Source organism: Platichthys flesus, chromosome 3, assembly GCF_949316205.1.
Source record: "Platichthys flesus chromosome 3, fPlaFle2.1, whole genome shotgun sequence".
Taxonomy (NCBI): domain Eukaryota; kingdom Metazoa; phylum Chordata; class Actinopteri; order Pleuronectiformes; family Pleuronectidae; genus Platichthys; species Platichthys flesus.
In genome coordinates this window covers 17,618,843-17,729,135 of record NC_084947.1, presented here as the reverse complement: position 1 = coordinate 17,729,135, position 110,293 = coordinate 17,618,843, and the positions used below count along the sequence as shown (strand labels likewise).

The window sequence follows — 110,293 nt, the reverse complement described above, 5'->3', positions numbered from 1 at the left end:
AATTGCGGCCTAAGAAGCTAAGCTAAGCTATATCCTGCAGCTGTAGATCTAGTAAACCTGGATTTGATAGTTTATAATAACAATAATAATTTTGTGTATACTGTAAGAAATAATAAAGGTGTGTTGATCCAGGTGTTAAAATGAGGTTTATTCACACCAGGGAGTATGGAACAATGTAGTTCATAGAAGTTATCACGAGGGTTAAAGTCTATAATGATAAACAGTGACCCTGAAAATTCAAATAACTGTATGATTCAACACAGAGCTTGAGGATCTTGTCTGGACACGGACACATCTGGATGCTCCATGCAGTCCAAAGGACAGGTAGGAAACAAATGAAAGGACACTTCACTGAGGAGAATTCAATATTATTTACACTTCTTTTTCCTGAGTCTGTTAACTTCAGGGAATGTGAAAAGAAAGATAGGACTGAGAGGACTGATAAAGGAATTGTTTTCGCAGAGTATGTTGGGCCTGTGATGGGAGGGTTTCCGATAGGTCTAGAAATCTATAATCTGAAGTTTTGACCATAAAAAGACTTAAATACATTAAAATATCAGATATTTGGTTGGTCTATAGATATTGGTTTAAACGTGTCAATGTTCATTTAAGGATACTTCCGTCACACTTACATTTTGTTTTTTCAAGAGAAATGCTTTGGCAGCATGGTTTGTTATTGTTCTGTGTTTGTTCTCTTTCTCGGAGATAACAGATATTGGCATGCTTTACTGAAACTATCAACTAGGCCAATATGGAACCATTAACTGACACCAAGGTCAGAATTTATTGGAGTACACTTCAGACTTTATTGGAGCACACTTGGCTTGGCTGTGGGAAAGACAGTGGAGACCGAGCGTCTACTTCACTCTTTCTTTAATAATGGGGAAGTGCAAATAATCTGGACAAAGGTCTTGAATTTCTTATATTAACTCTTTAAAAGGTCTCAGAAAGTCTGAACCTTGTTGATACTGACAGAAACCCTGGATGGGTTGGCGATCTGTCCTGAGTTCACTCTGCCTCTCCTCCAGTGCCAGCTGGGATTAGCTTCACCCTCCCTGCGACTCTTATAGGATAAGTGGTGTAGTTAATGGATGGGTGGATGAAGTGTTTGTATGGGAAATTTATGTGGTTTCTTTATTTAATCTTGATCTATTATCTTATATATATATATATATATATACACACAAATTGATTATGATTTATATTTAATTGTACATACTTCTGCATTCTAATTTTATTTCCATGGCATATTTTACATTGTAGATTTGAGTCAAATGGAGCTAACTTGTTAAGTAAAACCTGTGTTCCAGAGAAGTAATACGGAACAGCAAACCTTTAAAAAAATATATGTTTCTAGTATTTTTTGTGGTTGTGTGGTCTCTATTTACCAAACTTAGTGAATCCGGAGGCTCAACTAAACCTGGAACCAAACACAGCTCTGAGCTCTCTAAGACATTTGAGAAAATCTGAGATATTGATACCTTTGATACTAAACCCAGGATCAGCAGCTTAGATTCTCCACCTAGGTAAAGGTTACATGTTGCACTGGCGGTTACAGACTTGATAGGGCAGCTGATCCTGCAGGAGTTTACAATACACACTAGAAAGTGTCTTGGATGGATTGATTTGACGGATGGAGGAAAACTGATCCCAGTATAATCTGTGTTAAAGATATAAATAGACAGTGCTTTCTGGTTCTGTTTCATTGGTGACCAGGTAGGCTGCACATGTCAAGTAGGGGTAAGAAAGTGAAGTGAGGATGAGAGACAGCTCGAGCTGGGTCGGGAGGGTTGAATCCAGGTGAATTTCCACCTGCCAGTTTCGTAGGGAAGCACACCTCCGAGCGATGTGCTCGTCCACTGTCAGTCCTGCTTTCTGGCCAACGTACAGCAGAGGTTTGGAGAGACTTCAGCCGGAACATCACCCGACTGTGAAGCTCTCCCCTTACACTATAACGAACCAGCCCTGGAAATCAATCTGCTGTCTCCTGTGCAAGCAATATCATCTATTTGATCTTGATTGTGCATCAGTGGACCAAAACATACAAGTGGATGAATAGCACCGCATGTGTTTGCCATCCCTCTTTGTCATCCTGATGAAGACTCATGGGGTGAATAGTATAGATGACCAGAGCATGGCAAAAGTAAAGGAGGCTAGTTACAGGAGGTGAAACAGGAGGAGTGAGACCCAGGGAATTCAGTATACCTGAGCTGGCAACTTGAGCCCAAGAGAAAGAGAAAACCTAATCCCAGGGGAGAGTGGTAGGACTGGAGTCAGGCCGGGTATGAGTCCAGCCCAGGTACGAGGATGAGCCAACATGCTGCTCAGAGTGGGATGAGGTTTCAATTCAATAGGATTAACAGGTGAGCCAGGCTGTTGGCTTATTCCGATGTGCAGTACACCCTACCTCGGTACAGTACACTCCATCACTGTGTGGGATTGGCGAGATACGGTGTGCTGTCCATGGTTTCTGTCGAAAAAAAATGAGGTTTGTCAGTCCACTCTGCGGGCTTGTATTCAATGGCTGCCCATTCCTTTGTTATCTCTCCTTGGCCGTAAAGCAGTCAGTGAAGTGGAAGGAATGTGAGGTATTTCCAGAGTCTGACAGCGGTGTGTGTGTGTGTGAGTGTAGTTGTTCTTGTATCTTTATGAGAACCAGTTTGAGTTATGTGAGTTGGAGACATGTTTTTTGGGGAAAGCAAGGATATTTGGGCCATTCCTTACAAATTTCAAACGGCTGTTTAAGGGTTAAGACTTGGTTTTAGGGTTACGGTTATGGAATTTGGTTAATGTGTGGGTGAGAGCAAGGGTTGAGGTTTGGCATTTAGTTGGGATGGCTAAGGTAAAGGGTAGGGAGCTAGTGACTGGATTATGTCAATGAATGTCCTCACAGAGATAGAGGTATTCATGTGAGTACTTATTTTTCAAGTATAAACACTGACCTTATCAGGACCAGGAGACCTCATGATGACCAAATTAGGCTAAATTTAAATTCTGAGGTCGTGGTCTAAGTTAGAGGTAAGATTTGAATTGTGGTTGGGTTAAAGTTCGGGTTGGGCATGAATTGGTCATGGTTAAGGTTCGGGATGAGGTTGTGGTTTGGCTGTTCACAATGAATGGAAGTCAATGCAAAGTCTAATAAGGATAGCGTGAACTTGTGAGTGTGTTTGTGTGGTAAGGGTGTCAGGGGGGTGGTCAGTCAGTGCCCACCCAAAGCACTGCAGCAGCATGATGCCTTCCCAAAACACATAAAGGAAGCCTTGTCTAACGCTCTACCTCCATTCACTTTCCTCCTAAAGATGCTGGGTTTCCACATGCCTTCCCCCAGTTTCTTCTTATGCAGCGTCCTTCTTTTTTCCTCTCCCTTGATTTTCTCACACACACAACTCAGGCACACACGCACTGACTTAACTAAACTGGCGAAAATGATAATTATATAAATCTTAATTAGTTTCCAGGGATTAAAAGTGTGTAGATTTGGTGAGTGAAGAAAACACTAACAGCTTGAAACCATGATTATCTCACTGCGTAGGTATAAAATTGGGGTTAATACCTGAGATGAAACAAACGGCTTAAAAGTCCCAAACCTCCCTGTGCCTGCCAGGGGATTCTGGCAACATCATAATGACACGGAATGAAATACAGTTCTATCACTGAGAGAAAACATGGAATAGTCACAATTTATTCCAGAGACGCATTTCATCTTACTTGGCTTTATGTCTCTCCCTACATCTTCTAAATAAAAGATGATGAATTGCATACGCAGCTGTGTCTGTGTCTCGTACAACAGGAAAAAAAATCTACATGTTCAGTGATAGATAAGATTTTTTTTATTTTCTTTCATCCTCAGTCATGCTTTCTCTACTTCCCTCGCTCTCTCCCTCCAGCCGCCCTCTCTCCTCCTCTGTGTTAATGCTGTTAACGTAAACAGTATTATTAAGTGTGTGTGTGTGCTTGCAGCGGTGGATTCCGATTTTAGCCGGCTCATTGACTGCTATCAGATTTCAGGTCAATGACTTCAATGACCAGACAGCCCAGAACAGGTGTGGGAAGTGGAGAGCAGTGAGGTTGGCTGGCTGGATAGATGTCCTGACATGGGAAAGGATGGAGGGATGTCTCCATGTCTGATCAAGCACAGACTGGTTTTAGTTTAATTGCAAATCTAAGTTGTGTAAGTAAGGGGCAGAAATAGCAAACAAACTCTATGAGATGCTTCAAGGTGGCAGCAATATAAATGGGTTGGTATTGTGCACTACGAAGGAAAATGTTAGGTTTTGTCTATTATCAAAAAATCAACAAAGGACGGCTTCATAAGACAAAAGATAAAACTGAGGAAAATAAAAGCATTGAGACATAATAACCTGACCACAGTCGGCTATTTGTCAAGGGGGAAAAAAGTTGATTTTAAAGTTGCTAAACCAAAGTACGTCATAACTTGGCAATTGGTTGTGGTGCTTGTCTGTACGGATAATATGAACCTGTCATAATAGCATATTGTTTTCTAATTGCACTTGAAAACAAAGGCCAATCGATTTTTGTTGGTCAGTCGTGCATCCCTTTCTACTGCTTTAAGATAGCAATGCAGCAACAACGTGTGAATTTACTATTCACACAACATAAACAGTAAACAGGATGGTTATTTTTTATTCGAATTTTATTAGGTTGGTATTCCAGCGTTTGCTTTAGGATTGTGTTGACGTTTTGTGAAGTTTGCTCGTCTCTGTTGCTCTTCACACTTACAATCACATTTATTTAGTTATTAATTGATGTTGTCGCATCATTAATCCGGATCGTTCTGGTCACTTTAACGCTGATTTCCTGGCTGTGTGCATCTTGTCTTGTGTGTAGTAGAGAGTGTGTGCAAAAAGATAGACTTCTCTTCCATGAGTTTAAATCCATTATACGTTTCGTGGAGCGAATCAAACAAACACAAAGTAAACTTCAGTGCTGTTCAGGTCCTGATAACTTGTGACAATCGTTAGTGTTTATTGTTAAACAGTGTTGGGGGGGGGGGGCACTCAGACAGAGACTCTTACATGGTACAAACCGACTGCTGCATCTGTTCTGAGTGTGAGTGTAAACTCAGAAGAGAGGATGGGATGAGGAGGCAACACGATTCGTTCAAATACAGAGCCACACCAGCTAAATGTTTAGTCGCGCTTCACAGATTTTTGGTCATATGAGCGATTCAAATGGTCGCCAGGACCATTTGGTACCAGGACAGGGCTCTTGAGCTCTTGAGCCCTGTCCGGGTATAAACCTAATTAGAATAGGCAGGAATTCAGACCTAGAGAGCAGACACTAAACGCAAACAAATATTCCAATGAACGTTGTGTATATTTATATTTTTAAAAGCATATAACTTGTCCAAACTATAAAAAGCATTGGATTTGGTTGGTACCGTTATACTGAAGGTCTTGATGTTACAAAGTCACTAGCACTCTGGGCTCTGCTACACTTGCATCCTCACTCAGCTGGAGTTCACCTTCATCATGTTTTCTCTTTGTGCTATTTGTAGACGGGCAGATCAAAACAAGTGACATAGAGATGGTGGTTTTCTAAATTGGCAACTTCAAGGAGAGACATTAATTAAAACTCACAGTCGATACCTTTAAGCATGTGCTATAGTAGCAGCGGCTGTAAATAAAAGCAGTAATTATGGGCTTAGATGATTGACCTTTGTTTCTCCACAGTGAAATGCTGTGATAGGTAGACCCACCTCAGTGTTTCCTTCACCAGTGATAGAAGCATCCTGACCTCGTTGAAATTCAATTTGTTACAAGAAGTCAAGTTCATCTTGTTTCTACTTTCTTATCTACTACTACTTATAAATATTGACATGATGTTTGATCCTCTCTTCACCGCACACCCAGATCCTAAAAGACATAGATGAATACACAGGATGGAGATGGCGCTTTCTGAGAAGAAGATAATTAAGACACCATGAAGCCATGTTATCCAAACCCTAACTTTCGAACCAGTGGAACAAACAATGAAAATCATTTGACAGCTCCATTTACAGGGTTAGAGTGTGACGCTCTGTATAAAAGATAAGAATTAATGTCTGCTGGGATGATCTGAACATCAGAACTAGAACCAGAACAGCGGGAAACACACTGAAGCCGTGGCACTACGTGTCACGCCTCTGATTCCAGAACTTTGGCATGTGATCTCAAATCACACTACTGGCAATATGCAAGCTAGTTCATTTCATTGTAAGCAAGCGTAGGCAGAATTACGACGGGTCCGCTTATGATAATATAGTGTATATACAGGGTGCTTCTCCTCTCCTCTCACTTCCATACAACCCTCCCTCCTCCCTCTCTTTGGGTCATTAGCATGTTGCTGATGGGGGCCGGTCATCCATTGAGCGTTGCAGGGAGGTTTGGCCAGGGCTGCAGCAGGCCTGTCAGGGCGGGTCATTAAGAAAACGACGGGTCGGGGAATACACAGACAAGGTTGATTGGTTTCCTGCAGCCGTCAGCAGAGCCCTGCAGCATCTCCTGACCCTGTGAGCCCCATCTAACCTGTATACATACATGCACACACACACACACACACACACACACACACACACACACACACACACACACACACACACACACACACACACACACACACACACACACACACACACACACTTCATGCACTGGCACATGAAAACACACTCAGACAGTCACATTTGGATACACAAAATGCAGCAGCAACACAATATGTACACACTTACTTTCCTGCCTGAATGATTTTTACACACACACACACACACACACACACACACACACACACACACACACACACACACACACACACACACACATGTAACATACCAATAATTTAAGACCAGGGAAAGATAGGGAGCCATAGCGAGGTGATTACCTTGATCCTGATCCCCACAACCCAACATGTTGCCACTATTTGGAACTGGTTCTATAAGTGTGCAGCTCAGCACTGACCCAGACAGCCTGCCCACTTCTCCAACTCTCAGTTTTTTCCAGCGTGGAGCCAAAAGGCAAGAGATCTACTGAGAGGACAACGACCTCAAAAGTTTAAAGTTGCAATATTGTCGTCTATTCTTTTGAGTCGATGCCAAAGCAGCAGCAGCAACAACAACAACAAAAACTTGAAGTTGACCCCAGTATTCTGGAAAGGTCATATGTGGGATTGTGGGTGGCTGTGTGCAGGGAGGGTCTTTGTCATGCGTACATAGATGGAAATTCAACCCAGCATCCAGCTCTGCTGTTTGTTGTGCTGTGAATGTCAAACCCAGGGGCTCTGGTGACACCAAGCCCACCCCCCACCTCCCTCCTTAAGCCCCCTACTCTACCTGACCCTCCAGTCTCAAGCTGCCCTGGCCTACCTGATGAAAGGAACCTCCTGCCTGGGGCTTCTGTGCTCCAAATAAGCCCTTTAATAATGTTACTTCAAATGTCAAAGCAAGGCTTATTAGCAAATGTGTGTGTTAATGGGCGTGGTGCATGGTGTTGGTGAGTATGGGGGGGGTAGAGCATCGTGTGAAGCTGCCAGAGCCTTCCGTCCATCCCTCAGTGTAATCAAATGCATTAATGTGTAAAAATGCCATTTAGCACAACACATCCGACTGCAGGCTGGTGAGAGACAGATGATAGACAGATAGGGTTTGACTGACAGTCCCCGGCTGGGGTCTGTCTGTGGGTGTCAGTGACACACAAACCATTCTTCATGCTTAGGCTCAATCATGAAGCCGGTATCATATTTGTGCAAAAGTTATGCACTGATAGCACACCCGAAAAAGGACACTCCAACACACACATGTGAGGCGATTCACAAACTGTAAGATTAACCCACACACAAACGGTGATTGTTAATGCACAATATAATTGCTAATGGGACCTGTCTTAGGGGTGAAGTGGTGTTAACCTCTGATCAACCCTAGGTCAACCACTTATGGGCTAGATAGAATTCATTACATTTCAGCCACTTCATCATCAGCATCTGACTGACCAATTTCACACCCGTGACAATGACAAACACATGAGTGGAGGGATAAACGAGAGTCCCTTTTTACCTCCTGGTAGACACTATTCAGTACATTTCTCTGTCTCAAATATTCACTCATTCTGCTCATAGACAGTCATTGCACTGTGCAGGCCTGCAGATTAGATAGTTTGTTGTTTGCATTAATGATGCGGCCAAAAGGTTCCTCCAGTCAGCCAGTCGTCTAGCAAAGAAGTCAGCCAGCCTCCAGGATTGGATGTCAGGGAGGCTGTTATACTCGGCGCGGCTGCCACAGCACAACACGGCCGACCAGGCGGCAATTAAGATGTTAATAGATAGCTTCATAAGGACGACAAACCGGAGGGAAGGGGGGGAGAAAAGACCCAACCCGCAACAGATTTCCAAGACTTCTAATTAATAGCGATGGCAATTAAAGCGTAATGCAGCCCTTTCCCTCTGTAGCGCTCTCTCTTTCTCTCTCTCTCTTGCCTCCATTTGCCTTTCCTCACTTGCCAAAAGCACTGGAGGCCTGTGACGCATCCTCTTTTAATGTTAAATTTCTCCGTGTCGCATGTTGTTGGCAGTTTTGATAAAGCAGCCATGTCGAACAAGTGGGCAAAGTACTGAGTCATCTCCTCAGGGCTAATCCTCTGCCTCAGATATTGTGTTATAGCCGTGTTTTTTTGTGAGTGAACACAGGTATTTTGCATTTATATGTCATGTGCATGTATAATAGCTGTGTGTGTGTGTGTGTCTGTGTGTCTGTGAGCGAGAGAGACAGCAGGGCCAAGCAGCAAGACAGGGGCAGGTGAATGATAGCAACTCTAATTAGCAGGGTGGTGGCTCCTGTGCTGCGCTGCTCTAGAGATGAGTCGTCGGGGACTCCGAGGTGCCAGGCTCAGTGGGGAGGACTCAGAAAAACAGCTTTAATTGGTGGAAGTTATTTATAGACGATGCACCTCTTTCAAGGTTAGTGGGTTAAGTCTGTTCAGGCCTCTGTGGGCACACCGTCATGTTTGGTAGCAAAAAAAAAACAGGCCCCTGCCAAAAAAATCGGCCCCACCTACCCATCTCCCTGGATGATCAGACACAGTGCTGTCCACACACAAACATACACGCTGCCCACTGCAGAGCTGTATGGCTCCTTACCCGTACACTGAGACATGCAGTTGACACCCTCCGCTTAATGCAAGAGAATGTGAGAGAGAAAATAAAGAACAACTGAGAGAAGGAGCAAGAGAGTAAGAGTGTGATAGGAAGCTGTGGATGGATAAGACACGATGGGGAGGCTGCTCCTGGGTTGAATCCCTCATTGGAGCCGTCTTCATCTGCCGCCCAATCCTCCCAGGGGCCCCTACTTCTCCATTTCATTAGTTTGTCAGCCTGCACGAAGGATTGTGCATTAGGCCTTTAATTTAGTGGATAGCCAGAGGCTGGCTATGCTGCCTGGTGCGACTCACAGCTCCAACAGGCTGGAATCTAACTAGGATCAGCTTAGCTCAACCTAATGCTGCACAGACACACACACACAAAGCGCAGTGCAGCCACCCAGTGAGAGATAGAGAGAGGGTGGGAGGTCCATTTATGCACTATATGTACGCATCAATCTGTGTAATGTGCAACTGGACAATGCACAAGCAAATGAAGTAAATCGCTTCCCTCCTTTGACAACGCACAATGACTGTTATGCTGCTTTCAGACATGCACTGAACTCCGTAGTCCCTCTGTATGTTCTCCAGAGGGGTGTGTGTGTGTGTGTGCGTGTCGTGTGTGTGCGTGTGTGTGCGTGCGCTATCAGAGTAAAAGGATCCACAGTTTCTGTGGACTTTTTCTGTCTAGCCTCCTAGTATAATGTCTTTAGAAATCCAGGAGAAGTCAATGTGTGAACACAGCAGGAGATCCCCGCTGGATTCACCACGAGCAAATCGGGTGGGGTTGATGATGCTTCGTCAAGCGAGTTTGTAGTGATAAGAGTTGACAACTGTGTCTGTGTGTGGTTAAGAAAATCCCGTGATCTCCGCAGCGGAGTTAAGAACAGAGTTGCGAACGCATCTGTGTAGAACATCCTGTTTTGTTGTGGATCTGTGAAAGGCAAACTGCGATTGGACTCCAATGCCAATTCTCTCCATTTTGTTTCTACAAACGGCCACACGTAATGTACTGACACACAAACACACACACACACACATACACCTATGACCTTGAGTGCAAGCCCCCCCCCACCTATTTTTATGATTAAAATATTGGCTGTATGTGTATTTACCTGTTACCTCATTACTTATTCGTTTTCACTGTCCCTCAGATTCTTCTGGTGCATACAAGACTATTTATCCGTGCATCCATCTACATGTATCCATCAGTAATCAATCTTATTAATCCACAGTATCAGATTGTAAAGGGCAATTACATAATCCTTTCGAGGCTCTATCCAGCAGCTTCCCTCAGTGAGTGTGAAGTGTTGCTAGCAGTTACATCGAAGCATCAAAAGCTTTTTTCCTTCACACTGGAGGAGATGCACATTGAGGGCCTGTCTCTCAATGTCACTCAACGTTTCTATTCAGCAAACTGACAGGCAATGTCACTGCTGAGGACTGGATGGAGTGTGGGCGGACTTCCAACAGAACAACAACTGTATGTCACAGTGCAACAAACAACAAGTGCACATGTACACACTTGGTGATGGCCAGTTAAAAATACACTCTGTGCATTAGCGTGAGAGCTGTGCTCCCACACAGTGGCGGGGACACAATTACACACCAAACAAAGAGCCCAAAAAAAATCAAGCGCCGTGTGAGAGAGCAAAGTTGTCCATGCGGCACCCCAGCTGAAAAGGTCCTCTTACATCTTCTCTTGTTTTCATCCTAAAGTGCCGCTCCTTTTTCTCCGTGACCCTCCCTCTCCGACTTTTAACCCTCCAGCACCCCTCCTCCCTGACCAGCTCCTCAGCTTCCCTCCTTTTTTTGGGGGGGATAGGAGTCTAAAGGGGGTTGCAATGTCTGTTGGTGAGGATGGGGGGGGGGGGGGACCCTTCTTTTGTTTCCTGTTACAACATGCATTTCATGGGGAGGCCTGGCTTCTGACCCCGCCGAGCACACACTGCGCAGAGGCTGGGAGCTCCAAGGGAAAGGCCCATCTGTGGCATCCATCAGTGCTGCGCTCTCCCGCTGAGGTACTGTCAGAAGCCGGAGGGGGTGGTGGTGGTGGTGGGGAGGCTTGTGGGGCCGCGACAGGGAGGGGCCGGGGGGAGTTTGTTGAAGAATGGGGATGAGGGGGGGTAAAATCAGGCCAAATAACAGACTTGAGGAACACAAGGTCCCCCCCCGGAATCTGAAGTAGATCTGAGGGGAGGATGGGAAGGGGGCAACTATTCTCTCTCTCTCTCTCTCTCTCTCTCTCTCTCTCTCTTGCCGAGAGAGAGACCATAGAGCGAAGAATAAACAATGAAACATATGGAACTCAAGAATCTCGATGGAAGTGGGAGTAAGGTGGACAGTTCTGACAAATTGCAGCAGACAACATCTAGTTATGATAATTAAACTGTCACTGTTTATCCCTGTTGTTGCATAACATGTGACTGTATGTCTATATATGTATACATATATGTGTGTGTATGTATACATATAATATATTGCATTAAACAAAAGTACACACTAAAAACAAACCACCAAAGCAGCTTCATTTGGTTTACCACATACATTCAAAAGAGAATCTCAACATGAGAGAACACACACACACACACACACACACACACACACACACACACACACACACACTCATGGATAGAGATGAAATGACTTTTGAGGGCATACCAGAAGCAGGTTCTCAGACACCAGGAGCCCAGGTAAAAAGCTGCTGAGGGTGGAACTGAAAGACACCAGATGTTGCTCTCTGCCTTCCCTCCGCCATTCTTCTCTCGCCGAACACTCTCTTATGTTGCTACACATACTTGAGCTGCTACAGAGGCAGAAAAGTGGATCGGTTTGAAGGTCAGTTTAAATAAAAATACTTCAGCAAGTATGACAGGCAGGGTGTGCTCTGGATGAATGCAGTGCTCTCATGCCAGCTCGCTGAAACTGATTGATTGACTTGTAAGATGTCACGGACAGGTTGGGGAGGCAGGGAGAGCAGGGTGAGGTAGAGAGATGGCGAGGATATGGCTAGTGCTGGGTGGAAGATGAAACATACAAATTTGTGTGCTTGTGTATGAATGTGTGTATGTATGAGAGACAAACATTCACGCACGCACACAGCTGGCCAGCTCTGGCCTGGTTCTGGTCAGTTGCCCGTGGCCATGGCGGGCACAGGAGTCAGCTGTCAGCCTGTGACTGATTGATACAGACACCCCCCAGACCCCCGCCCCTTCGACACTCCCAAACCTCCACCTCCATCCCTCAATCCCTCCAGCCCTCTACATCCCTCCTCCTTTTCTTCAGCAGCTGGCCCATGCCTGGTGGGCATTTTTTGGAGGAGACGTGTTGAGGAGGGAGGGAGCGGTGGAAGACAGGGAGCCAGCCTCCATCTTGACTGTGGCCTCTATTAGAACATGCCCTCCTGTCAGCCTCACTCAGCCACTCTGTTGGCTTCATATCTGTTAGCCATGTTAGCGACCTCAATGTGGTCCTTGTATCACTTCATCTGGCTTGCTGACAGCAGCCTGCTCACGGTCCCTCTGTGCCTGTTGTCCTGTCCAATGTGGCCTGGATGTCTCACTCTCCTGTGTATGCGAGATGCAGTAGAAGCATGTTGGACCAGGGGTGGTCCTGTTTCCATCTTTACAGAGGGGAACGATGCATTTGTGTGAAAAAACAATCCCAAACCCTGCTCAGACCTGGTACTAACACACATCTCAAGTGGGCTGATTACACATAATGTCAGTTCACACCTGGCATTACATTACCTCTCCTAGTGTCTCCTGTGATCACTTGTGATCAGATCTCACTTCCCTGCTCTATATGCAAATAAACACTAATGTAATTTCTGTTCCCAAAGTCCAAATTACGTTTTAGCCAATCTGAGTATACAGATGTGTCCATTGTCAGTGGTATTCTCAGCCAGAAGGGGCTGAGAAAATAAGTGGCCACAAATAAATCAGCGTATGTGAAACACTGAGAAGTGTAATGCTATTTTCAGATAATCCCAAACTGTAGCAGGCCAGTCTGCTCAGTAGTCAGTCCTTCAATTTTGACGCATTTGTGTTGACACTGCTAAAACAATATTCCCACATAAATCCCAGATCACCTCTGCGTATGGTTTGAGTAATTGGATCTCATATGCATTCTAAACTTTGGTACATTCCAGCTTCTACTTAGTGAACGGATCACTTAACAGGAACGTTAATATTAGATATGATCAGGGCCCTAGATATTGTTTTAAAAGGACAAACACATGGAGATGGTTTAAAGTCTGAGAAAATCCCCCTGATGATGTCACCAGGTTTGAGCTATGAGACAACAAATGCTCACCGAAAACTGTGTTACGCTTTGGCCTGTAGAGTTTGATAGATGTGGTGGTTTATTTGGTAGGAAATACGCAGTAATGCTGCATTGTAGGAAATATAAAAGTGAGTCTGAATTGCATCTATTTTTCCAAAACAATTTTAAAAACTGTTTCTTGTATGTCATTGGACTTTAAGGAAGTGCATATCATTTTCATCAATATAACAAAATATATTGAAATGTATTGATGCATTATGCAAATACAGTGAGGAGGTTCAACACAGACTTGATCTACCTCAGACTTGTAAAATGTTTTGTTGCTTTTCAAGACTTTAAAACCACAACCTTCACTTACAAGCAAAAAGCAGTCCTTAAACTTAAAAGAAATGACAATGTGACATTAATAGTGATAATTATGGATGTAGACTGATATGAATATTTTTTATCTTGATATAATGTTTTGCCATATTGCCGAGCCCTACTCTGTCGGTTCCTTAAATTTGCCTTCCACAAGCTCTGTAACCTAGTTACGATTGTGGTCAGAGGAAAACATTGACTTCTTGCTGTCTCCTGTGTCACAAGCTGTAAACCTCTCACTATCAAATCAAAGCAGAAATGCATGGCCACTAGAGGTCCTTGTCAGGCACATTTGTCAGTAGTTTTCGGTATTCAGGAAAACAAATGATCGATTTTCTTGACTCGACAATTGTTAACTGAACAGGCAAACATTTCTGTATCTTCATCGAGGCTAATTCATCAATACTAACTGCTGAATATTCATGGTATATTACTTTAAATTTGGACCCAGGAACATCCTGTCTGATCTGCTCTTTTAGCCTTGTTTTATCGGAAGCTCATTGTTTATATCTCCATTGAGATCTCTCTTCCAATATCTGTTTTTGTCTCTCCCTCCATCTCCTACCCTCACTGTCTGTCTGCCTCTCTTCGTCTATCTCTTTCCCCCTGACCAGTGTGAAGTGTAATTGAAGGAGCAGTCTTCACATGGCCCACAGGCATGGAGGGGACATTGTGTGCGCTGTGGCGGCAAATTGCTCTCCTTGCTCTTCTGAGCCTGTACCTCGCCTTCACTTCTCTCCTCCTCCTCCTGCTCCCCTCCTCATACTCTGCCCATCCTCTCACCACTTTATTAGTCAGCCCTCTCTTTCACAACTTTCAACTCCCTTCCCACACCATCCTCACACTCAACTATTCCATCTTCTTCTGCTCTCCTACAGCTTTAAATACTTCATGTGATTTCAACATATTGCAATGCATGTGTGTTTGATAACTGAAAATTAACAAAGTGGCATATGAGACGAGAGAGGCAATAGAAACCCCTCTGAAGTTTCACCAAAGACGACATCACCTGGTGCAGCACCACCGCGACGTGGAAAAGACCACATCATTAATTATTCAATAAGTTTGTTAGTCAGACTACGTGCTGGTCTGCCAGTCAGACTGTCCAAAGACAGCGGTGGAGGAAAAATCTGGCAAAGTCTTAGCCACAGTTGAGGAGGAATTCAGGGTGCATGAGGGAGAAAGCGAGTAGAGGGGGAGTGAACACACCCTCTTGGGTTAGTGGAAGTGACAGAGCGTCTATGATAGGGGATGCGAGAAGTCTCCAATATGAAGAGCGGTTTGAGCAGCCTGCCTGGAGAGAAGCACACAGAGCAGCCACAGAGGATGAGTGAGGGAGATAGACGGAGGAGAAAACCTGAGGGAGGGAAAAATAGGGAAAGGGGAGAGTGGTATTCGGGCCGAGACGAAGAAGCGCATGCTTCATTAAGTGAGGAAGTAATCCTGGCTAATTAAGGCTCTCCATGACAGCACTGTCAAGGATGACTGATCCTTCAAATGGCACCTCCCTCTCCTGACTGACAGCCAGCCTGCTCTCACTGCTTTGAAGGTGAGAACTTTCGTACTTATTCCCACAGCTTTTTTCCCTTTGTCGCCCCTTATCCCCCATTCCAAGTGTTTTTCTTTGTTTTTGTGTCTCATTATTATTTTTTAGGCAAGTATATGTGTTTGGTAAGAGGAGAAACACATGTGATGACTTGTGTGTGCATTTGTGTGTCTATAGATATGCATGATTTCTTGCATACCGTGTGTGTGTGTGTGTGTCCGTAGGTGTTTGCGTGCGTACGTTTCTACATGCAAAGTAATTGCTGCAGTACCTGGGCAAAATACTAGTGGAAATCAGTAGATGGAAGGCACAGCCCATTGATTGCTAGACTAATTAATCAGCTGCATTGACTCCATGTGGATCCAGGCTTACTGAGTGGAGGTTTGGCGCAGGGCCCTTTATGAGCCCATAATGATTCCTCAGCCCACAGGTCAGGGCCTCATCTGGCCTGTAGCACAGCTGTGGTAATACTACACAATATTGAGGCTTAGAAAGCAACTGTGCCCTGGCTCAAAGCTCATCCCGTCCTCCAATGTAAACCTCGATGCCATTGTGACATCAATGCATCGACCAAAGCAATATAGCCATGTTTTCTCATTTTTTGCAGCGTGTTTAGCTCTTAGTTACAAGATTCATTTTCACAGTGGGGTGGGTTCTTTGCATGATCCATTGCGTGCACCAAGGAGACACCCTACAACCACATGTGTGCAATGACCTATGCCATTCACAGAGGAGCTATGTTGATAGTTAGTGTCCCCCTGCAGGAGAGCGCACATGAAACAGCAACCTGAGCTGAAACCAGAGAGAGCAGAGGCCATGGTATATGACCCAGACGCCCAGACAGGGTTGTGCTGTCCTGCCTGACATCAAACCTTGCCCCCTCCCCGAGCTCGGCTCAACCTGGCTCAGCCTAGCCTGTCCCAAAACACTACGACAAGCCACTCGTAAACATGCCTATAAAAGTCCTGTTTGTATAGCACCAGAAGGCAGCTCTGTCCCGGGCCCCAGGAGGTCACTCGCATGAGCAAGCCCTCTCAGAGTTGGCCGTCTATCTTGGGGCTGTGGCAATCTGAGTGTCACAACAGGTGTCTCTATGGGTATGTGCTGCACAACTTCTGTGTGTATGCACTGTATCATTGTTTCAGATTTTGTTTACTCCCAACGTATAAGAATCACTAGTGTGCAAGAAAAATATTCAACAAATTATTGATTTTTGTGTAGTGCATTGTTTGTAATTATACACCAGGATGCAGTGGGCTGTGACCGTGATTCCACATATTTAGTAATAGTTAAGGTAATAATATATAGGCACAGGTTTTTGTGCCTGGATGCATATTTCTCCGAGGGTGTGATTCTGTGGGTATGTGCACATATAATGTGCATGAGTCCACTTTCCTCAGCTCTATGGGGATTTTTTAATGGGTGGCTGCATTAACACAGCCAGGCTCTAATAGCCTACTTGAGCTTCTTTTTTCCTTGGAGTGCCAGCAACTCATGAAATAGATGATTTAACAGCAAGAAGCCTCTTCATCACACGCAGAGTTGGAAATAAAAGCCAACTGGAGCTGAAGAGGCACGGAGCTATCATTTTATGGTACTGGGCATCGGTTTATCCATCCACTATTATCCAGATTGACCAGATTACAGGGAGTAGTTGTTTGAGCATGTCTGACGCATAGGTTGGGAGGTTAGAAAGAGTTAACTCTTTCTTCTGTTCATGTTGTCCTTTTGTATGTATAACACACAATTAATCTACTTCAGATTTGTAAATATTTGGGGTTTATCACGTGTTTGTTATTTTCTGCTTATAATTTTTTTTTTTAAACTACACCCTTCACTCAGGAGCAAAGATCTGCTTAATTAATTGACATGTAGCTTGACAATTATCAATATCGACTGATGTTTCTTCCTTTTTTGAATTTTTGCCGTATTGGTCAGCCCGGCCGTACAAGTATATATTTCTGGTTATGCTTGGCTGCCAATAAAATTGTCGCCTTAACAACTACATGGCAGTGTCAGAATATCTGGCTGTGAGCTGTCCTGCTGCCACTGCTGCTGCTGTTGCTGCTGCTGTTGAGATGGACAACAGTGGCTTTCTCCCATTCAATCCCATAAGCTCCCTCTGTAAGCTCCCTGGTTCCCTCGGGTGGCTGGACTGGAGCTAAAGCACTAAGACCCAGGCAGTTAAAGTTTACAGTGTCGTAAAGAGAACTCACAGGGCCAGCCCTCTAAAGATAACGCTAAATACACAGTGATTACAGTGTATAGTCAGTGGGTTGGTTGGTACTTGGTACTATATGGACGGACACAAAGTTGATTTGTAAGTTTTAACTGTGCGACATGTATGAGCGTAATGTCTCTGAGGCTGAAAATGTGCTCCTTTGCTGGGACTCAAACACACGCCGCAAGTGTGGGTGTGTCCGCATGTATGTAGCTGTACATACACCTAATACCAAGCTGTACTGGCTTAACACCTCTGAAGATTTGCTGTCCATACGATAAGATATTATCATAGAACTTTTCCCCCAAAATGATCATTAGCCTAATATTTAGTCATTGTTAGTTGATGGTGCCTGTGACAAACACCGAAAAAGCATGGAATAATAGACACTTAGGGAAACACATGAAGAGTCTCTGGCTTCACGTCCCTATAGTTTCCAATTTCCCGCCCACCAGTGATGTCCCTCTGTGAGTGGGAGAGCAAGAGAGAGGATGAGGGAGAGCGAGTGATTGTGTTTTAGAGCCAGTGAGCACATAGGGCCATTTTTAACCACAGTCACAAGACGCCAGTATAGGGTTGGAACAGAGATGAGCTCCTTCTCTCAGAATAGTCCCTAGGAGGCCATGAGGCCCCCGCCACTGACCCTGGTCTGCATTCCAGTTGGCAGACACACAGTTGTTGGGTCAGACATGGTTCCTGTGCTGGCTAGGGACAAGATGACATGGAGGGGGGGGGGGGGGGGGGGGGGGGGGGCTGATAGTAATGCAGTGTGGCCCATTTTACCGCTGACAACTGTACTCCAGTTTGCACGCCCCTAAATGGGGAAAAGAAAAAAAAGGTGTTTTAGTTCTTGTTTTTACTTCTCCATTTTCTCTCTTGAAACTTTTTCTAGTCACAATGGCTTTTTCTCACAGTCTCCCACTGTATACAACTTGCTTCACAGCTTGAGAGCTTCTCTATTTCAGTTTTGTATCGAAATTGGTCACTAAATCAAACATCCCTGGCCTTTCCAAGCAGCTAACCCTCTACCTCCCGGCACCCCACCCCCCTGAACCTTCACCATAAAAATATCCCTCCACTGCTTGGGTGATGCATGTCTGGAATAGCTTCCATTGGGAATAAAAATATCTAAATACAGCAGGACAATTATGAGTGTAAGACAGAAGGGTCACGGGAAGGTGAAGGGGAACAGCAACAGTTAAGAGAGGGTGTTTCATTCACAGCTAAGAGGGTTGTACTATGTCAGGGAACAGAACAGATTTTTGTGTAGTGTAGTAGTAGTGCCGCAGAAGACACTGACGAGATGTTGAGAGAGCTTTTGTGCCGACACCAGTGTCCATGTGCTGTGAACAAAAACATTTGATCTCTGAAAAATGTATACATCACGTCCTACCTCTGACTTCTGCACCACCCATCACCCGATGCTCTGAAGGCCGCTGTGTTGTGGAACTGTCTGAGCGGAGCATCTCCTGCTTTTCAGATTATGAGTAAAAGGCAAACTCTGAAGAAGGTCTGGACATCATCCTGAGTTCATGTCTGAAAACGGCCTGTTACAGATTCAGTGCAACAGGGTCTTTCATATATATATATATAACGTTGAAAGACTGGTCTGTTTCTTCAGCACTGTGTTCCATATTCTCACAGTCACAGACACCTGGAAATGTCCAGATGAGGAATGGAACCTTACTCAGGGGTGTTGTAGCAGTGGTTGCTGCTTTCTCCACCGATAGTTTTACAGCCCGTCTGGTAATTTCAGCCATCGTCACTTCAGTCACAAGCCAGCTTCTCTGACCTCCGAGCTACCGCTGCCCCTTAACACAAGTGTTACAGACACACAGTTTGGAGACTGGCTGTGTATATGGAGATTGAGCACAGATCTGGTCTCCCCAGTGGGAACGAGTATATGGAGTGGTATGGAAGTGTTGTATGGACTCTGTCTTTTATTTTCAACACTCCACTCCCAGGTGGTGACAGCCCAGTGCTAAGTGCGGTAATAGCCAATTGATTTTGTTCTCTTTTTTTGTTGGTGGCGAGACATAAATCAAAGTGTCTGTCAGGACCCCAGTGTAGTTGGGAGGGAGAGAGTGCGTGTGTGCGCGTGTGTGTGTTTGTAATGGGGGTTGTGAGGGCTTTGTTTGGACTGGGAGAGTGTCAACAATTAATCCAGCCTCTGATCTGCAGGCCACTGCTCTCCTGACCCTCAGTCACAATCCATACGCTCCAATTGGGACAGCTCCACGAAAGGGCTAAAATCAACACAGAGAATCTGACTGCTAGGTTCACTACATTTTTACAAGATCACCTTTTTAACTGATTCCATCTTTAATCCCTGAAAATGTCTCTCTATATATAATAAATAGCTTTCAGATTTAAATTTGGATAAAAACTAATTATGAAAATCGTGTTTTCAGAATTGTTTTTAATTAGATTTGAATACAGTACATTCTGAAATCAATGCTTTTTAGCACATGCTGCTCTTTTGCACATCGTAAAACAGGTTTTAAAAATCCTTCACAGGAAAATGTTGAAGTATAGCTTCAAATCCCCAGCCCCCTCCCACAAGAATCCAAGCCACGGGGAGAGAGGTGGAATCATAGAAAACACAGATGTGAGCAACACTGGAACCATGTTAATCCTTTTAATTCAATTATGGTAAATAGGGACGGAGCTTCCTTCTAAACAAAACACAATATGCAGGAGTTCAGCAGGCATTGGCACAGGGAGCCTCTGATGTAGAAAGGCTACCCAGTGGGAGGCCTGGTGGTCTCCAGGGATACCTACCAGCTACCAAACCCCCTACTGGGGCTTTCCCCCTAAAGGCTCTCTCTGGCCCAGCACTCGCCTGTGGAATAGGGTGGCAGAGCTGGACAATATGCCTGAGACAATGGGCTCTGAACCACACACAGTGTGCCTATAAGGCCAGCTGTGGCCGATCCTATACAGACCTAATGGGGAAGTGGAGGGAGAGGAGAGGGATGTTGTGTTAAGTTTCAGGAGTGAGTTTTAAACTGAGCTCTGCCAAAGTGCTTTGGGGCCCGGCTGGATCATTCCTTCTGAAATGGTTCTGTGCAGCAGTAACCTGCTAACCCAGGACAGACTGACACCAGCAACTCCTATGCTATGAAAGAGAGTGTCTGTTCCTTGAGATGAACACATGACCGAGAGGGAGAGGGGGCTGAGAAAGGGAGTATGTTTTTGAAACAGTTAGACAATCTGTTTGGATTAGGCCCACTGCCGAAGAGACATGGAAATGATGGGCAGCTGCGACGAGGGGAGGAGAGGAAGAGACGGGTGGAAGAGGAGAGGAGAGATGGAGGGAGACAGATGGAGAGGAAAGGTGGTGGAGGGGTTGAGTAGAGGCAAGGGGGGGGGGGGGGGAGCTGAGGAGAGGAGAAGGGTCGGAGACTGGAATCTCAGGATCTAAGGCTCTTTTGGCTTGATGGTTCCCAGATGTTGTAGGCCCCTTCACCCCTCCCTCCCTTCAGTGTTTCTCTGCTGCAGTGAATACACAGGAGCCCAGTTAGCCATGCGGGACAGATGGGTCAGTGGCTGTGTGGAGATGGGCCTCCTGTGGACCAGGGGAAATGGGAGGCGAGAGGCATCCTCTCCTAACAGACGTAGGCCATAGGGGGCAGACCTGCCTGTGTTTTCTTATCCTCTCTCCACCCCAGGTAATCTCACTGGGTGGGGGGACTGCATGTGTGAGTGTGTACATGTGTGCATTGTGTATCCGTGCATGCATTTGCAGGTATGCACATGCTCAAACAAGTTGTTTTTGTTGCCGCAAACCGTGCAGCAACTTCAAGTGCATGAATAATAGTAGAGTTAAAGAAATGTGCACATTTCTATGCAGTAATCTATTGTGTGTGTTGGTCAGGTTACTGCAGTACCTACACTGCAGACTGCAGGTGCCCGGTCACATTGTAGCCAGCATTGAAATTCAGGCGCTGCTAGATTTACGGCCTCTGGCTGTAGCCGGCCATGTTTCAGGATGACGGCATGTTCTCGTGCACCTATCTGCTAAAACACTTACACTCCTCAGCTCTGCTCTGCGCCACAGTCTCTCCTGCCTCAGTCCTCCTCAGCGGCAGAAAGTGTTGTGGCCGTATATTAGCGAGTTGTTGACTGGCCACTGAAGCACACATTTATCAACATATTAGATGGTGTCAACACATGAACAACAGCCCCTCAGCCCACCCACCTTAGTTTACAGCTACTTGTACCCTTTTCCTCTTTATTAACTCAAGAAATACAGGGAGGGGAGCCTGTTAAGAAAGGTGCTAAAAGCAGGGTTACGTTTTGTGGTTTGTGGTTAATTCTGAGTGAATTAGTTTTCAATGAACTCATTTGTAATCCTTTAATATTTAAAGGAAAAAACATTAACTACTCAAGTTTTGCTTTTCACAAGTTGCTGGTGCCCTAAAAGTCTCGACCCACATGGTAGAAATTATAGTAAAAGTGTTTTCTCACATCTGCTCAGCTCAGAGGTGTGCTGTGTGGCGAGCTGGATTCATCCCAATGGTCTTATCCCAACTCTGTGAGCCAAAGCTGGGTGGCTCACAGGCGGTAAGCCCTTATAGTAAGAGAGGGCTTGAAGAGGCTGTTGTATCACTTAATTGTGTATTGATGATCAAGTGTTCACACATATGCTTGTTTCAAGTCTCAGGAGTTTCTGTATCCTTCCAGCCACTTATAAAACCAGAGCCACACAAAGGGAATATTTCACAGGAGCACTCACTTAATTTGTGGTCATGGTTGCCAGATATGGAGAGTGACATTCTATCTCCCCAGAGTCGGGTGGATAACCCTTCTCTGGATGGGGTGGGGGAAGGTATTTTTGGAGCATCTCATGGCTATTACAGGAGACCTGGGAATTGGAATACGCTTGTGTGTGTGTGATGTGAGGGAGGGAAGGTAAGAATTTGGGGGAGCCACTATGATCAGGATTCCACAGCTGGCTCATGTCACTCCTTGACCCTTTCCCCAACAAAATAAAAAGTCTAGACTGCGCACTGCGTCTCGCCACTTCACAGAGACAGGGAAAAAGGCATATGGAGGGACAGACAAGATAAACGAAGCCGTAACTTTCTCTTTCCCTTAAGAACTCGGCTCTAGAGACTCTCTGTAGATTTTTTAGACTTTGCTCGTCATGGCAAGACACGGTGTCTATTAAGCCCATTAATAAATAAAGCAAAGCAATAGTGCCACCAAAGAAATAGATATCATACTATTACTTATTTAACCGCTCTACTGAATTATTTATTGTTTATTCCAAATGATCTTTTTTTTTTCTCGAGTGTACACTTTCAGCTTGGGTATCCCATGCGAGAGCGCGTGGCGGCGGATGATTTGGATAGCCAAGTTCAACTTGGATGAGTGTGCGAGGTGGAACGCATGGCTGCTGGTGCAAAGCTACTGCAGGGGGTTGGGGAAAAGATCCTTGATGATCATGTTACTGACATCAAAGAATCACTACACCAAAGTCAACAGCCAAGCAGCATTAAACACCCACTGAAAGACAGACACTCACTCTCTCTCCCTCTCGTTTACTCCATGTCTTCCTCACTCTGTTCCTGAAACACTCGGGGTCCGTGGAGAGAGATAAATTATGGGCCCAGTGGCTTTTTGAAGTCTTCTCGGCATCAACACCAATAAACGCCGCGGCATGGCCCGCCTCCCTGCTCCTAAATTAAGTAATTATTACCTCTGGTGTGACTTGTGGACCACAGCAGTACTGCGCCTGGACAGGGCTGAAGGCCTGGGGTCTGCAGGGAAGAGAGCTGGTGGGAACAAGCGGAGCATATGTCCTCTAATAAAAATAAAGACCTCTGCTTTATCCAAGCTGAACGATTTATGTTGCTTGCATGGTGATCTCTGAGAACTCATGAGTCAAAGCTGGTTCATGACTTCCTCACTGCCTGGCATGCATGTTCTAATACTAATTATTCTGTCCTTTAGTCAAGTTTTATGTTGTCTCTCTAGACTTTAGATTGTGGTGCACATTTCAAATGAATCATCTTCCTAGCAGCTGTTTTCAGACATGCACTGAATGCCGGATAATCTCCTGAAATTGTCTGGAGGAGCTTTATGTGGGAACGCAAATGTCTGAGTGAGTAGCTTCGGATATTATCCAGCGTATCTCCTGCCATCACCCTGGTAAAAACCCTGGATAATGTTGAAATGATGATGTGAAAATACAGCAGGAGGATTCACTGCAAGTGAGTGGGTGCCACGTTTCTTTGGACGCAAAACTGAAAAACAAACAAACAAACCAAAATAATACAAATGTCTCTGTATGAAAAAGATTCATACACATGGTTGATGCAGAGACAAATATCAACATGGAAAGACAACGTTCTTTCATGATACAAACTGGTGTGGTATGAATGTGCACATAAAAAACCTTTAGTAAGTTTGAAAGTAAGACAATTCTTCAATTTGAGGTCTTGGTCAGACATTGGCAAGATTGGTTCCTGCAGAATACAAACTAATAAACTAATAACAGAGGCAGGCACTTGCATCAAATTAAATGCTACGGATCAGAGAGCAAAAAAACCCCCAAACAACAGCAGCTTAAAACAAAAGGATGGTGAAGTGCCAAAGCACACTGGAGTGAGGAGAGGGAAGTTGAGGGAGAGCAGGCAGCTCATTCTCTTGGAGCACCCTTTAAAGTAGTGCCAAGGCCCTTTCTAGTGCCACTGCATCTGCCTATCGGGAGAGATGAGCCCAAACCTCTCCTCTCCTCTCCTCTCCTCTCCTCTCCTCTCCTCTCCTCTCCTCTCCTCTCCCCTCCTCCCCTGACACACGCCTGTCTGGCTGCTGCAGCAGGGAGATTGTATAACCTAACTGTGTAAAACAGTCTTTTACGGCATTGTAAAGATTTACTATTGGAGTAAATAACGGTGGGAGAACAGGGCTTTTAAATGGAACCCAATCAATATGTCAGAGGAGGCTGCCGCAGAGGACAGGGCCGTGTGTGACGCCACACACAGGTGGACGGGGTAGATCAGCGAGCAGGACACCGAGGAATACTGAGAGGAAGTCTCAACATCCTACATCAGCAGAAAACTGTTCAACAAGACCTCGACATGATCAATAATTTTGCATTTTGGATGTTACACTGCTACAACACGATATCAGGCAATATGAAAGTTAAACGGGACATAACTTGTCATAAAAAGAGAAGATTTATTATGAGTCTGATTTATTGAAAATCAGAAAACAACCTGAAGTCGTGTGGCATATGTAATGTTGTCAAAGATGAATTATACCCATACACACATGCATACACACATACACATATACATTGTGGAGTAAATTCAACACTTAACTCCCCCAACAGGGACGCGCACATGCACTGGTGTACAGAGAAATGCAGACATGCAATAAATTTTAAACCCTGCGAAAGCAGCTTTGGCACACACACACACACACACACACACACACACACACACACACACACACACACACACACACACACACACACACACACACAAGCCCCTATAGACACACACATTCACACGCAGACACCAGGCCTCATGAGCAATAAATCGCACAGCCCATCTAACAAGTTCATTTCCGGAGGCCAGAGAGGATGGGTCCTCTGACTTTGGAGTCAGCAGCCTTGTGACGATCAATGGCAAGAGACGGAGAGTGAGGGGCAAGGAATTGAGCTGAGATACAAAAATCAATCAGCAATTTAATCGCTTCAGGAGGGGGAGACAGAAAAAAAATGGACGAGAGAATTCCACCGCTTTTTTACTTAAAAAAGCAGCACTTTGATTTAACCCTTTGACATATAGTATACATCTCTCAGTTTTATTGAAGCTTTTCTCTATGACAGAAGATGCCCCAATGGGAGCACATCTATTTTCATTCTCAAGATCACACAATCTCGACAGTCTTAGATAAGACTTGGCTAATGGGTCAGGGATAGAGTTAGGCATAAATTAGAAAAACCACTGTAAAACTTCCTCTTTTAATTATGCTCCTGCTTTTGTCAAAGCTTGCACACAGTCATCATTGGTAATCTAAGAGTGTCTGTAACTCTGCAAAGATGCAGATAAATAGGCTCCCTCTTCCTCAAGCCGCAGCTCTGAGGTCAGAGTGAAGCTGTTTGGGAGGAGTTTGAGGGCATTTTGCTGCCGAGGGCAAAAATGCTTGATGGGGGAGAATTTCTGCAGAGAAAGTGGTTGATTTGGGGCTGGGTGTTGAGGAGGAACTCCTTCAGGTCAATGTCCATGGCTTGGAATTGACACTATCGAACGAGCAGGCTTTAGACTAATAAAATGAGTGACAGCCTCTCGCTGCAGAATCGAAGATATGGATCCTCTGATGAGAAAAAAAAGAGCAAGCTGGAAGAACGAAAACATAGGACCACTCTTCAAATCAGCTTGGCCAGAGGAAGAGACCTAATAGAATGGGAGGGAGTTCATTGAAAAACAAGGCTGTCTTTCTTCGGATGGCAACAATTAGAGTGTGTCAGGACATTATTTCTGCAAACATGTATCTTTTCCTGTGTGCACACGTATATTTTTTACAGTGTAATTACAATGAGCTTCATACTTTATATACCTATGTATGTGAGTGTATTTGTATGTATGGATATATGTGTGTGTGTGTGTGTGTGTGTGTGTGTGTGTGTGTGTATATATAGACATATATATATTTATGTGTATACTGTTAATATGTATATTTTGATGTTAACATAAAGTAGTTATTCTAAAGCTTATTCTCCTTTTCTATAAGTTGGAATACATTTATAGGACATACTGTATTTGTTATAGAAAATATGTGTTTAAGCTTTACTTTATGGTATATTAAGTATTTGGCCGTGCTTGTTCTGTGTGTATAATGTTAAAGGATGTTTTAGTGTAGATAGTGTTAGCATGTGTGTATGTATGTGTGCGTGTGTGTTTGCGTGTGTGTGTTTGTGTCAGTGTGTGTGTTTGTGTGTGTTAGTGTTAGATTGGTGGGGCGTAACAGGCCGATTCCTCCAGAACTCAGGCATTGCTGAAACTTAGCAACAGGAGCCAGGGGCCTCCCTCCCCAGAGAGACTGGCTGCCGAGACACATTCATTACCAGCCCAGAATCTTGGGCTGGATTAAAAATTCATGCTGTTTACAACAACCAAAGGCCCCCCGTTAAAGAATATGAGCCCTACTGAACAATGGCTCCACCAAACCGTGAGCAGATCGCTGACATCTCAAAGGAGACCAGCGGTTGTGTGTTTGGATTTGTGTGCTAACAGCCAGTGTTGTGCTCTCCCCGTGTATGCACACACCTTCCTAGGCATTGGCGATATAAATAATGATACTGTTTACTGCAGCCGGGAGTGAAAACAGCCTAAGGGCCCTTGAATAAGGACACGATTCCCTCAAAGTCTTGTGCCCTGTCATGCAGTTTACACCCATAATAAGGGAGCATGTACTCTCAATGTACTGCTCATGTGTCGTTAGGTGCCAGGGCACTTTCCATGGAATGAGCTGGATTTTGTGTGCAGGGCTGTCTCTGCTCGGCTCATTGACAAAACGCCTGTGTGCTCTTCTGTCGACGGTTCTGTTGGCAAAGGCACCGCGATTATGAGCTCTATTCAGTGTTAATTAGCACACTCCACAGCGATCATTATATCAGGTTCCTGTGGTGATGTCTGATTGCATTGTCCCTGTTGGGGTGGTGGGGGGTGACGGTGGTAGCGAAGCTTTACCGATGGGGGAGCACCACACACATACAGTACACACTTGCACATAAAAACATACTGTACTGCATGGGTGCACTCTGAAATGCGGTGTCAAGATGCACTTATGTGAAATACACAAGGATATAAAAGGGAAAGACACAGGGGTGCGCAGCCAGGCGCTCACATGAACAGCTAACCCCCATTCCATTAATGCCACGCGGAACAGGTGCAAGGTCAAACCACCACGCCAATAATAGATGCTCCTCATCATTCTCAGAAATAGTTCTCTCATAGCCACTGAATGTTGCAGTAAGGCTGTATGCTGTTGGTATTACCGTGACGTGAATGAGGTGAGAGGCCGTGTGTGCACAGGTCAGGGAGATCCCCTCTGTGTGTGCCCAGCCCTGACCTTTGACCTGTTTTCTCCGTCAGAGACCTGGAACCAGCAGAGGGTCTGACAGCACATTGTGGGGCTGTGTTGGCATGCTGGGCTGCTTCTTTCTGCTACTTGAATGTAGGCTGTGTCAACAGACTGAAATGGTCTGGAGAAGCAATGCATAATTTGGTGGCCTTCAAATACGACCATCTGAAAAGGTTAGTCACTGTCACTGCCTGTAGGGACAGGAGTTTATAAGATGGTGTTATTTCATCAGAACACTGTGTCCCAACAGCTCACAGCTATTCCTGAGGGGTCATTTGCTCATGAGTCCAGTGGCATTGCATAATGCTTAGAATAGGGGTTGTTGTCACCCCCCCCCCCAAACCACTGTCAGTGTGCCCGATGCAGGGCACCTGTTTTTGCTGTGAGTTGCTCTTGAGGGGGCCTGCTTCAGGTTTCAGCCTGTCGTTCACAGAGTTCACCAACTGCCATCTCCAAGCCCTGGCATCCCACTGTAACGCTGGCTGACTGACAGGACACTACCTTTGACTGTCATGTGCTCTACAGCACTGAGCCTCTCTCATCACAGGGCTGTCATCATGGTCGCACATCATGGCATGGTAACCTGGTGTGTGTGTGTGTGTGTGTGTGTGTGTGTGTGTGTGTGTGTGTGTGTGTGTGTGTGTGTGTGTGTGTGTGTGTGTGTGTGTGTGTGTGTGTGTGTGTGTGTGTGTGTGTGTGTGTGTGTGTGTGTGTGTGTGTGTGTGTGTGTGTGTGTGTGTGTGTGTGTGTGTGTGTGTGTGTGTGTGTGTGTGTGTGGCAGCATGATACACCACATTTGTTTATATTCTCTATCAGGAAAGAGACAGTGTTTACCAGAGTGTTTTAAGCAATAGTTATTTCAAAAGTTTGATCAAATAAAAAAGAATAATTTCAAAAGTTTTAATTAAATATTCAATGTTACTTGGAGAATTAAATGACCAACAAGTAAAAGTAAATCAGTGATTGTTAAACAGTGTAGTAACAATATATAGATTTAGTGAAAATCTTAAGAAACAAAAATAAGAATTAAATAAAAGCATACATTCACAAAAAGTGTTTATATGTTATAAATTAATAATCAATAAGTACCTCTGCCATTATCTGAAAGTACCTTGTTTCACTTCCTTTTCAAATGTTTTTTTTTTGGGGATTTCCAGAGAATAATTCATGGATCTCGATAAAAAAAAACAGGAACATTTAGGATAGACTGATATCTGTGAGTGCAGTTTGGTGCCACTTGATTGAATTTAAGGGGACTGTTGGGCCTTGGTGGAGGTACGCGCTCTACTGAGGGCCATTCTAGTTATTGTATTTGTCACTTTGCACAGTAACAATAAAAATAATATAATAAATCAGATTTCTGTGATGAATAATTGGGTTTGCCTTGTAACGGTGAGTGCCTCATGAAAGTACTGCAACCTTCGAAAATGCCATTGTTTTAAATTACCTCATTGGAAGATGTGAATTCATGTTGCTTACAAGCAACGAGTCTCTGTTAGACATGGGCCTCGGGCAAAAGCAAAGAATTCCTTTAAGTCCCTGATATTCACGACATTCGGGGAGACTTAATTGAGGCCCTGGGTTGGTGTTACAGTAAATGAGAGAAAATAGTGTAATGCAGTATTTATTTAACAAAGTAATGCGTGTTTTCTTTCTAATCCAATTCATGGTTGAAGAGTGGCCTGAAGAAAGCCTTTAGTTAAGCTTGTGTGTAGTCTCTCTGGGCCACTGCTCTGGCTTGAGACCCATCATGTGGATGTGGCTCTTCCCTCAGCAGATGTAAAACTAAAGGTTCCCCAGGTGGCAGCTATAGCACCCTGACTGCTCATCCCCATTCAAAGCCTCAGTCTTCAAGAGGCTCAAGAGAGACCACTTGATAGCAGAGGAAGGAAACCAGAGGAATACAATCCTGATGCTAAATAGGTAAATGCAAAAGAATGAGCTGGCCTCTTTGTCACCTCGGAGGGAGCGGGTGGCTTTTGTATTTGTGAATGAAGCTGAGCTCATTTTGTGAATAGTGTCCACGACATTGCCTTTACGGGGGATTGAGACGCCGACCATCTCTCTCTTCCACCTGTCTTTGCTCTCAGCTCTCCGCCATCGCTCCCTAAATCCAAGGCCCTAACTTACAGGACTCGAAAGAGAGACAACACACAATTTTATACTTGCATGCCCACAAACAAATAAGGAGATATTGATTGGAGCCATGGATGCGTTTCCCACTGATGCTCCTCTCAATAGATCAGTCATGCCTCTGCAGCCTGCCCTGTTGCAGCCCTGCAGTTTAACATGTTGAGCCCGCTCCATAGGACACATTCAGTCCATCTGACACCCAAATATCCCCATTCACCATTCATGCACGCACACTGTGCTACTTAGTGCATGAACAAGCTCTGAAAGTCTGAACCGATTGTTTACCTTCATGATGGCAATTCTTGATCCGGTATTACAATAGCAATTCTATTGATCTCTGCTGGGTTAAAGGGACAGTTCACCCAAAAATGAAAATGCACTACTCAACACTATGCCGATGGAGGGGTGGGTGAAGTGTTTGGGTCCAAAAACACTTCAAGAGTTTTAGGGGTAAACAGTGTTTCAGTCAAGGTGACCTCTTCTTCAGATGTAATAAGTCATTAGAAAAAAAAAAAACATTTCTCGTGTGGTGTCATCCAAGTGTCGGCAAGCCCTGGCAATCATATTTGACTCGAAATGGCATCATTTACACAATGTTTTTAGCCAAAAAGTCCACTACCGGAAGTGGTTATGCTAAAGGTCATGTGCCCCCCCCGTCGAGGCCGCGGGCGAATGAGTGTGGGTTTCAAGTACGTCTTTGCGTACGTGAACTCGCCTCCGAGGAAGATATCCAAACATTTATCTAAAAACATGATGTGTTTCTATCTCTTCATTAAGTGTTACATCATCACAACATTACTCTGTGCTGCCCTCTTGTGGATACATTGCTTAACAACTATGCCAACATTCAGTGCATGTGAAGAATTAAATCGTAAAAGGCCAACAAGTACAAGTCGGCAAAACCAAGCATTTATAGCAGGGGCCTTAACAGAAGAGGATCCCTCAAGTTAGAATGTCACTGTGGGACAGTCTGGCATTAAGACTAAATAGAGACACTGTCCATGTCAAAGAAACAGGACCATTATATTCCTCTGTGTCTCCCCTATTACATAAGACATGTTATGAAATCTTCTGAAGACTTCACTGTCTTTCTAAAGGGAATGTTATTCTGTTTTCCGGAAATGTGTTTCTATTGTCACATTAGGGCCACATGAAAAACACTCAAGCATCGATAGTCACACTTACTTGATATCCAGTGGACACACTCTCAGTCTCAAAGTGTGATAGTTGGAGTTGCAACAGTCCTGATTCACACTGCGCCACCAGCCCACAGATTGGCTGCCACCTCTGAAGGAGTGAAAGCTGAATCATAACGTGACTCTCTGTAATGCATAGGGCCGGGAGCATCCTTCCTCTGCCTTTCCTGAGGGTGGAGTCGGTTTGTTTCAAGAATGTCAACCAGAAATGGCGTTTCAATATCAGTGTACCGCTCATTTCATGCTTTTACAAATCTGCTGTGATACGCTTGCACACTTCAGAGGGAGGTGGAGACACGCATGCAAACATGAGCATGAAACAAGCGGGAAAAAAACTACACGCAATATTTGTTTGACCTTTTGCAGATCAAATTCCCTGACTATCAAATTGACTATTTGTTCCCAATAGACTACCTGTCAAATATATCTAATAAATAATCTTTATAATACTGAACATTTCCAAACATCACCCTCCTCTCACGCTCAGCCTCTTCCTACCACCTCCTCAGTTCTTACAGAAGTAGTCATCGATTGCATCTGTTGCCTACGTGTGCAGATCAATGACCTTATTTTAGATGCCCTGATTGTCTTACACAGAAAAACTCAAAAACGAAAAGCCCTTTGTGCTAGGCTATAGGATAATTGACTTGCAATTGTGTATACATAGGCTAAATGCTCATATACAATTTACTTTATGTGTAGATATGAGCATGAATGTAAACATGTCTCTTTCAAAATTGAGCCATAGCCTCTCCAAATATGGGAATATACACAGAAAACTGATAAATGAATAAGCTCAGAAATTTAAAAAATAAGTAATATAGCCTCACACTCAGTCGAGCGCAAAACTCCACCAAAAACGGACATTCTCCTTAAGTGTAATCAAGCCACACCAAATTTCACTCACTCATAAATATCAGTCCTCAAAGTATTTTTCATGAAGATCTCTGAATTTGTTTTATTTAGAAATGAACAAAACTGAATAAAATAAATTAACCATCTGTTCAGTAGTTTAATGAAAACACAACCTCCTTGGTGATAATCAAAAGAACTCTTGATAAAAGTCGATAAAGTGTGTATAGTTGTTATTTTGTTAATTATTTTTAAGGACATTTGAAGCCCTAGAAAGAAGCTCTTTTTTTTGGGGGGGGGGGGTTCCTAGATTGACAGGTGTGTTCGCCCAATCACAATCTGTTTTGGTGGCTTCCACTTGTTCCTCCGACCTCTGCTCCGCTAAGTCTTCCTTCCTCTCAACCAAATTTAGATTTTGCGGCTCTCCTGTGGCTCCACCATGATGTCAGCGGCCGGCGATAAACATCAAGCCTGACAACAACTTGTTAGAATCCAATGAGTGATGGAGAGACGTAACATGCATGTTTTCTGATCTGTGCCCACAGTTATGCCAAAGCAGCCACCAGTAATTGTATAGGACAGTAGTGTGGCTATTCGCTGTACAGGGCTCGTATGCCTTTTAAACAGGATGTGATTTAATATTTTGAGGTTATGCAATCCCATCAGTCATCACTCGGGCCTCTCCTCTTTATCAACTGACAAATTGATGGCGGGTGGAGAAAGATGATGTGATTTGATGACCACAAACTACTGTATGCAAGACCAGAAGAGATCTGGTGTTGCTCTATTTTTAATACAAAAAAAACATTGCAGGAAACAGTAGAGCCAGGAGAACGTGTGATTAAGGGTAAATGTTGTACTTGGAACAAATTTTTAAATGAATTTAACAAAGAATTTTCAGTACTTGCAAACATAATGCAAAAAGAATCCCCTCTTTTATCTTAGGGCAAAAAGAAAGGAGTGTCATATTTCTTCTAACACACACGCACACGCACGCACACACACACACACACACACACACTCACACTGTGTTGCTTTGCCTCCTGCATGACACCTTCACTGTTACACTAAGTTGTTTACAGGAAACACCATCCCTGTTGCTCTTGTGTTCGCCTGTCCAGGCCCCCTGGGGGATAGAGGCCACCTCACTATTGAGCAGCCCCTGTATGTGTCTGCTCATGTAGGACATGCCACGTACACGCACGCACAGCCAGCATCTCATGCCTGAGTGAGTCTGCTGGTGGGCCCTGGGCTGGGAGGGCTGCCGAGTGCAGCCTGTACGGGCGGGAAAGAGTTAAAGTGCCACATTCCTGAGTTTAGAGGCTGTAACTAATATTGGAGTTTATTATTGAAGGAGCTGGAGTTTGAGAGTATAGGTGTTCGCATCTGGAGGAGTCCGACTCCCTCTCTATCAGAAACGTGCACACATTCTGACACAAACCCACATGGACACCAGGGGTGTAGCGGTAGATGTATCCGACCCGAACATTTTCGTGTCAGGCCTTTCGGTTCGGTACGCACGTGCACCCAGCGAATGCAGTGAGTCCATGTGCCTAACTTAAGCGAAGGACCGGATGTGCTGTATGCTCGTGGCCATAGCGACCACAGACAAACAGGAATGTGAAGACCCTCCCTCGTCATTTAAGTCTGCTGTGTGGGAACACTTCAGCGTCCCAGTCACTATAATGACGACGGACAAAGACAAGTGGATCGTACAAAAGCCGGCATTGCACAGCTGCTATTGGACATGTAGCTGGTAGCACATCGAACATGCCAACTCGTTTGAAATCTCATCATCAGACTGATGTCCCACTAACATTGGGAATAGCCCTAACTTGAGTGGGACAAGGAAAAATCTAGTTCTGTGTAATCCCAGCGGCATTAAAGCTGCCGCTTGCAAATAATTCAAAGCAATAATAATCATTTTTTTTCTATAGCAGCGGACAAGTGACTGTCCTCTGTTGTTGAGAACGCAGGGTTCAAACACACACTGAAAGTAATCAAGCCCCGTTACGAAGTTCCCTCTGTTTGCATTTCAGCCAGCAAGTCACACCAGCCCTTTATAATTCAAACTCGCTCTGCACACTATGTGTGTAAAAGAAAAATTGAAGAATATACACTTATTTAATTATGATAATTATACATTACAATAACGCTGCAGTTATGCAATAATGTAGTTATTTGAGAAAAGGTTTATTTTGTTCTTTTACTCATATAAAAATTACATGGCGCAAGAAAGACCAGGGTTGAATAAAAATAGATGCAGTTTAATGTTTTCTGATCATTGTTTGTACCGTACCAAAAACGTACCGAGCCGTGATTTGTTTTGTACCGTTTCAACCCTAATTGACACACAAATGCACACACACTTAAAGGGAATGCATAGACACAAAAACAGACACACCATTGTGCGCTCTCTCTCATTACTGCTCACCTGTCTTTTGCAGTCTGCTTCCCATTCTATTTGTAACCTCGGGTGACTGGTTTCATTTAACTTTCACGCATAATCAGCAGTTTTGGTGATATTTAACAGACACCTGTGGGTAACATATTTACCTCGGTGTGATTATAATTTGTTTAGGCTATTTTTTGGGGTGTATTCTTAATCTGTAAGGATCATTTCAATATGGATCCTACTGAATATATTAGTATTTATTATGGTTTACTCTCTTTAAATTGTCCAGATATTTTGTTCAGGGGGGGGGGCAATGCAGATCTATCTTGATCTTTGCAATTTTGGTAAAACATCAAATAAGTAAACCTCTCAAAATGTTGGAATATAACTTTCATCTGTCAAATTTAAAATGGATATGCTTTGTATAGTTTAAATGAGCCCGAATAAAACCAGATCCCCACATCTGTGCTGTCCTTTCACATCGGTCTCACCATGTCAGCCAGTTAACTGCATTTTCTCTGCGACTCTGACGCTTCTCCATAAATATCCCACTCTCGCTTGTGGTGTCTGAAATTGCTATTTGCATAGCTCTTAACATAGTATTGGTGCAGTGTGAGCTGTTCCTTGAATGGCAGAAGGGAAGAAGAGCAGGGTTAACAAGTGCATGGCAACAGCCCTTAGTGCAGCGCTTGTCACTCACCGAGAGGGAACCCCAGATCGTTCAGTAGCCCATGAAGTGTCAAGACGATGTGGAATGTGACTTTCAGGTTTCAGGAGCTCTGAAGGCCACGTGTTCAGCATCTTTACTCCCTTTACCCTGCTTGGTACATTCCTCTCTGGTGTGGTAGAGAGTTGTTGCACACACACACACACATGCACACACAGAAACACACACACACACACACACACTGGGTTGTATCTGGATTTCATCACCACTGAACAATCCTGCTCCCAATTAACTCACACAGAGAGAGGTAAGTGAGGCAAGAGCTCTTTAAAGTGAGAGCTGTCGCAATCAGTGTTTGAATACTGATCTTTAAAGGGAACGACAAGGGTTGTGGTTCATCAAAACCACCAGGACCTCTTCAAATGAGAGCTGAAGTCACTGGTTTACCTCCCAGTCCCCACTCAGCTGTTTTATGGCTGATGGTGATTTGTATGTACACATAGTGTTCAAGGAGACTAAATTTAGCTCCAGATAATGTGGCTACAGGGATCATCCAGCATCTGCTCACTGGTCCCCAGGTCTTGACCGGGTGTAATCCTGTTCTGTCCAGAGACAAACCTTTTTATCTGAAACAAGCTAGAAGTTTGACTGACTTTTTCCTCTGCTGTAAAATTTGGTAATCAAATACAAATACAGGGATTGCTGTTTGGAACTGCCACAAAACGAATGTGGCTGTGCAACCGCAGCCGCCAGATTTGAAGTGACAGAAATGTGTACCTGACAAACAGGTTTTCAGTTGCCTAATTCTCGTGCTCTTTCAACAGAAAACAAGATAATAATTGTAGGACAAAAATATTGACAATTATCTGCTGCAATGTATAATTGTTGAGCTCCATGCGCTTATTGCCTCGGCTCCCTCCTCTCATCCCCACCTCAATCCCCCACATTACAGCCATTTACCTAATTGGATAAAATGACTCCTGGATGTAAGCCAAAGGGGGTTTTATAGTCCGTGTTTGCGATTCGGATGTTTGATTATAAGCTCTCTTTGATAATTGCTCCCAGTTTGCTACCAGCCAGCCGGGCCCACTCGCTTTATCACTTCCTTGCCGTTCTGGGAGCAGCAGTTGCTTGTGCCCCAAATCAGCCACCGGGCTGTAAAAGGTACCACAGCATGCCTTCTGGGCCCAACATCATAGGCGTGTTTCGTGCCCAGTTTACCAAGGCTAATTATCCCTAATTCGAGGTAATGGCGTGATCAAGTGTGTGCTATTATCACAGATCCCCACTCACCCTCCTCTTTCAAACTGAGTCCTTCAAAGGTTAGCATTCCCTAGCTCTGCTGTGCGTCTGCTGATTGGTCTCTTGTTTCCTCTCTCCACTTCCTCCGTAGTAACACATTCCATCCTTTATCTCCATCTGTTCCTTTTTGCTCGAACCGCTCTACATTCACATGCATCTGAAACACAGTTAGTGCATCAAGGATTCATGATTGTAAGTGAGAGAGATAGCCAGCCTCACCTGCTCTGGCCCTGAGGGGGTCCTCGAAGCTGATGTGGTTATCAGTGCGCTGAGAGGGAAGGAGACATAATCCATTCTGTGGCTCATGGGGGTCTTTCATCGACCTTCCCTGTTCTGAAAGAGTCTTTCCTGCAGGTCTTACCCTGGGCTGCGATATGGCTAGTCCCAACCATCCCTCCAACCCTGCTGATATGGCCCAGCTCTATTAGCTCTTGTCTGCATGCTTGAGCTCATGTCAGTTACCGAGCCTCTCTACCCAGAGGGCATTAGCTGGCAACTCTGGAAGGTAAAGACCCCAAGGACATACTGAAAAGTTGGAAATTATTATAACTTAGTCCACATTCTCAGTAAAGTGCTGGGAAGCCCAGAATAAATTCTTTCCTAATCATGCTTGTTTCAAACTGTAAACTTTTTCTGTACTCTTACTTCACCCATATACTGAAAGGTTAGCTACACATGTTCATTCAAACTTGCAATTTTTTGTTTATAAACCAAAACTGTGGATCTAATGCACAATTTCCCTAATTTTTTCGAATTAGAGAAAATAATGTGTGTTACAGTTGTTTTGACACAAACGGAAGAGTCGACCCGGGATTTTAATTACACCTGCAGCTTTTCATCCTTTTTTCTCTTATCGTTCAATATTCGAAATCGTTTTTTTTAAGTAAGGTGCTTTCTCTATACTTCAGTTTCTGTCACCTTCGCATGCAAACAAACACACACACACACACACACACACACACACACACACACACACACACACACACACACAGCACAAGTGATTACCATTGTTCTAATCCTTTTATTTTATTTCCCTCCCCATCGTTACGTGCTCTTTGGCAGCCTGCATGCAAATGTGGTGGGTAATGAGCAGAAAAAGGCACTGAGAAAGAGGGGGAAGGAGAGAGAGAGAGAGAGAGAGAGAGACAGAGAGAGAGAGAGAGAGGGACAGAGAGAGAGCGAGAGACAATTTCTATGCCTCTGAACAATCAAAAGAGCAGCACACCCCCATTCTTTGTACTTTCCCTTGGCTTGTCAGCGTGTGTGTTTGGTGTGTTGGTGGGTGGGTTGGGTGGTGGTGGTGCTGGGGTGGGGGGGCTGTTGCTGTCATGTGTCTGACAGATATTGAAGATAATTGTCCGCTTTCTTCGTCTTGCCTGTGTAATTCCACTGCTGGTGCAGCTTGAACAACACTCACCTGGGCAGAAGGGAGGGTATGGTGGATGCGTGATGCGAGTGGGAGTTGGGGAGAGTGTGGTGGTGGGGGTAGTGGTATATTTGGTTAAAGGAGTACACTCTAGTTACTGCCGTTAGTGAAATCTATTTTAAAGTCAGAGTGGTTTCATTCAGGTTTGGTCCTGCTGAAGGAGTTCTGCTGTATGCAGAATGCTGATTCCTTCTAGGATGTGATGGAGGAAGAGATGGCCTATAATAGCATAGGCATGTTTAGGTGTCCTTAGAAAAGTTTGCCTCGCCTGTGGGTCCCTCAGTGACCGAAAATAGTCCCTGTGGTGCTGCAGGAAGAAGGCTCATGCCGGAGTCATGGAGACCCAAGTTGCAGAATAGGTGTCTCATTGGGTGGAATACATTTGAATGATAAAAACCCAAGAGAGAATTATTCAGGCATCTCCAAACCTGGATAGAGGGCATCTACTATTAATGAGATGGAGGGATTCAGATTTCCAGAGCAGCTCCTGGCTACGCATGGGAGCTCTGCACTGTTAAAATGTTGACTCAGGGGGACAAAGGGATTCAGGTAGGTGCGTGTGCTGGAAGTTCTTCAGTGTTCATTACGATGAAAGGCTCAAACTGAGCACTCTTTAGGCACTGGAACACTTCCTCTGTAACGTCTACTATGAAGAGTAGGTCATCTTCAAGGAAAATATAAATAACACCTTCAGTGAGTCTTGTGTTGACAGTATCAGCACACACCGAAATAGGGAAACTGAATAGAAAGGATTCATTAATTATTAGTGAAAGTCTTTTAAATTAATCCATACATTGCAATCCCAAAGACAAACATGACAGTCAAGCAAGCAGAAATCCATACATGTGGGGACTTTTGGCAAATGGTATAACCCCCTGCATCACAGGAATGCATTACTTTGCCTTGATAAAGGATATCTTTCACTAACTTAGACATCTTATGAAGTAAACCTATCTGATGCAACTGCCAATCGAAACAAGCCGAGAATTACTTTTGGTACCGAATGGAGGATTTGGAAAAAAAGGAAAGAAGCAGAACTTGAAGTCAACTCGTACATCTGTCGTTTTTTTCCTCAGTTCTAGGAAAGCCAGGGAATTGGAAGACTGTAGCCTCACTTCTCCTCCCACTTTCAGTCCAGACTTCTTCACTGCTTCAGCTGACCCCTCCTCTTTCAGGCAACGTTGAAAACACTAGAATATGCAGCCAAATCAAACAATGGTGGGTCCCATTGCTAAGCAGTGTCTAGAAGGACTGGGCCAGCCTCCAAGGCTGTGGTCACTGGAAACACTGGTGAATGCTGGGATAATGCTAGGCTTTAACAGAAGCAGCACTCTTCCCCCCTCCACCCACATGCACACACGTACTCTAAAGCTTGCATAAAGGCGAATTTGGGCCTGACTGCTCGAAACTAAGTTCTAATGAAACACCAGCTGCAGAGGCATATTTGTTGATCGAACTCAACACCTAGACACATCAGACCCTTTCCAGGTCCTTATCTATGATGATACACATCCTCAGACTCTCAGCCCGGAGGTGAGGTCACCTGTCCACAGTGAGGTCACACTGTGACTCTGGTACTGTATGAAGTGGCTCTGGTGTCTGTACACGACTCCATTCAATCAATGGGCTGCAAGTTCATCCTCTAATTACTGCAGTGGGCGCCCCTCACCTCCTCGCAGCAACTTATCAATAACACACTTCCACTTATTCCCCGGGAGCCATAAATCTTTGGTGCTGAGCCTCCTCCAGTCTCCAAGTAAACGGCCTAGAGGAAGCCTGGACACATGTGTTAACAATTGTTGACAGGTCTACCCCCGACCCCCACCCCCCACCCCCTTCTGCTAAAGGCTGTTGGAAAAGGGAAGATGTTTACATTTTCTTGTTGCTCCACTGACTTTACAGCATTGATGTTTGTCTTCATACTTCTTGTTTCTCTCTGTATCTTTACCTCTCCTTGTCTTTCTTCCCCCGTCGCTACTTCTCTCTCTCCCTCTCTATGTGTGTGTCTCCCCCTCTGTGTCTCTGTGTTGTTGTCTTGCTGTTTCTGTCTCTATATGGTCTTTTCTCTTCTTTCCCTCTCTCTATACCTCTATTTTGCAGCCAGAGGGGCCAGGATTATGTCTGGAGTAGGGGGAGATAACCTGTAGGCCATGGATGAAGGGATTTGGAAGATGGAAAAGTTTTTTTTTTCTTTTTTAAGTTAAGGTGGATGGGAGGACAGAACGATGCTGGATGCAGCATGGAGCTGTTGGATTTATTGCTGTATGGAAGGTGGGGTATCAGGGTGAGAACGAAGCTAGGTTGAAAAGAAGAAAACCCACCCAGACCAAATGCTTATCCTTCAGACTTAATACTCACATAATAAGCATCTTATGTTATTCATTATAGCCTCGACAATAAAGGGAATTATAGGCTCCTAATCTCAGAACATAGGTAATTCTCGAGGGTCTTCATTGCTTTTGGGAAACTGGAAATGTAACTGTAAGAACCTCTCCTCTATAGATAGAGAAACCCAAGGAGTGAAAGGGGAATAATAGTTAAAGTGAAGGATTAGAGGTCTGGCAGAAAAAAACCAACAAGCTTTCCTGTTCTCTTTTATCTCAAAGGTGCAGGCCCTGAAAGTCGACTCAGGGGAAAGTGGCCATGTCATGACATTGCACATGCACATACTAGCACGCACATACATTTACACACACTGTTTTTGGGGACACTTTCATTCTACATTGTCCTTTCATTTTCCTCTCCCACATGGATGCAGACAGCGGCGAACAATGAGCTTGTGCAGGTTGAGTGATTCCAGCATCCAGGTGATGCTCCCCAGACACATCCCTGCGTGCTGTCCCACAGCTGAGAGCCTCAGTGTCTTTGAGCCCAAACAGGGTGTGGCAATCCCATTACCTGCTTGTCCTCTGCTGTCTCCTCACCACAGCACGGTGGAAGAACAGGGCTTTAAATGGACAGGTGGTGCTGTGGGCAAGGTGACATGTCGAGGAACAATATACATTGCTGTGTAACCACTTACCATTGAAATTACAACCGTGTGGTGAGATTTCATGGTACAGGTAGAGGGTGGAGATAATGGAGGTCAGACAGCGGATGGATGCACCGCGTGTCACTGATGCACCAGAAGTGGCTTGGCAATTATTTTATTTTTTTCATTGCATTGCTGAAGATTTTATGATTGAAAAAAATCTGTTAAAAAAGAAACGTATTCATTTAAAAACCCCTACAAATGTATTGATTCAATAAAAATGCATATATAATGATTAATAACTTGATAGTTGACATGAGATGGCCATGCAGTTAAAGATAATTCCCCATAATTTAATATACATGTTTTTTTTAATAATTTTCAGTATCAAATGAAAAGATTCTCCTTTTGAACTCATAAAAAGATGGTGTCCAGAGGCCTCTCTAATATTTTCCACTTTCTTACCCAATAAAAATTTAGATATTTTTTTCCCCCTATGTAAGACGATACTCTTCTTCTGAGCAAGGTTGTTTTGTAGATTGTGTCCTACTGTTGTAGCAACCCTGGTGTGTCTATTTTGGAGAAAAAGAAAAACGCTTAAACAAACATGGATAACTGTTTGTACGAGTGTGTGTTGTGTCTTAACGTGTGTGTGTCTGTGTGTGTGCGTGTGTGTGTGCATGTGTGTGCTAGGATACAGTACATATGTGTTTGCATGCTCCAGCAATGTGCAACGCATTAAGTCCTGGCAGCCCCTCCACATACATAAGTTTGATTCATATGTACAGTAGTGCTCCAAAAGGCTGGTTTTCTTTCCAGGAGTTGCCAAAAATGACTCACTTTAGCACTCAGGATACTCTGTCCAACGGACTCTCAATGCTCTTTTCAGACTGTAGAGGACGACCGGGAGAGCCAGTGGTCAGTTACAGCAGGCACGGCTCTGACAGCGAGCCTCCGCTGTGCTTCAAATACATTTTCCTGTTCGATGCACCACTAAGCAGAGCATGTTGAGAATTTTCCCGAATGTACTTTCTCTCCTTTCATTCCTCGAGTTGTTGTGGTTGAAGGCAACGCCTGGACGTGTGTGGGAGAGAGGAGGTGAGTGCAGAATTGGCACGTGGCCTGACGCCCCACTGTTCAGAACCCATCACGCCAAGATTCTTTTAATTAGGCTGATCAAGTGTTTGCTGGGAACCGGACCCATGCTCCATGCCATTTACAAACCCTCAAGCACGACTCCCACTCCCGCTCTGCATCCCTTTATCTTTCACACGCTTCCTTTCGGGTTGTTATCTGCTTTTAATATCGGGTTGGAGACGTGCGCTAAATTTTTACTGCCGGCCAAGGGATGTTTTTTTTACCTGAAAGGTGTTGAATTATCGCATGAATAATGCCTTTGTTTCCCCTTACTAATCAACACAACTAATGATTGCTGACATTTTTGATAATTGAAGTTTACAGCACAGCCTTCCAAACCCTTGCTTTGCTAAGCATAAACAGTCTGGACATCTGTGGTCTGCGATAAGAAAAGTAATGATTTCTTTTCCCGATGACGCACAAATGTTCAGTGGACACAAGACATCTGAACTGCGAAAGTAATACAAAATGGAGCACTTGGTAAGGTAGTCTTCTTAATATTTAAACGCATTTGCAATTTTTGATCCTTCTGTCTTTCTTTATGTTTTGAAAGAAAATAGCACCTGTGCACTGGCCTCCTGGAGCGCGCTGTCCATCAGCGGGATGTTGTGTGCGGCTGTTGTTCAAGGTTGCCACGGTAACTGTCCTCTTTATTTCTTAGGGGGCCCAGAGGCTTTTGGGTTGCATATTTTATGCGTGGAATGTAACTCCCAGAAAGCGGGGAGGTAAGGAAGAAGGGGGGGGGGGGCACAAAGTGCAAGTGGAGCAGCTGATCTTGGAGTATACGTGTGTAAACCCTCGCTGCTCTGCTCTCTTTCCTCGCTGGCTTTGTCGCCTCTGTGCATACTTACCTATCAGATGTAATAACTGGTGTCATGGAGTTAAGATCAAGACTTTTGCTTGTGTGCAGACACAAGTGAAGATTACGGAAAGAGCAGCCGAGTACTCCTGTGGCTGTAGCACCCTTCTTTTTTTTCCCAGTGGCGCATTTGCCTGCTCTCTACTGACTCCTACAGCATTTCTGCCCTCTGTGTCTGTGCTCTTATTCCGAGGCTTTGGATTAAGACAGGATGTGAGTGTATGTATCCGCTAGAAATGAAAAAACCTGTACGCCAAGAGATACACTGAACCATATTAATTCAAATGTGTTTTGTCAATAAGCATTCTTGGCATGCTTAACCGAATCAGAATCAGATTTATCGCCAAGTGTTTAATACATAACAAACATATTGAATAGAAAAATAGGGGGAACGATGAAGCAAATTAAGAAGCAAGGATTGGAGTTCAAAGAAAAGACAGGAACTTAAAAGGAACCTAAAGATGATAAATTAGTAAGAAAACTAGAAAACCTGTGCAGATGAGGTGCAAGGTATGCAGGTGGTTGATGTTGTGTCACGATGCTGTTTCACTGCTTTATCTGGACAGAATGATTAATTATACAGAATTGCCTAAAAAAAGCTGAATGAAAAAGTATGAAACTCCGTTAATTAACTGTAAACGCTGAATCATTCTCTGAAATATTAAACCTGAATTTACGTTATAAGTTTATCACACATCAACAAATACAAGGAGCAAAGGTTGAGATTTACGGTGCTGGAATAAAAACATTTTCTTTCAAATGGAATTTTGGCAAGCGACAGATACAAGGTCATTCTTTATCATGACATCATAACAGAGTGGACAACCCCATCACCCCCACTTCTACACACATACATGCAAGCACAATGTAAAATAAGTAAAACATTCTCATTACTGGCCCAGCATCCACTGGGAGTCTTGGAGATGAGATCCTGAGTGGTAACATCCCCAACCCCATCCACCAGCACCTCACGGTCCGCTGCCCGAGTCCCGCCATGAAATACAGGCTTGTCGAGGTCACAGTTATTGACCTTTGTCGTAAAACGCCAAGTGTAATGCATGTTCAGACATTGTCAGATCCCACGCGTGCTGTGTACAGTGCAGCCATGTGGGTCTTTGTAGGGTATTTTTGTCATTGTTTACGATTTTGTTTGATACTCTTTGGCAAGTGGATCCATCCATATGGGAATATTTACCCCTGAGCACATGTGTATCAAATATTTCAGGAGATTGCAATTTTTTTTCTTATTTATTTGTTTTAAAAGAGAGTCTTTTAAAGCTTGCTCTTTTGTGTTATGTGGATGGATCATTTTATGTGTGGACAGATTTTTAGAGTAAGCAAGCCACTGATTTGGTTTCTCTCCCTCTGAGCTCACTGATCTGCGTCCTTCATCCTTCCATCCATCGTGAATTGCAGGAATAAGCCGAGAGGAAATGAGCCGTTGGATAAAAATGCTGTTTCTGTAAAAGCAAAAACTGTTTGAGTGAGTCCAAAAAGAGTCAATGCTCATGTCCTCATCTGTCACCGGTTGTGTCCCTGGTGTGTCTGGCCAGGGTGTATGAAGTCCCACAACACTGCACTGAGTCTGAACACCATCTAAAGACCAGCACTGGCTGTTTATATAAACACTAAGTAGGAAATGATTTCCAGACCCAGCTCCCCCCCCATCCACCATGCGTGTTTAGTCTCTCCCTTGTTTAACACTTTCTAGGGAGAAAAGATTTAGACATGTATATCCAAGACTTCAGCACGTATGGTGCAATATATAATCACCTACACATCCATCACCTACATTCAGCTTCCACTCCTCCTGTCAAGTTGGATGTTAGTCACCGCGGTGGATGTGGGATGTGAACGGAGGATCAGCGTGGTCATCACTGAGGGCATACAGAGGAGTCGGAGGAAGGACAATAGAGGTGAGATATCCTCAGGGGGAATCTCACAGGGGTAAATGAAAAAAAGGCTTGTGTTGCTTTGGTTGAGAGGTCAGTGCTTAGCATGCAGGTGAACTCGTTGCAGGGAGCACGTGGAAAGCCTAACCACATCAAGCCAATTCAGAGAGTCAGCATTAGACAGGGCACCTTGTTTCGAGGCAGTGATATGGAATGATAACAGGCACATACTCGCCCTGTTATGTTCATCAATGAAAACACAATGGAGGGCTTGTAAGAATGAAAACCCTGCAATGTCCTCGGTAAAGGAGGCGTCTATGTGTTTGTGTGTGTGCGCACGAGACGTGTGTCCTAATGAAATTCACTATCGATCCGGGTAAAATAGACTTTATACATCATTCATGCTCTCTATCAATCACACCCAGCTAAGTTTTCCAAAGCTGTTTGTTTTAGGGGAGTAGAAAGACAAAGAACTCTAAGCAGAGCAATAATTACTTTGAAGAGATTGTTCGAAAGTCTATCCTTTAGTCCTTTCTCAAGGTGTAACAAGCTTATCTGTCAAAGACAATGTCCATTGAAGGAACTGCTTAATTTGAAATTGATTGAGGTCCTTTTTGGTTTAGCTGGGGGAAAACTCTTTTCCGCCGACCCGATAGAGACTTGGGAATTTAAAGCCGCGCCAAAAGACAGGTCACAGTCAGACAAGGCAGAGCCCATCGTGGTGGGAGAGGTATATCCCTGAACAGATAAAGACACATTTGTCAGTGTGGAACACCTCCCAAATGCTGAGATAGTGCCATCATCTCCCTTTGTATGCTTTGGTGGATGTCAGAAAAGTCCTATAGGGTGGATACAGACAAAAAGCTAAGAAAATAAACACAGGAAGTGGTAACCTGACACAGGAAACCCATTGAATGCTGGGAGTGAGCAGTGAACCGTACTTCCTGTAGGACAGCACAATGGCAAGCGGTGGCCCCAGATTCCTAAAAGAGGCTGTAGTCGCAGGGACAAGGAAGGGCAGTCTGTGTCCTCCGGTCCAGGGCTGATAAGAGCAGAGATAGAAATGGCAGTTATGTCCCTGTCACTGCTTTGGGGAAACAAAACATCCTGGGGTTGCCGTGGTTACCCGTTTCGTTAAACGTTGAGGGGCAAATAGCAAGTGAAAGTGTTCATTCCAAAGTTACATCCCATGTCCAAGGGGTTGAGAATACGGGTTTCTCTCCAAATCGCTCCTTTGTTTCATGAGACAAGGGAGACCAACAATTCCATCGGGTGGGAAAAATAATATATCTCACAAACTTTTCCGGTAAATATAAAAACCGCCCTTCTTCACAGAGTTTTCTCCAACACTTTGGCATCCCTTTAGTTTTTCCATTGGTTCTGTCACTCCCTTCACTCAGTGTGCCTACCTCATCAATGACATCTACTAGGACTGTGTGGCCAATCGCAGCTCTTGGACTGGTGCTTCTTCTCTGGTTCCACCGCCTGCTTTTTTGAGCTGAGCGAGACAATCTTCCTCCATTAAGTCAATGGTGTGGTGGCAGCATTGACAAGAAGTGTAACAGCAGGAAGAATTATTCTTGCAACCTTGGGGTCTGTATTTATATTTAACAAGTGCAGTTCTAAACCTGCCTGTTTGAATTGGACTGTTTTTCCTGCCCTGTGGTAATGCTAAGATTTCTTTCTGAAACTGCAAATGTGACCTGGAGTTATTGAGCTGTGGCAAGTAAAAAATCGACTGCTGAACTAAAAAATGTTTTTTCAAAATGTTCTTATTGAATATATCGTGTGTCCAAATTTGACCAACTTAGACACTGCACTCCCTGGGGCCCTTAACAGAGGGCAAGATATCAAAGAGATGTGGTTGCACACTGTCCACATTCAAATGTGTTCCTTTTGAACAACACACAGATTGACGGCACCCAGTTGTACCTGATAGCATTAGTTTAATAAAAGTCATAATTTTAACTTTTACTATGTTGAACTGTCAAGATGCTTTATCACTGCTTTATCTGCTGCAATGTTGATGAACCTCCTGATATAGTGCTGGGTGCCACAAAAAATCTACCGGTTATTACGTCTAGAAAAATCACACAACAGTTTTTCATGGTTGGCAGGTCATACTTAGTGTAAATCCTGCAGGATGGCACTGGGCCCCTTCTTTGTGCAATGGGGTTGGACAATAAGTGCAAGTGGTTCCATGTTACCACTGTCCGGCCTTTTCCATATCAAGAGGATCATGACTCTGCAGTTACAACATGACCTATAAACCAATATCAGCAGATGATTGTTAATCAATTTAAGAGCCATATACTTTTATGTGAATACCAGTTCTAAAATACAGTAGAGAGGATCTTTTATACAATTTATAATACCACCGTGCTACCACACCAGGTACATTTGTTATATTTTTGTCAAAGTACAAAAGGGTGTCACTTGGTATCACACGTTCCCATGGGTTAGTGGGTATTCAGGTTAATATCCCCACTGGGATATAAATCAAAATTACACACACACACACACACACACACACACACACACACACACTCACACACACACAGGAATAGCGCATGATGCCTGTTCATTCTGTCTAAATGCCACGTCTTTGTGCCTTTTCCATGATACCCACACAAACAAACGGAAAAAAGAAAATGGAAGTGGGATGTCTGTGCTCCTTATCTGGCTGTTTTGTTATGTTGTTGACCCCGTAGCGTGAGTGTGTATTCGCGGCCAGTTCCTGCAGGCCCTCACTGTCAAACCAGGCATGCGGGTTGGCTTGCCCACACCTATCTGCGGCATTGTCCATTCAATACGATTATCGCTGACCCACACCGCCTCCTGTCTCCGGGGCTCACATGAACCAGTACTTCCTCCAAGGAAGGAAATGTTCGTTACCCACGGGCCAGTGTCACACGACTCCACCGTACAGACCCAAAAAGGCAAGTTTGACTGAAAAAATGCGTATTCAAACAAATGGTTTGTTCCGTCTCCCTTGATGTATTTTCACTTTCACCCAGGAATCCAAACTATTCCAAGTTTATTCACACAGCAAGACATACATATAATTCACTTTAAAAACTTACGGTAAACATTAAGTTATCTGTTCATAGCTGTAACTTCTACCCTTCTCTCTTTCTCTTCGACACACACACACACACACACACACACACAATGACACATGCACAAACAGTTGGGCAGTGGGACTACGAGGGAGAGGGAGATCATTTGTCTCAATCTGCAGTGATGATAGTTTATCAGAGGCTGGAGGAGTGGAGTGGGAGCAGGTGGTGGAAGCGGGCTTTGTAAAGAGACCACAGTAATCAGATCTGCAGCTCAGCTCCGAGCTGGGGGAGCGCGGCGCTGACCAACCAACCAAACAATTGCTCAGGGTTAACTCTCCCCCACCTGGATCCCTGGCCGGCCAATTAGACACCGCGGACACTGGGCAGACAGTCACTGTCTTCCACCTGGATCATCCAGGGAGTGGAGCGCCCTGCACTCAGCCTTACATGTGACTGACCAATTTAAGATAAGATAAGATAACTTTAAGTACATTATAATGGACTATACTTGGTCAAAAGAATGTATCATTACAATTTATATTAATTTTCTGCCATTAGTGGCATTTAATGCATCAGCCATTTCACTCAGAGTTGCTTCTCCTCACCTCTCTCATAGTCTTTCTCTCTCTCTCTCTCTCTCTCTCTGACCCATCCACTTGTGACAACAATAGATGGTCTTTCTCTCATTCATACAGTGTAGTGTATAGTAATAATGTGGTGGTTGCTATAGCAACCCGCTAGTCAGACGATCTCATTACTGGCCCTTAGACATTTCTTTCTCACTCACTCTCTAAGGAATTACCACTTTTCATTATGATTTCCCTCCCCTCTCTCCCGACAACCCCTCCTTCTTTATCTCTGTCTCCCCCTGTCTCCCTCATCCTTCCCCCTCAAAGGTCAGATGTCCTCCATGGTGGGGAGAGAGGAAATCTGTAAAAGCGTTGAGGTCTATTCAGTAACCCCCGTCCTCCCCCCTCCGATTGCACCCCACAATCATTCTGTTCCTTTCTATAGCGGCAAAGAAAGGAGCCAGAAAAGAAGGGAGCGAAGAGAGGAGCCTTGAGTCTGCTTTTCTTTAGAGCACATTTTAAAATCAGTTTCTTTTTTCTGCCCTTCTCTTTTCTCTCCTCAAAGCTTTCTTTTGTGTGGAAAATAGCTCCTTGAACTGATGGCGGAGTAGTGGTCTGTGTTGACTTTTTTTAAATGTTCCTGTCCACAGTCAACAGCCCATAAATTCACACACACACACACACACACACACACACACACACACACACAGTATACAGTACTGTGTGCACACATAACACATAGGAATGTACATGGAAATTTGAGTTTGTGCAGTCACTATGTATACATATATCAATACAGTTTATACATACATAGCTTTGTCAAATATATTTATTTATTCAACATTATATGTGTGTATTTGAAGACCAAATTTGCATTGTTTTTACATGTATTTACATGAAGTAGCTGCAGACGGTTGTCTGGGATTTCCCCACCTTCGACTTTCATAAGAAATCCATTTATATTTGTTAAAGTTACCTCATCATTATGTGGTGAAGCAATTGAAAGTGCAGAGTCATTTGAAATGTCTACTTACTAATTTAGCATTTACAGTAAATACTGGTTTATACTCAGACAAAATTGGAGAATGTGACAGTTAGCCGCTAAACTGAAACGCAGGTAGAAGATATTGTGAGAAAGATAAAAAGTTTGTTAGTTTTTTGCTGTAAAAGTTGTGTTGTCATATTGCATTGTACAACATTCAATTGTAGGACACTCATTTTTCAAAAAGATATAGACATTGATTTCAGAGACTAAAAAGGTCATGCTAATATCCATAATGCACAGAATGCTCACCATATACAAAATAAGAGCTCTGAATGCATTAAATCCATTTCTTCCTCACAAAAAAAGTCTGTGCTGTGGTGGTAAAGAAGGCAAAGCCTGTCCCGCCTCTGACTCGATCTCTACTGTATCTCAAACTTTCACTTTTTCATTTTCAGCCTGCTACAAAGACACATTGGAGAGTGGGCAGATCCATAAGCCCTATTGCTCCATCTTGCATTGATCCACATGGGGCTCTATTCAACTGCATTGGCCGCACAATTGATCCCGGCCTCTCTGCTGCGGTAAACATTTTAGTCGGCTTGCCTCCATCCTGATCAATAGCCTTCTTTTAATAATGTATCTTATTGATCAGTTTGGCCCCTGAGTAAATTGATCAATTATTTTAATCTTTTTTTTTTTGGTGTGGTGTCAAATGAGGGGCAAACTGCTGTGGGTTAAACGCTTTGGTTCTCTTGCTCTCTGTGCTACTGTTAAGAGTCTTCAAATACTCTTGCCCCCTTCAGAGGTGAGCCGCTCCAAATATGCTTGTCCATTAAATCACGTCATTGTTATAGAAATGTTAAAGAGGCAGAGATTATCAGTGTTTCAGAGAAATATGCCACCATTGTAGTTTTAGTTATATAAAGGACGTGATTAATCATTTCCCTTTTCATTATGTAGTGTAAAAAGATAAAACATCTTTTGAATGTGATGGAAGGTGGTGTAGCTGCTGTGTTTTTCTTTTTGACTGGCTGTATGCTGATCAGGCTCTATCTCTCCACCTTCATCCCCATGATGGATTTCAAGGGCACTGGTCATCAGCATTGGTGAAGTAAAGGCTCCCCACCCACCACATCATTACTAGTCCTAATTATCTTGGTAAGTCACCATTGGCTTGTGTGTGCGTGCGTGCGTGCATGCGTGCGTGCATGTACACAGGAGCATACATGCATATATTCTTGGCACAGACACCAACACACACTGAATGCACAGACATAAAACAGCGGAGCGATGGATCAATAGGCGGCTTGTGTCCCTGACTTCAGGGAAGGCAGCAGAGAATGTATTTGAAATCCAAAGAGTTATCAGAGGGAAGAGAAAACAGGGAGGAGGTAAAGTCTTTGTTAGTTTGACCTTGCTGAGATTTATCTTCTGTGGAGATATTTTTGAAGATTGGCCAGGATAACACAGAGCAAGTTTAAAATGGAACAAAAGAATTGCACCTACTCCAATACTTGATCGTTACGCTCATAAAGGGAAGAAAGAAAAGAATCCCTTCCCCTCTCTTATGCTAATGCACACAAGCATAAACATATTCATTTCTGGCAGATTCTCTTTGATCTGCCCATGTTTCCAGCAGGAGTTGCTGTCTCTGCTTTGCCTCCCGGCAGGTTAGGGAACAGAGGATTCCCATGGCAATCAGGAGCTGATCAGGTGTGGTGAGTGTCGCCATGTTGAGTGCTAGCTCATTAAAGTCTCATCTTCATAGTTCTCTACCCCCTCCAATCTAAGATGACGTGACAGAGCCCACAGCACTTTGAACACCCCCCCCCCCTTCGTCGTCTACCCCTCCCTCCGCCACACTAGCCATACCAAAATGCTCTGATGATCATGTATCACCGGCATACGATGCCCCACTAGCGCTCGCTCTTCCAGAACACAGGTGTGAAGTATAAACAGTAGCAGAGCTGAAGTTTTTTTCTGCTAAACAACGTTTTGCCTTTTCAAGCTATTGTCATGCACCGTCCCAGTGGATGCACTTCGCTTCCCAGATCACGTTAAACGTCTGACAGCTGCTACGGACATTAGCAAAGAAATGAAACCATGCAAATCTCCGGAAAAAAATGTTTTCAGGTGGTTTGCAATATTCGGGAAGTGACGTGAGGTTCAACTCGACACAATTTTCAATTACAAATGTTCTGTATCTAAAGATGGAGCGGTTACCAAATTGGTAAAAGCTGATTTACCCGCGCAGTACACAGGCTGTAGATTTGTGTGTGTTTTCCACTGTGCTGGTGTGTGCTATTGTGTGTGTCTATAGAACGAGCGCTAATTGTAAAGGATGTGGCAGGTTAAGATAAGGTTATCTTGACGCAGAGAAACGTCTGAGAGAGAAGGCCAGAGCTTGCAGACGGAATTAGATTGATTAGAGGAGCCATATTTGGGCCACAGTGCTATTTCCAGATAGCCCTTGGTGAGCCTCATCCCCTGTGCCTGGCATGGCTCTACTTTCATCCTCACCCTCACCCCGGCTCTCTCCCTCTCTGACACTTCTGCTGTGCAGCAGGACAGCTGATAGTGCCACAGGCTGTCACTCACACGCTAACTGACTGGCCACTGCAGGGCTGAGATAGTCCCACCGAGTCCCCCTCTGACATCCGCAGCTAGAAAAAGAGAGAGAATAATAAAAACCAACAATGTATGCACCGTTGCAGGAGGGCAGTCCTTTCTCGCTGCAGTATTGTGACTTCTGATTGGACTCTAAGGGCTCAACATTCAATTCAGCTTAACGTTTAGTGGAGTGTAACTTAGCCCTTATAGTTTCCATTTTTCCCTCTCCCTCGTTCTTAAGACCTCGAGTAAACTGATTCTTGCTACAACTCTGTGGTTTGAAGGAGGCAAAAAAAAAAAAATCCTCATCTTATAGACTTCATTTGAGACGAGGATGTGGCGAGGAAGTCAATCCCCCAAAAAATCCAGCACTCAATTCCTGCCATCGGGATTCCTCCATTAGCCAAGCATTAGAAACAAATTAACTCTTCTCAGTTGAATGACTTGTCAGAGGAAGTGTGGGAAAATCCTCTATTAGACAGGAGTTAAGTGCCTATTGGAAAGCTGGAGATGGAATCCTGCCTAATAAAGGAATAGTCAACCATTGGAACGTCGGCTGAATGGAGTAGAAGAAGTGCTAATTAAGAGAACAAAGTGTCGTCTTACAGGCTATAGTCCGTTAATGTGAGTTTTAGGGCTCATCTCACTGATTTCCTGAATATGACAAGCTTGTGTGTGATTGCGTATGAGTGCTCTGCGTATGAAATCGAGTGATAAAATTTGTTTATTTCGTTCGGTGGTGACAGTGTGTAAACAGATAAATTATGAATCTTCAGTGCTCCCAGAGGCCACCGTTTTTTAAGACGCGACTCATCTCCGAGGTTGACATGTCGTAAGCCAGGCAATGAACACGCCGCTCCGAAACTATTTGGGGCGTTATGTCTCGGATGAGCCGGGCCAACTCCGACCGCAGCCCCGGCCTCCTCTGCTCCACAAGCGCTGAGCATTTTCCAATTCTCAAGCTGTGAAAAAGTGAGAGGGATGGCGAAACAGCGTCATGGACCCGAACCGGGCGGAGACTCAAAACAAACTCACGCAGGCTTGGCTAAGTACAGGCTCCATCTCTGTTTATCTTAGAGAGAGAGGGAGCTTGGGAGCCCAATGATGAAATCAAAAAAGGGGAGGAAAAAATTAAACAGAGTTGAACAGGCCAGTGTATTTGGTTGGGGTTGCCATGGCGACTGAGTGCATGGTTGCAGATAAACAGCACGTTGAGTACTCGGGGAGGAATGCAGCCCTTCTGCCTGCGGTTTGGAGAGGAGGTTAACACTTCTCTTTCTCAACAGCTTCGCCACTCAACAACATATGGGACCGAGGGGGGGAGCAGGAGAGGAGATTGCACTTTAATTGCGCACATCCCGGGATAAAAGGGAACGAGCAGGAATATTTGGAAAAAATGCAGAGAGAAAGGGAGCTATGTGTAATGGTCGATTGCATATAATGGCACAAGTTGTTTCAGTGTTTTCACTTAAAAATTGGAGCCCGCGAAAGAAAAAATGGAGAAAAAAATTAAAAACGAGAAGCAGAAAAGCGTCTATGGAAAACTACTGAGTGCATTTCTGTAGTTCTCAGAGTGAGGGAGCAGTCAGAGAGACTTGAGGGCTGTGGATGGCCTTCTCCAGCAAGGCGGATTACACGTGGAGCCGGCGATGAAATACGTGAACTAACCTGTCATCATTCCTCATACAGCGCTGTGATCTGAAGGGGAAAAAAGAAGCGACTTCTGATTTTTTTTTTTTTTTCGAAAAATGAAAAGTTACAAGGGTGGGAAGAAGTTACGGATAAGCAGGTGGGGACGGTGGCCAGCAGAAAGAGAGAGGAGGAGAAAGGAGGAGATGGTAAGGAGAAGCCAATTTGGTGAGGGATGGTGGCTGTGGCTCGCTGATAAGACACTCTCCTTCTCGGCTCCCCTTGACAGAATGGGGAGGCCTTGTCTGTTGCCCCATTAGCAGCCATACCTACAAGGCCCTGTCTTTTCTACATGGCCAGACCTCAATAGGCCCAGAAATGGAAAATGGCTACTTAACCAGTGATTACCTGATTGAAAGGTACCTGTCATGGGAGGGAAGGAGCTGGGGGAGAATAAAAAAAAAAGGACATGTGGGGGAGGATAGGAGTGAGTGATTTCAGTCCCGTCTCTGCAGTGAGATGAACGTGTTGCGGTGAGATTAAACCAGGAGTGTGTGTTTATTAAAGCCATGTAGAGGATGGGGGGGGGGGGGGGGGGGGGGGGGGGGGTTGAGAGAGCGATGAGGGAAGGGAATTATAGAGTATCTACGACAAGGGGGCGTGGTACGGGGACTGTGGATGAAGCAAAAAAAAACGAGCCTACCGATGCTGCTTTACTTCTCTGTTATTTGCCTTCTTTCCAAATATTTTATTTACTGCATCCAGGTAGCTTGTTAGCGTTTTTATGCAAAGCTGGTTGAGAAGTCCACAAATCATACGGAGAGTGGAACTGCCATGCTAAGCTGCAGTCGCTCCTAATCACAAAAACAATTCTCCTGGTATTACTGTTAATCAGAGCGCTGCTCCATCACTGCGGAGCATTCATCTGTAGTTTCTTTTCCTGCATAATGGCTGCTTTTATTCTCCTCTCTAATTGCTTGTCGTATCTGTCCCTCCGGCTCTTTGTTTCCAGGAGTCGCTCTTATCACCCTTCTCTGCCGCCATCCACCAGTGTCACGCGCGGCACAATACTTCTGCACAGGTCTTTTTTTTTTGCGAGGGATGCCCTAAGCCGCAGCATTTTTTAATGGTCCCCGTGGGCCTGGCCCACAGTGCCATATGAGTGGGTTTATGGAAGCTATTATTAGTGTTTACTCACTGGCACTTACTGGGTCGACAAGCGTCCTGTGCCTCTCCATGTGCAGCGAGGCACTGCAGCCCTGACTTCTGATTTTAATGTTATGGGTAACGTTATGGCTCTGTCTCTTTGCTCAATCGTTAACTCTGTGACCATTTTATGGGGTATTAATTGAGTTGTAATTTTGACTCAATGAAACCATGTACGAGTTTAATGCCATTTTAACTCGGGATCTAATTGAAAACAGGCACTAAGCTCTCACGCTCGACACGATGTCCAGCATGACGGAGAGTGGCTGTTTTTAAACTTCTCTGCGCTATTTATTCTCCCTGCACCACATTCTGCATTTAAAATGCATAGAGTCCTTTTAACAAAATATAAACATAAAGACAGTTAAGACATGCACTCACACATGCACACAGCGAGAGAGTTAGAGGCTTGGATGGCGCTCTAGACTGATCACATTACCTCATCTCACATGTATTTCAGAGGCCCGAAACCCGATATGCATGCAATTGTTATTTTAAATCACCGTCTGGGAAAGCTGGACCCGAGGTCTACGGAGTCAGTAACTCAGAGGGCGAGTGGGTGGGGGGATGTTTTGAAGAAAGGGGGGTACAGAGACAGGAGAGGCCACAGGGGCAGGTGTTACATTGAGAACTGACAAGTTTAGGACCGGGGGGGCAGTTTCATTGACGCAAGGAAAATGTCTTAACGATTAAAAACAATCAATTATCTTTTCACTCATACTCGTGTCTGCAGCATCGTCAGGCGTTGTTTTGAATTAGGGACGACTGTATTAACTGAAGACTCCAATGCAGTTAGAGAAACAACCCCATGTTTGTTAGGCCCTTGATTAAATTGCTAACGGTGTGCGGTGAAGTGATCAGGCAATTTCTCTTCTCTCCCTTTCCCTCTCTCCTTTCCCTCTCATCTGACTCCTTATCTCTTGTATCCCTTCTCTCTATCATCTGTCCCAATCTTTATCCGCATTCGCACCTGCAAGGTTAATGAGTATGTGAAGGCAGAGAATATTGCACAGGGCTGACTCCGGATCCATAAGAATATATTTCACCTCTCCGGGCTGCACAGGCACCATGCCAGAGGCCAGTGGATAACTGCTCCTTCCCTCCTATCTGCAGCCCAGGTTAATTAAAGTTCCTCATCCCCCCCTTAAAGTATGCTTTTAAACAGAGTGCTATGTGTCATTGGATTGTATTTTAGTCCTTTTAATGATGGACTCATTGTGTCTGCGCACGTGGGTGTAACCGGATGGACATGCTGAGGATTTTAGATCATCACTTGGTGCACACATAGATGCTTGCATGCCTAGTTTGATACTTAAAATTCAGCTATCTTGCACAAAACGACATGTGCTTCTCCATAATGTAATATATTCGCAGCAGTAGCACTATGTATTAGTCTACATAGCCTTAAGGGAGTGATTGCTATCAGTTATCCCACCCACATAAAGAAGTTGACATTGCATCACCTGCATAATGAATTCACCAGGCACTGATTTGGTTTCAAGTAAACCTACACCGGCGGCCAAATGGGAAATACTGTAAAAGAAGAGACCGGGGGTGAATGCAGGAGCTCCACTCGTGGATCTCTCTCTTGAACAAGCCACTAAGCCACAGGCCCTCACATTCCTGTAAAATGATGTGTAATACTTTGAATCTACAGAGTTTAGAGTGAGCGGAGCGGGCTGCCTGCCGGTGGACTTGGATGAGGGAATCTGACTCACGCTCAGGCAACTTTAGCTCTCCACTTTCAGTGTAAAGTGTTAATGAGCGGACATGAAAGAAAGCCTGGGGGAAGAGTTCGACTGACACACACACACTCGCACATGGAATGACACGCATGCATGCAGACACTCACAAACTCTCAAATGTCCTAAATGTTTCTAACACATAACCATATGAATTTTCATACATTCACATGAACTACATGTGAATAACTATAACCATAATCTCTGTATGAACAGATTCTATATGTTGTATAAGAATCTGTAGAGGCAAGATTTTGACCAATCCCATTCAAGCAGACTTTGGCTTTGGTGTGGAGAGCAAAAGAGGTGGAACACATTGACCGAAATGCTTCAGCTATCAGCCTTTTGATTTATCTCTATTAATTTACAAGCCAAAATGTCGTCTGGACCTCAAATATTCATAAAAATTGCTGTTTGTGTTTTATGTGAAGAAACTTTTGACTCGTGTATTAAAAGAAACTAGTTGGACTATAACCAGTGTTCAGTGAACGGCTGGACCCCCGCTGTCTCAACCAGAAACCTCAAAATATTTGCCCCCAGTGGCTGATTCATTGTCACCAATAGGCTCAAAGATTGCTGTAACCAAATGTAAGGCAATAAACATACACATACTCTCTTAATCACACTTATTAATGCACCCATGCATTAATTGATGCTCTTAGACAAACAAAAACACACATTTGTTGTATGGACGACTGTGTTGATAATTGAGTATTTCAGTGCAGTATAAAAATAAACTGTCTGTGACCTTCTCTTCACAGTCTCATCTACTTGTCTTTAATTTCTCCTTCTCTTCCTCTTCCATCCCATTGACTCTTTCCAGATCACTGAACTGTGGCAGCTTTAGTAGGACTGTACTTAGTGTAGAAACCGTATATAAAATCTATAAGCATTAAACTTTATTTCATTATTTACTTTGTAGGAATCATTGAAACAGGCAAATAGCTTCTACGAGGAAACCGAAGTTTCTCTAAAGTCTGATTTGCTGTATTGTCAGTTTCACTCACTTTTTCCCCCTCCCTCTTTCCCTGTCTCCCCTTCCCTCCTTTCCTCGTGTGATTTATTGGATGATGATCTCTTCTCTTCCTCTGAGGGTGAGCGTGTGCTTTGGGCGTCCAGCCAGCAGGACCTGCTTTAATTGATGTCAGTAATCTGGTCACCTTGAGAGATAGTTAAAAGGGCAAATCTCTATTAGCTTAAGTTTATGGCAAGCAAATTAATACACACACACACACACACAGTCTCCAAAGACAACGTGTGAAATGCTGCATAGGATGTGGAATGTATGGGGATGTAACACGTACTGCAGATATTAGCGACAATTCTCAGGGCGCTAATCTTGCCAACTGCCGTTTGCTGTGAGTAAACATGAAAGTGTAGTCTCTCTGCCGAAGCCCCTGTTCCCTTAAATGGTGTAAGAAATACATTATGACTAGTGTGGAGCCAAGATAAGTTATTTCTGGTTGGATAAGCACAAGAGGATCTGAGGGAGCCAAAAGAATCTACATTAAGCAGAGATATCTGTTAATTAAATCTGTCCCTGCCTGATCTCTATCTGCAACATGTAACTTACACCGCTACACACACGCACACGCACACGCACACACACACAACATAAAATCCCACACTTCTCTTTCTATCATTACATTTTCTACTGCAGACTTGGAGAGAACACACATTTCCTAACATAAAAGAACTACAGGGTGGCAAAATATATTTTCTCATAGGTGATATTGTCACTTTTCTTTATAGTCCCATAATACCTCACACCATAGCCTTTATGCCCATATTATATGCATAAAGGCAAATGATCCTGCTGCTGGAGAACCAGGCCTCTCAATCGCCTATCATATGGTGTTTTCTCTGTGAGGAAGAAGTGGAGGCATTTTCATTAACATTTAAATGATGTAATAAGAAAAAATAAACTAATTATTTTAGGTCCATCATCTAGATCTACACCATGCCAACATGTTTTGAGAGGCTCTCTGTGGCCTCACTTTTGTATTTGCGTGTTCGGTTTCTCCATCTTTTTGTCCTCGTTGGATCCGTGTGTTTTTCTTCTTATACATTTTCTTGTTCTCCACTCAAATGTCCTGGGACTCTGTCTGGTTATTCCGGAGAAGGACACAGGCTCGGAGGTGACGGGGGCCGGGGGGTGAAGACTTTCGGGTGTATGTGGACCAGATGTCTGGGCTTTCATGAGGCTGGGGAGGGGCAGTGGGGATGAGGACAGCAGAGAAGTGGGGTGGTGGTGGTGGGGTGGGGGTACATGACTGTTCTCAATTACCCTGATCAATGGAAGTGTGGGGGGGGGAGAATGGGGGGGACTCACCACTGTAAAGAAAGGACACAGATTGTTAAAAATGAGACAAAAGAGAGTTGGGGAGAGATTGTTTAAAGGATGTGGTGGGGGGGGGGCAGTATTACTTTTGCCATAACGTTATGTTTTTAGAGTTTAGAGTTTTTAGCCTCACTGAAAGTCTGTACAGGTAATTATGAGAATAGCACGTTTTTTTGTATAGGGTTCCAAAGGTTACAATGGGAATGGACAAAAACCTCATTGGATGCTGTGTTAGAGATGAAGCCTATTTTCAGATTATGTACACCGTAATGTGTCTGTTAGATTGCAGTTGTTTTCATGCTCTGAGCTTTGAAGCCTGCGTGTGTTCCGAATAGCGGTTTATGCGAAGTAAAGGTATTCATTAGAGCCATGTATGAAAGCAATAACGATCATTTGATTTGCTTCTATAGACCATTATTTCATTAGTGTGTCTTCAACAACAATAAAAGATCCCCAACTACAGCCTGGTCGAGCTCAATCGGAGGCCCCAGCAGATCAAGTGGTAGCTCTGCTCTGTGTTTTGATTAGGGTTATATGTCCTCTTTAAAGGATTCCTTCTCTGAAGCCCTTCCCATTTAGGGCCCTATAGGGTTACACAAGATTAAAAGCACTTTTCCATCTTTACCCTCTGATACATCTTTTGAAATTGTGCTGGGTTCCCCGTCTCTGGAACACTTTATCTCCCCCCTAAGAAGGACTAAGGGGTGAGAGGAGGGGTGAGGCGAGGTATGTGAGGCTTTTTCTTCCTTTGCTGTGCCTTTCTTTTTTCGTCTCATTTGCTTTGTATGTACATTTAGTGACCACAAGGTAGAAGTTTAGCTGTGTTTTTTTTTTTTTTCATTTATATCACTTTGATCTGATGCGAGCGAGTCTCACGTTTCACTCTATAACTTTACTGTGTCCTCCATGTTAGATACTACATGCCTGTGTCCAATCACGGAGATCTTCCCCCCGTGACCCCTGACCTTTACTCCCGTGAGTAGAGAAAGAGAAAGGCATTGGTTTCAGCAGAGGGAGGGGTTCAGGGCGGCTGTCTCTAGCAGAAGACTGCTCCCCCCCCCCCGCCCTCCTTACATTTTCTTTTCTTCTTCTTGAAACCAACTTTATTCTAAACACTTGAAAATCCTCCACATGTGCAAGCAATTAGGTTTCACGACTTGCTCTGGATGAGAAAGACACACGCACACATACGCAGCTCGACCGAACACTGAATGAACACTCACTCATTCCAAACACACAGGTACACACATTTGGATGCAGATAGAGGTTTAACTATGAATATGCTGCACAAAATAGATCGAGAAACATCCCATGAGTTATTTACCTAAGCATGACTCACATTTTACATTTAACACTGTAAGAGATGTTTGTTGCTTCTCGCCTGTGCCAATCTTTGTGCACATTCCCATGTAAAATACTTACGCTACCTTCTAATTCTTAAAAAAAACATTTGCTTCTTTACATTTCGTGAAGTGTCAGAAAAGTTCAGCACTTGCATCTGAAACTCTCCAGTTTAATAAAACAACAACAATGAGAAAAACAGTCATAGGTTAAACAGAACTGTTTTCTATTAGTTCCAGTGGAAAACGTCCAATGAGATTGTGTTTGCAGGGAAGCAGAAAGAGTTTGCTGCACGTCTTCTGGCATCGTTGAAGCAGAAAAGCACGGCTGTTGTGTTTTGGCTCTTGACCCTCCTAACTAAGGAATCCATGTTGACTGCTATATTAATAAATAAAGATTTAGTCTTAATATGCACTTGCTAAGACAATATGTATTATCAATCATCCTATATCTATTTTGTGAAGAATAAGCTGTTGTTCAGATTGTTCACCAAGTTATCTGTGTGATTTGGGTTCAAGTTAGGTTTACGTCAAACCCAAACGACGGAACAGTCTCTGGGTCATTATACAAGTACAGTAATTGTACCCTGAGCCATTTCTTTGGACTACCGGAGAAAAAAAATCCACTGACACATCCAGTTGCATAAGCATGAAACACTCCTTCCCCTAAGAATTTACTGGATGAACAAAACACAAGCTGGTGGAAAATACTCTGCTGCAATAAGAAAGGCTGCAACATTTATTTTGTATCGGCCCACCGCCTGATGCACAACTGGCCCACATGACAGCCGCTAGCAACCCCAAGCAATTCTATTTTCATGTTGTACTTGTTTGGTCACAGTTTTTAAACAGAAAAACCTTTTCAGTCATAGTTCCTGGGTTTGAATGGATGTAAGAGGATTTCGTTTTCAGTCCTACGTTTTAATTGGTGTATAATCATCTGAAACAAAAATTTGTTATAGTTTTGTTCACTTAGAATGAGCCCTTTATACATTCATTTGGAGAGAGTTCTGTTCAATGGAGTCTGCTATGTTGCACCATCCGTAGAGCCCCTTCATTTTTGCCATGATAGCCATTGTATATTCTCTGACATCCTTGGGGCGGGGGGGGCAATTTCACTGCTAGAAGCCACTAAATCCTACCCACGAAACCTTTAAGCAATGCGTGAGCTTGTATTCTAACCATAAACTGTATGTAAAGATGGACGACATGATGGCTCCCCAGAAGTTAAGCCAAACTCTCTTTATCGCCAACTAGTGGCTGGCTGCAGGATAGGTCACAAATCCTGCCTCCTCCAAATATTTCTATTAAGTTTGTTTTTAATGTTATTTGATGCCATAAAAACTATGCGTAACGAAATACTTTTAATAACCATGCTTTGTTATGAATGTTTTGTTGCAAGCAATCAGACCCATTTGTAGCTACTTTGCCATTGGCGAGCCATTAGCAACGATTTAGTTAAGTAGGTAACAGTGATCTATATACAGAGGACTAATTGGTAAGCAGCCGTCAACTGGACATGTGGGAGCTTTGGGATAATTGTTTTAACTGTTGTTTGGCTGTGAGGTTGTACTTTACCAAAATGACCAGTTGACTGGCCGTCGCTGCTTTCACTCTTAATAACACGTGATGTTTTCTGGAAAAAGATTTCTATATCTTTTTGTCTGAGCAGATTATGCCTGTGTTCGATGATGAGTGTGACATGTCACCTTATCAAGGCTAAATGGCTAAAGATTCACTGAGGTAACATTGGTCTGATGTGGATAATCATTACATTAATGACGCACACTCACATGGAGGGTAATTTAAAAGCAATTATGGGATCAGTAACCTTTTTAATCCAATCATCACCTAGAGTAGGCACTGTGTGTCATGCTGTATCACCTGAACCTGTGGCAAATGGAAACATTAATAAAATGTTAATCAATCATGGAGAGGGGGACTAATCTGGCAGGTAGGTCAGATAGTTAACATATTGATAGAGGAGCAGAGCTGCAGGTATGAAGGAGATCCTGTAGAAATATTACATTACACGCATCTGCCCAGGCAGATTTTACGATGAGTTTATTTCAATAAACCTTACACACCAAAAACTGGCATACACTTAAAGAATAGCACAGATACACATTCACACATTCGCATGCATGCACAGTCAAACATAAGCCGCCAGTTTTGTCATGAGATGCGATTTTCCAGCTGTTTAAACCGCGGCTCAAATTAGCTGCTCAGCCAATGGAAGGAAAGTCAGACAGGATACCAGTAATTACTGTCTGATTGGTGGAGTGGCTGCAATTAGCAAGTTTGAGTCTTGAAGATTTGCATACATATAAAAAGATGCGTGATAGAAGGTGAGGTTACTGTAAATTATGCCATAAATACTTCAGTGGTCCACGCAAGCAGCTACAGTACATGGAAGATGTAGTTGGAAAGCTGTTATCTATCATATCTGAAAGCAAAGAATTATATAAATATGAAAAAACCAAAGCTACGAGGCAGGGCAGTGAGAGTCCAAGTGTGGTATGCTACAATCAAGTTACACGTCACAACCAAATCAGAGCCAAGCATGAAGCAGATATTAAAAAGCGTGTGGAGGAATCTATTTGCTCCCTGTACATGTATCTGTGCGCTCCCACCCCAGCAGCACCGAGGAGAGTCTCAGCAGTGGTCCTCCCTTATCATAGCACATTTAACAGGGGGCTAATCCAATCAGGTGGGATAACAGGGTTGCTCTCTCTGAGTCGAGGAGGATCAGGCGAGTGCTCCTCTGCTTCCCATTAGTGTGTGTCCCTCCAGCCGGGCCTATCCTAATCCCATTTCCCCATCTAAAGCCTTAACCCAAACAAGCACACAGGACAATAATCTCCGGTCACACTCCTGTCGGCTGCCCCGGGCCTCCTGATGCTGCTAATGGACGGCGAGCCTGGGAGATGCCAAAAACTGCAAGGGGGAACGAGATGCGGTTCCTTCAGCCAAAGAAGCACAACAACCACAGCCTTTTCTTTGTTTACCGCTGCTCCATAGTTTTGCTCCTTTCATCTTTGGTAGTATTGGTTGTCTATAGCAGATTTGCGTTTTCTCTGAACCACCAAACCACTTCAACCGCAGGGAAAACCGGCTCTTTGCTGAGATAATTTTTCAATTAGACGTGTCAATACCATTGTTTCATAAAGACAGTTGTTTAAAACTATTTTTTATCTTATTCACAAAGTAAGTTCTAAAACTACATTAGGAAGTTTAAAGTTTTGAGGCTTTGTCAGGAAAGTCTGGGTTTTTTTCAGACAAAGGAAAAGAGACACAGAGAGAGAGAGAGAGAGAGAGAGAGAGAGTTTTTGGCTCGGTATCCCCGTCTCTCTGTCCCTGTTGACGGCACATGTGCCCCAGATGCAGGGTCCTGATCCAAACCCATGCTCATCCAGACGCCACCCCGAGTGTCTCAGATCACATACAGGCTCTCCAAGGACCTTGGAAAAAACAACCTCATCCACATTTCTCATTTCTTTTGGTTTCCATAAGAAATATGTAACCCCAGCTTCCTAATGAATTCCAACTGAAATACGGTTGGTGCAACAGCATCCACCTCAAACGAGGCTCAGTTTATGTTCCATATGGAAGATATTAGTTTCCCCTTATGCCATTGTAACAATTTCATCATTGCATTTCATTTTTCAAGAATAAGATGGAAAAATTCCTCAGAGTTAGAAAATATATAAATTGTCACCTTTGTTTTATTTTTTATATTTGCTGCCCACTTTTCAAAAACCTCAAAGAAAGAATATTTGCCTTCGTCATCGATCTTTAGCTGTTTTCTTTATCCACCCCCACTTCAGTATATGGAGTTGACTGGATAAGTGAATAGTGAAGGTGCTCTCTGTGTTGTGCTCTTTGTCTGTGTCTACACAGCTGGCAGCTGTGCTAAATCACAGCTATTAGACTAAATCAATTATGAGGTAGATTTTTCTCCCTGTTGACGGAGCGTCCACCTGAATCCAAGGGATGTTCTAAATATGTCGTTGGAGGAGGAATTGTGTTTTTTTAACAAGTTGAACTTTATGGAAACTAAGTAGACCAATCAAATTTTTTCCCAGTCGTCATTATGTGACCTTAATGTGTGCTCAGGCAGAATGTGAGGGGAACCTTTGAGGCAGCACAATTTAACATAAGGTTAGTAAGCGTAGATATATCCTAACTTAAGTGGAAACTTCAAAAGTATCCCAGGGCTTTACAAATCCACCCCATTAACATAAAGGCACAAGATGGAAATGAGGGATGCATACTGGAAGTAAATAACAGGACGAAGTAGTGTGATCGGGTGAGTTTAGTCAGAGGCTAAACTCAACCCACACACTCAAGCACATGCTTACAGAAACAGTCGGTATTTCCAAATAAACACAAATAGACTAGAAGTGAAGGGATAAAGATTCACTTAATTCATATCAAAATAGGGTCATTGTATTAGTTGAGACCATTAGTCATGTATCTGATCAAAGAGGGTGTATGCGATTGGTCATAAAGCTGAGTAGTACACTTGAAAACAAGTGTACTGGTAAGGTTGAGCCATTGGTACCATTTGCATCTGAAGATTCTTGTAGCACCAGCAACCATTGATTCTGTCGTAATATCCAAGCTGTTGCTCACTGAGCTTTAATTAAAAATAGGAACGTCGTTCTAGCACAAATAGAGATTCATTGTAAAATGCACTAATTTATTCACCAACAACTGCCTCAATTATCAAACACTTAGAACTCTGTCCATCCACATGTGAACCAGTTTAAAGACTGTGTACAGCTTACACCTTGCTCCATCAATCAAGTGGTTAAGCTTATAGATGGTTTCGGGCCATTGAGTCTGACAGGTGGTTTTGTAAAAAGCTGCATAGCTACGCTGCATCGAAACTTGGCTTTGACTGACCAGTAAACCTCTGGAGGCCTGGAACATGCTTTCACTCATGAACACCCTGAACTACAGACAGGGAGCTGGTAAAGAGAGAGACACAGGTGGTAAAAACCTTATGGTTTTTGTGATGGTCCACTGATGTCAGTCTAGTATGACACTGGGTTATAAACAGCTTTGAGATAAATGCAAGCAAGCAAAGTATTGCAGTTACAGTTCTTGTCTCAATACAAAACCTTTTTTAAACTAAAATCTCTTTCCATCACCTGGCAAGTTTATTCCAGTGTAAAGCAGTTTCTGGTAGTTTGCAATAATTGACTGCTGGGAATTAAGTGTCAGAAATTACTATACTGAGCAAATTTGTGAATATGATTAATTGTCAAATAGAACTGTCTGAGTAGATTGAAACTTCCAAGTGCCAATCTACAGTTTCACTTCCCCAGGCCAATAGAACACACACAATTGACTCAATGTACAGAACTGGTTTTCAATTGATATGTTTGAGTTTCATTCTATGTGTGATTTTCTCACAGAGGCTTTTTTGTTATGAACTAGTATACTTACAAATGGAGAGAAGAAACAGAACCTTCTCTCTTCCTCCATCCCTGATGTCACAACAGGTGATAAGCATGTGGGTTAACTAGTGGGTCGTGTTTGTCATAGTTACTCTTATTTGAATATATGTAAAGTAAGTTAATGACATTCATCAGTTTCTGGCAAAAAAAAGCTTTGTTGTTACCTATTTGCCTATTTGCCTTGTTGAAATGTTTCAGAAGTCTTGATATTTATTTAAAAAATGTTCTGAAATCGATTGTTATGCAAATCCAAATAAAGGGGTAGATTTAGATTTTTAGATTCTAGATCACTTTCTTTAACAAGGCTTGACAAAGTAATTAAACATGTTCTATGCTACAGAAAAACTAGTGAAAACACTTTTTATCCTGAGCTTTACTAATGCTTATTTTCAATGAATGCGATTCCATATATCAAGCATCTATTATTTATAATCTGTAGATGAAATATGTTCCGGCATTTTGTGGTTTGAAAGTCTCAACATCTCCAACTGTTGAGGAACTGGTTCTTGCCAACAGACCGGTGTGGGGCCTGTGGATCAATTTCCCGATGCTCCCCTTTAAAAATATACACAGAGGTCTCTGAGGGGGCGTCACTGTATGCATGAGGGCAATGAGAGAAAACGATGGGGGGTGGATGGAGGATGAGAAGTTTGGCCGTAGAAGTCTCCACCTGGTGGGGTGGTTGAGGGCCATCAAGGAGCCCCCTCAGTACACAAAGCCCGCCTTGTGCGAGATAAGCGGCGGGCACTGGGAGGGCCCTACGGCACTATTTTCACAATCAGAGCCAGTTTGTTTTCTTAAGGCCTCAGAGCCGGAGCCTGTCAGGAGAACAGCATGCTGGCAGGGCTGGAGGTTGTGTTGGGCAGAACCGGAGAAAGGGGGTCTCCTCCAGGGTGGGCCAGGGGTTTCGGGGCTCTTCAACATTTGTCTTTTATTTGACTATATTTGTTTACTTAAGTGATCCCTTACAAGACAGGTTTCCAAGTACAAATTTTCTGGTTAAACATTTACCTGATGGTTCAGTCTATAAACCCAAACCCTGGGCTGTAACAAAAAAACAAACAGCTTTCTATTACTTTTTGTGTTAATGCTGTTATTATAACAAAGTAATATGTGGAAATATTTATACCCAATATATCTGTGTAATGACTATAAGCATGAAATACTCTACTGTAGCAATAACTTAATGCAGCGTTACTGCTGCATTAACTGTATGGAGTTTTGGGTCAAAAGTGTATTTTTCGGCACGTAGGTTTATGCTTCACTAGATTCTGTTCACATATTCCTCTATCCTCCTCCAAATTCCACTGCTACTATTTCTGCATCCCTGTTTTTTTCTTTCTGCAATAAAATTGTGGTGTATTATTATGACTGTTTATAGTGAAAAGCCACAGTGTAAAAGACTCAGAGTTATAAGAATGTTTTCTCGGTAAAGACTATCCAGAAAGTGATACTAAAATTTAATTAGAAACAGTTGCTTTACTGTTGAGAAGATGAGATGCCGAGAGCAAATATCGTTAGTTGACTAGTTTTATCCAGATTTAGGAGGAAAAGAGATTTATCACAGAAAATGCTAAAGTTAAGAAGCCGCATTATGAAGCCATTCCTGTAAATATTGTGAGTGCTTATCTAATGTTAGGTTAATTTCTCATTAGGTCGTAGTCGTGTATAATGAGTGCTCCGAGCCTTGTGTTGGGATTATTTAAAAGTAGCTTCTCTACAGGCAGGTTTCACGATTTTCTCCCCGTTCCACAGTGTGTCTTGGCCCAACGGAGGCGGCCGGCTGCCAGGACTCCTCTCAGCTCGCTCCCCGAAGACCCCGGGCTCCACAGAAACAGGAAATGGTAATAGTATTGCACTGCCTTCCCTCCCCCTCTCTGTATCCCCAATTCTCTCCCTCTCTCTGTCTGAATTAACAAAAAAGGAGAAAAAACAGACATGTAATAACATGTATGTGTGGAAAAATGGACCCGGGCCATAAAACACAGCAAAGGTTCACATTGTGTTTTTACACTTAGTTCAGTCCATGTATGAAAAAGCATTTGGTACATGCTATATAATAATCCATCAGATACAGACTGTATAGTTTAAGAAAAGCTTGTATTTACCCAGTGGTTTTCATAACCACAATTGGAATAATCTGATTTAATTGTTTTTGCCTTCAGACAGTGCAGTCTAATGGAAAGTTGTTTGAGAGTCACTGGTTTTGTGCTAACTTAGCACATTGAATTTAGTTTTTTCTCAGTGCCAGTTATTCAGTTATGAGTGATTTCTATCATAATTACACCAAATAAAAGTGACTATGTGAAACCCTCCAGTCGTCTGACGCCTAAACAGAGGGTCAGTGGTGTCTGTTTTGACTACAGGCTGTGTAGTCTCTCCACAGGTGGATGGCCCCCCACCCACCCAACAACCCCCACCCCTCAGCCTCCAAGTGTTTATGAGTCACTTCACCCCTGGCCAAGCATGTGGTGAAGCCACCCAGCTCCAGTCATATCAATGGGAACTGCTAACTAGCCCCCTAGGACTCTGCCAGGTTTTTATAGTAAATCGTGGAGCAAAACCACAATTGACTAAAAAGAGATAGGCTCGCTCTGACTTCATAGCATTTTGTGGTCGACATTTCCCTTTGAGTTCTTTTTCCTTCAGAGTTCTTTTTCCTTCAGAGTTCTTTCCCTTCTCTTCTCCCCCCCTTTCATCTTAATTTAAAATGCAGCTGGATCCACCACTCCTCCTAATAGTTTTCTTTGTTTCAGCCCTTTAAAAACTGTGGTCTATCATTTCTGCCGTCCGTTGGAAGATTTATTTTTCACCAGAGCCTTAATGTGTTCAAGAAGTCCCAAAGTTAGCTGCTGTAATGGTGCAGTCACAACAATGATTTTGTTCTACGACACCATTCTGTAGATGGTTGTCCACACCTATGTAACTAAATATGATCACCATGCCCCGTTTTTCTTTTCGAGGGGTTGCAGTGAAGGCACAAGATGACCCCCGTGGAGCACAGATGTGGAAAGCTCAAGCCAAAAGCACCAGTGCTCTATGCCAAAATACAACCATAAAAATCTGCCTGCAATAAGTAACCATGAAACCAAAATGCCTCTTTTCCTATAACAGAACTGTGGGATCTGTCCATCAAGCGTGAACCTGAGTTACACAGGGGAACTCGAGGGGAGTGCTGAGGCCTGATTGGATGGAAAACCATCTGGGAGGGTGAGTTTATACTGTACAAAGAAATCTACACACCAAAGTCATAAAACATAGTTCATACTTACACATACGGTACATACTTACAGGAACCTTCGGTCTTGTGAGGTGTACAGGTGCTATCTGTAAATACAGATACAGATATAGTGCATAACTGTAACCATTCCTCAGTCCGCACAGTCTGATATCCAATTTTCGCATTTCCATCCACGTAAGAGCAGGGCGAAGTGTTGCTGCCAAGGGTTTCTTAGCCCAGTGCCCAACTCAAGCTCTCAGCCTGGGCAGAGGAGGGCAAAGTACTGGGCGTCTGTTCTCGTTCCCAGGATTGGATTCACTGTGCTGCACTTTACCCCCGCGGCTTCTTTCAAAATGCCTGTTAGCTGCTTGGCAGATCTGCCAGAGTCTTCAACACAGTAATGGATCAGACAAAAATTCCTGCTTGCAATTGTGTGCATATGTTGATATACACAGTTATGCAATGTATCATTGTCTCGTTTTCATAGGACTGTTTATGCTGTGTTTAATTTTTCTTATGTCTGTGACGGTAATAAAAGGCGCAATATGGAAAGTGATATTGAATGTAACTCCTAATACAGATTGATTGTAAAGTGTGGTGCCACAAAGTGGATTGCTAAGATGATGGCCTTTCGAAAATCATTTTCAAAACAGACTAAAAAAATCCTTCCTAGAGCACCATTGAATAATACTGTCATAAACACATTTTATATCAGGAAAAACAAATGCATTTTTTAATGACATTTACAGCCAACATAAAACACATTTTTCCAATTTATTATTTATTATTATCTTGATATGAATGAAATTGTTTCACCAAAGACCCAGAACTTCACTCAAGGAAGTTTGACTGGAACATTTTGTCTTTGTGTTATAATATGCTAATTCTCTCAGGTTGGCATAGTGAGGCCTTCATTGAGAATATACACACACAAACACACACACACACACACACACACACACACAGTGTTGCTGTGCAGCAGTTTACTCTTGTAATGTGACCTGGAGGGGCGCCAAGGAGCCCAGGGAAGGAGGCCTGAGGCCTGCCGACACCTCTCCCCAGCCCTGTTGAAATGTTTATTTATAACTCTCTTCCAGCTCCACCTCCCCCTGTCGTCTGCCAGCCGCCATGCCAATCCAAACACACAAGGCCTCTCCAGACTGATCCAGAGCATGATTTCAGAAAGAAGAGAACCCTTTCCCCTCTTTTTTCCCCCTCCTTTTGCCCAAAACTCTCCCACCCTCTCCTCCCTCCCTCTCCCTCGGCCCCACCGTGTCTTCCAGAGAGTAACGCTTAGGGAGAGGAGAACTGAGTAAAGACAGAAGGGAGAGGGAAGGAAAGGGAGGGAAAGGATGGATGGATAGAAGAAAAGAGGGAGGGGGCTGAGGTTTACTCCATCCAGCATGGGCTGCTAAATTGGTTTCAGAGCAGCAGTTGGACTCCAGGGATGCACGGCACACACTGCCGACTAGCTGTGTTTGCTTTTGTGGGGTGTAGGAAATCTGATCTCCGTCCATGTAGCCAACCCACATCCCACCCATCAGTACCACCAAGAATGAAGGGAGCTACGAGGAGAGTTGCTAAAACAGGTATCATTGATTCTTGAGGAATAAAAATAACAAACATTAACTCCGTGGTGGAAAAGTGCATATTTCACTACAATGCTGAATGGTTACATCATACCGCATGAGCCGTCTTTGTTACAGGCAGGAAGTCACATGTCTGTGGAAGGTAGGATGACATGTTGAGTCCCCGCTGAGCCCAAGGCTGAAGGCTCTCTAAATAGGTTTAATTGGGCCGGGCCTTACAATGCCATGCAGACATTGCCAGCCAGACAGAGGGCTACGGGGAAAAGCAGAACACCCGAGAGACCTCAGGCACCGCGTCCTCGTATCTGACTTGGTGCTGCTGTGTGGCTCATTTGGTGTACTCACAGTTTAAGGACACACTGCTTACACGTTGCTATGTCCAAGGGAGCTGTGCCAAATTACCAATACCAGTTGTTTATCTAAAAAACATGCTCATACAGCAGCGCTATGATTGGTTTGTTGCCCAAGGCATAACTCCAGCTCTCAAAAGTGGGAATTGTTTACCTCCTTGTGCCCGCGTGTGTTTGTGTGCTTGTGTATACGTCTCTGTTTAAGCGTAAGCGCATTTGTCTGCATGCCTCAGTATAGGCGTCTTTGTAACAGCCCTCTCCAGCTCTGCCACCAAGGTCTCTTACATCCCCTGCAGCGAATGGTAACATGTAGATCAGCCATAGCAAAACTGAAATGTGTACCATATTATTTCCACTGGATAAATGAAGCTAGTGTCTGATAAATAATAAATGATGAGTAAAATATTCAATCAGTAAGAAGGAAAATGAAGACAGGCATACATATATATTTATACAGTATATATTTATAGACAGCAGTACAATTAATGCAGCCATCCTTAAGACAGAGAAGGGACTCAACATGGTGATGTAGTGTTCAGGCCACAGTACTGCTTTAATGCATAAGCCACTTTCATTTTAATTTGTATGTGTGTGTGAGTGTGGGTTTGGATTTCTTGCTTTCACACATTCGTACACACACACACACCGTACCGACACCCACTTGCAAAAAAAAAATAGACCCGTGTTCAGGGCAGATGCTCATTTCTCTCTCAGACAGTTTGCTTGCCTTGCATCTGAATGGACTTGTCTTAGTCGCATGTGTATATGATGACAAATCCAACGTTTAATTTACTCTGCCTTTTTGCAGCGTGCACCAACTTCTGTGATTTAATAAATGATCATGCTTTAAAAGCAGCCAAGTGTTGACTGAACCGCTGCACACGCTGAAAACTCCTCCCGACATCCAGAGAATGGGCGCGTGAGAGTTTGTGTGTTTGCAAGCGTCCAAAGTGTGAGTGTGCGTACATTCTGTGAGGGTCTGATTGTGGGATCCTGTGTTGTGTGTTCATACTTGTTTGTGTGTTTGTCATGAGTCGGTCCCGGGGGAATGCGGTCTCCACAGTAACCGTCTCTCTTGGTGGTCCGTCATTAATAGTCTGTCTGGTGTTGATGATTTAGCCGCGGTAAAAAAAAAAAGCATGCAGTCAAATATATCAAGTGAAATCCCATAAAATCATTTAACAACTCGGCATAATAAACACACCGACAAGTAAATAAATAATCAGTAAATCACCGGGTCAGTTTTAGCTCCCAGCTTTGTGTGCATGTGTGCGGACGTTCACGTGTTTGCTGTTTGTTTTTCCTCTTTGTCTCATCTCCCCCCCACCTCTCTTGAGTGAGGAGAAATTGAGAAACCAATCTAAAATCCATCAGGACTTCCCTTCTCACAATCCCCTCTCCCTTCAACCCCACCCAACCGAACCCCACCTACCCCAGCACCCAATGCACGCCCACCCACCCCCTACCCCACTCCTGTTTTTTGTGTTGCAAGCGTCTGGAAATTGGAATAGATGTTCGTTTAGCGGGCAGCTGGTCTGGGGCCGATATGAATTGCGTTTCCCCACGCCAGGAAAGGTCAAGCCCCCTCGCCTTCACGGAGTGCATCGGCCTATTGAGTGGCGCTTTAGTCCATTTACCAAGAGCCAATGGCAAGGCGGCAGACGGGACAGAGGGAAGCACAGCACTCTGTGTGGAAGGGAGAAAAGAATGGCAGCACGTCAGATATAAATTCATTGTTTCTCATCACCCAGCTGGGGCAGGAATGGGTGGGAGTGATTGCTGGGATGGGGGAAGTGAGGTAGGAATATTACTGTCTGAGTAGGCTGTGCTGCTGCCGGCTCCTCATTCAGCCTCGCTGCCGAGAATTTTGAAATGTTTAGAGCTCGCATTATCTTTGAAACACCCAAATGAAAATCAAATGACACAGCCTCCATAAGAATTTGCTCAATAGACTGAGCGCTCAAAGAAAATAAAAGAGGCTGGTTCCTCTCTTGTCAAACCTCCAGAAGTGAATCTTTATATTTAAAGAGAAGAGGAATATATGCCATGGCACAGTTGATGCCTTTGTTAGAAGAAAGATTCTATTCTGAAAGCTAAAAATAGAGGCAGTTAATAGGTTGGTGATGTGCTGAACACAGACACCTCAACAGTACATATACAAGTACGCCTCAGGGCTCCTATCTCTCTCCTCCTTTCCCTCTCTGACTCTCATACACGCAGGGAAAAGAGGCGCTGTCCCTTTAATTTGCCTGCCTGCGTATCTGGAGGAGTTAAGGCAAAGCAATTAAAACAAAGGCATATTTAACATGGGGTTAATGATTGGCTGACCCTGCAGTCAGCACAGTGACAATATCTTAATTATTGAGAAACCTAAAGTCATTACGCCAACGAATGGCCTGAGGAGCGTCTCTATTGATCGGGATCCAGTCCCATTACAGGCCCAGCCTGGACCAATGAAGCCCCCATTATATACAGTCTCTTTCACTCTCTCTCTTTCACTCTGCTGGTCTCTGTCTTTCTTTCTCTCCTCCTCCCTCTCTCCGTCCCTGTGTCTCACTGCGAGCTATTGAATGTGTTGAGCGGTAAGACAAGAGCCAGACGAGGCTTGTGGGCTTTATTGCTTTCTAAAAAATTCATAACCGGGCCTGACATTTTTGCTGAGAAATTATTATTTTCCTCTCTCCCTCCATCTACTTTCCTTTGTGATCTTTCTCATTGTTTGGGTTTAAGTGGCAGAAGTGTTAAAAATCACACACCGACAGGATTGATCAGTTTTTCTGACCTATATGTGGTTAGACATATTTACTGTAATCGTCTGGCTTGTGTATTTTAACACTTTATTTATTTTATTAGTCCTACCATTTATAACATATGTTTTACTGCAGCAGTGCTGTTGTCAGGTTTAAAACTATTGACTTAATTTAGATTAATATTGTTTAATTTTTTTTACGTTTCTGTGCTTGGGTCCTCTTCACACAGTGACAGTGGTAAACTCAGGTGGAACCGTCACATTGACATTACATATGCAACTTGTCAACATTTACTTTTCTTAACAAAGGAAATAGTACATATGTAGTTAATCTCTATATTTAATATGATTGCATAAATATATCTCTATAAATATACGGAAATACAGCTAAACATAGAAACAGCAAATTTATTTGATCGCATCAACTCTTGTTTCTCCATTGCCTTTAAATTTTTTTATCTCATCACAAACATCAAGAAAGAAAATCTTTTAAGATGGTCATATTTAAACTGATTAACTCGTACTGTGGTAAATCCTGATGCTGAGCTGTATGTGCAGTAACGTTTCACCTCTTATCTGCTCTTAACGAGAGGCCGAACAGATCTCAAATTGAAAAAGAAACTTAGAACAGTGCATTACTATTCTCAAATATTTCCAGTCACCAATGCTTAATGTTTTATGACAGGACTTATAATGCATCAATGAGTATTATGCGTTCTGGCCATAGCACAATATGAGTGTCTTTATTGTGAGCTGTTGCACGGTAGTCATAGTTACCGTAAAGATTTGTTATCTGACGTTATTGTTTTGTGCCGCTGGTTTCCACGGTTCACCTGAACTCTTCCTCTGTGATTTATTGTGGTTAAATTGAACATCACTGTAATGACGGTGATTATTTCATAGTTATAACAGAGAAATTACCAATGTGGCTGCATCACTATGCACCATTACATTAAATTGGTAGTATTAATTAAAATGCTAGACTGCATAAAATGCTTAGTTAGATTTTACATTGATGGTGGAAAAAATAGGTGTTTATTTCCTCTGCTTGAATTAATATTTTTTATGTTCAATAAAGCTTTTTAAGTTACGTCGATTGACAGGGAAAAAATTATTCTTAAAACATATTATTTCACTTGTCAAAATAAACAAAAACAAACAAGCAATACCCCTATCCCATAATATACAAAATAAAGGCATGTATACTATACACCACATATGCTTTGAAGCTCATGTTTACAAACATTTGCTTGCTGATTGATTTTGCTCTGCACCCATCTATCCAATAACCCTTTCAATTGACTGCTGTGCGGCACAGCCCAGTTCGATCTCTAATGGGAGGCCAGTGAGTAGGAGTCGTGATGTGTGTTTTATGATAAATATAGAAGCCCGACAACTTCTCCACCATCACAATGCTTCGTCCTCTCGTGGCCCCAGAGTGGAGCAGCATAGGGAGAGCTGAGATGTAATTACCCAATCAGTGTGTGCCATCCTTATTAAAACACTACTAACAGTGCTCCATTATTGAAATACCCCCCACTGGACTCTTCTTAATTCATTAAATAAATTAGCACCAGCGGCTTTAATAATTCATAGAGTGATGTCTACGGGTTTTTTCTCCCCCTCGGAGGGTAACTGTGACAAAAACCATGGAAGTGAAAACCAGGACCGTATGATAATACAGAGCAGAGCGGCCGGTTCCGAGGACAGGATGACACTCACCAGTAAGGAAAAATAAAAACAGGTCTGTTGATGGTTGGAAACCACATATTCTCTGAGATTGTAGCTGCATTTTAAAATCATTTTAGGTTTCATGTGTATTGTTGTTGTTAGGTTTCATTTCTCTTGAGTTAAGATTTAATTACTACACCGGTCAGATGAAGTCAGGGTGAAGCTCATCGGAAGCGATGCACATCCTCAAAAAGCACGTCTTTATTTTTTCCCACTTGTCTTCCTCCTTGTTTCCTGTGTCCTTCTCATTTGTGTTGCATTAATGTGCTAATGAGAATATCCTTGAGCAAGGCAGAGAAGCTAAAAGACAAATAAAGCGAGGAGTCAGAAGAGGGCTCTTGCTGTGTCTCTACATATCTTTAATTGACACATCTGCATCCCTGATGAAATATTTACCGCCTTTGACGATGGTGCGGTGGCGCGTGGCGATCAGCGCTGTGTTGCCTATGGTGATGTCGACATGTGATTGTGTTATTGATGTTATTAGCATAGGCCCGCTCCTGGAGAATCTCTACACTCACGCCGCCTTTTGGTTATTAGTTGTCACTCTTACTGCAATGTGATTGTCCGAGAGTTTTCCTCTTTTTTTTTGTGGTCCCTGTTTTTTTTTTGTCAGTAGACGTTTGACGGTGCCATGTGACTAATGCCCATCTCTACTGATCTCATCGCAGTATCACACCATTCACCTTCCACCGCTATCAATTCCTTTTGTTTTTTCTTTTCTTTTCACCATGTCTTTTGTTGTACTGTACGTCATTTACAACGCTTAACCGTGGAGCAAGTAATCAGTGGTGTGATTTTGTGTTTTATAGTTAGACTCTCGGCCATCTCAGAGAATAGTCGTGGATGAAAGTGAAGACATGTGCTGTGTCTGTTCAGCCATGCAGGTAGGACAAAGGAGAGGTTCACAGTCGCACGTGGCACATGTCTGATGCAAAAGTGTATAGAAAAGGGTTTGTGTGGATGTTGTATCAAGGAGTGTGTGTGTGTGTGGTTGTGAGGGTTTTCTACACCGATCATGTGCACGTGTGACTGCTGTGTGTTTGTGTGTGTGTGTGCACTGGTCTTTTCATGTGTGCTTGTGCACCGTGCCTGTCGGGACGTGGCGGCCCTCTCAGCCATGTCAGGGACAGCTTCGTTGAGGGTGGCAGCCGGGGAAAATGATGATGATGAAATTAAAATTCTGCGCCCGGCAGAAGGGGCTGCCGCGATTTCACTGGCGGCTGTGCGCATCGATCTGTTCCAGCATTTGACTTTCAACCATGACAAAACTGTGGGCAAATTAATTGTTCTCCAGGATATTAGGCATCAGAGTCCATTAATCCTCTCTGGAGCGCCACGCCGCATGAATACTAATTGTCTTTCCAGGCAGCCGTCTCATCCCTTGCTCTTGTCTCTCTTTCTCCTTTTTTTCCTCCTCTCCTTCTTCTGTCCGGACTCTTCCTTGGCTCTTTTCAAATATTCTCTCCTCTGTTGTTTCTTTCCTTTCTCTCTCTCTCTCTCTCTCTCTCTCTCTCTCTCTCTCATTGCTTATTTTCTGTACCAAATGTTTTTTCACCCTGTCTCTTTTTTGTTCCAGCCTCCTCCCTAAAAAACTGACAACAAAGCCGGTGTTGTTTTATCTGTGAGCCTTTTCTCAGCTAAGTGATAAAACTGATAAGAATTTATTTCGCCCGAACAATCAAGTGGTCTGAACACTATTTTCATATTATTGATTGAATTGTTGGCTTAACAATCGGAAAGAGAGTGGGACCTTAAAAAAGGTGATGATTTGGAAACATGCAGAAATAGTCTGTCAAGCCACCGGAATGGGTTTTTGAATTATACAGTGTCTTTCTATATATTTCATCTATATCACTTTGCCCAGATAAGATTGTGCTAATGGTGTAATATTAGTCTCTATAAGGATCAGCGTGGTATTTGAGAGAGGGAGAAAAAAATAGCCCCGAACACCAATTATGTAAGATATTAACACATTAATCGGTGCGAGATCTAATTGGATGGCAGCCCTGTGCACCATGACAACAATCACCTAGACCCTGTTTATCTCGTAATTGATAGTCTGGAGCTTAAGCAGCAGAGGCATCAAAAATTCATACAGCACAGTGAGGACTGGCCCTTCCTTTCAGACCACACATTGATTGGTTTTTATTTCCCTGCCTCTAACCAGGGTAATTTTTAGAGTTTTGGGACGAGCTTCTGATATTGATGTTTTGCTGTGTTTTGATAGATGGCCGGTGGGCAGTGGCAGTAATAGTGTAAGTTATCTGACATTCAGGCAGGCGGGGTCACGGGTCCAGACACAATATATTAACAGCCCTTGCTTATTGACAAACCATCGCAGGTATCGGCTACGTCCCATTATAAATATGTATGCTTCTTTCTTTCTTTCTTTTAGGCACAAATAATCGGTTTCCAGTGTGTTGTTGAAATACCAGCCCAAGGGAAAGGTCTGACATCATCATAAACTAATCTGAAAAGCATTATGATAACAAATGTATGGCCTGGTTTGATGAAACCTGCATTTACTCTGGCAACAAAGACGTGAATGACTATAGAACAACCATTAAATATGTTGTGCCACTGCGTTTTACATATTCTGTGCATCTAGCAACTGAGGGAAATTTTCATAATATTGGAAGGTATGTGTATATTCTAATATAAAACATTCAATGATAAAAAAACATACTTTTTCACAGTATTTCCTTGACATTAGGGTCTGCTCACATGGCCCTGTAAAAACATGAACCTCAGTGTCCCTTTAAAGATATAATATGTAACAATTCATCCTCAAAATGTCCTATGTTGTATATTTTGCTGACTTGTGTAATTATGTTATCCAAAATGCTTCCAACCTTAAGAAATTCTCAATCTTAACAGGATATTTAATTTTAGTCGTATTTTAATTGCTTCATACGCACTTTACCCGTGGCTTTGTCCATCTCTGCCATAACTTATGGGGCAAACCATGCATGACACTGCTAGCCAGTTAGCTAGTTAGCAAGTCAGCTGTTATATTGGTCCCTCGTAATAGATCATGACTATTTATTGCCACCAGCTGTGCGTTCTGACGCCGAACCTCTCCGCGTCGAGTGCAAACACACAAACAGTAGCAACCCAAGAAGATTATGGGGCGAGAAAAGGTGGCGAAGAGAGCACCTCCCGTCATCCCATGCTGCTCCACGACATCATCGAACTAGGTCTTTGTTATTGTTTTCATTGATAGATCCCTAATGACTGAAGAAACATATTGCTCATTAAAAGCTGTTAACCACAATAACAACTGATGAAACGTCTTTTTTTATTGTGAGCTTTAAGAAAATGTTCCTCTTTTTTTTTTCTTTGCAACTTAACTTTTGTGGTTCTCTTCAACCAATCGGTGTCTTTTTTGTATACGTGTCAACCAGCCAGATGTGGGTTAACTCCCCTGTGTACTACCTGTTAGCCACTTTGCATAGTCTAGTTAGCGAAGAATCAAGCTTTACAAGGAGTCACGCGTAAGAGATGAGGGTAATTGGAGTTGTATTTATCAGACAGACTGAGTAGATGTACGAATAAGCCCCTCTTTGCGATGGCCATGTAACACATCAATTTGATGCCCATAAAATAATTTACTGCAGGTTTAAGTGGTGCCAGATAGTTGAAACACTTTATTCAGTGTGGGAGTTTGATTTAACACACACATATATTCTGTGTCTGCTTATGCCAGGACTTCACATAAGCACAAGCCATATGAATATATATTGTGTGAATTATTTAAGGGTCATTTTAAATTATTTTACAATCTGGCAATCCGATACGCCATTTCATTAGATGCAGATTTTTAGATGATTTTATAGACATCTCTAATAAATTTGGCCATGTGATGCCTTGAAGAGCCTTTAGAGCTTAGTTGGAGCTTAAAGGTTCAGTCTGTAAGATTTAGGTGAAAGGGATCTATTGACAAAAACGAATAAATTAATATAAACGAATCCTGATGTTTTCACTAGTGTGTTTCATCTAAATTCTAATGAATGGCCCCTTTATATTTAAATACTTTATATTTACATCGGGAGCGGGTCCTCTCTACGGAGCCTGCCATGTTTTTAACAATAGCCCAAACTTGACAAACTAACCCCTTTTGAGTTTTATGACGACGGAAGGTTTCCACAGGTTCTCTTGCATGTTTGGAAGGAGAGGGTGAGATAAGAGTTAATCAGCTGCAACATGCAACTTCACCACTAGATGCCACTAAATTCTACACACTTAACCTTTAAACTAATACTAATGTGAGCTTAAATAATGCTTTAGTTCCATCACATGTGTTTACAGGGACAGCAAATGACAATGTCTGTAGATCCATCTAACTTGATGCTCTAATGAGAAATTGCAATGGTTGTGTAATCAAATGCAGACAATTATACTGGTGTGTTTGACCTCTATAGGACTGTTAATAACGGGGGGGGGGGGGGGCATATGGTGAGCTAGGAGTCAAAGGAACAGAGTGTAAGAATAAAAGAATGAGCAGGACACAGAGGGAAATAGAGCATGGAATAGAGTAAGGGTGAGGAGATAGGAGCAGGAGAGCGAGTCCCTGGTGGGCACTTCCTGGCTAAATCTCTCCTCTGCTCTCTGGCTGCCTCTCCTCTCTTAGTGCTAATTAATTGGGCTGGGGAATGAACGCTCTCATCTTAAATCTGCTCCCTAATTGAGCAGTCCTTTCTGCCAGCGTCAGACAGCTCAGCATGCGTCTTCCGCATGATTTGGAGCTAAACGCACTGTCACTTTATTACCCACCACATAACTTGTAAAGCGCTATTACACCAATCAGATACTTACGACAATTAGCATGTTGCCATTTGCAAGGCTCTTTGTCACAGGCCTACCCCGTCTCCACTGAAGGTGAGGATGAAGCCGTGTGCAGCATGCTGTGTTGGTAGGGTTACAATGTTGGCTCCGTTCCTCCGAAGTCTGTGTACGATAAATTCTGTATTTTTCAGCGCACTAACACTAACATTTGCAAAACAGACATTTTTTATAAATGTCTGGGGTTATGGTTTTTTATTCATATACATCTTCCTACTCGCCTCCTAAACGATGTGTTCACAGGTCATTTTATTCAAAGGAAAAGTTGAACATTTTGGGAAATATACTTAGTTTGCTTTACTGGCAAGAATTATTTGAGGAGACTGAAACGACTATCTGTTTGATAAATTATCACAAAGTTTCCACCAACCAGCGCCCCAAAAGCCCAAATCCCTCGGAGCTAAGCGAGAGACATGACCCTCTCCAGGTGGAAACAAACAGCATAAGCGTCATCTACATGTGCAAAATAACATTAATGATCAATTGCAGGGGTTGGGGACCATGTTGTCTTGGCTACCAGCTGTTGTTTAGTTAAATTCAGCATTTTACATTGAATCAACTGCTTACAAGGTGTAGGAGATGAGCTGTTAATCGAGTAATTCCTGTTTGCCTTGGTACTCACATGCCCAGTGTCTGTTAGTGGTCACGTGATATGTGTTTTCAGACAGGGATTAAAACTGATGAGGAGCCAAATCACTTACTTGGACAGAGATTTTGAAACGAAAACATTGTAGTATGGATTTTTCCTTAAGGTCTCCCTTCTTTTTCTGGTGTGTCCTCTGTTCAGACACAGACAGGGACTTATACATTTAATACAAGTCCATTGCTTCAACTATTTAATTGTGTCTGTGTCATATTAAAGACTGACATAGGAATTGTGAATGAAATAACGTTACAGTTGAAAGACAACGATGTTTTCTAGATTTTTCTTAACACACTGTCGTCCGTATGATCATATATAAAGATAGGTAGATGAACTTTTAAATACAATTACAAGTTAAGCTTAAAGGTTCATGTCCCAGCATGATACTTGTCAGATTAACAATGGTCCATATGCGTACACAATTTCACAATTGCACTGAACTCCTCTGTTGCAGCGAAACAACAGCAAAATTATTACATGAAAATAAGATAAAATCAGTTGAAGAGTTTTACAGTGACCAACGATACACAACTTATCTGGTGACTGGTGGCCTGTGGAGTGGAGATATTTAAGTCTTCTCACTTTTTGCTATCGTAAATCACTGAACACCGTATGCCTGTTTTTATAGGATTAACTGTGGAAACATAGATAAGGGGGAAAAGTTCTAAGGTGCTTGATGCGACGGGTCATGGTCGTGTCAGTTTATACGTCTGAACCTTTCACTGAGAAATGTTTTTCACATGAGAAGCTTTCATTGGGAGATCAAGCATATAAGAAGTGGTGGGCATATATGTCTGAAATTCAAATCTGGTTCTACTTATGAGATGTTCCCGCCCTCTTCGTCTCCTGTTTCCACGGCGGTGAATGGTCACATGCACATACGCACATTAGAAATTGGGTTTAATAGTTTAGTGTGTGTGTGTGTGTGTGTGCGTGCGTGCGCCGATTGATGGTTCATCACCGCAGTGCTTTGATTTTCAGTCATGGAATGAGGGAGTGATGTCATTGTTCCTCTGGGGTTTTAGAGTTACTGGGATGAGGTCACATGGGGTCAGCACAACCTTGGATTCATCGCTCCTCTCTGCCCCCTCCTCTCCACCACCACTTAAACACTACCTTTCTTCTCCAGACGTTTCTCATACAGAGGTCTCCCCTCACCCATCTCCACCTCACCTGGATTGGATTCAAAGGTTGTAGTGTTTAAATCCAGACTTAAACCTGAGCCCCCTTCTTTATTTAGGACTGACAGGTAAAAGGAGGGCTGCTTCAAGGCAAAAATCCAAATTCGGTCCTGTGGATGTCTCCTTGCCTGGCTTTTAAGCATGCACTCGTATGCTAAAGCAATCAAATTTGAACAATTTCCGCAAACCTGAACTGGAGGATACGCTTTTGCCTTGCTGGGACTTTCTCACTTTTGGCCCCATGTTTTTCAGTGCTCATTATAACAGGTGTCGGAACGTATGTAGCTGTTCAGGGAGGAAAGCAAAGCAATATTATATTTCATCCTGATGGTTTCACATTATGCAGAAAAACAATGTGAAGGAGTCAATATCCTCCATAAATGGCATTGATGCAAACATCTGGTATAATTATGAACCTATGCATACACTTTACGGACCTACTGCATGCAGCGCAATGGAAGAAATCTTACCTTATCTCGGTACGAGTACACAAATGTATATTTAATGCATGAGCGCTTATAAATATAAATACAGATTTACCGGACTAATGGCAGAATCTTATCAAAATCCGTTTTCCTAACTGGTTCGTAGAATATAAATATGCATGGATGCTTGTGTGCTTGTCTGTGCATGTCTTTGCAGTCACTTGTTTTGTGTTCGCGCTCTGTATTTTGTACTGCCATCAGAACAGGGGCGTAGATAAACATGACTTTTGGGACAAGGGGGAACAGCGGGCGAGTAACAGTGAGCTCATAGCAGTCATTATCCTTTGCTCCATCCTCGGACCTCCTACATTCCCCAGAAGCACCTGGTCCCCCCTCCAGCCCCTCCCTCTATTCTCTCCCATCGTCCCAGCACAGGTCCTTGCAGCAGGGCAGGGCAGCCTCAGGGTTCGAGGGTCCCAGCTGTGTAAATGTTTTCAGTTGCTGTGTGTGACTGGAGCTAGGTCCTTCTTTTTGATCCGACGCCAAGACAAGCCCGGCGTCGGTTGTTCTTGGCAGCTGCTGGGAACGAAAGAATGTCAGCATGACTTTAAAAATATGACGGTTTGTAATTTGGACCACAGATTGAAAACTGAGCCGCTGGTACAGTTTGTGATCATCTAATTATGCCACCCCCTCCCTACCCTTCCCTGATTTCCCCCCCCCACACACACACACACACACACAAAATCCTAACCCCCTCCCTTTATTCTTATCCAGGAATGAAGCCGTAAAGCTGCTTTGTCCCTTGTGAATTATTTTCGGGGTAGGCGTAATGGCTTTGTGCCCTGCTGCATTACTTCTCCCATGTTTCTCCTCATCCCTCCTTCATGCTTGCACAGCTCTGTGTCTGGTTCACATGCTAACCTGAGCTACAAGCGACTGATGTGTTTCAAATGTTGAAGGTGCTCATGTTTAGTTGCAGCATTTACACACCACCCACTACGAAGGAACTGGGGAGTTAGGTAATGTCACTGCAGGGGGACTATAGGTCAAAACCTGTAGGTGTAGAACACAACACATAATATGTCCTATTTAAAGTGTGTATGTTCAGCGGCCACATAGAAAAATAAATTAGAATAATGATGTTAAAATAAATATTGAGACAACACTTTGTAGACAAAATACACACAGTGAAGACATTGTCGCTTCCGTAAACAAAGAATTGTCTGTATCGATGCATCTCAGGGCGCGTTATAGTGGATTCTGTGTTTATATGCACATGCACACATTTCGTCTGGCCCTCTGTAAACGTGCCAGGCTGTCTGTGCCAGTATCAGAGGGGGGCATTTCTCCCACACACGTTGATATGAAGTACTCCACAAATCCCTCGGCTCAAAGCTCAAGCAAAGATGTGTCAAATATTTAACAAATGAATGAGTTTTTAATCTGGGGCTCAGGGGAATGGAGCGTCACGATAAGGTTCTTTTTTTGTTTTCCCTTCATTAGCATAATTTCTCTGGAGTACATGTGCAGATTTCGTCGGCTTTGTTTGGGATCCCCACTGAGATCTGAAATGGAGGCACAGAATCACAAGAAAAACCGCTGAGATGTTACAGAAGCGTAAGTGCACCAGTAAAGGCGAGCGTTGCCAGCAACACAGCTCCTATTGTGTCTCTGGCTGTTCATCCATTTGCCCTTAATTGGGTTAATTGAAAACTTAAATGCAAGATTTGTTTTTTTCTTCCCTATTCCCTAATTAAACTGTTGTCTTTCCCCCCTTATCCAATAACACTGTGTACAGACTTGGTGCCAATCAGTGAGGAACTGCAACTTAAGCCATTAAGGGCTGGATGGAGGATTACAAATGTTGGACCACCCCTAATCAGAGGGCCATTGAAAATCCACCTAAGCGGGGAAGAAATGATGCATTAGGCTTACACACATTTACAGACTGACAGCAGATATTTGAAATCATTTTGTCTGTAAAATAAAAAAATGTAGGAAAACATATAGATCAGAGTATTTTCACAGCAGCCAGGCTTGAGAAAATTGTTTAAGGCCAATGATTACTTGTCAGATTTCTAAGAAGCTAAAAGCGCAACTACTTAAGAGAGAAAATTAGAACGGCGTTCAGAGAGCCAAGGCTAACGCCATATCTCACTATGTAAAAGAAAGCCTATGAGAAATTCAGTGATATGCCCATATAGTCTAATGACTCTGCAATAGTAGATACAGGTTTTAATCGGCCACGGCTCCAACCGGCATTGATTGAAAGGTGACAGGCGGGTAAATGGCTTTTTTTCCGAGTTGCTTTTAGCATGTTTAGCAGCTTTTAAAAAACCACGCGTACTCAGTAATTGTGGCATAAAAGAGGTATTATAATACTCACCGTGTCTCAAGTGTTTTTTTATCAAAAGGTCTAACAACAACGCCTACAACTTCAGCAGGAGGCAGACTTTGTACCCGCAATAATTCTATTTAAAACTCTCATGTGCGTCTACTGGCTCTGAGGTTCAAAGATGAAGAAAGACAGTGGAGGAATTGGTGGTGGGGGGGGGGGGGGGGGGGGGGGCGATGATTTGGCAGCTAAGAGGGTGGCAGAGTGAGCGCCCACAGATACAGTAAACAAATTAAGTCAGACTTTATTTTGAGGGGCCGGCTGCGCTGGGCATGAGCTGGCGTCTGGTCTCAGTGTCAGCTAGAGGACCTTTATGCAAGCACACAGTCCATCTCACGCCTTAATGAGGCAATGGAAAAGTATACAGGGCAACGCATCAACAGAAAAACAGCACACAGAAAATACCAAGTTAATAAGGCAGCACGAGCAAATGAATGATTTTCAGAATCATGTTTTAAACAAGTAGTCCTCCCGAAACGTGCCGAGATTGGAAGGGGTGAGAGGAAATCTGCATGTGCAAGGGTGTGAGCGTGTGCACGGGTGCGTGCGGGCGTGCATGTGTATGCATGCATGTGTGTGTGTAAACGAATTCTTCTATAAACCTGGCAGAGCGGAGGCTGCCACAGACATCAGCTCTGCATTTGCATATTCATGGCTCAATTTGCACTTGGCTATGCAAATGTATGCAAACATCGTTTCAGAACATTTCAAAAATAGAAACCAGCATTCCAAACGACGTTGTGCCTCTTAATATGCAGCCACACAAGAAAAAAAAAAAATTAGCGGGGAAAATCGAACAGGCCAAGTAAGGGCTGAATATCTGATTTAAAGCTGAGAGCTGTGCTGCAATCTTCTGCAAACAGGTTAAAGCAGGATAAGCCCGGTGCTAGTGGTGCTGCAGCGTAGTGTAGATATGAAGTGATTAGATGTCATTGTATTCAATGCCCTTCTTACCAACCATGTGTGTACTGTGTGTGGAAGACCCATAGAATGTAATTGTGCTAAGATGTTCTTTTTGTACAACTCATGTTTCCTCCAGGCTCATTTTGTGTAGTAATTAGACTCGAGAGTGATGATGGTAAAATTATTGTTTCCAAGCTCCACTACTAATACTACAGTTAGAACATAAAAAAAAAAAAACATCATTCGATTCACATTACACTTTGTTTTATATTAGCACTGGGTGTTTCATTATGAGTTTGTTTTATTATAATGTGTTTCTAAATCTTGGCAACCATGCCAGTTGAACCCTTCCACCAGTAAGGCAACTGGCCACGTCTTCCTCTCCACCCGACTATCTACCACACAGCATTATCTCCACTGTGGCTCCCCCTTCAGAATGGGGAAAGTTTTTTAGACAGAAGATGAATGGAAGGGGAAGAGTTCAGCAAAATCTACTTTTGCTTAAATCCTATTCATCTGCTGGGCACAAGGCAGGGTAAGCTGTTCCCCTGGCACAGGGTCTGTCTGAGGGGCCGTGTGGGGCCCTCTGGAGCTTTATCTCTCCTCCCTGTGCTCCTCAGGATAAACGGCTCCACATGGAGCCCTAATCCCCCTCTTCACCCATCCCTCCTTTCCTTTCCTTTCCTTCCCCTCCTTTTCCTTCCCTTTTCCTTTCTCCTTTCCTTTCCTTTCCCATCTTTATATCTTTCATATCTCTCCACCTCTCTCTGTTTCCGCCTGCCCCACAAATGGCAATTGCTGGCCTGCAGGGACCCTGTTCTTTTTCCGCTAGGTGAGACAAACGGTTCACCCAGGAGAGGCTTGTTAAACCCTCACCACAGTTTGAGCCTGTTTCTGCTGTTTTGCTAAATGTGTTAATTTTATGACACTAAAGCCAGCAGTAAAGGAAAAGCCCGAGCTAATGAACCAGTGGTGTTAGGTGAGTGTCAAAGAGTGGGCATGCCAACGCTTGAGGTGCCTTAATCATTGTTTACGAGTTAGCTCCGCAGGGTTTTTGGCTGTTGTTCTCTTCTCTCTCCACCGTCCACTTAGGCCCGATTTAGCGTCCCCGCAATTCTTTTGTTACTCATTTAGCGCTGTGCTATTCTCTCCGATATGGCATTTTGACAACGTCCTGCAAATAGCGATTAGCTTTTTAGAGCTTGAATTTGGCAAATATTCATCTCCTCTGTACCAGGAGCTGCTCTTTTCTTGTTTGCATTCCACTACAAGGGCAGCAAATGCAGCAGAAAATGCAGTTTAACCAACCGACACAGATCACATAGCATTGTATTTCTTTCTCTTTCTTCGTGAGGTTTATTTAAAGAGTGTCCCTTAATGTCGCTGATTCTTTTAAGTGGCTACAAGCCTCATTTGGCTTTGTTGGGCTGGTACAATGAGGGAGAGGGGGTTACCATTGCCATTCATGGAGAGAGGGAAAAGGAGATTGTGGAGCAGAAAGTGGCTGCTGCCTCTTTAAGATGGTTTTAAGTGATCAAAATTTCATGCAAGGCTGCAATTGGTGGTATAGTGTTGCTCTTTAAGAGAGTTGCCTAATGATTGCCATGTGTGGACAGTGGGTTTTGCAAGGGGATTTTGTGGAGGCAGGGACTGGGGGCCTGAGAGTAGGCCAGACTGTGAAGTAGACTGGTTAGGTCTGGGGGCTGGGGAGCTTGGAAAGCTCAGCGGAGAGGAGAGAGAAGTCTCACGGAGGGGCTCAGAAAAGGCCAGCCATATGAGATTACAGCATACCTAAGAAATGTGCTCGTCGGGAAAGTTTGTGTATTTTGGGATGTGCTCCAAATTTTCCACAGACAGCTTTTTATTTTTTGGGTTATCTCACTCTCCCCCGCCTCTCACTCTCTTCGTAGTTTAGACTAATTGCGTGGCGAAGCGCCCGCTGAGTCAATATGAAAAAGTCTGCTTCCTTCCCTTTTTTTTCTCTCTCTTGCCTCACCTCTCTCTCCAAACATTCACTGATAGTATGTGTATTTTTGAATGCAAAGGATAACATGTCTGTATATTTTTCAAGTGTATGGGTTCAGGGTTCCTTTGTAGGTTTAATTTAAAAAGGATGACATTTTTTAGCGGAGTGAACCAATGTTTCCAGTTTGTGGCTGACAGTAAAGCCGAGCGGTAGCGAGATAGGTTCTTAGGGGACACGCTGCTCTGGTGTCCCGAGAAAATAAACACAAGACATTAAGATGTTTGATTAAACTTGAGGAAAGGTTCATCTGATATTATTAAAGTAATTGTAGTATTTATTTGTATTTGACATGTGTTTGCAGCCATTCTGCTCTGCACCTCATTCAGTTCAAAAGCAGAAGAAGTGTTTGATGAATCCTCGCTTAGTTTACAATCTATCTGCAGCTGATGAGAGGAACTTCAATTAACTTCAGGTTTCCTCTTAACAATCATTTTACAAACTGAAAGCCACCTGACCTGACACACTTGGCTTGCAGGTTGGACAGCAGCTCCGGTAGCAGTGAGTACAGGCCGTGCCTCCACCTGCTGTTCAGCTCTCGCTCTGAGGAGTCACAGATGCAGCCGCTGTGGTTGTAGTGTTGAACTCCGCAGGCCGGCCAACACTGACCCTTTTCCACCGAGGTGGTCAGAGGGCTCACTTCACCACTTTGACTCCGGCACTCACCGCCCGGCTCGACAGCACCTCGCCGCCCCGTCCGCCGGGATATTTGGTCACATCTGTGTAATCAGAGTGGTATTATGGTCTTTGCTGGGATAGAAGTGCTACAGTGTGAGAGGAAATCAAAGACACTCAGTGCAGACAGAGTCAGAGAACAGTGCAACTGACACATTTACTATTTGTATATTACTATATTATTAAGTTGTTTATCTGGTGATTCGAACGGCTCCATTCCCTAAAGAGCTGAAGCATAAAGAGAAGATACAAATTTTTTAAAAACTAAATTAAATTAAATTATGCCAACATTATAATTTTTTTGTGTGAATCCTGTGAGTTAATGCCTAAATCAGCTTACGTATTCGATGCCCGCATCAAAACAAAATGGTGCTTCTAGTCACGGCCATTTAGACATTTCTCATGTAACAAAATCATGTTTTAATGACGTAATATCCAAAACCTTTCCTGTCAAACAAAAATCACTTTATATTCTTACATATGATGGAACATATACCAGTTAAAACAAAATGATTGTGTCATTATATTTTAAATCCATATGGAGTTGTTATAACAGAGCACCATGTGATAGACGCTTATCCGCTGTTATCTAGATACGAGTCTGGAAGAAAGTTTCTTGGAATAGTTTTTAAAATTTCGAATAGAAATGACAAATGATATAATTATAAAATATACTGTAGTATATTGTAATATATTATAATTTGAATAGGCTTGTAACAAAGGAAAGTATAGTAATAAACTGAATAGCAGCTGACAAAAAGGGCTTAAAAATGTATATGAATAATTTTGGATGACAACAAAATCATTTTGTTATGGCTTAGTAAGTGAAATGCAGATTTCTATAATGGCGGATTTATGGTGGACTGAACATGTCTTCACTGATAAAAAGAAATTTGATATAATATAATTTAATCACTGATGGGAGACAAAATCCTAACACATGGATAACAAGTTACACAGACAGGAGTAGTCACAGGAAACGGTATTTATCTGCGGCAGGCTCTGTTGCCGGCTGCCCTGCTCTCTGTCCCCTCTCTCACATAGATACTTATCAGCTTTTAAAGGCGGCGATTCACCCCTATCACCCATCAACAGCACCTTGCGACACACGCTGCCTCACCACTACAAATCCCATTACTTTTATCCTTAGCTAATACTGGGGTGCTGTTGCCTCCTGTCAGGGCCCACGGCACAAACAATTTGCTTTCTTCCTCCTTCCATTTCACAGAACTGCTCACGGTCAGAGAGAGGGGGTGAGGATGGTTAGGGCGAGCTGCAGGCTCCGCTAGAATTGTCACACAAACTTTAAAATGGGTGCCAGAGTTAAAGTAGCTGGAGGGGCAAAGAATTTGCTTCCAGGGGATGTGCCGGTGTTGTATGGCCACCCTGATAAGAGTTCTACCTTCAAATACTGATTATATTCAAAAAAGATATCAGACTTTTACATAGAGAATTTTCAGAGCTATAAATTGATATAGGGGTGGTCTTTACTTGCTCTGCAGTTTGATCTTACTATCTGCAGCAGTAACACACACACACGCAGACACACTTCAGACCATCAAGCCCTGATGCGTCAGGGCTTGTTGTGTTCACTCTCGGCCCGACTCCGCCTGCCTGACCCTCCTGACCTGAGTGCATTCCTTTCTGAGGTGATTGGCAGCCCATGCAAATACTACACAACCATGACTGGCAGTAAGAGCCACTTTGTGCCCTTCCCACAATGCCCCTGGCCCCTCCCCGTCAATAGACGCTGAGCTGGCGTCATTGTCCAGATACAGTGACCTTTTACCTCTCCAAAGTTAGCGCTTCCTGGGAACCACCCCAGAACTTTTCTCCGATCTGTATTGGAATGTGCGACACGTAGGCATGATCTCTCTGTTTACCTCCCCTCTCTCCTTGCTATCTCTGTGTTTTTCTTCTTCAGTATCTCTGTCTGTATCCCTCTCCCCATTGCACTCCCCACTGCGAACACAACATAGCAGGCGAATGTCTTTTAAAGCCCACTAAACAATATTCTATTAGCATAAATTTGGTTCTGTTTCTCTGCCTTTCTGCAGTGTCACAGTCAGATCTCGTTGCTTTTAGGATTGAAAGGTAAACAGCTTTAGGTGTTGTTTGTGGGTTGGCTTTCCGTCTTGGCATGACAAGGCCTCAGGGCACCGAGTGCATTACAGCTCTAACTGTGTCAAATCTCAGAGGGCTGGGAGGACCCCAGCCAACCTGTGTTCTCTAATGTCACACACCAGCAGTAAGCCAAGTCAATAAAATGAACACCCGGTGATCAAAGTGGTGACAAGGATGCTTGTGACAGTTGGATGAAATTCCAAGTTTCTCTACAACACGACACAAGACAGCGATGCAAACACTTTGCATACGTATCTCCCCTGCAGCACTTTATGTGAGTGGTGGTAAGAGGGCTTGGAGGTATTTGGATCATTAATAGATCCCACCACTGAGCTGTTGTGCAGTACTGTACACTGCCTGGGAATATTCCCTAATGGTTTCCACGGACCTCAAGCCTGCTCTCGTTCCCCTCCCAGCCTAATCTGTTATTCCTTTTGTTCATTTGCCTTTTGTTCTTTCTCTTTATATTTTTTGCTTCTATTCTTTAATTACTGTTCCCACCCAGCGAGGGCCCTGTCTCCGTTGCCCCCCATGTCCCAAGAGAAGCGGGGAGACGCGACCATGTGGCTTTGCTGACAATGACATGAATGGCCACGGTGGAAGGGCCACCTCTCCAAGGACTGGGACACAGGGGGAGGAGGGGGCTGGGGAGGTGGAGGAGAAAAGATGGATAGAATGAAAAGGGGGTGGGAAAGATGAGCGGAGCGAGCTTTGGTTCAACCCTTATTTCTTCGTCCTCTATTCTCCGTGGTTGGGAAGGAATTCTCAGTTCCCTGGGTGGTTTTAGAGAGAAAGGTGGAATGAGGAGAGGGGAGGGGAAGAGGTTTAAATCACAGCGGAGAACAGGCACACAAGAGGCAGAACTTCAACAAATCCAGATTCTTTATCACTGTTTTAGCCTTGGTGATGTCACAGCTTTGCCCCGGAGGCCACTAAAAGTTAATGACAGAGGATTATTTAGCCACCAGTCAAGCTCCATGGAAGACTCTGAATCAGCTGGTCAAGAATTCATTCCTATAGCAAGTACTGGTGATCCATAAAAAACAGGATGTCAACCACTGAATAGAGTTGCACTGAGTTCCCGAATGAAGAGGGTGTAAAGAATTCGATGGTGATGATGATGATGGTGATGACGTTGGTAACGTTCAGTTAAACTATTCAAACTTGAGGTTTAACATCCTGCAGAATGTCATAAAACTATACATCCAGCTGTGAAGCCACCACTGACACGTACTGAATAAGTGTATAATAGTATGTACACACACATCTGTGAATAAGTCTATATTCCCTTCAAGCTGACAACTTAATGCTGTCTCAGCCTCGGCAACAAGATGGAATCAGATTGGCAGGATATCCCGAAAATCCAGACTGAATGTGAGCTCATGAAAATCTGTAGAATAGAATAATTCACGTCTGAGCTTTAGAAGGAGAGACACCGTTGCCCACCCCCCCCATACCCACACCCCCCCCACACCATCACCAGCGCCATCCCCCCCTCCCCTCTGCACTTCAAGCCCTGCATGCTCATCTCCGCCAACTAGTCCATGTTCATTCTGCGCACATCTCCACCAGATAATTTTTGTTTAAATAGAATCGCTTAAAACAATTAATTACAGTCGCCTTTTCGCCCCCCCCCCCCCATCTCCTCTCCTTCTTCTCTCCCCCACTCACACCCTCACTCACTCATTCCCCTGCGTCGCAGGAGATACAGGCGGTAATAAAAAGGCATTTATTGGACGATTTTCTGGAGGCCCGTTGGTTATTAACATGTAAATTAAATCATCACAGCTGTTCCATTTTCAATCAGATGGAGTTTGAGGGAGGCGGGGCGCAGACGAGGACCCAGTGCACTGATTTTATTACGCACACCTTCATTAGGAGCCCTGCAGCCACGATCACGACCACCACAACAATCAACCTCCTGACACACACGCACACGCACACCGACACACACACCAAGGCAGACACACAGGCTCACAAGCATGCAGCACACTAATAATGCAAAATGTTTTTACTGGCAGGTAAGCTACTCTCAAATAAGCACTGGTTCTGAATATAAAACTGGTCACTCATTGTTACAATCCATTTTTAATAACTACATAGATAACAAGAATGTAAATAAAATATTGAAAAAAATAAAAAATGAATGAATTGAATATTGATAAATGAAACCTCTAACTGCCTTAAAGCTGTTTAAAATTGTTTTCGATATAGCATGTGATGTTTCAGCTTCATCTTGTCTAGCCAGTGGTCATGTGCTATCTTCTCCTCCGAGCTCCTGACCCAAACATGAAGAGCAACATGCTCTTAAAGACAATGACACCTCGCTGATGGCTGTGGAAAAAGACCCCGTGTCTCAGGGCTGAAAGTGGCCTGACTCCTCCAGGCCCCTGGAGACGAGCAGGCGGAAGCCCGACTAACGGCTGTAACTCAAAGAAATTGTCATAAAAAGCGGCAGATGATGGACTTTACCAATGATCATTTTTCTAATGCATATATGTGTTTTAAAGGCCTGTGAGACAACCAATCCCATAAACGAGCAGTATTTAAAGGTGCGGGGCAGTGAGACCTGGGCTGTGATGAGATATTGGTAAGCCTATGTGGAAAGGTTAATGTTACCCACAGAACGTGCTAATGGTTTGGGCTTGACAATGGCCTGTGGGGAGTATGGTGGAAACCTCAGAGAAGGTAACTCATTGACACATAAATTGTACATTTTCAACAATTTCATTATCATCTACACCATCTTACTATGACATATATCAATAGGGATGAAGTGGATGGTCTTATTTTTCCTGCTTTCCCCCTTAACTCACAGGCCTGAGAGGATATTGATCTTTAATCTTTCCAGAGGAAGGATCACATTATTGCAGATGGAGAATAAAGTGCCACAGCCATATGGAAATTAAAGCATAGGGAGCGGTGGCATGCAGACGTAAAGTAATACATGTCAGAATATTAATAGCTTTTATCTCCCTAATAAGTATAACTGGATCCGCTGATTTGCAACATTTTCCACATAAATAATCCGCATGCTGTGGTTATCAGCTAAATCAACAGAAAGGAAGCAATAATTTTGAATGCAAAGTGAATGCGGCACACATGAAACCTTGCACAATCATATTATCCTTTTTTGTTGAGATAATGCAAAAATATATTAAGGGTGCTACAAAACACAGAGCTAATAAACTGTCTTTGTGGATAAGTATTGAAAAATTGCATATGGTTTCTTGCTAAAAAGGCGTATATGGCGATGGATGCCTTTGAAGAAGATTGTGGAAATACTAAATCTGTGAGAAGATTGTGTAGCAGACTGAGGGAGGCGAGGTTTGTCTCTGTGTTTGGCGCTGAGGAGTCAGACAGCAGCTTGTATGGGTACTGGTGAGATAATGGATTGACCTCTAGTCTGCCCGTGCAGTGTGGCTGCATTATAGCAAAGCCAGTGTGAATAAAAGAAAAGATGGTTATTTTTAGCACCTGATTGAAATGCTGAAGGAATCTGCCACTGGGCTCAGAGAGCAGAGTTGTGAGGGTGATAAAATCATAGGGAAAGAAAAGAAAGAGGACGTTAAAGGAAAAATTGGAGCAGCTATAAGAAAAAAGGGCAAAGAAGAAGGAATTGAACTTGTGGATATACACATTTACCATCTCAGTGCAGTCAGCGGTGCTCCCGCCTACATTTACTAAGAAAAAAACAACAGACACAATACTAACAGAAGATACATAATTAACATAAATTATAAATTAATCCAGATTAATTAGCATATATATTTGAATTAGGATTTAAAAGGCTTTAAGGCCTATTTTGATTATTCCACTATGACACCAGCCTCGGATCACTCTGAAAAGGGGATGTGAATTTGTATATTCAACATTGATACACTATGCTAATAGTGGCTAATATTGATATGCAGATTTACTAAATGGATTTTACTCTTCTTTGCCACAGTGAGTCAAGTGTGTTTGTTTTAGTTTATGTTCAAAGAGGCTTACAGGAACTCACATCCTCCATTTAATGCAAGAGGATAGACATTGCCGGATTTTGGCTGGTTTCCCATTTCGTTGAAACAATAAAAGCCCGTCCTACAGTTCCTCCTCATCTTTATGATTATTGCCGTCCTCAAAATCATCTACATCATCATTCTAATTTGCCTCATTAGTTACAGTAGTTAGGGTAACGATGATCCTCCTATAATTTGTCACCAACCTTTATGTGTAATCCAGAGGAGTGTCAAGCCCTATTAGAAACAGAGGAAAAGTCTCCCTCTCTGTAGAATATATCAATCCAGTAAACAGTGCAGTTTATTGGCACAGGCTGTTGTTTTATGACTTAATCTCTTGTGGTAACGCATTTCGGCTACAGGTCATATCGGTTTATTGTTGTGCCAGTAAATAATCAATAGCATGGATGTTGGGATGTTATTGCAGACCTGTTTTGGATTGATCTACAGAAGATGAGGAATATTTCGCTGCTGTCGGAATGACGGGCAGAATATCACACAGAAAGCCATCACAAGCCACTGTCTTATGATCAAGTGCTTCCCAACAACCTGCAGTCACTTTTCAGTGTTTGAAGATGCTGCAGCCACGGATACAAAAGGAATCTTGAAAAAGCTATATTTACTGCTAAAGTTTTTATCATATATGCCGACTATTGCCTGCCTTCGTTACTCCTTTGTTTTTTAAAGCATCTCCCAAGGTAGTTGGCTCACAGCTTTTATGCATATACATAAATGTGATAATGTCAAATAGCTATTTATAGACTTCCACCCTCGTTGCTGGTCACGTGATGCACACCAAGGGTGTCGACTGACTCATAGGAAGAATCACAGGAAACTAATTTATCCTTGAGGTGCTGTATGTTTCCCCACCACCTATCACCCTTAAGGCAACCAACCCATGCAGGCCTCCACCTCTAGTGTCACATGCAACATTGAATGTCTGTTATATTACATTGATCAAGGGCTGATAACTTGTAATAATTGGATGTTAAATTAAGTAGCTCTTTCCTAGTTCTTGCCATCTCAATTGTAATTGTCACTGGGAGGCAGTTATGATGATGTATGAGGGATTGTGTTTTGTGCAGTGGAGCATGACCTCGATGAGTAATGCTCCTTTTGGCCGCCTGGCATCCTTCCATTTCTCGGCCATTGCTTTAATGTGTTCCAATTGGAATATTAAGGAGACCTATAGGGGTGGTAAAGGAGAAGGGGAGAAGAGGGAGGGTACATCAGGCGCTTGGGTCTTAAGGAAGAGGATTAAGGAAAGCAACATGCAAAAATATGTGTATGTGTATTGCTCTTAGTGTCATTGTGTGTGTTTGTGAATAGTATGTTGTATGTCTCACCACCCTTGTGAGTCTGTATCTGCATAGCTGTTTAGATTCACCCCTGTCTGCTTGTCCTATGCCAAGCCTGCCACGCTGTCACCTGACCTGGGAGTGACAAAGCAGAGTCCTTACCCCTTATTATGAGAACATGAGGTCAAAGGCACAGACGCATATGACAGACACCTCTTCACATCCCGACCCCTGTCACTTCTCATCCATATGAACCACCACCATAGGCTCCATCTTGCAGACAAGGACGCTGTTCTACACAAGTATATCATCCATAGAATTAAGCCTCCAGGGTGACAGCCTTTACACAAGGTCGTTTGTATTGAGAAAAAGAGGAGAGAGACTGTTTATGGTATCTACACTACAGTGCACGTGCTAATCATCTTACCATTCAGCTTGTTAGATTGCTTGAGTCTTTGGTGCCAACTGGAGCTTTTTAAAAACAATGCATTTGGACAAATGACTGTTCGGTCACTTGGGTGAAAAACAAACGTTTATTGCAAGAATTAACAGTGTTGTGCAGATGTACAATGGATTGTTAACAATTCCTGTAAAAGCTAATGCATCTTTTCAATGGCCCACAAGTGTTTAACCTGTACTCTTTAGCTGATGAGCAAGCAAACAAAAAATTTATTGTGGTGCTGCAATGGCTGACAACAGAGAGTTACAATTCATAAATCTGTCACCTTCTTCAGCTCAAGCGCAATAAAAGCTTACAGAAAAGAAATGGCCAACACCGCGCTGAATAATATTAAAAAAAAAAACTTGTTGGAGCACAGCCAGACTCTCACATTAAAGCTCATGCATGCAGGCGGGGCTGATGCTCAAATAAACCAGTTAAAAACGACATAAGCAGTCTATAAGACAAATCTAGCAGACCCGTAGATAAATAAACCCTGCGGCAGGCATGTAAACGTGGCAACGCAAACATCACGGGACTTCCTTGGACACATTCACAAGCACAGCGTCTCATCCTAAATAAGCAAACAGAGGCAGTGGTAGATAGCAGAATAATGAGGCAGCAGTTCCCGTAAAATGGGAAGACAAGGGGTGACTCAAAGAGCAACAAGGCCAGTGTACATTACCTACTAAACACACATACACACACACACACACTCACACTTTCTAAGCTATCCTCTGGAGGCTAATACGGCAGCAAATTACCATATTCAACGTGCTCATCTCCCACTACTCATTAACAGACAAATGATATGCCTATGTTTAAAGCACTATCGCACATTAGTGTCATCATGAAATGTGTGAACGTGCGTGGGTGAATGTGCGTGTGCATACAGTGAAGCATGCATACCACACACACACCCATGCACACACATGGAGGATCTTGCAAGCTGGTGAATACGTGCATCCCAACTCCACAGGATCATCCTTCATCCACCATCTTCCTCTTCGTATGTCCCTGTGCTGCGCTTGCTGTCAGTGTATGGCAGTGTGTGTGTGTGTGTCTGTGTGTATGTGGAGCTCCCTGGTGATGCGGAGCCAGCTCAGTGAGCTGACAGTGGGGGGGGGGGGGGGCAACACCAGCGCATGCGATTAGATTTAGCTTCCATGGGGCGCTGCGGTGGCTGCTGGGAGACTCCGTCATAGGCATGGACCTGTCTCTTCATCGCGGAGTGACAACCCCCCGTGGCACGCCGCGCTCAGCTCCTCAATTCCTCCGACCAGCTGCTTCTGACTCTCCAGAGTGGCGATATGTTCTCCAGCCTCCATCACCGTCACCAGCGCAATCACGATCATCCTCCTCTTCTCCTTCATCTTAACATCCATTAACTTCTATATAATCGTCACATTCTCCATCACTTGCAGTTTCACGTATTATCTCAGTGTCATTATTATCAGTGTCGACGCTGCTGCTAAACAGAAAAATAGATGTTCAGCCTCATTAGCATAGATGATGGCAACTCACTATGTATATTCAAACTGAGCTAACCCTCCTATGGGCTCCAAACAGTAGGTACCTTATGATTTAGCAAAGGCAGTGGTGGTGCTCATAAGCAGTTTATTTGATCAGCGATGACACCCACCCTGAGGATCTGAGCTGTCTTACCCGTCTTGGTCTGAACACACGCAGACTGACAGGTGCAGCTTGATGTAAAGCTTGTTCACAGGGTGCGCTGGATTTGACTGGTCTTGTGTACTCAGGTTGGCTGATACAGAGACATTCACGTCTGAATGCTCTTACCAGTAAAGTACACAGTCGGCTGGCCCCCAAAGGTTCAGCCGCTCCATGACCCCTGTCTCCTCTTCATCTTCCCTCCCCTCTTCTTCCTCTTCATCCTTCCAGTCTGTCAATTCAGGAACCTGAATGACCTGACTTAACCTATTTCTTTGGGATGCTTTGTTGAGCATCAGATAGCTGCTGGCTGTTACGTGTGTGTTTTTGTTAGTGTGTGTGTGTGTGCGTGTGTTAGTGTGTGTGTTCCAGTCTGTAGTTACTGAAAAGGTGATATAGAGTAAACAATCAAACTCTCTAAACATTTTCTTTTCACACAAAACCCTGTGACTGTCTATACCCGTGTAATCTTTTATTTACAGGAAGCCTTTCACGCCACAGTTTTATTGACTTAGCACACAATCAAACTTTTCCGGCTTGACACTAGATTCTCCAACTGAAACCCGACGCAAAACCTTTTTTTCTAAGGATGCACTCTACACACAAATCTAAAGCTTTCATCCAAACCAAAACTTGTTGGAATTTATTATATCATCAATAAGTATCATAAAAATACCATAACCAACTAGAATGACACTAGGTAGATCTTATACCTCCACCAATCAAGTCCCCTTAATCTGTCAGATTCTCTTCACCTAAATGAATGCATTTTTCTTTAGTGTCTCACAAAACGTCAATGCGTTTCTGCCGACCCGGGCTAGATTCCTCTGTGTAATCCTGCAAGCTAACAAAGAGGAGCAAACAAATAAATAAACTAGAAGGTCGTCCTGAGGACACATGCCTCCATCAAGGCGGTTCATGTCTTGTAATGTCAAACCAGTGTTTCTCAGTAATTATCTTGACTGTGGCAGCCCAGCATATTTTAATTTGTTCCCCCACAGTTTCACACAGAACCACTTCTTCTAGGCATAATGACTTGGTGTTTTGGCTATTTGCAGCATGCTTGCCATCGTCCATAAAGTTGTTACCATCCTCGTAGTTCAATTGTACTTATTCCTGTCGTACATCTCCTCTTAGAGAGCTTGTCTCAGCCCATTAAACTGTCTGACACACCTTATGTGAAGGTGGCCTGTTCAAACACTCTTTGCTCGTCAGTCGTCACCAACTAAAGATGATAACATTGAGCAGTAGAAGGGCCGGATGCATGCAAGAATTACATGCATGACATAACCATGTTAATCTCTCTTTACATTGTATTTTGTTTGATATCCGTAGTAAGGCAGTTTTTCTTGATTTCTGGGCTCTCCTGTGGGCCTCCTGCTCATCTGGAGCTCCAGCCTTTGATTACTTCTTTGTTTTTCATTGCACTACTGCTTGTACTCTCTTGCTTTCCTCCAGGTACGCTACCCAGCTATGATCAGCCGTAGAACAAGTGCTATGCACAGGGGCTCAAATGTCTGGAAAAATATACAACAATGTCTCTTTGAAAGGTGAGGCACAAAAAAACTGTCTATTGCATTATTTATGCTGCTTTGGTAATTTTGTTTTGTGCTTCATATAATGTTTCATACTCTGTTAAGATGACCAGCCTTTCTTTGTGCACACTGAAATGGCAAAACCTCCCACAGGGCTTTGATGATCATCCTCCATATATACTGCACTGTTTCACAAAACTAAGATTGAGACAAAAAATCACCAAACATATTCTTAAAATTATTCAGAGCAATTTATTTGACATGGTCTGCTGCAGTTGGTCTGTCATATTGAAATATGTATAGTTTATTAATGAATGCCATTGAGCCTATTATTAAATAATTCATTTCAATTGTATAAGACACATGTACGCATACGTTTAATTAAATAGTTTAGTAATTAATATTGCATTAGTGTTAATGGAACAATTGCCTTCAAAGACAGGAGTACTCTGCCTATAGGGACGCTAATGCTAATATAGATGGAACGAAAAGTGATAGCCATTTTCACTTGTTAGAATTTTATTCAAATTTTACTCTATTAAAGTAATATCTGTCTCATATATACTTGTCATGTTTGACTGAGGGGTTACTTCATTCTATGTTTTCCACCTCATTGAAATTGATTCCCAATGGGAAAGGTCTGCGTTTCTCTGTCTGTGGTGCACCTTTCAAATACTGAACCTCTCCCCTAACACACCTACGCATGCACATACACACACACACACACACACACACACACACACAAAGCTGTCTGACAGGTCCTCAATTTTCTCTTTTTTTTCAAAACGCGAGAAAAAAGAATTTGGTGTTTAAAACATTTATGACTGATTAGCAGAGAACTTATCCGTTTTAAAGCCTTTCATGTATAAATCATGTGTGTTTTGATTTGAAGGGGCTGCTTCTGCGTTATTGATGAGGTGCTCGACTCTAATCAATTAGTAATTGGAGCACAGCTTTTAAATAATGTATTTATTAGGCCTCGTGATGTGTTTAATGGCAGCCCCTTGCAGAGCAAATACGTCTCAAGTGCCCTAATGAGCCTTTTATGGGCCAGCCCGCGGAAAATGGCACATCTCTGATCGTGACATTAGCGCGCAATATGCCTTGTTTACACAGAATCGGCAAGTCAGAAAACCAATGCATAGAAGTCCTTACAAATTGTTATCGGGGTTATTATGCTCTTCCTCATGAAAAGAATGTGTATATTCATGTTTTGTTTTGTCTCATCAACTTGTTTTCTCTGTGCTGACATGCTCTGTCGCTGATAACTTGTGTGGTCGTCCAACTCGCCTGTTAGGAACCTCATGTAATAATCAGCAGCGTTTAGTGCCAGAAAGAAAACAGCGACTAGGACATAACAGTCCTACTAAACTTTAACTGTTTAATGCTGTCGCGATGCATTATTGTGCTGCATACCAACGCTTAAAAACGTTCCTCATAATATGTAAATTTTCCTCGTGAGATAATTATCCTCCACATCGCGAACCACCTGTGTGGAGGAAGCCCGCCACCTGCCTGAGGACAAACCCCTGGTGAAGGCCTGAGCTGTTTAGCCAAAGTCTATATCACCAGCCAGGTTATGCACACCATCCATCATCGTCAGCCTGACTGGTGTTTGTGGTCTGTCAGCAGCGTGTGTGTGCGTGCGTGTGCCCGGTGCACATGTGCGCGTCCATGTGGCAGAGCGGAGTATTGTGGGAGAGCCGTTGCTCTCCTGGCAGGGGTGGGTTTTAATTGGAACACCCAGTGAGTGGTATGAGTGCCGGTGTCACAGGGAAAACTCCACAGACAGGCCCACACTGGTTCACTCATATGGCGGGCTACTGTCTCCTGAGGGGCTGCAGATTATAAAGGCATTCACAGCCTTAAATACCCATGCATCACATTCCCTGACTGACTGTGCATTTGTGTGTGTGTCATATATGTCTGTGTTTATGTACCTACCTCTGCGTGTTCTGTCTCTCTTCCTTAAGGATCTGTCAAGTATATGCTCGTTGCCCACACTGATATGACAAGTAGACTGTTTAAACATTTGTATTTTTTTTTGTTTTGACTTGAGATTACTATCAGCATGCAGAGGGGTGACAGTAGACACATTGGCTACTGAGTATGTGTGTGTGAGTCGTGTCAATAATGCATGCATATGAATATGTTTACCACAACAAATCACTTGGCTGTTGCTCTGGGGGTTTCGGGTCCTGTGTGTGTGTGTGTGTGGGTGGGTGTGGGTGTGTGTGTGTGTGTGTGTGTGTGTGTGTGTGTGTGTGTGTGTGTGTGTGTGTGTGTGTCTGTGTCTGTGTGTGTCTGTGTCTGTGTGTGAGTGTGTAATAATCCATGGTAGGCGCAAATATCGCTTATCAAATGTGATCCGCCCTCATCTCTCTCTCTGTCCTTGTCCCCGTCCAGACAGTTCGTCTTTCCACAGCCCCTCTGTTAACCCTTTCAGCCGTGCACTTCTGAGTCATATTTATCCACCATATTACAAGTCCCTCGCAGTAAATCTGTTACTTTGTTCTGTTTTCTTCTGGTGTTTCTGTCTCATTTGAATTCAACTTGCGCCGCTCCCTCCCCACTCGCTTCCACACAATTTATATACACATGCAACCCTGCATGCATTCACAAACATACACACTCGTGCACTCGGACACACACACACAAACGCACACAGACACATACACACAGGCATACACAAGCTCAGCCCTCCCCCACAAGAGAAACCTAACGCACACACACACACACACACACACACACACACACACACACACACACACACACACACACACACACACACACACACACACACACACACACTCAATGTTTCAGCAGGAGTAGTGCCTGACAGGAACAAGTGACAGCTCCCTAATTACCTCCTCACTGTAGACGCTGACGCTGCCTGAGACGCACTGCTCATTTTCCTCTTTCTCCTTTCTCCATCTTTCCTTCTCTCCCACCCTCCTCTCTCTCTGTCTCTCTGTCTCTCTCTCTCACCCACCCACCCATCCTCCTATTCCCTTTCTTCCTACCCACCTCCTCTCCTATCTCCCATGTGGTGAATTATGCATGTCCAGGAACTCCCTATCTGCATTCACACCAGCCCTGCTGAGACCAACCACCTATATGTTCCCTTCATCTGTCCTTCTCTTGCCTCTTCCTACACATTTCTACTCACTTATCTTCTGGTCTGTGGAGAGTGACACTCCTATCTGATAACATAGGCATATAAACTGAGCATTTTTTAACAAATAGTGGTCTGCGATCAATAAAAGCTTCTGAACATTGCATCTGGCTGTGATAAAGGGGAAATGCTAGAGGGCACCGTGCTCAGAATTAGCACTTCTCACTGCAGGCCACTGGGACCAGTTTTTCTCAGAGGTGTCCAGGTTTGAGGGAGGGGCCCGGGGAGGCAGCCTTGGATCTCCAGAGAATGATAACATTCACTCTGGAGTACCACCACACAACAGCGGCGCCCGCTCCCCACACTACACCTCTACCTCACTCTGGGTGTCAGCTCAAAGGCCCAGATTGCATTTCCAGTTGACGCCTGCTGGCCCCACAGGCATGTTTTGTTCTAATAGAAAATGGAACCCTTGCATTCCCGCCACCGTCCTCTCTCCCAGCGTGATTGTCCGCTGGGAGCCAATGCACAAACACCAGTGCTATCTAATCATGAGACGGGGAATAGGAAGGAAAAGCTTGGATAAGGAGTAAGTTGGGGAGAGGAGGATAAGGGAAGAGTTTTAGAGAGAGACAGTTGGAGTGAAAAGACATGAGGAGGGAGAAGGAGCGTTAAACACATAAGGGGAAAAAAAGATTGAGAGTGAGAGAGCAGAAAAGGAGAGAAACAATGCAAGGAGAGGAGAGGAGGCAAGATAGTACATAGCGGGAACAGAGAGAAAGAACTCAGAGAGGGGTGGAGCAGAGGGGAGCGGGGTGCATGTAGGCAGCTGATAGAGTGTCACTGACAGGCGTCACTCAGGGGAGCGAGTTTCCAGGCGCTGGTTGGATGAGCCACTGCAAACATTGTAATTCCTCCTCTGCACAGCGCTGTACACAAGCTTCAGTCACCATATTGTTTTGGACCAGTGATGGACTGTCACTGTAATCTGGACTTGACTTCTGGAAACATTCACTAGACCAACAGTAATTAAAGGATTTAGTAAAACAGAAAAACTCTTTTTACTTCTTTTGCTCTGGGCATGTTATCGTAGTAGCTGCAGAGTAAAGCAAAAAATAAATAATTAAAAGCATCATGGGGGTGATACAGTGCACGTACACAGCGGATATACTGTTTGTATATTGTAATAATGTAATTTCATGAGGACAACATCATGATATCATCTTTTTCATATGATTATGGACTATTGGTTTATCTCATTAAGCTTAAGGTCTTGTCAGTAATCTTTGTGCTTTCTTAAGCTAATGCATTACCTCATACTGATGTCATGATGATATCCTGCCATATGATCATGAATTATTTTTCATTCTATATATGTCTATTGTCCAATAGGATGCAGAGATACCTTGAATAATTGTTATCTTGAAGGATACATGATGTAATCGTCTGACTTCTTATGTTTTTTTACTTATGATGACACATTTTATATATCATATGATGGGAAAAATTTTCTGATCAATCTAAACTTTAAATTTAGTCTCTCGCTCATTTTCGTCAATGCATTTTTCAGTTATTTCTTAAGTTTATTGTGGAGCTATATTAGCAGTATTGTCGTTTTAGTTTATTCCTTTATAAACTATTCAGAGCATACTGTGGGTTATCATGTGGTAACACAACAGGTTTTTAAAGCACAAATCGTTTTACACAAATCTTGTGATACTTGACATCAGCTTCTCTCTTTGCCACCTCGCTGTTGTATCAGGTGGTTACAATTTGAGACTAATGGCTGTTTTTGTTTTGGAAACTGTGTCCTTTATTCATGACATCAAGTGGGAGTCCTGATTTACTGGTCAAGTTAAGTCATAGAGCTGTTTTGTAGTTTTGAACAGTTTTTTAATAATCAAGAAGGATTACTAAGTAGTTTTTAGCTCTGCCAAGTGACCCAGCAGCACACAGCACCTGTGTTAGTGCTGGCTCCGATGAATACAGTGAGTCATAAATGTTGCTTTTTAATTTCTTCACTGCCACTGGAGCTTTGCTTAAAACTGTTTTACTTTTATTCGCAAAAATTATTGAACAACAACAAGGAGTCAGCTCCAAATTGAACCAGGCAACCAGCCAACACATCACTCATTCACTTCAACTTTATTTTTAATTGTAAATAAATATATTTTTTCAAATATTATTCCAGAGAATACAAGTGACTGAAACCTGTTATGGACAACATCAAAATCTGATTTATTCCCTTGTAGAAAGAAGTTATCCTCCAGTGAGCAACCTGAGTCTGGAGAGGTCGAGCTGTTTTTAGTGAGGTTCACTGAGGAAGTCAGCATCATAACAAAAAGATAATGATAATAATAATTATTACTATTGTTATTATTATTATAATTATAATCAAGGTTAAATCATCCATCTCTCTGCATTATGTTTACTCAATTAAAAGATGATTATTGCTTGCTTTATGTTATTTGAGTTTTTTGTGCTTATAAAAACATATTTTACTTTAACACATTGGATGATGTGTTAAAGTAGTTTACTTAAGGAAAGCAGTTTACTTAAGTAAAAGTAGAAGTCTTTTGTTATTAATAGTGAAGTTTATTATTATAAACGTAAGTAATTATATAAGTTTATTCAAAGTACCAAAAACAAAAGTACACGTGAGAAAAATGGTCTGTGTCAGTATCATCATTTGAGATATAATTTTATGTTATTAGCATTTTTCTGATGTAGGAGTTTGTTTGCTAAACTGAAGGTTACAATATCTATAACTTATATAAACTCATCAAATGTTTTGTTTAGAAAATCTTAATTTCTACCATATACTTGTGAAAATTTGGTAATATTTAATGCCAAACGCAGTTGAGTTGAAGTAATGTTTTAGTATAAAAACAGCATTTACACAGTACCTCAAACAAATACTTAATTAAATTGGCTAGTTTATTTGACTAAATATAAAAGCATGTTTTTAAGCTACAATCCTGACAACGTTTTATAGTCACGATTAACATTTTTTTTGAGGGGCTGGAAAAAAGGTCTGGCCAATGCAAGCAGCTCTAGAAACCATTAATAAACAATCTCTGAGATCATTATGAATTAGTCTAGTAGTACCTGAATGACCAGCAGAGGGGCCACCACTCTGTGAGACACCGGCTCCTCAGGGTGGAACAACGTCTGCTTCCAGATAGTAGAGCTTATTTCAGAGTTTGTGCTGAAGGGCCATTGAGGTCCTGGAGAATGACTGTTCCTCTGCGAGCGAGAGGAGAAGTAGAGAGGAGGGGAGGGTCAGGAAGAGGCAAGCCGAGTGGCTGTAATGGCTTTTCAGGGTAAATTAAAACTCAGGGAGCTGTTTGGGTCTGCCTTCGCCGAGTGGTGACCCTTATTCACTCAGGTCATCAATGCCTCCTCTCCACCTCACACTCGTCACAATAGTTTCTTCTCCCAATCAGCTTCGGAGCACCGTTTATCTGACTGCCACTGCCCATGATTTATTACCCCAGTCCCTGCCACTGGGGCTGAGTGTCATCAGGCCTCTGCCACTCTGCACAGTCACAACAGGGCCCTGGTTTCTCACCCGGACCTCATGTCGGGCTCCGGCTCTCTGCAGTTGTCTAACCTGTTACAACATGGTAATGCTGGGCTGATAGCAACATATAGAGCTAGTGGCTTGTCAGAATCTTTCAGTGTCACCTTTCTTTGTGTAACAGCCTTGTTTTGTTATTAGAAAGCACACACACACACACACACACACACACACACACACACACACACACACACACACACACACACACACTCTCTATAGTTGTTAGGACATTTATTGACATAATGCATTGCCTAGCCCCTTCCCCTATCCTTAACATCACAACTTAATGCCGAGCCCTAACCCTAAAACCAAATCTTAACCTTCATAAAGCCAATTTAATTTGTGAGGACCTGCCAAAATTGGCCCTCATGATTATAGGCAAACATTCACGCGTGCAAACACACACACAATCATTAAATTGGTCTTCACCTAAAGTTCATATCTTTGTTACAGAGCTTACATTTGATCTTCCTGTAGTTTTGGTTTCAGATTGTAAGTTAGGGAGCGCACTAAAGACTTTTGTATGACACACATGCTTCCTGTCGTCCTCACCTCTGTGGGCTGCATCTATGCCCACATGACATTGAGTGATTTGCAGACGGCGGTGTGTCTGACGCTGGCGTTTTGTATTTACTGAATAAAGTGGATTAAGAAAAAGACGTCTCTCCGCTTGAATGGAGAAAATGAATTAGCTTTTTGTTCATTTCGTTAACACTGAAATATCATTATGTTTTGACTTTCAGCAGCACAGAGGTCAAACACTAGTTGAACATCCTTGTCAATCAAACATTACATGGAGACTGGAGGCAATCCTGTGAACCTGGGCAACTCAATTTCTGGAGAGACAGTGAGGCTTCTTCTTCTTCCTCTACTATTTTATGCTGGCTCAACTCTCTGCAATTGGTCCGTAAGTCAGAACTGTAACGTGGTCCGAGGCACCTTTCACGCCTGTTATTATGGTTGTGGCTAAATAAATAAGGTGTGAAAGTGCCATGAAAGATAAGCTTTGCAGATTTAATCCACAAATGTAACCCAGAGGTGGAATTGTGTCTCTTCTCAGGTAGTGAAGGACACGCCACAATCTATTTGTTTCACTCTGAAGGCCTCACACAGGTGGCTTGAAAAGCATTATGGTCCCTGACTTCATTACATTACATTACATTACATTACATGTCATTTAGCTGACGCCTTTATCCAAAGCGACTTACATTTTTTTTTTTTTTAGAACACTCATCATTTTATGAGGGGCCATCTAGGGGTTCAGTATCTTGCCAAGGATACTTAGGCATGCAGATGGGATAGAGTGGGATTCGAACCGGCGACCTTCATGTTGCAGAGCACCCGCTCTATCCCCTAGGCCACGCTCTCCCTCTCCCACTTCAGGTCCAAGTGAACAGCACTGATGTCCTTCAGGCTGTCAAACTCTCTCAGCAACTGCAGAGACAACTGACACAAACAGATTAAGATACCTTGCCAGTAAACAGCACAGGAAATACAGTTTAATTTCATTATAATACTTTCACTACTTGTTGATGAATAGATAAAGCCACATAGTCCCGACCGGTGTGTTATTGTTCTTATCTCACTGAGATGGTAGCTTCCAGTGTCAGTCTGTGTGAACAATTAAATAAAAAACCTCCTGTCCAGCATTTCCAACATGAGACAGGTTTGTGCCTTGTGTTCACGCTTCTCAAACAACTGAAGCATGTTCTTCCTGCCAGAGTCCAGAACTCTCACTGCCTCAAGCGTTTTGATATGAGGAGAAAACAGACATAGTATCAGCAGTTTATTTAATAAATGAAACGTAAGAAAGACCTTGAGAAATAATTCATTATAAACACAAATTAAATAAACCCTTTCTCTTTTAGGTTAGGCGAATAAAATCACACCCGTGGCAACTTTGACGAAGCGTCCGTCTCCAAGCGATGTTCTGAAAGAAGCAGAGACTTGAGCCGCTCACAGTATGTCTCATCTTTATTTCTCCTTTTCATCTGTAAGTGCAGACTGAGAGGCAGCGCACGCAGAGCGGACGTGTGAAGGTTACAACACAGAGTCGGCAGGGGTCAATCAGTCCACACATCCTGCACAAATGTTGCCAAAGCGTTCATTATGCTAACGTAGATAATCACTCTGCGACCACATGAAGAGGAATATTATGTGAAACGCTGAATATGGCTTTATGTCCATTTCAGTGAGTTGCACACACACAAACACACACACACACACACACACACAGCAATCAATCTGTCATTAGTCTCTGCAGCTTGTTTATGAAGCTGTGGGGGTACGTACTGAGGCAGGTCCTGCTGAGGTATGTTTAGACTGTTTCTATTTAGACACTCGCTCCCTCTTTCTTTTGGTTGGTCTTACAAACAGGTCACAGTCCTGTTGTTCATTCATTTTTCAAGCTGTGCATCAACATGGGTAATAACCAGATACATAAACACACCGGTTGTGCCTCCTCCCCAGATTCTCCTTCATGATTATTCCTTGTCTTTAGTGAACCTCCTCAGGATCATGTTCAATTGCTGTGTACAGTATTTATTGCCACAGCACACAATGGTACGCTCCTTTAGTTTCCATCTTTAATAAGCAACAACACTTGGGTGTGATACAGTGAGAATAGAGTATAAGGTGAAAGGTGACGCCCTCCTCTGGATCACCAGCATTGCCTCGTCCTGATTGTAAATGAAACGAGGTTTGATCCAGACGGACGCTTTTGCAGTTGCAATCGCCTGTGCTAATGTTCTGCCCCGTTCATATCTGCAGTTAAACCTTTTTACTGTGCCAGAACAAATTCTGCTGTGATGCCTGAAATTGCAGCATGAGCAAATTACAGTGCAGGGGGGAGAAAAATTGAGTGAGGACTTAAGCACGGGTGAAGAAGCGTTACGCTGTTGCTAATTACTGCCTCATTAGCAGCAGTGCTTAGCCATGTGGACAATAGCAGCAGAACAGCTGATAAAAACACATGCAGAGGCTACAGTTGAAAGAACAGTGCTGCGTTTTATGTCTTCATCGGCTCACTATACATTTTAGTGCGGGGACGTCCAAAGCACAGGGGATGAAGTTGGTAATTAGTGCAGCCAGTATGGTGGGATGACAGATACTCCGTTTTTGCGGTGCACTAGATGCTGCGGCAGTTGCGGTGGTGGATCAGTGCGTTCTGCTGTTGAAAATGCCAAAACGGAACCGCAGCCTATTACACACCTTCATCCGCACACCTACACCTTCTGCCTCTCCCCTTTCCTCCCTCCCCAACCCCCAGGCCTCCAGATGTTGCTGTCACCCCTGTTCTGCGGAGGCGCCGCAGTGTGGAACTGCCTGAAGTGATGACAATAAACACCTCCGCCATAACCTGGGCCTCTGCATTTGCATATTTGCCTGCTTTAATTTGAGGGGGAAGTATGCAAATGTATGCAAAATGAAATCCATCTCCTAATGACATGAGACGATTAAACAATTTTTATGCTTAAATATTCTGTTTAATGAAATCAAACGGGCCCACGCGCCGCGACAAATTTGCAGAGGCACAGGCAAAATTAGAGGATATCACAAAAACGGAGAGCCGAGGAGAGAGGGGAGGGGAGGGAGGAGGAAATGCCTGTGGTTGGTGTGCATGACAGCTTTTTAAAGTGTCCCTCACAAGAAAAAAAATCTGTAAGCTCCTGAATTTAAATAAGATTTCTATAATAATTATAAAAACTGTCAGTTCCCCCTTTTTCATACACCCACTGCCTCAAATGAAAGAACAGTGGGTGATAAAGTGCACTACTAAAATGTTCTAAAATCATATCTATAACTATAATTATGTATTTTTTTTTAACGTATTCCAGAAAAGTCTCAGTGTTGTCCTGCAGATCGTGTTGACCTTGAAAGGTGTATTAACTTAACTTTAACTTTTTACTTTGGGTTGCCTCCTTTCAGTTGAAATGTTCTTTTGGTTACAGGCATTCATTTCCATCAAAGACGTCTCAAACATCCTGTCAAAACACCATCAGAACTAAAGAAAATAAAATGCAAAAAATTATAAAATGACACCATTAAATACAGAGCATTCTTATGGAGGATAATGATCACCAAACTCAACAGAAAATATTGCTGTAAGTCAAATTCACATGTTATTAGCCTGCTCATTCACTCATTGTAAATGAAAGTGTGTCAAGCAGCTATCACGTTAATATCCATCAGCATGATTACACATGAATACATACTTTTTATCATCCAAACTTTTCAAATCTTCAGATAATCGGAATCTTGTTCCAGGTGTCCTGCCCCAAGTGACGAATGCATGCACAGGGTGTCGCAACAATTAAAACCCCAACCTCACATTCACATGCCAGTGATCAGTTCTGTAATGGTTATATTGAGAAATTCCCATTCAT

At 43.3% G+C, this 110,293-nt stretch overlaps 1 long non-coding RNA gene across 1 annotated transcript; it reads left to right on the top strand.

Annotated features, from left to right (window-relative positions):
- The first annotated feature begins 236 nt into the window (after positions 1-236).
- LOC133934394 (uncharacterized) lies at positions 237-68,605 on the top strand. The gene is made up of 3 exons (XR_009912581.1): positions 237-324; positions 67,169-67,257; positions 68,528-68,605. It is a non-coding gene; the product is annotated as an uncharacterized LOC133934394 (long non-coding RNA).
- Positions 68,606-110,293: the final 41,688 nt, after the last annotated feature.